Genomic DNA, 144179 nt, shown 5'->3' on the forward strand with positions numbered 1-144179 from the left:
GGTTCGCGAAAAAATAAGTTTTACGAGGCAGGGATCGGTGCAAACAGCAGGGAGCGAGCAGGGGAGCCCCAGAAAAAAGGTGCCGGTACGCCGTACCGTCGCGTACCGGCACAAAAAAAGCACTGTGTTTTAGAGTCTGGTGTAATTACAGTTCTGCCTTTCCAAGCATAAGGTTGTAGCTCCTGTCCTTGGAATTAGTGCTGTTATGGTTTGGTAAGGTTATGAGTGTGTTTTTGCACAAGTTTGTGTATAGTGTTTTGCAGTGGAGAGATGTGTGTGCCGCACCTCTGACCCCCGTGGTTATGAGAATTGGGAACTACTAATGTAGTGGACTTGAACTGAATAATTTCTGGGGAGGGGGGTTCATGATAGCATTGTGCTTATTATTTCAATCAGTTTTTCTGTACAAGTTTAGCTCATTTGTCTTTATTTGAAATTTCATAAAAAATTTTCAAAAATTGAATAATCTTATCAATGGTGGTGGAGCTGGGGTAGGGGCGGGGCTAGGGCAGGGGCGGGGCTAGGATGGGGCCCCACCAAATTGGTCTGCATAGGGCCCACACTTGCTAAGACTGGCCCTGCCTAACATTTAGGCTCCCATACCTAAATGTTAGGCTGGGTAGCATTTAGAGCTGGTATAAGTGCATGCACCTAAATGCAGCAGGGATTCATGTAACTTACAGTATTCTATATATTATGCAATGAGTAAGAGCCCCACATGTATCCTGCTCATGCTGTGCCCATGTGTACACCCCCTTGCAAATATGTCCTGTGCAAGATAGTCATTAATTTACAGAATATCACTTAGTCAGTATACTGCTATATAGGTGCTTAAATAGTGGCACCCTAATTTGGTTGCCATCCGAGTCAGAACACTCCCTCCTCCAGGCGCATCCCCCCTCCTCCAACAGTAAGGGGAGGGGTGCATTGCACAATCACAGATCCACAGTCTATATACACATGGCTGTTGGCTCAATCAGTCCCTGCCCCAGAACAAGAAGTTGACTGCATGTAGCCTGCACCTGTATGACTGTTCGATGCACCCCCATTGCCTGCTCCTGGAGTGGAATGTACCCGCCGCCCTGCCCTTGTAGGACACTGTGCTTAAGTGTACACCTACGTGCATATATGTTACTATTCTAAACATTTATGCATGCAATGGATACTTTTGGAGCCCAGTTTATAGAATTGCCCTTACAACTCCTAGCCTCATCCATTTACATCCACTGTCCATAAAATCAAGGATTAAGTTTAAACTTCTCCTTATTCAAAAGGAGATAAATAATGACTCTGCTCATTATTTATCCTCTGTTCCTTATCGATCTTTGCGCTCTGAAAGTACACGAGTTGTCTCTACTCCATCTTTGAGAAAGATACATTTTGAGAAAACTATATTCATTCTAATGCAATATATTTTTTGAAATACTGTATGTTTTTATTGACTTATGTATGTTTCTATTGTAATCCACTTTGGATATAAGTGGAATAATAAATCAGTAAACCATAACCACAACCATACTTCTAATGAGGGCAAATTTCCAAAACCACAAAAAGCGAATGAAAAATGTTTTATATATACATCTCCAATTTCTCTCAAAACCAAAAAAGTTTTCTGTTTATATATTGTAAATAAGCTGTCATGAAATAAATGTGGTATTTGCAATAGGACTATCATCTTTACTCAGCTCAGTTAAATGAGCTGAAAAAAAACATTATCATAATCATTCAACAGTCATTTTTTTCAAAAGCTTTTTTTTTTATCAAAACATTCTTTTAAAGTGCCTTATTTATAAGTGTTGCCATACTGGGACAGACTGAAGGTCCATCAAGCCCAGTATCCTGTTTCCAATAGTGCCCAATCCAGGTCACAAGTACCTGGCAAGATCCCAAAACAGTACAATACATTTTATGCTGTTTATCCTAGAAGTAAGCAGTGGATTTCTCTGATACATTTTAAATTTACTACTTTGTAGCTTCATTTCGTGCCCCCTAGTCCTAGTATTGTGGAAAGTATAAACAAGGGATTTGCGTCTACCCGTTCCACTCCACTCATTATTAATATGTCTAATATCTCCCTCAGTCATATTTTTCTCCAAGCTGAAGAGCCCTAGCCATTTCAGCCTTTCCTCATAGGGAAGTTGACTAATCCCCTTTATCATTTTTGTCGCCCTTTCTGTACCTTTTCTAATTCCACTATATCTTTTTGAGATCCGGTGACCAAAATTGCTAAAGTATTCAAGGTGCACACACACATGAAGCGATACAAAGGCATTATAACATCCTCATTTTTCCATTCCTTTCCTAATAATACCTAACATTCTATTTGCTTTCTTTGCTGCTGCAGCACACTGAGCAAAGGGTTTCAAAGTATCATCAACGATGACTCCTAGATCCTTTTCCTGGTCAGTGACTCCTAACGTGAAACCTTGCATCACAAAACTATAATTCAGGTTCCTCTTTCCCACATGCATCACTTTGCACTTGCTCACATTAAATGACAGCCATTTGGATGCCCAGTCTCCCAGTCTTGTAAGGTCCTCTTGTAATTTTTCATAATCTTCTTGCAATTTAACAACTTGAATAACTTTGTGTCGTCAGCAAATTTATATACCTCACTAATTATTCCCATATGTAGATCATTTAAAATATGTTAAAAAGCAGCGGTCCCAACCAGTGGCGTAGCCAGACCTGATATTTGGCTGGGCCCAGAGCTAATATGGGTGGGCACTATATATATATATAGTGCCCACCCATATTACCTAGGGCAATGAGGAGCCCATCCCCACCCAGAAATTCCCCAACAATAAATTTAATAGTGATCACCAGCCCAGGCAGGCCCAGCTAGCTCAATTTAAAAAAAATTACACAGCACACGTCACACAATGTTAAAAATTATGATGAAAAAAAAAGTATTTAAATTTTTATTACCGGCTCCTATTGCTGCTGGGCTGGGCTTGCCTCGAAATAATGTCAAATCATGAAGAAGAACCTTCCAGGGCCAGGCTCGTGCTCCTCACCTCCACTCCGCAACCCTCCTGTAAAACGTGCACTGCATGGCGTGCACGTGGTGGTGGTGGGCTGGACTGGAGTCCTGGACTGGCAGCTGAGCGGGTGCCGCCATTCATTCCAGGCAGCTCCGCGCTCCGGAACTTTCATCCGATCTGGGCGCATTCAGAGCTGCCAAGGGGTCCCAATTTTTGAGAGGGAGATTTTTAGTACACACCCCCAGCCCTGCCTACTCTGTATTGGCTCCACCCCCTGACACACCTTAATCCCACTGCCATTTCAGAAAATATTTTATTTAATAGTCTAATACCCTTTTCAATTAACTTTCAGAGGCCAAATCCTCCTGCCTCAGGTCAGGTCAGGACATCCTCTCCTGACCTGAGGAAGGAAGTGTTGGTCTCTGAAGACTAATCAAAAGGTTTTAAAATCAGTGAAGGTATCACCTTATTTTCTATTTTATGTTTATTTGCATTTATTAGCCTTCATTAACACAGCTACCACATTGCTTTATCCTAAATTAAAAATAAAATTATTTTCTGTACCTTTGTTGTCTAGCCATTTACTTTTTCTAATTGTGTTGGTCCCAGTCAAGATCTGCATTCCTTGTCTTCTCTTAACTCTCTTGCCAGGGTTTCCTGTTCATTTGTAATTTTTCTCTCCTTTTTCTTTGTTTTCTTCAATTTATTTTTCTGTCTCACTCTCTGTCCAGATTTAATTAATTCTTACTATCCATTCTTTAATTTCCCTCTTTTTACTTCATCTACCTATCCTTTTCATCTTTCCTCACTTTTGTTCTCCCCATGCCCCTTCTTATTCTCCAGTCTTTCATTAACTCTATCTCCCCCTTTCTCTCCCAATCCTTTCAGTGTCTCTCCCTCTCTCTGAATCCAGCGTCTCTCTTTCTCTCCCTAACCTTCCATCCAGCACCTTCCTCTTTCTTCCTACCCTTCCATCCAGTGTCATCCCTCTTCTCTCTCCATCCTTCCACCTATTACCTCTCCCAATCCATATCCATGTCTCCCTCTATCTCCCCTTCCTTCTAGACAGTATATCTCTACCCTTTTCCATTCAGCATGTCCTCTCTCATCCTACCAGTGGCTTTCCTCTTTCTCTTCCTACCTTCCATCCAGCGTCTTCCCTCTTTCTGCTCCCTCCTTCCAGCATTTGCCCTCTTTCTCCCTCCTTTCATCCAGCATTTCTCCATCTGACCAGCTAAGGTCTCCACCAGTTTCTCCCCAGCAGCTTCTCTCTCTGTTCTGCTTTTTTCCATGTCCCCTCTTTCTCTCTCCATCTTTCTACTCATCTCTTTCTCTCTGTACCCCTCTTCCATCTAGCATCTTCCCTCTTTCTGCTCCCTTCTTCTAGCATTTTTCCTCTCTCACCCTCCTTTCATCCAGCATTTCTCCTCTTTCTCTCTCCATCTGGGCAGCCAGAGTCTCCCCCTTGTTCCCTTCCTTCTCCCCAGCAGCCTGTCTCTCCCTGCTCTTTTCCATGTCCCTCTTTCTCTCCCCATCTTCTCTGGCTCCCCTGCTCTTTTCCATGACCCCTTTTTCTCTGGCTCTCCCTGCTCTTTTCCATGTCCCTTCTCTCCCCATCTCCCACATGGCTCTCCCCTCTTTCTCTCCCTGCTCTTTCCATGTTCTCTCCCATTTCTCTCTCTCTGGCTCTCCCCTGCTCTTTTCCATGTCCCCTCTCCCATCTCTCACTCTCTCTGTACTCTCCAGCGTCCTCTTCTTTTTTCTCTCCCCTCTGCTCTCTCAGACACCCTTCCCCTACCAGCCACGTTCCTCTCTCACTCTGGCCCTCTGAAGCAGGAGCAGCAGCAGCGTCGTCGTAACACAAGAAGAAAAACAAGGCGGGGCCGCCGCAGCAGCCTTCAGTCATGCGCTTTCAGCTCTCCCATCCTCTGCCCCCGCTGACGTCAATTTCCCGTTCCGGGAGCAGAGGACAGGCAGAGCCGACAGCGCATGACTGAAGGCTGCTGTGGGCGGCCCCGCGCTTTTTTCTTCTTATGCCGGCTGAACTGAAGTGGTGGCTCGGCGAAGCGCCTTTTTGTTCTGCTGCTGCTGCTCAGGAGAGAAGCAGCGGCCGCAGCTGCATAAGTGGAGTTCAGCAGGAGACCGGGAGATGACCCGCCAAAGCGGGAGCAGGAGACTTGGCAGGTCTGCGCATTGGGCAGGACTGCCCTGGAGGACTCAGATAGATTAGCTGATCGGACGCGCAGCGGCGCGACTATGACCAGCGTCGAGCGAGGCGAGCTGAGTGCAGTGCTGCTTCAAATTTCAGCGCTCCGGAACGAAGGTGGAGATGTCGGATCATGGATGGGCGGGCCTGGAGGGAAAGGGGTGGCCCTGGGCCCACCAGGCCCACCCGTGGCTATGCCCCTGGTCCCAACACAGACCCTGGGGAGCCTCGCTATCTACCCTTTCTCCATTGAGAATACTGACCATTTAACCCTACTTTCTGTTTTCTATCCTTTAACAGTTTTTAATCCACAATAGATCACTACCTCCTACCCACGACTTTCCAATTTCCTCTGGAGTTTTTCATGAGGTACTTGTCAAATGCCCTTTGAAAATCCAGATATACAATATCAACTGGCTCACCTTTATCCACATGTGTTCATCCCTTCAAAGAAATTTAGTAGATTGGTGAGGCAAGATTCCTTCACTAAATCCATGTTGGCATAGGCGCCCTGTATAAAAGGCTTGGGAAGGCTAAGCCTCCCCAGCCCAACTGTGACCTCTTCGCCTGCTGCCCCACCCCGCGACGAGCTGCAGGCTTCCCGCGCCCTAGGTCGTCCATCCTGTCTGCCCTCAGCTCCCCCCTAGCCCTCGTTTGCTTCCTGCCGCTGCCCTACCTTTAAATATTGCATTTTCTTCCAGTCGCGGCGCCATTATTAAAAGCAGAAGCAGGCTCAGCTCCAGCCTTCCCTCGCATGGCTCCGCCTCTTCTGACGTATTTCCTGTTTGCGCAAAGGCAGAGCCATGCGAGGGAAGGCTGGAGCCGAGCCTGCTTCTGCTTTTAATAATGGCGCCGCGACTGGAAGAAAAATGCAATATTTAAAGGTAGCACACCTATTCAATGGCTATATCAAAAATCAAATCTTCAACAGTCCCACTGTCATACAAATGCAGAATGATATATGGGATCCAACTTTCTTTCGCCGATGACACAAAATTATTCAGGGTCGTCAAGTCGCAGGAGGAATGTGAACGATTACAGGAGGACCTTGCGAGACTGGGAGAATGGGCGTGCAAGTGGCAGATGAAGTTCAATGTTGACAAGTGCAAAGTGATGCATGTGGGTAAGAGGAACCCGAATTATAGCTACGTCTTGCAAGGTTCCGCGTTAGGAGTTACGGATCAAGAAAGGGATCTGGGTGTCGTCGTCGATGATACGCTGAAACCTTCTGCTCAGTGTGCTGCTGCGGCTAGGAAAGCGAATAGAATGTTGGGTGTTATTAGGAAGGGTATGGAGTCCAGGTGTGCGGATGTTATAATGCCATTGTATCGCTCATGGTGCGACCGCACCTGGAGTATTGTGTTCAGTATAGTCTCCGTATCTCAAAAAAGATATAGTAGAATTGGAAAAGGTACAGCGAAGGGCGACGAAAATGATAGTGGGGATGGGACGACTTTCCTATGAAGAGAGGCTGAGAAGGCTAGGGCTTTTCAGCTTGGGAGAAGAGACGGCTGAGGGGAGATATGATAGAAGTGTATAAAATAATGAGTGGAATGGATCGGGTGGATGTGAAGCGACTGTTCACGCTATCCAAAAATACTAGGACTAGAGGGCATGCGCTGAAGCTACAGTGTGGTAAATTTAAAACGAATCGGAGAAAATTTCTTCACCCAACGTGTAATTAGACTCTGGAATTCGTTGCCGGAGAACGTGGTACGGGCGGGTTAGCTTGACGGAGTTTAAAAAGGGGTTAGATAGATTCCTAAAGGACAAGTCCATAGACCGCTATTAATGGACTTGGAAAAATTCCGCATTTTTAGGTATAACTTGTCTGGAAGTTTTACGTTTGGGGAGCGTGCCAGGTGCCCTTGACCTGGATTGGCCACTGTCGGTGAAGGATGCTGGGCTAGATGGACCTTTGGTCTTTCCCAGTATGGCACTACTTATGTACTTATGTACTTATATTTCTTAAAACAACAGCTTCAACGTCACACATTCCTCTTCTTCATATCAACATTCATTTCTTAGGGTAACTCAGTAGCGTTCTACTGCCAACACTAAAACTTCATATGGCAGTATCAATGACGCAAACTTCGTCATCGGTACACCCGACTAATATATTATAAGTGAACTTTCTTTGTTCTTATATCTAATAATGAAACTTATCTCAACAATCAGATCCAGGGCTCTGCTGCCCGACATGCATGTTTCGCTCCAATAGGAGCTGTCTCAAGGACCTCCCCTGCAAACAAAAGCAAAAAAGCAGGCATAAAATTTCTCCTTGCTCCCAAAAATCACCCTCAACATCTCAGCAGCAAAGAGCATTTGAAAAAAACAATTTTACCCCATTCTCTTACCTACGATCTAATCTAGCGCCAGCTCTGACAGTTAAATTCTCATTCAAAGATGGCGCCAGCGTTTTTTCACCCTCCTTAAATATCCTCATCATCGATGACGATTTAGTACCACCCCCGACTCCTATTGGACGAAGGAAAATCTCTCAAATCAGCGATGTCACTCCCAGCTCGGCATTTAAACCTGCTGGCATCACTGTCTGTAAGGTGAAAATATAGAATTGTTCCCTATAGTTTAGAAGCTTTTTATTGTTTAGAAGCTTTTTATTGAATTCAATAAAAAAGCTTCTAAACAATAAAAAGCTTCTAAACTATAGGGAACAATTCTATATTTTCACCTTACAGACAGTGATGCCAGCAGGTTTAAATGCCGAGCTGGAGTGGACATCGCTGATTTGAAGAGATTTTCCTTCGTCCAATAGGAGTCGGGGTGGTACTAAATCGTCATCGATGATGAGGATATTTAAGGAGGGTGAAAAAACGCTGGCGCCATCTTTGAATGAGAATTTAACTGTCAGAGCTGGCGCTAGATTAGATCGTAGGTAAGAGAATGGGGTAAAATTGTTTTTTTCAAATGCTCTTTGCTGCTGAAGATGTTGAGGGTGATTTTGGGAGCAAGGAGAGAATTTTATGCCTGCCTTTTTTGCTTTTGTTTGCAGGGGAGGTCCTTGAGACAGCTCCTATTGGAGCGAAACATGCATGTCGGGCAGCAGAGCCCCTGGATCTGATTGTTGAGATAAGTTTCATTATTAGATAAAGCAAAAGAAAAGTTCACTTATAATATTAGTCGGGTGTACCGATGACGAAGTTTGCGTCATTGATACTGCCATATGAATTTTAGTGTTGGCAGTAGACGCTACTGAGTTACCCTAAGAAATGAATGTTGATATGAAGAAGAGGGAATGTGTGACGTTGAAGCTGTTGTTTGAAAGAAATATAAGTACATAAGTACATAAGTAGTGCCATACTGGAAAGACCAAAGGTCCATCTAGCCCAGCATCCTGTCACCGACAGTGGCCAATCCAGGTCAAGGGCACCTGGCACGCTCCCCAAACGTAAAAACATTCCAGACAAGTTATACCTAAAAATGCGGAATTTTTCCAAGTCCATTTAATAGCGGTCTATGGACTTGTCCTTTAGGAATCTATCTAACCCCTTTTTAAACTCCGTCAAGCTAACCGCCCGTACCACGTTCTCCGGCAACGAATTCCAGAGTCTAATTACACGTTGGGTGAAGAAAATTTTCTCCGATTCGTTTTAAATTTACCACACTGTAGCTTCAGCTCATGCCCTCTAGTCCTAGTATTTTTGGATAGCGTGAACAGTCGCTTCACATCCACCCGATCCATTCACTCATTATTTTATACACTTCTATCATATCTCCCCTCAGCCGTCTCTTCTCCAAGCTGAAAAGCCCTAGCCTTCTCAGCCTCTCTTCATAGGAAAGTCGTCCCATCCCCACTATCATTTTCGTCGCCCTTCGCTGTACCTTTTCCAATTCTACTATATCTTTTTTGAGATACGGAGACTAGTACTGAACACAATACTCCAGGTGCGGTCGCACCATGGAGCGATACAATGGCATTATAACATCCGCACACCTGGACTCCATACCCTTCCTAATAACACCCAACATTCTATTCGCTTTCCTAGCCGCAGCAGCACACTGAGCAGAAGGTTTCAGCGTATCATCGACGACGACACCCAGATCCCTTTCTTGATCCGTAACTCCTAACGCGGAACCTTGCAAGACGTAGCTATAATTCGGGTTCCTCTTACCCACATGCATCACTTTGCACTTGTCAACATTGAACTTCATCTGCCACTTGCACGCCCATTCTCCCAGTCTCGCAAGGTCCTCCTGTAATCGTTCACATTCCTCCTGCGACTTGACGACCCTGAATAATTTTGTGTCATCGGCGAAAGAAAGTTGGATCCCATATATCATTCTGCATTTGTATGACAGTGGGACTGTTGAAGATTTGATTTTTGATATAGCCATTGAATAGGTGTGCTACCTTTAAATATTGCATTTTTCTTCCAGTCGCGGCGCCATTATTAAAAGCAGAAGCAGGCTCGGCTCCAGCCTTCCCTCGCATGGCTCTGCCTTTGCGCAAACAGGAAATACGTCAGAAGAGGGCGGAGCCATGCGAGGGAAGGCTGGAGCTGAGCCTGCTTCTGCTTTTAATAATGGCGCCGCGACTGGAGAAAAATGCAATATTTAAAGGTAGGGCAGCGGCAGGAAGCAAACGAGGGCTAGGGGGAGCTGAGGGCAGACAGGATGGACGACCTAGGGAGCGGGGAAGCCTGCAGCTCGTCGCGGGGTGGGGGCAGCAGGCGAAGAAGGTCACAGTTGGGCTGGGGAGGCTTAGCCTTCCCAAGCCTTTTATACAGGGCGCCTATGCCAACATGGATTTAGTGAAGGGAAATCTTGCCTCACCAATCTACTAAATTTCTTTGAAGGGATGAACAAACATGTGGATAAAGGTGAGCCAGTTGATATTGTATATCTGGATTTTCAAAGGGCATTTGACAAAGTACCTCATGAAAAACTCCAGAGGAAATTGGAAAGTCGTGGGGTAGGAGGTAGTGATCTATTGTGGATTAAAAACTGGTTAAAGGATAGAAAACAGAAAGTAGGGTTAAATGGTCAGTATTCTCAATGGAGAAGGGTAGATAGCGAGGCTCCCCAGGGTCTGTTGGGACCAGGGGCATAGCCACGGGTGGGCCTGGGTGGGCCCAGGGCCACCCACTTTCCCTCCAGGCCCGCCCATCCATGATCCGACATCTCCACCTTCGTTCCGGAGCGCTGAAATTTGAAGCAGCACTGCACTCAGCTCGCCTCGCTCGACGCTGGTCATAGTCGCGCCGCTGCGCGTCCGATCAGCTAATCTATCTGAGTCCTCCAGGGCAGTCCTGCCCAATGCGCAGACCTGCCAAGTCTCCTGCATCCCGCTTTGGCGGGTCATCTCCCGGTCTCCTGCTGAACTCCACTTATGCAGCTGCGGCCGCTGCTTCTTCCTGAGCAGCAGCAGCAGGAACAAAAAGGCGCTTCGCCGAGCCACCACTTCAGTTCAGCCGGCATAAGAAGAAAAAGAAGCGCGGGGCCGCCCACAGCAGCCTTCAGTCATGCGCTGTCGGCTCTGCCTGTCCTCTGCTCCCGGAACGGGAAATTGACGTCGGGGGCAGAGGATGGGAGAGCGAAAGCGCATGACTGAAGGCTGCTGCAGGCGGCCCCGCGCTTGTTTTTCTTCTTGTGTTGACGACGACGCTGCTGCTGCTCCTGCTTCAGAGGGCCAGAGTGAGAGAGGAAACGTGGCTGGTAGGGGAAGGGTGTCTGAGAGAGCAGGGGAGAGAAAAAAAGAAGAGGACGCTGGAGAGTACAGAGAGAGTGAGAGATTGGGAGAGAGGGGACATGGAAAAGAGCAGGGGAGAGCCAGAGAGAGAGAGAAATGGGGAGAGAACATGGAAAGAGCAGGGGAGAGAAAGAGGGGAGAGCCATGTGGGAGATGGGGAGAGAAGGGACATGGAAAAGAGCAGGGAGAGCCAGAGAAAAAGGGGACATGGAAAAGAGCAGGGGAGAGCCAGAAAGATGGGGAGAGAAAGAGGGGACATGGAAAAGAGCAGGGGAGAGACAGGCTGCTGGGGAGAAGGAAGGGAACAAGGGGGATACCCTGACTGGTCAGATGGAGAGACAAAGAGGAGAAATGCTGGATGAAAGGAGGGTGAAAGAGGAAAAATGCTAGAAGGAGGGGCAGAAAGAGGGAAGATGCTAGATGGAAGAGGGGTACAGAGAGAGAGAGATGAGTAGAAAGATGGGGGAGAGAAGGAGGGGACATGGAAAATGGCAGAAGAGAGAGAAGCTGCTGGAGAGAAACTGGGGGAGCCTTAGCTGGTCAAATGGAGAAATGCTGGATCAAAGGAGGGAGAAAGAGGGAAAATGCTGGAAGGAGGGAGCAGAAAGAGGGAAGACGCTGGATGGAAGGGTAGGAAGAGAAAGAGGAAAGCCACTGGTAGGATGAGAGGGACATGATGAATGGAAAAGGGTAGAGAGATAACTGTCTAGAAGGAAGGGGAGATAGAGGGAGACAATGGATGGATGGATTGGGAGAGGGTAATAGGTGGAAGGATGGAGAGAGAAAGAGGGATGACACTGGATGGAAGGGTAGGAGAGAAAGAGGGAAGGTGCTGGTGGAAGGTTAGGGAGAGAAAGAGGAGACGCTGGATTCAGAGAGAGGGAGAGACACTGAAAGGATTGGGAGAGAAAGGGGGAGAGGATAGAGTTAATGAAAGACTGGAGAATAAGAGGAAGGGGCATGGGGAGAACAAAAGTGAGGAAAAGATGAAAAGGGATAGGTAGATGAAGTAAAAAGAGGGAAATTAAAGAATGGATAGTAAGAATTAATTAAATCTGGACAGAGAGTGAGACAGAAAAATAAATTGAAGAAAACAAAGAAAAAGGAGAAAAATTACAAATGAACAGGAAACCCTGGCAAGAGAGTTAAGAGAAGACAAAGGAATGCAGAATCTTGACTGGGACCAACACAATTAGAAAAAGTAAATGGCTAGACAACAAAGGTACAGAAAATAATTTTTTTTAATTTAGGATAAAGCAATGTGGTAGCTGTGTTAATGAAGGCTAATAAATGCAAATAAAACATAAAATAGAAAATAAGGTGATACCTTCACTGATTTTAAAACACTTTTGATTAGTCTTCAGAGACCAACACTTCCTTCCTCAGGTCAGGAGAGGATGTCCTGACCTGACCTGAGGCAGGAGGATTTGGCCTCTGAAAGTTAATTGAAAAGGGTATTAGACTATTAAATAAAATATTTTCTGAAATGGCAGTGGGATTAAGGTGTGTCAGGGGTGGAGCCAATACAGAGTAGGGCAGGGCTGGGGGTGTTACTAAAAATCTCCCTCTCAAAAATTGGGACCCCTTGGCAGCTCTGAATGCGCCCAGATCGATGAAAGTTCCGGAGCGCGGAGCTGCCTGGAATGAATGGCGGCACCCGCTCAGCTGCCAGTCCAGGACTCCAGTCCAGCCCACCACCACCACGTGCACGCCATGCAGTGCACGTTTTACAGGAGGGTTGCGGAGTGGAGGTGAGGAGCACGAGCCTGGCCCTGGAAGGTTCTTCTTCATGATTGACATTATTTCGAGGCAAGCCCAGCCCAGCAGCAATAGGAGCCGGTAATAAAAATTTAAATATTTTTTTTCATCATAATTTTTAACATTGTGTGACGTGTGCTGTGTAATTTTTTTTAAATTGAGCTAGCTGGGGCCTGCCTGGGGCTGGTGATCACTATTAAAATTTATTGTTGGGGAATTTCTGGGTGGGGATGGGCTCCTCATTGCCCTAGGTAATATGGGTGGGCACTATATATATATAGTGCCCACCCATATTAGCTCTGGGCCCAGCCAAAATATCAGGTCTGGCTACGCCACTGGTTGGGACGCTGCTTTTTAACATATTTATAAATGATCTACATATGGGAATAATTAGTGAGGTAATAAATTTGCTGACGACACAAAGTTATTCAAAGTTGTTAAATTGCAAGAAGATTATGAAAAATTACAAGAGGACCTTACAAGACTGGGAGACTGGGCATCCAAATGGCTGTCATTTAATGTGAGCAAGTGCAAAGTGATGCATGTGGGAAAGAGGAACCTGAATTATAGTTTTGTGATGCAAGGTTTCACGTTAGGAGTCACTGACCAGGAAAAGGATCTAGGAGTCATCGTTGATGATACTTTGAAACCCTTTGCTCAGTGTGCTGCAGCAGCAAAGAAAGCAAATAGAATGTTAGGTATTATTAGGAAAGGAATGGAAAATAAAATGAGGATGTTATAATGCCTTTGTATCGCTTCATGGTGTGTGTGCACCTTGAATACTTTATGCAATTTTGGTCACCGGATCTCAAAAAAGATATAGTGGAATTAGAAAAGGTACAGAGAAGGGCGACAAAAATGATAAAGGGGATTAGTCAACTTCCCTATGAGGAAAGGCTGAAATGGCTAGGGCTCTTCAGCTTGGAGAAAATATGACTGAGGGGAGATATTATAGACATATATAAAATAATGAGTGGAGTGGAACGGGTAGACGCAAATCCCTTGTTTATACTTTCCAACAATACTAGGACTAGGGGGCACGAAATGAAGCTACAAAGTAGTAAATTTAAAATGTATCAGAGAAAATCCACTGCTTACTTCTAGGATAAACAGCATAAAATGTATTGTACTGTTTTGGGATCTTGCCAGGTACTTGTGACCTGGATTGGGCACTATTGGAAACAGGATACTGGGCTTGATGGACCTTCAGTCTGTCCCAGTATGGCAACACTTATAAATAAAGGCACTTTAAAAGAATGTTTTGATAAAAAGAAAAAGCTTTTGAAAAAAATGACTGTTGAATGATTATGATAATGTTTTTTTTCAGCTCATTTAACTGAGCTGAGTAAAGATGATAGTCCTATTGCAAAATACCACATTTATTTCATGACAGCTTATTTACAATATATAACAGAAAACTTTTTGGTTTTGAGAGAAATTGGAGATGTATATATAAGACATTTTTCATTCGCTTTTTGTGGTTTTGGAAATTTGCCCTCATTAGAAGTATGGTTGTGGTTATGGTTTACTGATTTATTATTCCACTTATATCCAAAGTGGATTACAATAGAAACATACATAAGTCAAAAAAACATACAGTATTTCAAAAATATATTGCATTAGAATGAATATAGTTTTCTCAAAATGTATCTTTCTCAAAGATGGAGTAGAGACAACTCGTGTACTTTCAGAGCGCAAAGATCGATAAGGAACAGAGGATAAATAATGAGCAGAGTCATTATTTATCTCCTTTTGAATAAGGAGAAGTTTAAACTTAATCCTTGATTTTATGGACAGTGGATGTAAATGGATGAGGCTAGGAGTTGTAAGGGCAATTCTATAAACTGGGCTCCAAAAGTATCCATTGCATGCATAAATGTTTAGAATAGTAACATATATGCACGTAGGTGTACACTTAAGCACAGTGTCCTACAAGGGCAGGGCGGCGGGTACATTCCACTCCAGGAGCAGGCAATATGGGGGTGCATCGAACAGTCATACAGGTGCAGGCTACATGCAGTCAACTTCTTGTTCTGGGGCAGGGGACTGATTGAGCCAACAGCCATGTGTATATAGACTGTGGATCTGTGATTGTGCAATGCACCCCTCCCCTTACTGGTTGGAGGAGGGGGGTGATGCGCCTGGAGGAGGGGAGTGTTCTGACTCGGATGGCAACCAAATTAGGTGTGCCACTATTTAAGCACCTATATAGCAGTATACTGACTAAGTGATATTCTGTAAATTAATGACTATCTTGCACAGGACATATTTGCAAGGGGGGTGTACACATGGGCACAGCATGAGCAGGATACATGTGGGGCTCTTACTCATTGCATAATATATAGAATACTGTAAGTTACATGAATCCCTGCTGCATTTAGGTGCATGCACTTATACCAGCTCTAAATGCTACCCATGCCTAACATTTAGGTATGGGAGCCTAAATGTTAGGCAGGGCCAGTCTTAGCAAGTGTGGGGCCCTATGCAGACCAATTTGGTGGGGCCCCATCCTAGCCCCGCCCCTGCCCTAGCCCCGCCCCTACCCCAGCTCCACCACCATTGATAAGATTATTCAATTTTTAGAAAATTTTTTATGAAATTTCAAATAAAGACAAATGAAGCTAAACTTGTACAGAAAAACTGATTGAAATAATAAGCACAATGCTATCATGAACCCCCCTCCCCAGAAATTATTCAGTTCAAGTCCACTACAATTAGTAGTTCCAATTCTCATAACCACGGGGGGTCAGAGGTGCGGACACACAATCTCTCCACTGCAAAACACTATACACAAACTTGTGCAAAAACACACTCATAACCTTACCAAACCATAACAGCACTAATTCCAAGGACAGGACGAGCTACAACCTTATGCTTGGAAAGGCAGAACTGTAATTACACCAGACTCTAAAACACAGTGCTTTTTTGTGCCGGTACGCGACGGTACGGCGTACCGGCACCTTTTTTCTGGGCTCCCCTGCTCGCTCCCTGCTGTTTGCACCGATCCCTGCCTCGTAAACTTATTTTTTCGCGAACCGGCAGACTGAAGAAATAAAACAAACAGCTGACAGGCTTGCCTCCTTCGATCGCGTCGGCCGCTTCCTTTCCCTGCATTCTGAGCGCGTCCAGCCCTCCTCTGATGTCATTTCCTTTCCTCGAGGGCGGGACGCGCTGAGAATGCAGGGAAAGGAAGCGGCCGACGCGATCGAAGGAGGCAAGCCTGTCAGCTGTTTGTTTTATTTCTTCAGTCTGCCGGTTCGCGAAAAAATAAGTTTTACGAGGCAGGGATCGGTGCAAACAGCAGGGAGCGAGGGGAGGGTGAACAAGTGGGGCTGGGGGGGGGTGTGGCCAATTGGTGCTGGGGGGGTTGTGTGGCCAATTGGGGTGGGGGGGTTGTGGCCAATTGGGTGGGGGGGGGGGTTGTGTGGCCAAGGGGGCTGGGGGGGGTTGTGTGGCCAATTGGGGCTGGGGGGGTGTGGGCAAGTAGGGCTGGGTGGGTGTGTGTGGGCAAGTGGGGCTGGGAGGTTGTGTGGCCAATTGGGGCTGGGGTGTGTGTGTGGCCAATTGGGGCTGGGTGTGTGGTGGGCAAGTAGGGCTGGGGGGTGTGTGTGTGGGCAAGTGGGGCTGGGGGGTTGTGTGGCCAATTGGGGCTGGGGGGTGTGTGTGGCCAATTGGGCTGGGGGTATGTGTGGGCAAGTGGGGCTGGGGTGTGTGTGTGTGGGCAAGTGGGGCTGGTGGTGTGTGTATGGGCAAGTAGGGCTGGGGGTATGTGTGTATGGGCAAGGGGGGCTGGGCAAATGGGGCTGGGGTTTGAATGATCTCAGGGCAGGTGGAGGCTGGGGCGAGTCACTGGACATTGAAGGGAGGGGGAGGATAGGGGGCAAAAGAGAATCGCTGGACATGGAGGGGATGGGATAGTAGGGCAGGGGAGAATGGAGAATTGCTGGACATGGATGGCAGGGGAAGGCAGGGAAGAGAGAATTGCTGGACTTGGATAGGAGAAGAGGGCAGGGGAGAGAGGAGAATCACTGGACATGGGAGGGGAGGGGAGAGGAGACATGCTGGACATGGATGGAGGGGAGGGAAGACAGGAAGGAGATGCACATGGATGGGATGGCAGGAGAGGAAGGAGAAATGCTGGAAATGGATGGAGAGGAGAGAGCAGGAGATAGAGGAGCATTGCTGGACATGGATGGATAGAGGGTTTGGCGGGGGGAGAGGAGAAATGCTGGACATGGAAGAAGAAAGGAGGAAAGTAAAGAAATAAATGGAAAGGAAGCCCTGGAAACGGAGTTAAGAGAACAGATAGACAGCAGCAGAATCAGACACTTGGACCAGTATGGATAGAAAACAGTCACCAGACAACAAAGGTAGAAAAAAATTATTTTATTTTCATTTTAGTGTTTGGAATATGTCCAATTTGAGAATTTACATCTGTTGTTATTTTGCACTGGGTATACTGGAGCTGTAACATCTTACAGAAATGATTTATAATGAAAAAAATCACAAGTTATTGTTTTCTCCTATACTAGTATATTTTCAATGATGTCTGTTTATATGTGCCATGGCTGATATAAGGGGTGTGGCTAATGTGGGTGTGGCTATCATAGGGGTGGAGCCATATGTGGTGACCCCGCCCATAATGAGTACCGGCACCTTTTTTTCTACAAAAATGCACTGCTAAAACACCAATACACTACCTCATGAAAAAAAAAAGGGCTGCAAATACTACACGCTAGCAGGATACTGTACCTTGATCACACATGAAAAACACATGGCACAACAAATATGAAGGCAAAATACTGAACTGGAAAGTTACCTCAAGAAGTCAGACTCAGCATGCAGCAATGCTAGAAAAATTGAAACTTACATACAAAATATCAAAGATGCACATTTCTAAAAGCTGACATATTCCAATTAATAAATTCTGAATAAAATACTTTTTTTCTACCTTTGTTGTCTGATCATTTAGTTTTTCTATTCGCTTTGGTCCCAGTGTCCTCTGTTTTATGCAGTGTCTTCTTTCCATTTGATATTTTTTCTCTCACCATGTCCACCATCCACCTGTGTCCTTATGTGTTCTGTCTACCATCTGTAACCCGTGTCCCTATCCTTTCTCCAGTTTCAGCATCTGCCTTCAAAGTGTTCCAATCCAGCCCTTAAATTCAGCAATTTTCCCTCCATCCATATCCAGCATTTCTCCTCTCTCCCTCCCCTCCATTTCCAGCAATTTGTCCTCTCCCTGGGCCCTGCCCTCCCATCCATGTGCATCCTTGGCCCTCTCTGCCCTTCCCTCCTCCATCCACATCCAGCAATTCTCCTCTTCCCCTCCCCTCCATTTCCAGCAATTTGTCCTCTCCCTGGGCCCTGCCCTCCCATCCATGTCCACTTGGCCCTCTCTGCTGTTCCCTCCTCCATCCACATCCAGCAATTCTCCTCTCTCCCCTCCTCTCCATTTCCAGCAATTTCTCCTCTCCCTGGGCCCTGCCCTCCCATCCATCCATGCCCATCTGTCCCCTGCCCCTCCATTCATCCCTATTCAGCAATGCCCCTCTCCCTGAGCCCTATCCTCCCATCCATCCATGCCCATCTGTCCCCTGCCCCCTCCATTCATCCCTATCCAGCAGCAATTCCCCTCTCTCCCTTCCATGAACCCTGCCCTCCCATCCATGCCCTCTCCCCTGCCCTCCCGCTCGCATGTCCCAACTGCCCGCCCGCTTCTCCCCCAAGATCCTTTTCTTTTTTTTTCTTTTAAATTTACCTCCGTCCGGCAGCGCAGGCGCAGCGTCAGCCGTCAGTGAAGAAGGCGGCGCTCCTGAGTCCCGACGTCTCTGGCCTTCCCTTCGCTCAGGGGCCCGCATTCTTCTGACTTCATTTCCTTGACGTCAGAAGAAGGCGGAACCCTGAGCGAAGGGAAGGGGGACGGCTCGAGATGTCAGGACTCAGGAGCGCCGCCTCCTTCACTGACGCTGCGCTGCCGGACGGAGGTAAAAATTTAAAAGGAAGGTAAATTTAAATAGGGAATCGGGAGCGGAGGAGGCTGACTGAGGCGCGCCGCGCGGGGCCCTATGCGGCCGCCTCGGTCGCCTCGGCTTAAGACTGGCCCTGATGTTAGGCATGCGGATACTGGGTTATACTAATATTCTATAAGGGAACCCAGACACCTAGGTTCTATTATAGGTCTCAGGGTGCCTAAATGGAGAGGTCTAGTTCTAGATATGTGGGGCTTTTTAGCCCACATATCCTCCTTTGTTAAATCCTGTTTTTCACCCTTAGATAGTTTCAAAGAATCCACAAATTTTTAGATCATGATATTTTCCATAGTCTCATTCTCTCTTTATTCATGTGAAAAATTGATTACTGTAATATCATTTTTGCCAGGATTACTCTAAGAAACTTCAAATGTTGCAAAACACTGCCATCAGAATACTTTGCCTTGCTGGGAATTTTGATAGCATTTCCCATCTGCTCAAAGATCACCACTGGCTACTGGTCACTTATCAGGTTCAATATATGATCCTTTTGTTAGCCTTTCAGGCCTTTTGTATAGGTCTACCTCCTTACCTTTCTGACCTCACCATCCCCTACTCTCCTTCCCGCATGTTGTGTTCCTTGAATGACCATAACATGGTTCTACCCAGTCCAAGATTAGCCCAATCTGTCCAAAATTCCTCCGCACGTCTTATCTACTGCGTGAACCGATACTCTCATATCACCCCTCTCCTCAAGTCGCTTCACTGGCTCCCGATCCGCTACCGTATACAGTTCAAGCTTCTCCTATTGACCTTCAAGTGCACTCAATCTGCAGCCCCCCATTTACTTCTCTACCCTCCTCTCCCCGTATGCCCACCCGTAACCTCCGCTCTCAGAACAAATCACTCCTATCTGTACCCTTCTCCACCACCGCTAACTCCAGACTCCGCCCCTTCTGCCTCGCATCACCTTATGCCTGGAACAGACTTCCCGAGCTCATACGCCATGCGCCCTCCCTGCCCATTTTCAAGTCCTTACTCAAAGCCCATCTCTTCTCCCTTGCTTTTGGCGCCTAACCACCTTCCCCATTCATGATACCTACACTGACTACATAGTTTGTTACCTTTAGATTGTAAGCTCTCTCGAGCAGGGACCGTCCTTCCCCATGTTTAAACTTGTACAGCGCTGCGTAACCCTGGCAGTGCTATAGAAATGCTAAGTAGTAGTAGTAGTAACATTAGACATAATGCCTTCTATTTTCTTGCTCTGGCCTCCTGGAACAGTCTCCCATTAGAAATTAGAGCTGAAGAATCTTTATCTAAATTTAAAGTTGCCATCAAGACCTGGCTGTTTAGAAAAGCTTTTGTTGGACAGCAGTAAATGGTAACAGCATAGAACATGAAGCATAATACATAGGCAGCAGCACTGAGAAGGAATCCAAGGAAACATGACACTTGGCCTGCTGGAATGGAATCACATACCTAAGCACATGCACAGGAAACCAGGAATCATAGCCAGCTGGAAATTCAGGAGAGAGACAAGAGCCAAAGCACTCAGAAATCACAGGAATCATGGATATCACAATTAATGACCCAGTGCTGGCCAACCTAGAAGCAGGGCATATAAACCTCTGCTCCCTGAGTCTGAGCTAGGTCCAGCAAGGGCCAATCAGACAATACACAAAGAGACAGGCAGGATCACAAACAGGAAGGCACGCCCATTTCAGAAGGAAATGCAAGTGATGAGGACATGGCTCATTCTATAGACAGGGAGGCTGATGCCCAGCACTGGTTAACCCAGGCTGCCTACTGGGTTTGACAGTGGACTGTTTGATAATGAACCATCTTCCCTTCGGGCAGAAGTATGCGCTGATGGTTCTTTTGAGTTAGTGGGGTTGTCAGGACCTATTGTTTTAACAATGAAGCAAAGGGGAAGAAAAACCCCCAAAACTATGCGCCACAAAAATGATGAAAAGAAAAAGGAGCAAGGCTAGCATGATATTCTTGAAAGAAACATAAAAAGCTTTAAAAAATAGGAAAAGAGCATGGAAACATTAGATATGCACCAGAGGCAAGGCTATTGGATCTCTTACAGCACATAGCTATTTCAAATCCTTGAGCCTACTATGTGTAATTGATTACTTGCATCCATGAACCAAAACCTCTACTACCATCAAAAACTCTTATTCTTAATTCTTATTCAAACAAACTCTTGCAAATGCAGGATATAGAATAGTACAAATCCATCTCAAATACATAGAATAAATATATAGAAATATATAGAAATATATAAACAAATATGAAAAAGCAATTACTTACTTGCATGAGCAGGCACAGCGCTGGCTAGAAACTTAGACATCTGACACCCACATTCATAATGGCATTACGGTCAACTGACCTTCTTCCGGGGTCAGTAAAACAGTTGCCAATCTGAATCAAAGCAAAACAAGACAATATAAAAACAACAGAAATGTCACAAAAGAGAAAAAAGCTGAAAAAAACTTACTGCAAACTTTACCAGCGGCCAAAGCTGTCCACAATATCAATCTCAAAGGGTGGTGCACAATGATGTTAACAAATTTAAAAGGACACACTCTGCATGATCATGACAGCAAATTAGAAATTAAAAAAAAAAACTAATTAAAAGCACAACAAAAAATAAAGTGACATTAGGTATCACATGTGCGATTCAAATCTTTTGGTGTAATAGTATCCCAAAATTGTATCCATTGCTGTTCTTTCTGATACAATATCACATGAGGGCTGCAACCCCGTGGTGCTAAGATAATTTGCTCCAAAGCTGCAAACAGTAAACATGTGCCCTACAGAAGCACAATGTTCAACCAAGGGGGCAGCCATATCCTTACACTTCAAACGACACTTGTGCTCCAAAATCCTAGCTTTCAGCATCCGTAAGGTTTTACCCATGTACAGCAAATAGCATAGATCACCCTAGGAGAATTACAGTTGGTAAAAGTCTTCAAATGAACATTATGACCATTTAATACTAAAAAAGATCCAGAAAAACAATTAGTACAAACACTGCAGTGTGTGCAGGGAAAATGTCCAGGTGGGGCATCAGAGACTGCAAGTGCAGAATCAACAGGTAAATATGAGGGAACTAACATGTCATGAAGATTTCTCCCTCGTTCAAAAACAAAAAGAGGTGGCTATTGTAAGCTGTGATGTAAACTCAAAACATGCCAATATTTCAAAACCACCGAAGAGACTACAGTAGCTCCTGGCGAATAGGGCAAAACACGTCACCCGTTCTGAAGATTCAGAGGCATGTGGTAAAAGCAGATGTTAATGCACCACCCAGTGGGCTTGCTTATATGCCCTTTTTACAACAGAAACAGGATAACCACGTTGAATAAACCTGTGAAACATGTCTTGGGCTTATCTCTTGAATTCAGCGGTAGAAGAACAAATCTGCTTAAGTGTTAAAAACTGCCCCACAAATATTTTCCTTAACTCTGACAATGTAAAAGAGTGTTTCTATCTGTTAGTTTCTGAAAAACAGTATATGTAAAACTGGTATGTGTCCTAGAAATCCGGAGATCCAAAAAGGAAATGTGATGGGAATTGTATTGATAAGAGAACTTCAAATGTTCATTACACCCATTTTACCAAACAAAAAATGAATTTAAGCTTGCATCATCACCAACCCACAATAAAAACACATCATCATAAAGCACTTCCAAAATGAAATCTGTTGATGGAAAGGGTGGTGGACAAAAACTCTCTCTCGCATTTGGACACATACAGGTTAGCCACATATGGTGCAACTGTGGCACCCATTGCAGTGCCCTTGAACTGAAAAAAAAATACCTTGAAATATAAAAATGTTTTTTGTAAGCACTAACCATGACAAACTAATAAGATAGTCTTTGGAGGATGTTGATCATGTCTTTGATTATCAAGAACTTCTTGAATAACCCTTAGGCTTTCCTCCTGAGGGACGTTGATGTACAATGCCTCAATATCTGCAGTGTGAAGTAGGAAATCTTTTGCATTATCTGTAGAACAAGCATCCACATAAAATCCATGGAGTTTTCCAAATAAGAAGGAGCCAAATTAACCAAAGTTCTCAAAAAAGTATCTACATAGATAGAAAGGGGTTCCAATAAGGAACCTTTGGCAGAAATAATAGGACGACCTGGAGGTTCATAAAGATTTTTGTGAATTTTAGGTAGCACATAAATGACAGGCATTATTGGAAAAAGAACCTGTAAAAACTGGCTTTTTTGTTGGGTAATAAATTGCTTTTCCACGCCCTCAAGAATCAATGCATTCACCAAAGCTTTGACCTCACTAGTTGGATCAAGATCAACCTTTTGATAAAACATAGTTTGAGCCAACTGGGATTCAATTTCATCAATATACTTCTGATGGTCCAGAATGCCTTGATATGGTGGTTGAATGAAGAGGGGAATAGAAGTTGGTGTCTGTGGTCAATTCAACTCTTGTGGATGACCCTACTATTTGACAGCCAGGATTTAATCTTCCTGTTGACAGTAATCCTTCCTCAACTGCTTCCGCAGAAGACAGGGTAACTGCAGATCCTGCCTCAAGAAATGGGTAATGGCGAATATTGACTTATGCAATTGCGGAAAAATACATGCAGTGTCTCATGTTGTTGACTCCTGTCTGTTGACCCGGCTGGAGGGTGGTTTGGAAGCACTTCATAGAGCCGATGAGGCTGCTGTTGGCCTGCTGACTACACCTGGCACTGTTGCACACAATAATAATAATAATAATCTGGCCTGTGTGCAAGTGGGAGAGAGAAGCAGGTCCTGTGAAGACAGAATAAATAAATGAACACTTTGGATCTCTGCAGTTGCCCTTTTTCTTACTCCATCAAGCATTTCCACTCTAGATAGGAAGTATCTGCCATATATGTTTATAATGAAGGGCAGGAGAAGCTATGGGAAAAGGACAGTATATATTTATTTAGGTGTTTTAGTAGTGGACCACTAATAACCATAAATCATTGCCACATAATGAATCTAGTGGACTTCTTTTTCTAAACTCTGTGCTATAAATCTGGAGGGAGGAGTGCCCATCCTCACAGCTGTTGATCATTTTGATATTATTGGATTCATAACTGGTCTGGGCTCAGCGTGAGGAAGCTCACTTTAGTATCATAGTTACAAATTACTCCACAGAAGGAAGGCTTTGTAGAAATAGTTGGATGAAGTAATAGGTTAGGCTGAGGAAGTATTTGGCTTGGACATATTAGTAAGCGGTGTAATTATGAATGCCTTAAGTATTACTTTTGGCATTAATTACATTTTTGCTGAGCCAAGTTCCAGTCTTATCCGTCTTTTTAGAATGATATCTTTCAACTTCTGCTATTTCCAAAAATACAGCTATTCCTGAATCTGTATAAGGGACCACGCATTTTAAAATAATCTCAGAAAGATTCTGGATGTCAGGGTACAGTACATATTAGTTCCTAATGAAAATGAGTTTTTCTGTAAGACATGATACATTAGTTTATTAGAAATTTGTAATGACCTGCAGTATCATACTAGGGGTTCTAGCTGCTTTTGAAGTATTTAGATCTTAGCAGATTTACTTGAATAAAGATTATATTTCAGTTCACATTAAGTTCCTTGATCTTTCCAATGACATTAAGAACCTGGATTTAGTAAGGTTGCATACTTGTAACAAGGGTTCTCTATAGACTGAGACTTAGACTTAGTTTCTCCTGTGCAACTAGGCACATTGGGCAGCTAGTACTCTCCAACAGATTATGTCAGCTGCTGTGAATTCTGTCGTCTCCCAGATGATGCCAATGGTTTGCAGGTCTTGTTTAAATGTTGAACACCAGGTCTTGAGTGGTCTGCCTCTTCTCCTTTTTTCACCACGTGGAATGTTTATGTTTATTCAGCTTGATATGCTACTAAGCTTTAACAGGTCATAGAAGTTTAAATAACAATATAAAATAAAGAAAATAACTCCATTATTGACAGCACAGACCTAATTACACATCCCAAACATACCAAAAGACCTATTCATAGAATATTTGTTTTACTCTTCTGATATCCACCATATCACTTCCCACCATTCAACGCATTGCTGATTTGGGGATGCGCTGTTCCAGCATACATAAAATATGACCACCAAACAGCATCCTGTGTTCATCACTATCTCTTCCAACCTACATGAGCTACTTTGTCATAAGATCTCTTAGTTGGGAATGTGATCAAGGTAGATAATGCCTAGTATTTTCTGCAGGCAGCATTGATGAAATACATTTCGTTTTTGAGCAATTTTTTTATTTTCCATATTTCACTGGTGTAAACTGCAAGTGGTGTGACAAAGTATACTGTAGGTGAATCTTATTTGGTGTTGATTGATGATATTGACCAGATTTGTCATAATTTTAGAAACACTGCTGTTGCTTTGCCAATCCAGCAATCAACATCTGCCTCTGCACCTCCCTCATTGGATAACATGCTTCCAAGGTAGGTGCATTGTTGAGCTTCCTTGACTGGTAGCTGGCTGACCACTACCTGTGTATATTTTGAATGTCACCAGTCTGCATGGCATTCACCTTATTGTTGCTAATCCTCAACCCAATCTTTGAATCCTCCATTTCCAAGCTGATGTTCACATCTTGTAGACTTTTCTCATCTCTGCTAGTAATTTGAGGTCATTTGCAAAATCCAGGTCTGTCAGATGAGACTGGTCCTTCCATGGGATGCCTCAATCTGATCCATTCATTGCTCTTGTCATGACAAATTAAAATGGAGAGAAGATGCACCCTGTCTGACTGTGGTCTCATTACTGAAGAATTAAATTAAAATCCAGCGTTAGTCTTTTTGCAAAAGCCTGAGTCTAGGTATATATTCCAGAAGTATTGACGTAGCATTCAGAAATGTTCCATAGCAACTGTCTGTGAATGCTATCAAAAACCTTCTTAAAATCAATAAAATTGAGTTGGAGGGGTTTCTGAAACTTTAAAAAAAACCTATACATGTCTGAAAGTCTCTTTAGGGTTTGGAGATTTTTTTTTCTAGTTTTAGATCATTTTTATACCTCTCCCTTTGTTTTTGTTTTTTTGTTGTTATTTAAATTGCATTAAATTGATTTAACATGTACTAATTAAGTCATGTTAATGAAACAAACTGAAACAAAATGAAATGTTTTGTCAGTGTGCATCCCTACTGTTCAGACCCATATAAGAGACAGTTTTCTGCCATACAGTTACAAAACCAGTCAAGGCAAACCTACATGACAAACAAGAGATTCTAGGAGACTGTCTTACAGAAGTGGTCAAACAAGTAAAAGCACCCTCCAACTTTGGCAGTAGTACTGGAGACTACCGTTAGAAGTTTCGGCCCCAATTCTGTACTTAGAGCAGGCAGCAGTATTAGCAATTGGGGATTGCTCCTGCCTGTGCAATCCTAGATCACCAGGGAACCCCTAAAGTAGGCCTGGGGGGGTGGGGGATGTCAACAGGGTGCTTAAGGGATCATTGGAAAGGATAAGTTCTTGAAGGGGCTTTACTGGGGAGGGGTCATCAATAGGGAGGATGCTCTTGGGGGGGGGGGGGTTTTTAGAAGGTGGATTCTGAAATAAAACTGATATTCAGCCTTCTATTGGTTAGCTAACCAGGTATTAGGCTGAATATCGCACTTACCCAATTAACTTCTGAGAGGTGGCCAGAGTCCCAATATTCAGTGCCAGCTATCCCAGATAGGTGCCAGCATGAATATTGGGGCTGAATTTAGTCCCTAGTGGACAGCTGAAAATTGGAGGTATACTTATAAATTTATTTTGTCTAGATTTATGAGTCTAGTGCTCAAAAATTAATGCTAAAATAACCTTTTCCACCCAAACTAAATCCACCCATTATCACCCACTGTTTATGCTTCTAAATTTCAGAGTTTAATGATATTTTGAGTATAAATGTTAGGGACTCAGACTTAGTAAATTTTCAAAGAGGCCAATTTAAGAGCATAACTGTCAATTTTAGGAGCAGAAATCCTTTGAATATTGGGACCTTTGGATCTCTATGTGCCTTCATGATAAGTGCATTTGGTACTTGAGATCCAATTGAAATTACCAATGGTTAAATCTTTTGATTAAGGGAGATGAGATACAGAACTATTTGGGGAAGGAAGTTCGGAAAGTATAGAATTCTTCGCCTTCTAATGTGAGCTTTTTATCATTCTATGGAATTTTTGATATGGTTTTAAAAACCTGGCTATTTTCAAAGACACCTTTGTTAAAGGATTGTTTTGTATTTTGGTACCACTCCATAAACTGTTTTCTATTTGATGTACTGTATCTGCTATGCAGCTGGTAGGTTACTTATATGGAATCTGCCTTGAATTGTTCTGATAAAGTGGAATTAAAAATGTCTATATTTTGATAGAGCTTCATTAGCTCCCTGTCAAAGCCTGCTGTGGTTTTAAAATAGCTATTATAAGGGCCCTTTTGCAAAGGCACACTGAAAAATGGCCTGTGGTAGTATAGACGCGTGTTTTGGGTGCGTGCAGAATCATTTTTCAAAGCAACTGTAAAAAAATGCCTTTTTAAATTTTTGCCGAAAATGGACGTGCGCAAAATGATAATTGCCACGTGTCCATTTTGGGTCTGAGACCTTATGCCAATCATTGACCTATGCGTGTCAAATGCCACTTGGCGCATGCCCAATACGTGCGTCCCGAAAAGAAAAACTAGTATCGAACCGTGCGTATCAGATGCATGCCAAAAATGAAATTACCACAAGAGCCACGCGGTAGCAGGGTGGTATCTCCATTTTGGCGCACGTTGGGTATGCGTAGACGCTTATGCGGCTTAGTAAAAGGGCCCCATAGCTTTTAGAATAATACATGGACTAGTTTCTCTGCTCCCTTTATCTTCGTCCAGTTGGTCATGTACTGGAGAGTATAACCTATTACTTTTCCTTCTATGCATAATATACGTTTTAAGAGCTTTCACACCTCCTCTTTTCCTTATCAGATTCTCAAGTGTGGGAATTCATTGCCAGTAGTAGTAAGACAGGAATCTTCCTTCTGAAATTTAGGAAAATGTTGAAGACTCACCTATTTAAGAAATATTTGCTAAGCTGATAATTGTTTTATTCTTCCCTTTGATTTTATGTTATGGAGATATAGTTTAACTATTTTTCTTTTATATTGTTTACCAGAAACGATTATTCCCTTATCTTTTTAATTTTGTAATCCACACTAAAACCATTGGGTAAGATGCAGAATACAAGACCTATATTGCATTGTATTGTATGGATGAAATTAAACTGACACAAGGAAACACTGCACAGGAAGGAAGCCCCCACACATGCTCATAAAAGGTTTCTAGGATTCTGAGCTCTGAGAGAGCTATCCATATTGATACCATCAAAAGACACCACCCACTTGTATGGCTGGTTGATTCATCCTACCTGTCGACAGAGAATCATGATTTGTAGCATATGTACACCTTTATCTCATTCTACTATTACATAATGCTAATACATGATTGTTATTCCCAAGAAGGCATTTTATTTTCCATTGATTCTGTCCTGTTTATTTAAACTCCCACACATTCCCATGTTTTAGCATGAGAAAATTGGAATTTATGAGTTATAAAATACTCTAATGAGGAAGGAGAAAAGGTAGGATAGTAGAGAACCAAGTTGTGTAATAGCATTCTTTACTGATTTTAAAGGATTTACAAGAATCTTCTCATTCAATTTCAGAGTCTGAACTAGAATCAGTCTTATCATATTTGCTTAGCAGACATGGAAGAGCACATATAGCATTCTTTTATCCAAACTTTTCATGTAGAAATTAATAGGGCTGAATACTCAAACTGCCCCCACCAGCGAAACCACTGCCAGAGTCCATAACACCCTCAACTTGAAATTGCCTCAATCAGAATCCACAACAAAATCCTACACGATCATTGAATTGTGTCTTGTTTTACAGACCTCCAGGTAATTGGAACGAAGGCCAGACCAACTTCATGGACCTTCATTTCAAACACATATGTAACCAACTCCAATACACTAGTACTAGGGGCAAGATGCATCAACCCAACGTAAAGAATCTAAAACGTATAAAAGTGCTTACCGAATTTGAAAAAACGAAGAATGCACTAAAAACACACCTCAGAAATGTTCGGTGTGGTATCAAAACTCGGATGCATCAAAGTTCGCTAATCTGGTGCAATCCCCCATTAGCGGAGTAGGAAACGCATGCGCACAGAAAGCACACATCGGCGTGGCTAATGTGGGTAAGAATTTTTTAAAAACCAAACATCCTTTATGGACATCCTTGCCCTGCCCACCCGCTCGAGGTCACCACTGCTCCCTGCGTCCCAAAATCAAAACTTTAAGCTGCCCCGGCCCCTCCTCCATTCCTCTCTTCTCTCTTTCTCCCCCAGCTCTGCCTCCTGCCATCCTCCGCCCTCGTGCCCCGCCCCGCCGCCCACCCTGAGGTCGTTGCCACCGCTCCCCCCCTCCACCGGGCCCCCCTCTGTCTTACCGGACCCACGCAGCGCCTCTCACCTCTGTGTAAAGGTGCTGCACGGGCAAGAAGAACAGCTGATCGCCTCTTCGCCGAGTCTTCGGGCGTCTCTCCTTTCCTCCTGGGCCCGACCTCGTCTGACATAAGTAACCTACGTAGTTTTTAACTGAAAAAGTTAAAACACAAACCAGGAAATTTGAACAAGCATGGAATAAAACAAAAGATGAAAATACACTCAACTCATGGAAACAAATACAAAGAAAATACAATACACAATAATACAGGTCAAAAGATCATACTATAAAACCAAAATAGGGACAGATTACAAAGACATGAAGAAATTATACCAACTCATGAACAAACTCCTAGACACCAACTTGGTCACTACCATGAATACAGACATCCCATCTGCAGATAAACTTGCGAAGTACTTCAATGAAAAAATTGTAAACCTACGCAACACGCTACCTCAGAACAACACCAACATTGAAAACTTCCTTAACGAATTGGACCCAACCATTGGAGAATACCCGGCAGATTGGACCTGGTTAAACTTTGCCTTCCTTACCGTCAAAACAGTTACCCAGGCAATTAGTAGGTTTTCCAACACTCACTGTAAACTAGATACCTATCCCAGCTACCTAATGAAATCCGCCCCTGACCGCTTCATAGCAGACCTCACATCCCACCTAAATTATATGCTTCAGCAGAGCCTCTTCCCTAAGGAAAATGGCAATATCCTACTCATCCCAATACCAAAAGATACCAAGAAAAAAACAAACAAAATCACTAACTACCGTCCAGTAGCATCTATCCTGTTGTTTGGTTACCATGCTTTCCATCAGTTTGACCACCAACTTACAGATTACATAAACAAATTCTCAATATTACACGAATCACAGTCAGGCTATCGCCCCCTCCACAGCACGGAAACAGTATTACTCACTCTTCTAGCCAAATTCAAGCAGGAATAGCAACAGGCAAAAACATCCTTCTCCTCCAATTTGACATGTCTAGTGCATTCGACATGGTAAACCATAATATATTAATAAGATTACTAGATAAGTTCGGGATTGGTGGAAACATACTTAGCTGGATCAAGGGCTTCCTAACCACAAGAACAAATCAAGTAAAATCAAATTCAAACATATCATCACCGTGGAAAGCTGACTGTGGAGTACTGCAAGGATCACCACTATCACCGATCCTATCAACTTAATGATGACCCCACTTGCCAAGTCCTTATCCAACCATGGCCTTAACCCTTTCATATAAGCAGACGATGTCACAATATACATTCCTTACAAAACCAAACTGACAGAAATCACCAACGAAATCAAGCTCGACCTGAACATCATGGATTCATGGACAAATGCATTTCAACTAAAACTCAATAAAGAAAAAACTCATTGTCTCATCCTCTCATCCCAACACAGTGCGGACATCCCCACAAGTATCAACACCCCAGATCACACCCTTCCTATCTCAGACAGAAGATATGGTCCCCCTGGACAGCTATTGCAACAAAATCAATGCCAATTCTACTTGTCTCATTTGACTCTCATCAGCAGTATGTGTTAGTTCTGTTATATTATATTGTTATTAGTGTATTTTCCTTAAGAGCATATGTATTCTTATAACCTTTGTATGAAAATCCAATAAATAAAAACTTAAAAAAAAATAGCAGCTGCTGCAGCTATTCCAAACGTGAAAAGAAAATCCTAGGTTTACTCCATCTTTTCTTTGTCTCTCACTTTCCGGTGCAGGTTCAAGTAGCTGTTCAGGTCTAGGGGAAAACTCTGGGGTCCTTTTACTCAGCTGCTGTAAAAAGCGGCCTTAGCGTGTCCTTACACAGAACTTTCTCGCAAACTAAGGCCATTTTTACTACAGCCGTAAAAAACTCAGATTTTCTATTTTCTGCATTAATGGCCATGTGCTAATGTTGCCATTGGTGCATGGCCATTAAAAAAAAAATTACCACAGAAGCACTTACTGCCACCCATTTTATGGGTGGTAAGGGCTCCTGTGATATCCATGCACTAACCAGTTAGCATGCAGCAGGGGCATAGCCAGACCTCATTGGGAGGGGGGTCCAGAGCCCGAGGTGGGGGGGGTACAATTTAGCCCGCCTCCCCCAGCCTCTGACCACCTCACCACTTTCGATCCCCCCTCCTGCCACTGCCACTGCTGACCCTCCCCCGCCGTTGCTGCCTGATACCTTTGCTGGTGGGGGTCCCCAACCCCCGCCAGCCAAAGTCTTCAGCGCCGGTCTCTGGCACCTTCGCTGATCTGTTTCTGTGAGTCCTGACTCCTGACGTCCTGTGTACGTTACATGCATGCAAGACAGGAGTCGGAACTCACAGAAACAGATCAGCGAAAGTGCCGGAGACCGGCAATGAAGAAAACTTTGGCTAGCAGGGGTTGGGGACCCACACCAACAAAGGTACCAGGCGTGTGGCGGGGGAGGGGGGATCGAAAGTGGTGAGGGAGGGTCAGCAGCGGAGTGATCGAAAGTAGAGGGGGCCAGGGCTAAATCTTTGGGGGCCCATGACCCCATGGCTCTAGCTACGCCCCTGGCATGCAGTAAAGTAGATGCACTAACTGGTTAGTGTAGTAATGCCCACTCTCCATCCTAGACACAATCCCTCAAAAGAAAAATTAGAAAAATGTAACCATGCACAGATTTCACAGTTACCTCAGGATGCCTGAGTGCGTATCGTGGCACTACATTTTTTGCTGCATGAGGAATGTGTTAGCGCCTAACGCAGCTTAGTAAAAGGGCCCTCAGTCCTGTGCAGGCAAAACTATTTCTGAAGGCCAACCATTGTAGATTTCTGAAAAAAGAACAGATGTGATCTGAGAAGTACTTACAGAGAAACAACTCTGGATTGCTTTCATGTTGCTCTAATAAAAGGTGCCTTATATAGACAAGTCATAAACACAAAAGAGGCAGCCACACATACAATGTACAGAAACAGAAGCGGATATCAAGGCATCGTAATAATTAACACTTATAATATTACTTATTTGGACATTTATTGTATTATAAGTGTTAATTACTATAATGCTTTGATATTAGCTTCTGTTTCTGTGTATTGTATAGACATGATCAGAGAGTGAAAAACCCATTCTTTGCTGTCTGATCAACACATATCTATATATGGTCTTATCAGGGGCAAATGATGCCATTTCCTCTTCCCACTGTGTTTGAGGCTATAGGAGGATTGTTTTTTCTAAAGAAGATGATCATCTTCAACTTCTTTCCAGACCACAAGCTGAGTTGTATGTTATTTTTTAAAAGTACGTGCTTAGGTTTACTTTTCTATTCGACCTTCGTCCCATATAAAACGTGTGGGTGTGGAAACTTGCAAGCCCTTTGTTCCATTTTGTTCTTAAACTAAGCTGTAATTTGCAAACTAAGTATTTCTTCAAATCAATTCAGGAGGATAGAACTCTGACATGAGAGACTGTGAGAAAGAGAATGTCCTTGTTTACAATATTACTATGTTGTGATTGGTATATTTCTCTCCAGATTCACACCTAGAATTATTAATGTGCATTGCCACACATATTAAGGCTGTTATATGTTACGTTACTGCAGAAACCATTTAAGGAATGAGACCTACTTCCTAATAACACATTAACAGTGTCAGTCTATGTTAATGCAGTAGCTCATGTTAGTAATTGTAGATGAGAGTGTGGTAATTCACTGAGAAGGGAACAAATTCATATTTTTAAGATGCTGATTTAGCTACCAGACTCAGTGTTCCCTTTTTTTTTTTTTGGCTCTATAACTTTATCTTCATTGCTTCCTCCCTTGATAGCATGCCAGTGACTCAAGAAACCACCACTGGCCAAAGGTTTGAAGGAACACATCCTCCAAAGTTCACCCTCAACTTCACTTCTTGTCTTCTTTCTTCCCTCCCTGGAGTAGAACTCACCACCCAGGCATAAGTGGCCCCAAGGGATAGGAGATCTGAATCCCCATTCTATAATATATAATATTGTGTTGATAGGGAAAGCCAAAAAAGTAGGTCAGATATTTGTATATCCCTTGTACTGTTTTAACTCTCTCTTTCCTTGAGTTCCCACCTCAGTTGTTATCATATAGTCATAATTAATATATATTAGTCTAAGGATTCTCAACCTAGTCCTTGGGAAACACCCAGTCAGTCTGGTTTTTGACCATTCCACAATAAATATACATGAAATAGATTTGCATATGCAAATCTATCTTATGCATATTCATTGTGGGTATCCTACAAACCTGACTAGCTGGGTGTGTCCTGAGGACTGGATTGAGAACCTCTGCATTAGTGTGATGACCACATGGGATTTTGATGACAGTACAAAATTGCCCTGGTGTAAGGAAGGGATGGAGAGTAAATCTGTTGGGGGACAAAGGAAAGGAAGTGTAAATGGGTGGAGGGAAGGGAAAAAGGAGTGTTTAAGAGGAAGGATATTGAAGGGTAGGATAGGGCAATAGTGGAAGGGGGTGGGAGGATCAGGAACTGAATGCAGGAGGACATGGGAAAATGCAAGGAAGAGAGAAGTCTTCTTGCTCGCAGCCACACACACACCACATACCCTCTCCCCGGACCCACCCACATACTCCCCCATATACATGCACACACAGATATACTGTCCCCAAAACATATTGATTTACTCCGCACTTTGTGTTATTACTCATGTTTCTGTATCTGTAGTTTACTGTTTTTGCAGGTCTCATACCTATTGCTGTTTATCTTCCACTCCTGAACTTCATCCTTTTGTAAGGTGATGTCACTTCCGACTACATATTTAAACAACTGTGATTCAATGCGCTTGCACCATGGGCAGACACTGGATGGAAGGGAGGAGATAGAGGGCAGATGCTGGATGGAAGGGGACACAGAAAGAGGGCAAGCATTGGATGGAATGGGCAGAGAAAATGAGCAGATGCTGGATGGGTCAGAGTAAGATAGTAGAATGTTGAATGGAGGGGGAAGGAAGAGGATAGAATTAGTGAGAGACTGTTGAATAAGAAGTAGAATAGGAGAGCCAGGGTGAGGAAAAAAGTTTGGAAAACTGTACATAGACACAGTAAAAAGAGGAGATTGAATACTAGATAGTCAGAAAGAATTAAATCTGGACAGAACGACAGAAAGAGTTAAATCTGGACTGAGCAACAGAAAATAAAATGAAGAAACCTGAAAGGAAAAGGAGGAGAGAGAAATTGTTGAAGAGAAGATGAGGAAAGCAGAAACCAGAGACTGGGACTAACACAATTAGAAAAAGTAATTGGCCAGACAACAAAGGTAGAAAAAAAATGTTACAGTTTAAATTTAGGATAAAGTAGTATGGTGGTTGTCCTAAGCAGGGGTGTAGCTACGGGTGGGCCTGGCTGGGCCCAGGCCCACCCAATTTCAGTAGGAGACGGGAGGAGCCTGCGAGCCAGCAGCCAATGCCTCAAGGCTGCCTAGACAGTGCCTGCCGGTGCCGCGCTTTTTTAAACATTTTTCGTCCTTAGCGCCGTTATTAGCGCTTCTTCTTTTTGTAGCGCCGGCCCTGCTGCTCAACAGGAAAAGCAGCAGTGGCCGGCAATGGGACTGGGGCTGGCTGGCGCTGGCATGCAGGGCGGGCCTCGTCGAAGAAAAGAGGGAAAACATGGAAGAATGGGGAGAAAAAGAGGGAAAACAGATGGAAGGATGGGGAGAAAAAGAGGGAAAACATGGAAGGATGGCAGAGAATGAGGGAAAACATGGAAGGATGGGGAGAAAGAGGGAAAACATGGAAGGATGGGGAGAAAGAGGGAAAACATGGAAGGATGGGGAGAAAAGAGGGAAAACAGATGGAAGGATGGCAGAGAATGAGGGAAAACATGGAAGGATGGGGAGAAAGAGGGAAAACATGGAAGGATGGGGAGAAAAGAGAGAAAACCGATGGAAGGATGGCAGAGAATGAGGGAAAACATGGAAGGATGGCAGAGAAAGAGGGAAAACATGGAAGGATGGGGAGAAAGAGGGAAATAGATGGAAGGATGGGGAGAAAAGATAGAAAACAGATGGAAGGATGGCAGAGAAAGAGGGAAAACAGATGGAAGGATGGGGAGAGAAAGAGGGAAAACGGATGGATGGGGAGAGAGACTCTGGATGGAAGGATGGGGAGAGAAAGGGGAGAGACTGGAAGGATGCAGAGAGAAAGGGGAGAGACTGGAAGGATGTGGAGAGAAGGGACACTGAACAGAAAAGGGTAGAGTGATACAGAGACACTGGTTAGAAAGAGGGAGAGAGAGACATTAGATGGAAGGATCAGGAGAGAGGGTAGATGGATGGAAGGATGGGGAGAGAAAGAGGGAAGACGCTGGATGGAGGGTAGGGAGAAAGAGGTGACACTGGACGGAAGGATGCAGAAAGAAAGAGGGGAGACTACTGGAAGGATGGGGCGAGAGAGGGGAGACTGGAAGGATGGGGAGAGAAAGAAGAGAGCTGCTGGATGGAAAGGAGAGTAGTGAAAGACTGGAGAATAAGAGGAAGGGGCATGGGGAGAACAAGGGTGAGAAAAAGATGAAAAGCCATAAGTAGATGAAGGAAATTAAAGAATGGATAGTAAGAATGAATTAAATCAGGACAGAGAGAGAGAGGCAGAAAAATATTGAAGAAAGCAAAGAAAAAGGAGAGAAAAATGAGAAATGGCCAGGAAACCGTGGCAGAAGAGTTAAGTGAAAACGAAGGAAAGCAGAATCTAGAGACTGGGAGCGACACAATGAGAAAAAGTAAATGGCCATACAAGAAAGGTAAAGAAAATAATTTTATTTTTAATTTAGGATAAAGTAATATGGTACCTGTGTTAATGAAGTTTCAGAGACCAATACTTCCTTCCTTAGGTCAGGCGAGGATACCGTAACAGCATTATGCTGACCTGAGGCAGGAGGTTTTGGCCTCTGAAAGCTCACTGAAAAGGGTGTTAGGCTATTAAATAAATTTTCTGAAATCTGATGCACTGAAAAGCAGCACTTTACCCTGTGTGACAAATGCATCTGATTAGCGTGACTAAATTTTGCTGGGGGAGGGGGGTAGAGAGAAAATTTTGTGCCCACCCACTTTGGGTTCAGGCCCATCCAAAATTGGCAGTCTGGCTACGCCACTGGTCCTAAGAAATGTTAATAAATATAAATAGAAAATGGAAATAAGCTAGTTGATATTCAGCTAAATGGTGCTGTGCTGGCCGCTGAAACTTATGCGGGTCTTGGCCGATATTCAGCCGGGGCCCTCATAAGACAGTTATGCGGGCTCCGGCTGAATATCAACCAGGACTCACATAACTTTCCAGGGTCATTAGCAGCCCTCTGAGTCAGATTGAAAATCTCTGCTAACCGGCTAGCTTTCCACACCTCACTGCCTCCGTCCTAACTCCTCTTCTGCACCGCCCAGAAAGTAGCCGGTTTCAGCATGGTTGGTCAGAGGGGATATTCAGCGGCACTGTCCAGTTAAGTGCCTCTGAATATCCTCAGATAGGTGATTTAAGTGGCCAGAACCCTCTCCTGACCGCTTAAATTACTTTGAATATTGACCTCAAGGTGAAATCTTTTTATTGGACTAATTTTAATTCATTTTAGACTAACGTTTGGAGACCAAAACCTTCTTCCTCAGGTCAGGCAGGATACTATAACAGTGCTGAGGAAGGAAGTTTTGGCCTGTAAAAGCTAATTGAGTATATCATCCAATAAAATGGTATTTTATTTTCTATTTTGTGTTTTATTGGTTTTTATGAATTTGTAATGTAGTGATTGGAATGTCAGTTTTTGAAATGTACATCTGCTATCTTTTTATTTTGCAGAGTACAAGGGGAGTTGCATCACAGTGTCTCTTTCTCTGTATGCAGAGTCTGGCTTCTTGGGAGTTCAGTTTAATTTTTCTCTATATATTTTTCTATTTTTAGTTTGTTGCCTATCTATTCTGTGTATATGAAAGAGACATGGTTTTCCGTTAGCAATGACAGTACAGGTTTGATCTGTACTAATCTGGCTTGCTTAGTTTTCCAATAGATATACTGATGTTCTAGTGCCCACTGCAAGTTTATGGTACTGCTTTTTCCTAGGTAGGCCCTTGTTTTATGACTTGTGGAAGTTACTGCTTATTATTATGCTATGGTACATTTGCTCTGTAGGTCCTGAGCAACATTTGTATTGTTTTGTATTCTGTCACAGTATGCCTGGTACTGAATTTGGATCACACCTCTCTCAGTAGTAGCTCAAGGCAAGTTACATTCAGGTACAGTAGCTATTTTCCTGTCCTCAGAGGGATTACAATTTAAGTTTTGTACCTGAGGCAATGGAGGGTTAATTGATTTGTCCAAGATCTCAACACTAGTTATGTACTGACTACAGTTCTCAACTTTGGAGTGACTGTTTTTTTGTAGTAAGAAGATATAAAGATTTTTTAATTCCAGGTCTCCCGAGGAAGCTAACCATGAAACATGGTCCATGTTGGGACCCTGTTCTGTGGATACCAACTTTAAATTGAGATAAGTAAATTTATTAATACAATTCAGGGGCGTAGCCAGACCTCACAGTGGGAGGGGGCCAGAGCCCGAGATGGGGGGGCACATTTTGGTCTGCAGTCCCACTGTCCCCCCCCCCACTGCCCTGTTGCACCCCACCCACTGCTGCAACAAATACCTTGGCTGGTGGGGGTCCCCAATCCGAGATAGGGGGGCACATTTTGGTCTGCCGTCATACTGTTCCTCCCCCGCTGTCCTGCTGCACCTCACCCACTGCTGCTGGTACAAGAAATGATTTACTTGGGGAATATTGCTCTAAAGCACTCGCTACTGTTTATAATTTAAGAGCAGGCGCTGTATTTATAAATTTTAGGATATTAATTTCTCCACCAATCACCAAAGGTGATAATTGCAATAAATTAAATAAATTAAGTATATATCTCTGTTGAAATGCAGTATTCTATACTGCAAGATTTGAAAGCATGTACTCAGAGCATGGCACTAAGTTTAAAAGTGTCCATGCGCTATCAGTATAACCTTAACAGATACCATATACTCAGAACACAAAGAGACTATATTTTTAGCTTCAAAAAGGTTGATTTAATATACAAATCATGTAAATAATATTGCAAACGAGAGGTAAGGGTCTTACAGAGAATCTGCACTTAAAGCCAGGTAGCAGGTCTAGATCAAAAAGTTATAACTCACAGAACAGTCTTTTTGTTACAGCGCATGCTGTGGTCCATTGAAGATTGATGAGCCATGAGGCAGAGGCAGGTGGACTGCAGGTCAGGTCCCAAGAGTGAGCATCCCAAGAGAGCAAGCTGGGCTGTTTACAGGCTTTTTATAATGTCCTCCCCCCCCCCCCCGAGTCCTGGGTATTGTAGTTTGCAGGGGATCTTGGGTATTGTAGTTTGCAGGGAAGCATGGTCACATGTTTCCTGGATATCTGCTGGCAAATGGCTTTTCTATAGCTTGAGGGTTTCAGTCTGCTGTGATAGGTGGAGTTTCTTTTGTCATTTGAGTCATAGGAGTCTCTCTGTCTGCTTCAGTTTTTTGTTCTCTAGAGATGTCTTGGTGACCCTCCCAGCCAGCTTTTGTCTCTGTTAAGTGTTTGTAATTGACTAGCCCTGCTATCAAAAGTCCCCAAGAAAAAGGGAGGGGGAGAGAGGGGCTTGAAATGAAACTATTTTCTCTGCTGTAGTTTAAAACTGTATTTTTAAAGCTGTATGTTTGTATTGCTATATATGATCCAGCAAAATATCATGCTACATATTTCAATAATAAACTGATACCATTACACTGCAACAAATACCTTGGCTGGTGGGGGTCCCCAATCCTTGCCAGCTGAAGTGTTATCCAGCGCCGGTCTCCGGCACCGCCGCATTGCCTGCTCTGCTGTGTCTTCCCCTCACGTCCTGCATGCTCCTTTTAATGAAATTGAGTCTTATTCATCTTCAATAAGCAGTTATTTTTATCTGGAGTGTTGTCCACTTTTTGAGTCATGTTCGCTGTTTTGTCTTAAGCTACATATTTCTGTGGAGATTTGTTTCTTCTGTTTCACATCGATACATCAAAGTTGACCATTTCTCACCACTTTTATATCAAAATTGTTGGCTGACAGGAGCATATCAGGCTCAATTTAAAATTCTCCTGCTTGCCCACAAAATGTTTTATACAGGGATCCCACTCTATTGATCTTCTATGGTGACTGTATATACACCCTTTGGATAATTGAACCAGTTGCCCACACCCGCCTAGACACAACTTTTTCCTTGGCATTTTTCTACCTGCCCCCCTCTTTGTCTAACTCTTTTGTGTCTGCTATATAATTGTAGAATTTCCCCCTAAGCATGCCTTTTCCATTCCTTACTTTTGATTTAATGATTTGAATGCACCATACTTTTAAAACGAAATATTTTTTCACTCAATGAATAGTTAAGCTCTGGAACTCTTTGCCGGAGGATGAGGTAATAGCGGTTAGCGTATCTGGGTTTAAAAAAGGTTTGGACATATTCCTGGAGGAAAAGTCCATAGTCTGCTATTGAGACAGACATGGGAAGCAACTGCTTGCCCTGGGATTTGTAGTATGGAGTGTTGCCACAATTTGGATTTCTGCCAGGTACTTGTGACCTGGCTTGGCCACTGTTTGGAAAACAGGATACTGGGCTAGATGGACCATTGGTCTGACCCAGTATGGCTACTCTTATGTTCTTATGTGAATCTGAAAGTGCAACATCTCTGATATCATTCCCACAATGCTTAAACACTAGGGTCAGTGTTGGATTTCAGTGATGCCTGTGGTGTTTATGTTACAAGAAATGATTTATCTTGGGGAAAAGAGCTCTAGAGAGCACTCGCTACTGTTTATAATTTAAGAGCAGGTGCTGTATTTATAAGTTTTAGGATATTAATTTCTCCACCAAGCACCAAAGGTGATAATTGCAATAAATTAAATAAATTAAGTATATATAAAAGATACCATATACTCAGAACACAAGGAGACCGTATTTTTAGCTTCAAAAAGGTTGATTTAATATACAATTGCACACGAGAGGTAGGTTTTAAGAGATCTTTTACAGATAATCTGTGCTTAAGTAAGGTAAAGTAGCAGGTCTAGCTCAAAAGTTATAACTTACAAAGCAGTCTGTTGCAAAGCATTTTGTGGTCCATTGAAGAGCCATGAGGCAGGTGAACTGCAGATCAGGAGCAAGGCATCTGGATTGGTGCTGAAGAGAGAATCTCCTGGAGGGAGAGTCTTGAAGAGAGAAGAGAGAACCTCTTGGGGAAACAGCTTGTCCTTTTATACCTTGCAAGCTGCAGGAGGATATGCCATGTGGATCTTTGTCCTGGTTTCCTGGTTTCCACACGACCCTTGGGCATTTGCAAAGCATTGTGGTATCTTGGTCTCATGTCTGCACACGACCTCTGAGTCTTGGTCTCATGTCTTATGACATCACGAGACTTGCTGTCTGGATTTTGCTGGCAAATGGTCTTTTGATGTACAGGGCTTCCTGCTCAGTCTCTGGAGCAGATACACATTACAAGTCCTTCCTTTCTGCACATGTTTGAAAGCTGATGGGAGGGGCAGGTATACCTTTGACAAGCAAATGTCCTGTTTATGGTTTCCTCTGAGTTCTTTGTCTTCAATGGGGTATTCAGGTGCCCACCTTAGTCAAGCTTTTGTTAGGTGGGAGGGCAGAGGCTCTCTTTTGTCTTTGTTAAGTGTTTGTAATTGACTATCCCTGCTATCAGAAGTTCCCAGAAAAAGGGGCTTGAAATGAAACTATTTTCTCTGCTGCAGTGTCAAAAATATATTTTTAAAAGCTGCACAAATATATATCTGATCCAACACAACATCATGCTACACATTTAATTCTGATGATTGGCTTATACCATAACATTTAAATTCATGCCCGAATATTCAGCACTGGCTGATACCCAGATATCGGCACTGAATATCTGGATATAAATTAACTTGCGGAGGTTGTACGGGTGCTGCCAATATTCAGTGCTAGTACCCAGATCTGGGTACCAGAAGGGAAGAAGGGAGAGTACATGAGGAGGAACATGGAAGGGTAGGGAGGGGCAATAGTGCAAGACAGCAAGCATGCAAATTGAAGCCGAACTTATCTGAGTACCACTGATATCCATTGCTGGTGCTTGCATAATTATCTGGGCAAGTTAGGACAGCTATCAGCAGTACTTGGGCAACTTCAGGCTCTGCCCCGGCCTGTGCAACACTGCCGAGATAGTGCCAGGGTGGTCAGAGAAGATTTTCAGTAGTATTATTTGGGTATGGCCCTGGTAAACATCACTTATCTGGGTAGCTCGGAGATGTGCAGTTGAATATTGATCTCTTTGTATTTTGCACAATCCAGAAGAAATGCATTTCTATTTCTCCAAAGTTGCACTGGAAGCAGAGTCTAGTTTCTTGGGGTTTCTAGTTCAGTTTTTGTTTGCAAATTTCGCTTTCTAATGTTTATCCTGTGTTTTACAAGGCCTGACTTATATTTTGCATGTGTAATCAAGATGAAGGCCCCTGTTTACTAAGGTGCACTAGCATTTTTAGCATGTGCTAAAAATTAGTACACGCTAACTGTGTAGACACCCATAGGAATATTATGGACATCTACACGGCTAGTGTGCATTAAAAACGCTAGCATGCCTCTAACGCGGCTTAGTAAACAGGGCATGAAGTGTTTTGTGCATATATAGTTTTTGTGTAGGGATTTGTAGCAGTCCAACTTGTTCTCTTTTCAAAACATCTTCTAAGAACTGGTGCAATATTTGCAGTGCTGCCTTTTCATAGACTCCAGGATCTATTGCAGGGTGTGTGACTATGGGAGGATGGGGGAATCCCTGGGTGGTCACCCCTCCCTTTACAGATGCCCTGTATGTAAGTAGTGACTCCCTATTTGCTTGAACATAAGTAATGCCACACTGGGAAAAGACCAAGGGTCCATCGAGCCCAGCATCCTGTCCACGACAGCAGCCAATCCAGGCCAAGGGCACCTGGCGAGCTTCCCAAACGTACAAACATTCTATACATGTTATTCCTGGAACTGTGGATTTTTCCCAAGTCCATTTAGTAGACCAAACATCACAAATTTTTCCCGTTTTGATGCTTTCCGTTATTAACAAATATAAATCAATTCATACATTTCCAGTAAGTTAAACTGATGGTAAGAAGCAGATATTGTTGACTACTAAATATGATTATGAGTAATAGTGTCTGTCATGGTAGTGAATATCATCACATACTGGTTGGGTGAGAGGATGTGAGCAATACTTATTTGGTCAATGTAATTCAGTGCTTTTCAGTCTGTGTGCATGGCTGCACTACAAAGGTTTCCAAACACAGTAGGCCAGGTTGGCTAGACATCCAGGTTGATTTATGTTTTGCTGATGTGCAAAGGCCCTTGAGGAAGGGCATGTGTAATTCTGAAAGACTGGAATGTAGCAGCAAAACAAGACATGGATCAAAAAAAAATGTGTAGAAGAGAAAACCTTGCTCAGGATATTTCCCAGCAGAAGATTTTTTTTGGCAGACATGAATTGAAATTGCATTGTAACAATCCCAGAAAAGCATGTTACAAACAAAGCCCCCCGATTCCATTAAGATTTTTTTGGATTGCTTCTAAAAGAACTAATACATTTAAGCGTTGAGAACACAAGTTTTCCTACACCATGGAGAGCATTTTAAAGGCTCCTCCACATGTAGACAGGGGCATTTACACATGTAGATTAGGAATATACACATGGAGATAGTCGGAATGCAGAGATTTTTAGAGGGCATGTTGTGGGATATTTAGGACTGGCCAAAATTTATACATATTTTATTCATTTTAAAATGGGAATATACATCTATGTAACAAAATATCCCTATTGGCTTGTGTAGTAGCAGCGAGGCATGCATAGTTTAAGTGAAAGTGCTTCTTTTTTAGGTGGGGCATTAGGTGGGGGATTAAGGTTTAATCGTCCTTAATTCCCCATTTCTTATTTTGCCTCAAAAGTTAAACAAAATACTTTTTACAGCTTCCTTAGTTAACTGCCACAATTTATATGTAATGTTTTGTGCAACTGGCAAATTATAGTGGTCATTTTAGAAACCCTATTTGTGATTTGGATGTGCATAAACCAGAATTTAGATGTGTATATTGCATATTTACTTATTTATTTGCTGCATTTGTATCCCACATTTTCCCACCTATTTGCAGGCTCAATATGGCTTACAATTTTTATATGTCTAAGTCCCAAGTTTAGAATACTGATATATAGGTCCAAATTATAAATGTGTACATATTGCAAGGGGATGTGGTCTGAATGTGTTTTGGGCAAGATTAAGGTGGGGCTGAAACATACATGTGTATTCCCCATTTTAGAAAGGGAATGCACCTTTATGTTCCCTGAGCTCAACGGCAGGATTTACACCTGCTCCTGGGGACATCTAGGGTTCAATATTCAGACTGCAAGAGTTAAACCAGGTAACTCCTGTGGTCACCACTTAACCCGAATATTGAATGCCAGGCTGTTTCCAGTGAATGACATTGAATATCCGGTTTATTTTTGGGTGGTTTGTGGGCATTCTGAGGGCAGAGTTCCAGTTATGGACATCTCAGCGTTTTAGCGCCAGCTGATTTGAAGTGTGAGCTAAAAATGCTAGCTCACCTTAATAAAAGATCCCCTAAGATAACCGCATAAATATGACCACATGAAATGCAGTTCTTTCTTTATGCGAGTCACCATAGCCGGTTAAGTGCTGACTATTGCATTTCCAGAAATTCAGTGCTGGAGCCTGGACATGACTTGGCATTGAATTTTCAGGGATAACCCTGGTGGCAGTCATCAAAACACTGATCACCACCAGCTGAATATTGGGCCCTATGCTTCTAAAATGGTAGACTTACATATGTATCTGCCAGCACATACTTGTCTATGTTCTGAAATACCAACATACATAAGCTATGTGCTGACACATACATGTATGTGTTGCCATATTGACCCTGTTGATATTTTAGATGATGACGATTGCAAAATGGGTGCCTCCGCACATAGCAGCACATACACGTCCATTCCTGCAGGTATATTAGAAAAGGCTCTATGTTGCATTTATTTGTATAGGTGCCAGTATATGTATATGAAAGTTGCAAAATCACCACTTACAATACCTGTACAAGTGTTCAGACTTGTATATGGAAGCTGGTGGATGATCCTGCATATAGCTTTGTAAAATCACTGCTCCCTTTCTACAAGCTGGAAAATCCACTTGCTATTTGCTGGCATCCTTCTACATATTTTACAAAAGGCTCTGCAGTCAGTAGTGTCTTTTGTAAAATACCGATGAAATTAAGCACATCCTAACCAGGATATCTCAATTCCTAACTCCCACAACCTATGTAAAATGGGGTTTTCTATGGAATTAAAGAACTCTCATAGGTTCGGTCAGTCCTATCATCTAACTGATAAAAGTTTGCTGGTGTTGTATAATACTGTAATGAAAAAAAGATCAAATGAAACAATCTATTTACATGCCTAGCAAAAGTGCAATCATTTTGGGCCCGATAATCAAACCGTGGGAGTTACCCTGGATATTCAATGCTGGGCCGTTTCCACTGATCGACATTGAATATCTGGTTTATTTTTGGCCAGGTTCAAACTTAACCAGCCACTGGTTGGTTAAGTTTGAACTGGCCAAAGATAGGCCTGGTATTCATGTGGCCAAATATGGCCACCAAACCTGCGCTGAAAATCAGTGGTTAGCTGGTTATATTGCACAATATAACTGGCTATACTCTAGTCGCTAACAGCAAATTTTTAGTTGGTCATGGCTGGCAGAGGCATAGCTGGGGAGGGGGGGGGGGTGCAAGGGGAGCAGATGTTCCCCCAAAAGAACTTTGAATGAAATGGCGCTTATGTGAATTGGCCCTTCAGCCTTGCACTGGCGCCTATTTTACAAAACGTCTGCCCCCCTGAGGACAAAACCTGGCTATGCTTCTGATGGCTAGCCATGTCCCACTGAAAATTTGTGGATAGCTGATTGTGGTGTATTTAACTAGCCAGGTGCCAATCCCAGCCAATTAAATGTTTTTGAACATCGGGGGGGGGGGGGGGGGGGGGGGGGGGAGATTGTGCTATATTTAGAAGGAAAAATATATACTCAAATTTTTTGCAGTTCCTCTCAGTTGCAATAATAAAAAAAAACTGTTGAAGAACAATATGTTCTCGTACATATGCTTTCTAGTCATTCTGTTGACCAAAATCTAGTTCCTCACGGCTGAGACAAAAACAGATAGAAGATTTGGGACTGAGTCCAGACTCCCCTGAGCTTCTGTCTCATGAGGCTGAATCTACCTTGGAAGGATAGTAAAAGAGAAAGGCTTAATTTATCACATCATTGGAAATATGATGAAAACCATATGGAAAACAGTTACCTTCCTGGAGAGAATAAAATGCTTTTCCCCTTACTTTAGAAAAATAGCCATGTTTCTCATATCAAGGTACTAACATTTGGAATTCTCTACCAAAAGCAATTAAATGCACAGATGATTACCTGTCCTTCAGAAACTTATTGAAAACTAATTTTTTCCAATATAGCCTTTCAGAAAACAAAGAATTCTATTTGAACATTATCCATTCATACAATTCATTTCACTTCTTCTTTCCTCCCTAATCCTATCTAGCCCTAATTTTACCCATATTTATTCATCTTCACTTCTTTGTTTACATACTTAATTATGATTTAATCTTCTTCTCTATCAATCTACCCTTAAGAACAGTTGCATTCATGTTAATTCACCACATGCATTTGTTTTACAAAGCCAATGTTATAGCATTATTTATTGTACTTTACAATCTGTTCATGTAATTTTTAATATGTATCATTCATTTAATTGTTTGTTATGTAAACCACATTGAACCTGAGTCACTCTTGGGCTATAATGTGGGGTAAAAATGTCATAAATAAATAAATAAAACCACAGAAGCACCAAGAGCCTTAGGAAAATGGGACACAATTCTTATTAGCAGCTGTTGATATTCCAAGATAGACCCGACACGGGCCGTGTTTCGGCGCCTAGCACCTGCGTCGGGGTCTGGTGTTTTTCAAGACCGAAACTTCTTTCCTATCAAGTTGGATAACAATCCGTATAGATTCAAAGCAAGTTGTGCTCAATGTGACAGGAAAGGCGAGTCCCTTCGAGTTTAGTTAGTTTGGTCTCTGAACTAAACACGAAGGGACTCACCTTTCCTGTCACTGTACAGTTTAACAAAGAAGGACAGTCCCTGCTCGAAGGAGCTTACAATCTAAAGGACGAAATGTCAAGTTGGGGCAGTCAAGATTTCCTGAATAGAGGTGTAGTGGTTAGGTGCCGAAGGCGACATTGAAGAGGTGGGCATTGAGCAAGGATTTGAAGATGGGCAGGGAAAATTCCCAGTTAATCCCAAACAGGCAATTTAAATGTTTTGAATACTGGGTCTATAAACATCTATGCTTTCCCAAGCTGTACCCAATATCATTTGCCAGTATTGTTTTTTTTTGGGGGGGGGAGGAGGAGGGCAAAAAAACACTGAGGAATTAATGGGGCAACATCTCCTAATCTCTCAGGTAGAATGCTGCACAACATGAGCATCTTTATATAAACTAGCCCTCCGATATTCAAAAGCATTTAACCAACCAGGATTGGCTAATAAAGAATCATGTCCCATTTTCCTAAGGCTCTTGGTGCTTCTGTGGTTTTCTGTACTTGTTTGTACATTGGACCCTCTCTGTACTGTTTTCTATAAATAAATAAAATAAATATGGAAACTTACAAAAGGAAAATCCATGATATATAAACTTGAAATAATAATTTTTAAAAGTATGGGGTAAATATTCAAAACAATGAAGTGGGGACATTATCCACATCGGTAACCATCAAGAGGTGTTGTTTTACTGTTAATAGAACCAATAATTTGACTTATAAGTACCATTTCTTTCAACTAATCTGTTCAAAATTATATACACTGTGTTTTTAGTCTGTAACATCTTCTTTTCATAGTAGTCATATCCTTATTGTTCTCTTTAAGTGATGTTTCTGATTTCTTAACTGTTTTTACTCCTGTCTCTTTTATAATTTGTAATAATAATGCAATTTTTAATATGAATATAATTGCCCTAATTCTATATATGGTGTTAAAAACTTGGGTGTGCAAATTTGGGCAGATGCATGCAATTTAATTGCCAAATGAGCCAATTAGTGCTGATCATTAGGTGCTAATAATCAATTATAGTTAATAATTATTATAGGGATGTGCATTCATTAGTGCTCATTTGGTTTGTTAGTGTGTCTTAAAAACGTAGATGCCTAATTACTAAAATGTGGCACTTATTGTGTGTTAGGTACGAAAGTTAACATGCAGTAAGCACAAAGCCTGTACTGTAACTGCTGGGGGGGGGGGGGGGGGTTGCCAGAAATCTGCCCTGCAGTTATTGTACAGGACAGACATTTACCACATGGTAAATGCATCAGCAGATAACGTTGGTAAGTGCATTAATTTTATCTGCCAGCGCAGTAATTAAAAAAAAAAAAAAAGGATTCCCTTGATCAGCATCCCCATCCACCAACAGTCCCACTGACATCTTCCATGTCACCTCACCCTCCTGATAGCCCCCTAACCAGAGGTCTAGCTAGGTGGGTTGCCAGGGGTGAGGCCGCTCCCCAAATGGACTTCTGATGGCGCTGGTGCCTATTTCTGATGCAATCTGTTGTGTTTAAAACATGAACCAGTGCTTTCAGCAGTCCCCATGCTCTCAACTTGGCTACGCTTCTGCCCCTAACATCTTCCACATCACCTCCACCCGTCCTGATCAGGTCCCCCCCCCCACCAATCAGCCCCCCCCAAGTACTTAGCAGGAGTGTCCCTGGTGAGTTAGTGGCATGCGTTCTTTGGCAGCATGACCCCTAGGGATAGTATTAAAAGATCACCCCTATAAGTCAGAACCACTATTTTGCAATCAAGCTGAAGACAGAGCAGGAGTGTTATGGGATCATTCCTGCCCCCTCCTCAATAAACCCACAGTGTCGGGGGGGGGGGGGACAGGGGGTGGAGGTGACTTGAAAGATGACAGGGAGATAATTGGGAGAGGGTGATTAACAACGATTTGGAAGATGCTGTAGATGCTAATTGAGAGTGGAGATAGTTTGAGATGCTGATCAGAGAGAATTGGGTTGTTTTTATTAAATCAGCAGCTTGTGTAACTTCATGCCAATAGAGTGGTTGCACGAGATAGGAGGTGAGAAATTAATAAGCATAGCTCAGGAAAGGAAACTTGGGGTGATGGTTTCTGAGGATCTCAAGGTGATGAAACAGTGTGACAAGGTGGTGGCCACAGCCAGAAGGATGCTAGGCTGCATAGAGAGGGGTATAACCAGCAGAAGAAAGGAGGTTTTGATGCCCCTGTACAAGTCACTGGTGAGACCCCACTTGGAGTATTGTATTCAATCTTGGAGGCTGTGTCTTGCTAAGGTCATAAAAAGACTTGAAGCAATTCAGAAAAAAACAATGAAAATGGTATACAAGACATATGAGGAGAGACTTGACCTGAAAATGTACACCCTGGAGGAGAGACAGGGGTGGTATGATACAGACGTTCAAATATTTGAAAGGTATTAATATAGAAAGAAACCTTTTCCAGAAGAGGGAAGGTGGTAGAACTAGATGACATGAATTTAGGTTGCAGAGGGGCCAACTCAGGAATATTATTGGGAAGAACTTTTTCACAGAGAATTTAGTAGAGACCTGGAATGCCCTCCTGTGGGTGGTGGTGGAGATGAAAACAATAACAGAATTCAAAAATGCATGGAATAAACATGAAGGAATCTTGAATGGAAGGCTTGGAACCAAACAAGCTTAGCAATGATTAGATGGCAGCACCAGCAATTGGGAAGCAAAACCAGACTTCTATGTTCTGGTGGCTGGATAGATTTTGATAGGCTAGACTGGGGCTTCGATGAAAGCCTCAGTAATCGGTGAACAAGGCCAGTGCCATGCAAACTTCTATGGCCTGTGCCTTGAAAATGGCAAGGACAAATCAAGAGCAAGTATACATATGTAATATCACATCGTACTTTATGCCGAGTCTATCTTGTTGGGAAGACTGGATGGCCCGTACAGGTCATTATCTGCCATCATCTACTATGTTACTATATTTTTGAGGCTGCAGTTAAGCACACCCATGCTATCAGCAATGGTGGCAGTGCACAGTAAAGTATTGTGTCTAACTCAGTGAGGTTTCCCTGGCCATAATGGTTCCACCCCATAACATGGCAAGTGATTAGCAAGCAAAGTAGTGCATACTGTCATGCCTGCATGATAACAGTTACCACACCCATGCCCTAACTACTTAGTGCACTTTAGGAAATGGGCCACTTAGTGCATACTAAATCAATTTAACATTCATTAATCTGAGGAAGGAAGGGCTGGCTGTTCCAAAAGGAGTCTGCATCTCCTACATGCAGAGTTGCCAAATCTCTCTCATTAGGACTGTGTTAAACTCATTCAAAAGCTCTCAAACTCTATGAGCCCCTTCTCTTGCTCAATAGGAGTGTGTCACACTCATGTGAAGGCTTTCTCACTCTCATACTCTTTGAGTTCTTCGTCTTACTCTTTAAGAGTGCATCACACCCATTTGGAGGCTCTGTCATTCTTCAGTCTTTGAGCCATTTGGAGTGTGACACACTCATTTGATGGCACTCTCACTCTCCTTGAAACCCCCCCTCGGTGCCAGTGTACTGATCCTGAAAGTAGCAAAACCAGAACAACATTTTTTGGGGGCAAAGGGGGGAGGCTATGGGGACAATGAGTGAGCACTAGATATGCACTACTCTCCCCTTTCCTCTTCCCTCCCATGCCCCCAAATTAAAATTAGCAGAGCTGGCAGGGATCCCCAAGAAGTATGGAGCCCGCCCAGATGATCTTAAGGTATGTCCGGCTGATGGGTAGGCTTGAGGCAAATGTGGATGGGCCCAAGCCAGCCTAGGCCCACCCATGGCTGTGCCCCTGGATCCTGCTTTCACGAGAGGCAAGCCTACGGGAAAACAGCTGGGTGGTCTAATCAGTGAGCATATCTTCTTGTATACTTGGCAGCCCTCTGCCCCATCCCTTTTCCCAGCACCTACAAGTACATATGCTGTGAAACCCATGTGAATACTTTTAGCCACCAAGTGGAGGGCACTTTTCAAGCCTGGAAAATATATGTAAGTAATTGCATATTTACTTGGACAAATTCCTTTGCAAATTGTCTTATATTGCTTCCTCTCTGTCTATATTCTTTCAGAGGCACCAAAGAAAGGTAAATATCATTTTATGCTGCTTTTTCATTTGCAAAATAATATGACACTTAAATTTTTCTAGATTTATACTCCAGACACACTGTCTGAAAAAAAATCTCAGTCTTTGGCCTTCAATCTCATTCTTTGAGGTGGCCCACCCTTGGCATCTCTGGATGTTTGTGCAACCACTGCAGGGACACTTTTGGAAATATTTTACTGTAATAATTGGGCATGGTCGGAAACTTACAGAGACTGTGCCCAAAGTTTGCACAACATGACTTGTGACTGACAGAGGCATACTGCTGGAAAGGCATAAGAAATGATAGAAAACAGCAGAATTTCAGAGGTGTCATCACCACCATCATTATACAGATATGGGCACAACCCTCTTTCTGAACTCCTTGTCCCCTTATGACTTACAGGAAGCAGTTGGCTAACTACCAGTACTATTTTGCAAGGATAATTAATAGAATCTTAATAGTTTTTTTTACAATTTTTTCCTGAGATCTTGTGTATTTATTTATTTGCTCATCTGCAATAATCTGAATTTTATTTTATTTTTTTATAAATTCTAGAGTTTATAATAAAATATTAGCTCATTTAGAGGACTTTCTACTTTTTGGTCACTATCTCTTATTGTTTGTTTTAGCATTAATACCATACTTTCTGAGGAAGGATTGTAGAGCTCATTAGTTGGTATGGATAGACAGGCTGGATAGGCTGTGTGGTCTATATTAGGGGTGTGCGAGCAAAAAAAGCAATTTTTGTTTGGTTTCCTGTGCCATTTGCAGGTTCCCCCCCCCCCCCCATTTTAGTTTTAAAAATGTTCATTTTGCTTGGTTTTATAAAAGTTTTGTTTCAGAGCAATTTTGTTAATTAAGATTTAGCTGTGGCTACTGCCCAAAACAAAGAGGTTTAATCACAGGAGACAGCATGAGCCTATCTGACCCATTATGTGGGCTGAAGCCAGTAGGTGGAGCTTGCTGCCCTATCAATTACATTGTTTTGGGTGTACCAAGATGGCGGTGGCTGCATTGGGGAGAATTAAACCTCCTTGTGCGGAACCCGGCTTTAACCTTGTGACATCATGCCACCTCCTGTCATTAAACCTCCTTGGCCCAAACAAACAAAAAATTCACTTGTCACAATACCCCCCCATCACAATCTAATCTCCATAACAACCCTCCTAAGAACATCCCCACCCCACCCCCTTCTGATCTCCCTTGACACTAGAATTAGGTAATGTAAGAACATATGAATAGACATACAGGGTCAGACCAATGATGCTTCCAACAGTGGCCAATCCAGATCAAAAGTACCTGGCAGAAACCCAATTAGTAGGAACCTTCCATGCTACCAATCCCAGGAAAGCAGTGGCTTCCCACATGTCTATGTCATTAACATATTATGGACTTTTCCTCTAGGAACTTGTCCAAACCTTTTTTAAACCCAGATACACTAACAACTGTTACCACATCCTCCGGCAAAGGGTTCCAGAGCTTAACTATTTTTTTGAGTGAAAAAAATATTTCCTCTCATTCATTTTAAAGGTATTTCTGTGCAATTTCATTGAGTGTCCCCCATTGACAGAGTGAAAAATTGATTCACTTTTACTCGTTCTACTCTACTCAGGATTTTGTAGACCTCAATCATATCCCCTTTAGCTGTCTTTTTTCCAAGCTGAAGAGGCCTAACCTCTTTAGCCTTTCCTCATATGGGAGGAGTTCCATCCCCCTTATCATTTTGGTTGCTCTTCTTTAAACCTTTTCTAATTCTACTATATCTTTTTTGAGATACTGTGACTAGAATTGAACGCAATACTCAAGGTGAGGTTGTACCATGGAGTGATACAGAGGCGTTATAATATTATTGGTCTTATTTTGCATCCCTTTCCTTTTTTTTAAAAAACAATTTATTCATTTCAAAATTGTTTACAAGATTAACTCTTGAGGAAGAAACACAGAAAGTAACAATACTATAAAGCATCATAATTCAAAATTAAAGTAACATATAATTTCTTTCTTAGACCACCAAAAAAGTATAGAGGGGGAGTAACACAGAAATAAAGGGAAAACAACAATAAATTCTTAATGAAGAAAAAGCATTAACAGGAGACAGCCACCGTTCTCTAATTATACCATATATATTAATTTTGAATGATCTTCTTCATATCTAGGAACAAACATAATTGCTCAGGAAGAAAAAACACATATTTTGTTCCTCCAAATCGCAGAAGACATTTGCATGGATAGGACAGTAGGAATGTAGCTCCTAAATCCTTCACTTCCTGTCTCATTGCCAAAAAAACTTTTTTTCCTATCATGTGTTAATTTAGTCACATCAGGAAAGATCCAAAGGTTTTGCCCACAAAGTTTATTCTGCTTATGTCTGAAGTAAAGTCTTAAAGCTGCATTTAGGTTTTGCTCAAAAACATAAGATACCAATAAGGTTGCCCTACAAGTCACATCTGTGGTGGATTCCTCATATTTCTAAGATCTAAATAAGCTTCCTGAGCTACATGCAAATCCAGCTCCCTCTGGGTTTTCTTTAAGGCAACCAGTAAATAATAAATCTTATTTATAGGAGGAATAATATCAGAGGAAAAACCAAGTATCTTCACTAAATACTTCTTAAACAAGTCAATAGGCAAAATACCAGGGGGTTTTGGAAAATTCAAAACTCACAGATTGAGCCTCCTATTAAAATTTTCTAATTGGTTCAATCTTCTGTGTACTGTCAGTTTGTCCTTTGCTAGCACACATTAAATTCTTGAAAATCCTTCACTGCATCACTGCACCGCTAACTCCAGACTCCGCTTCTTTTATCTTGCTGCACCATATGCCTGGAATAGACTTCCTGAGCCAGTACGTCAAGGTCCATCTCTGGCTGTCTCCAAATCTAGGCTAAAAACCCACCTTTTTGATGCTGCTTTTAACTCCTAACCCTTACTTGTTCAATACCCCTATTTTGTCATCCCCACCTTAGTAATTCCCTTATCTCTTATTTGTCCTGTTTGTCCTATTTAGATTGTAAGCTCTGTCGAGCAGGGACTGTCTCTTCATGTTGAAGTGTACAGTGCTGCGTAAGTCTAATAGCGCTATAGAAATGCTAAGTAGTAGTAGTAGTAGTAATTTAAACACCTCCTGATTGGAAAAATCTAACTTAAGTTCTTCTACCACTTTAGCCATGTGATCCACTTTAACAACCAATGATTTTGCCTCATTTGTGGACTTAGAGACTGTTCCTTGAAGCTGCTGTAGAACTTCCCAGATCGCATCCAAAAATAACCATCCCATGGATTTTCAGCAGACTCCAAACTGCCACATCTAATTCCAGTGTTGGCTGACCAATGCCCTCCTACAGGCCCAAACTCCTAGCCTCTTCGGTAGAATGGACCTTTCTGTTGGACACCAAAACAAACGCTGGACAAGGTGGGACATATGGTATCGGGGGAGACAAAGATGTATCCAGCCTGAAAGAAACAGGCATTCCCTCACTTGCTCCCAATGCCAAGCGCACATCTCTGAATGTTGCTGTGATGCAATCTATGCATTGCTGACCTGGGGGAATTGTTTAAGCTGCGGGGGGAGCAACCTTAACAGCCCCCTTCCTCTTCATATAGGGCATATCCAGGTAGGAAAAAAATCACCAGCAGGGATAGAGTGACTGATTCACAGACACTTTACTGCTGCCGTCTTGGCTCTTCCCCCCTGATTCTGCATCCCTTTCTTAATAATTCCTAGCATTAAAGAAATGGCCAATCCCAATGGCACTTAGCAGGGGATATCAGTGATATAGTGTCATGACAGACCTATCCCTTCACTGTCATTGCACTGAATCAAAGTAGCTGTAGCCCTTGGACTGGAATACTAAAGCTGGAGTCTTGGAAGCAGAAAAAACTAAAGCAAAGATAGGTGTAACCTAGACCGGAATACCAGAAGTTTGAGACTTTCAAGCAAGATGCTTTGAAACATGGCTTAACACCACAGACTTGAGAATCTTTGGAGCCGGTGAGAGCACCCCATACTTGGGGAACATGGCACAAGAAACTAGAATCCTGAGGCATCAGAAAGCAAGGCAAAAACAGGAACCAAATGCAGTGCTGGACAAGAAAACAAGACTGAAACATCTGGAATAAGACCAGCGGTACGGCAGAAATGATCAAACCTGCCCTGGGCTGGTCCCCTCTGGAGCAGTCAGGAAACAGGAACTAAGACTACCAGAAACACAAGACATGGCATGGAACTGGCAGGCTACAGCCAGCCTCCCAAGAGGCAGAATAACTCCTGGAAGATAACTTTCTAACCCAATGGTCATTGACTTGAAGCTGGCTCATGCCTGATAACTATCAACAACACTGGAAAAAATCTTGACTATTTAACTTCAGACACTGGAAAAAAATTTCAGATTTTATCCTCTTGTTTCAGGTTATGAATGCATATCCCTTGTCTTTATCTGCTGTCATGTTCTAAGTTTCTCTGTTATTTCCCTTCACAATCTGATAACAGAACGATGTACCAAAGTACAAAAAGATTTTGCCATAGGGGCTTCACACAATAAAATGAGCAATGTTCCCATGTACAAAACTTCTGGTGCTTGAGCAATTTAGGGGTCCTTTTACAAAGCAGCAGTAAGCCCAACGCGGGCTTACTGAACGCTATCCTGGAACTACCGCCAGTCCAATGCGGCCACTGGTGGTAGTTCTGGCTCCAGTATGTGTGCCGGAAATGATTTTTATAGCGCACCACTAACCTGGTGGTAATTGGGCATCGCTGCGTGTTGCCCAGTTACCGCCAGGTTATCGTGGGGGCCCTTACCCCCACCTCAATGGGTTTCAGTAAGTGCTCCAAGCTGCATGGCCACATGGTAAGAGCTATCTTACCAAATGGCCATTTTTTGGGGGGGGACATTTCATCCGCTGCAGTAAAAAGGGCCCTGGTGCGTGGGAAAAACGGTCCCTGCCACTACCGCAGGGTCCTTTTTCCTGCAGCTTAGTTAAAGGACCCCACACTGCACAAAGCCCTATTTCATGAAAACAAAATTCACACAAATACACCTTTTTTGGTACATTTTCCCAAATAGTCCATTACAGATGAAAGTTTGTTGAATTCTCAGATAATAAGTTGCTATAATGCCAAAATGTGCAAAGTAGTGCATTATTTAAGCAATTATTGAAAAAGCAGCACAAGAATATGTCTTTGTTCTCTGGTTTTCACATCTGCTCCTCAATAAAATATAGTTACTTTTGAGTCATCCTGGAAGCTTGACTTCACACAAAAGGTCACAGTTTAAAGGGGTTGAATGGCCTGTCAAACCCCCTGAGCATGAAGTCACTGGCATTCCAGTGAACTCTGGGAACCTTCCCAAGCCCTAGCCCTATGTGGGCTCAAAATGTGTCAAACTTTGTGCTAGCACCAAACCCCTCCCATGGTGAAGTTTTTAACACGTGCTGAGGCCCCCTGTTATCTCAGCGTGCAAAAGGCTGTATTTTTAAAATAAGAAATGGCCGTGCGACAAGTGAAGCACTTGCCATGTGGTCATTTCAGGGGGGAAGCACTTTCTGCGCTACAAAAATAGCATTTTTTGTAGTGCTAGAAATGGTGCACGGGGGGTGGGGGGTGGGAACTACTGCTGGGCTGCTACGGTAGCCTGTGGTACTTCCGGTTTAGTGAGCAGTAAGCCCACAAAGGGCTTACCGCCGCTTAGTAAAACACCCCCCAAAGTTAATCAAGATCACCTCACTTTTTCAGTTATGTCAGAGATAAGGAGAAAGGCCAACAGTGGATTTGTGAGATTGAAGGAGACAATGAACAATGTGTGGAGGGTGACAGACAGGAGTAGTTTCACATGATTGGAAAAGGGAACTTAAGACCCCTCTTCACAAGAGTAGAAACAGAAAAGAGGCTGGAAACTGCAGACTAAACCTTACCCCAGTGGTGGTAAACTTAATGGAGATTGTATTGAAGGAAAGGGTAGCAAACTATTTGTAGTCTGAATCAGAGGCAGATCTTGTAAAAAAAAAAAATGTAATTGATATGTTCAGTCAGGTGACTAGAAAATTAGATTGAGAATATGCTCTGGATTCAGCAAAGCTTTCACTGGTGTGCACAGGAGACTCATAAACAAACTGAACAGCTTGAGGATGGGTAACCAGGTGATGGACTGGTTCAGAAACTGGTTGAGAGCTAGACAGCAGAGGGTGTTGGTAAATAGAATTCACTACTATACACCTTCCCACATATTTAGCAGATGTCCTCATCCCCAATACCTCTTCCAGTACTCTGAGAGCTTCACAGCGTAACTTCATCAATCTTCCAGTTCCCACAAGAACACATCTGGAGATTACATGTTGAACCTCATCTGGTTACCTTTCGAGCAAGCTTCCTGATGAGCTCAGATTTGACCCACTTTTTCCAAAATGCAAAGCTGGTTTTTACATAATAGTGCTCTACTGCTCCTCACAAGATTGGATTTTCTCAAGCTGATGGTTTTTCTCAAGCTGATTGTTTATGTTTTCTATTAATGTGTATTTCTTTTTCTGTTTTACATTCCATTGATCTCTTTTTTTTTTCTACACTGCTCTAGTGTTCTCATGAAAAACAGTTAATCAATTACATATAAGCATAAACTCTGAGGAGGGAAAAGTGATTAGTGAAGGCCCTCAAGGACTGATTCTGTTCAATATTACAGAGAGGTTAGAAAGAAAAATGTGTCTTTTTGCAGATGACATGAAGATTTGCAATATAGTGGATACCCCTGAGGGAGCAGACATAACATAGATTGACCTTAAAAGGAGTTTCTTGCCAGTTAAAATTCAGTGCAAAAGAATGCAAAGTCATACATTTGGGAAGCAAAAATCTGAAGTAGCTGTAAGAGGAGAGAGGGGCTGATGTGCACCAAAAAGGAGAGAGACCTTGGGCTGATAGTATCTGATGATTTCAAGGCAGCAAAACAGTACAACAAAGCAGAGGCTAGGCTGCATAGAAAGAGGCTACCAAGCAAGAAAAGTGGTGTGAGCATGGGTCATGGACTTATTTCCAGATGTGGGTGTATACATCTGTGTTGTCTCTGTGTGCATCTCTCTGACCTGGAGATGAGAAGGGTGGGATGGTTTGAATGGAGCTGTTCCCAAACATTCCTCTGGTTTGGAAAAAAAACAAAACAATAAACTGAAACCAAGCATGATCATATATGTTGTCACCATTAGATGTCACTGACAACAGGTTTCACAGGCTGTACTTTACAGTTTAATCACAAGGTGCCACTGTCCTACAGCAACAGGTATTGCTGTGCTTCCTTGCCACTGATTGGTAGTACATATAGAACACTACAGAGTTGAGTCACTAGTTGTCAACATTCATAGCAACTATAAAGAATGCTGTACAGTTTAGTTACTAGGTTTCACAATAGGATTTACAACAGAGAAATGAAATATACATCTGACTCTTAAGAGTTATTCCATCAGGGCTGGGGAGTGGCAACATTGGTAGTGGGAGAGTTGTGTGTTGGAAAAAGCATTTAAAAAAATTATTTTCAAATGTTTATATTCTGCATTATCTCAAATCCTAAGCGTATTACAAATAACATACAAAATAAAAAAAAAAACATGTCTCATGGAATTATTTCCTGTTCCTGTTCCTCTATGTGTGTGTATTTTGTTTCTTTGTCTGTGCTTTGCCTCTGTGTATATGTGTGTGTGTGTTTGTCTGTGCTTTGCCTGCATGTGTATATGACTGTGTATTGGCTCTATGTGTGTCTGTGAGGAGGAAAATAGAGAATAGGGGGAGGTGATTTGAAAGAAGAAATTTCCTAACTGCTATGCGTCAGTATGACAGTGTTTCTATCATGCAGAAGTTGGAACTGCTTATTCCACAGAAGTGCATTGAGCAAGGGCAATATTTGGGGAAGATTATTTCTCTGAAATGCCCAGCTCAATCTGGCTCATTTTCAAACTGATCCAGGGCTATATTCAGCTTGCAGTGGTCATCAGTTCTAAAGCTGCTGACAGCCATGGGCTGAATTAGACCTGGATGTTCAATGCTGGGTCATGACCTGACACCAGCAGTGAATATTCGGGTACTCGGTGGACCCAGAATTTATATGCATGCTGGTACCAGAGAATGACACGGGGACCCACAATAATCGCGGGGACGGGGATGGGGACAGAGCCCGTGTCACTTTCTACTTTGAAGCCTGTTAATGAACTGGACTGTTATTTATGTATGATTGATGAAGATGACAATATTTTTAATTTTTGGAAAAACAACAAGCAAATATGCTGGTAATAGCTATCAAAATTTGCATGAGGGATCCTGTACATCCTGCTACCAGCACATCTTCTAAGATGACATCTATTGCAGGAGGGACTGTGGAAGACAGGAGAGCTAAACTGAATCCTGAGATTGTTGATGACTTCTTATTCATCCACAGATTAAAAAATCATAACAGTGCTTCATAGGGCTTATTGTAATTTATATACAACAATTGCACAGCATAGTGTTCCTTTTTATACTTTAATAAAAAGATTTAAATATAAAATCATAAGGGTTTGAAGCTTCTGCAGATGAGAACTGAGCCCACGGGGATGGGACGGAGATGGGGACAGAACCTACGGGGACGGGGCGGGGCTGAAGACAGGGCCTGCAGGGATGGGATGGGGATGGAGATGGGGACTGCGGGGACAGGGTTGGGACAGAGACTGAACCCACAGGGACAGGGAGGGGATGGGGACAAATTTTATCCCCGTGTCATTCTCTAGCTGGTACCCACATTTCTAACCAGGCAAAATTAGAACTGCTTGTGTGTGGTCCTATCTGTCTAGTTAGATATGTGGGCACTGGCACTGAATATCACTGGAGACTACAAATTTTCCAGGACTGTCCTGACACCGCCCATGAACTGTTTGAGCACTAATCAGCAAGTGCTGCAGTGAACAGTGGGGATATTCAACCAGTAGTGTAGCCAGGAACTTACAGGGATTGCATCTTCCCCCGCCACCTCCCTGCACCACTGCTCCCCCTATCTCTTCCCCCACCTTCACCTTAAAATCCTCTCGGCATCTTCTCCCAGCAGCGGCACTCATAGGCAACTGTATTCAACTGTACTGCCCAGTCAAGTGCTGCTGAATATCCCCTCCTGGCCTGCTGATTGAGATTTAGGCAGACAGGAGCGTCTTCTACTTGCTTTGAATATCTATTCCAAAGGGTTTTTCATCAGTTAATTCCACACCAAATTTGGTTCCATACCCCGACATTTTTGGAGTTATTTTGCCTTCAGACAGATGGACATAAAGACAGGCAGATTGACAAACATTATTGACCCCATTGGGAAATGCAGTCTCACTAAGAATACTGGGCTTAGTTCTGGAGATTGTATCTCTGAAAGCATAGAGATAGACTAGAGATAATCCAAGAAAAGGCAGCCAAAATGGTGCTGCGTCTGCAGTAGAAGTCATGTGAGATGAGACTTTGTAACCTAAGCAGTCAATATTCAGAGTGATTTAAGCGTTAAATCACTTGGGGTCAGCTATCTACCAATATTCAGTGGCACTAAACTGGGCAATGTTGCTGGTCATTGGCACTAACCAGCCATTTTGGAACTAAGCTACAGAGGGGAATTATGGGGGGCGGAGTCGTGAAGGAGCCAAGAGTTATGCAACTACCAGCAATAGCTAACCAGGCATGTAGGACCGCATAAATAACAGTCCCAACTTTTCCAGGTTAGCTATGCAGGTGCCGGTAATGAATACTGACTGGCACCCACATAACTTCCGGGTACTGGCCCAAAACTGCCTGTGCTCTCCCCTCCCCCCGAGGAGCCATGACTCCCTTTATTTCCTCCACCCCGAAGGACAAGGCCACCCTTCTTACCTCCCCCAAAACAAAGCTCCCTCTTCTTCCCCCACTAAACAAGGCTCCTCTTCTTCCATCTTCCTTGAACACTCAAACAAGGCCTCCCTTTTTCCATCCCCCTGGCAAACAAGGCCTTCCCCAGTAGCCCCTCTCCTACTACCCCTTGTAGGCCTCCTGGGCCTACTGTTGTAGTCATTGGAATTCCAGTGGTCTTCAAGACAGGAGTGATGCTCAGTCACTTCTGCTATGGCTGGCTCGGTCATCAAAGTGGCTACTGTGGCCTCTAAAGGCAGTCTCTCAGTACTACCACACTATTGCAAAACTGCTGCTAGAGGTTGCAGCAGCTTTTTTGATGAGGAAGACAGCCTGGGAATGAGCAACTGGGCATCGCTCCTGTTTGAAAGACTACTGGTCCACCAATGACTGCAGTGGTAAGCCTGGGGGGGGGGGGGAATCTACTAGAGGTAAAGAAGGAGGATAGAAGAAGAAGGGCCTTATTTGAGGAGGATAGACGAAAAGGGAGCCTTGTTCAGGGGGAGGGAAGAAGAGCAGGCCTTGATCATTTGGGGAATGGGGAGGAAAGGCTGATATTGAGCCGAGACCTGCAGTCTTAACTGAATATTGGCCGGGACCTGCATAAACCCCAATGTCAAAAAACAGTCTAGTCAGCCCTGAATATTCAATGTTGATGGCCGGACATACCCTGGCATTGACTATCAGGGTCTAGTTCTGCTTAAAAAATGCTCACTGCTGCCGGCAGAATATTGACCTGTAAATATACAATATTGTATCTGATATTCAGCCCACAGTGGTCAGTGGTTTTTAAGACATGGACTGAATTAAGCATTGATAGTCAGTGCAGAACCAAGTTAATTGGGCAGCATTCTAACACCAGCTGATATTTAGACCAGTGCCTTTTAGCTACCCTAACTTTATGTGCCTGATTAACTGATTAGTAGGCTGAATATCATTGCTAACCAGTTAAGCCCAAGCTACATCTACGGACTGCCCTGACACCAACTGGACAGTGCCATGGCGGTCAGAGCTAATATTCAGAATGTTAGCAGCTGAGCTGCTTAGCATAGTTCATGTGGGCAGGAGCCTCTACTGCCTACTTAAACCACACACAATATCAACCCCATATTTCCTAGAGATGAGAAGAGACAGCGGAGATACAGTGGTGGAAATAAGTATTTGATCCCTTGCTGATTTTGTAAGTTTGCCCACTGACAAAGACATGAGCAGCCCATAATTGAAGGGTAGGTTATTGGTAACAGTGAGAGATAGCACATCACAAATTAAATCCGGAAAATCACATTGTGGAAAGTATATGAATTTATTTGCATTCTGCAGAGGGAAATAAGTATTTGATCCCCCACCAACCAGTAAGAGATCTGGCCCCTACAGACCAGGTAGATGCTCCAAATCAACTCGTTACCTGCATGACAGACAGCTGTCGGCAATGGTCACCTGTATGAAAGACACCTGTCCACAGACTCAGTGAATCAGTCAGACTCTAACCTCTACAAAATGGCCAAGAGCAAGGAGCTGTCTAAGGATGTCAGGGACAAGATCATACACCTGCACAAGGCTGGAATGGGCTACAAAACCATCAGTAAGACGCTGGGCGAGAAGGAGACAACTGTTGGTGCCATAGTAAGAAAATGGAAGAAGTACAAAATGACTGTCAATCGACAAAGATCTGGGGCTCCATGCAAATCTCACCTCGTGGGGTATCCTTGATCATGAGGAAGGTTAGAAATCAGCCTACAACTACAAGGGGGGAACTTGTCAATGATCTCAAGGCAGCTGGGACCACTGTCACCACGAAAACCATTGGTAACACATTACGACATAACGGATTGCAATCCTGCAGTGCCCGCAAGGTCCCCCTGCTCCGGAAGGCACATGTGACAGCCCGTCTGAAGTTTGCCAGTGAACACCTGGATGATGCCGAGAGTGATTGGGAGAAGGTGCTGTGGTCAGATGAGACAAAAATTGAGCTCTTTGGCATGAACTCAACTCGCCGTGTTTGGAGGAAGAGAAATGCTGCCTATGACCCAAAGAACACCGTCCCCACTGTCAAGCATGGAGGTGGAAATGTTATGTTTTGGGGGTGTTTCTCTGCTAAGGGCACAGGACTACTTCACCGCATCAATGGGAGAATGGATGGGGCCATGTACCGTACAATTCTGAGTGACAACCTCCTTCCCTCCGCCAGGGCCTTAAAAATGGGTCGTGGCTGGGTCTTCCAGCACGACAATGACCCAAAACATACAGCCAAGGCAACAAAGGAGTGGCTCAGGAAGAAGCACATTAGGGTCATGGAGTGGCCTAGCCAGTCACCAGACCTTAATCCCATTGAAAACTTATGGAGGGAGCTGAAGCTGCGAGTTGCCAAGCGACAGCCCAGAACTCTTAATGATTTAGAGATGATCTGCAAAGAGGAGTGGACCAAAATTCCTCCTGACATGTGTGCAAACCTCATCATCAACTACAGAAGACGTCTGACCGCTGTGCTTGCCAACAAGGGTTTTGCCACCAAGTATTAGGTCTTGTTTGCCAGAGGGATTAAATACTTATTTCCCTCTGCAGAATGCAAATAAATTCATATACTTTCCACAATGTGATTTTCCGGATTTAATTTGTGATGTGCTATCTCTCACTGTTACCAATAACCTACCCTTCAATTATGGGCTGCTCATGTCTTTGTCAGTGGGCAAACTTACAAAATCAGCAAGGGATCAAATACTTATTTCCACCACTGTATAATATATATTAAAATACCTGAAATGTATTAATTCAGAAACTAATATTTTTCAAATAAGAACATAAAAATAGCCATATTAGGTCAGACCAATGGTCCATCCAGCCCAGAATCCTGTTTCAAACAGTGGCCAATTAAGCAACAGAAAAATACAGAATGTACCTAAATACATAAGCCACCTGCGAGCCTGAAGGCTATTGAAGCGGTATACATTCAGGTACAGTATGTGTTTTTCTGTTCCTGGAGGGCTCAGAATTACAAAATAAGGGTTAAAGTGGGATTTAAACCTGGTTCCCTTGGTTTAAGTCCACTGCCCTAACCACTAGGCTGCCCCTTTGCTCTTCAGGGATATCTGTGAGGCCATTCTTCTAAGAATACTGCCAGACAGATGTCCTTGTCCCTGCTTTAATGCCGTTCATATAGTGGACGTTCATGTTAAATGGCTGTTTATGCTGGACGTTCTCAGCACATGGATGTCTTTTTGAACAGGAAATCCTGATATATTTCCGGTTGGAAAATATGTGTGAGATGGATGTCTGTTTTGGATGTTGTGAGCTGCATGTCTCTATTCTGACTTAGAAGTCCTTTCGAAAATGCCCCTCCACATGCTCAAGGCCCACTGACCTTGTCTCATTTTAAGATGTACCAAGGAGTAAGATGTACCATTGAAGCCATATGGCTCACCCAGGGGCGTAGCCAGACCTCGGTGGGAGGGGGGTCCAGAGCCCAAGGTGGGGGGGGGGAGCATATTTTAGCCCACTGCCCCCAGCCGCCAATCCCCCCCCCCTGCTGACCCTCCCCCACCACTTTCGACCCCCCCCCACCGCCGACCCTCCCGTGCTGGATGTCAGGACTCACAGCATAGATCAGTGAACGCGCCGGAGACCGGCGCTGAAGAAGACTAAAGCTGGCGAGGGTTGGGGACCCCCGCCAGCAAAGGTACCATGCGGCTGCAGTGGGTCAAAAGTGACAGGGAGGGTCAGCAGGGGGGGTCGAAAGTAGAAGGGGCCAGGACTAAATCATCTATGGGGGCCCATGCCCCCGTGGCCCCACCTAGCTACGCCCCTGGGCTTAACATCCTCAACATGCTCAGTGCTGAATTCTGCTGATTCTTTTGAATTTATTCCACTACAGATACCAGTGGTGATATTTTGATGTGGGAAAAAGACTTTTGCATGAGTGATGTCTAGCAAAGCTCCTGTGAATTCTAATTGAATTTATGGGTTTGACACTTGGGTAATTAATGATGTACCCTAGTAACTCCAACACCTGAATGATGGTGCGCACCAATCTTTGATCTCCTTCTTCAGTTGCACTCTTGACAAGCCAATCATTCAGGTAGGGAAACACATGCATTCCCAGTATGCGTAGATACACTGCTGTTATGGCACGGTACTTTGTGAAAATCAAAGGAGCCTTTGCAAGGACTGGTACTGATGTTTTCCTATTACAAATCTTGTGACTGGGATGTATCTCTATATGAGTATAATCATCTTTCAAGTCTAGTGAACACAACCAGCCTCCTTTTTGGAGGCAGGGATGAATGTACCTAGGGAAACCATCCTTATCTTTTCTCAAACTATGTATTTGTTCAGGGTCCTCAGATCTAGCATGGTCTTCGTGATCTGTAAATACTTGGATGGAGTAAAATTATTTTCCTTGATCTCCTGGTGGAACGGGTTCAATTGAATTAGCCTAGAGCTCCATGGTAAATATTTCTCATGTGGAGACCTTGACTATGATACTCTCAGAGGGTAATTTGGTAGAATATTGAATTGATGATGACAGTATCCAATCCAAATGATTTTATCAACTGTTGAGTGTTATAATGGACCATAATTTTGCAAAAAACCTGAGTCTTTCTCTTACTGGAATGTTGTCTGTCAAGGACACTGGAACACTGGTTAAGTTCTTATCAAAGCAGCTAAAACTCTGCCCCTGGTTTTGGCTACAGAGGTGGCTGGGACTTCTGGACCCTCTCAGGTGAGTTCCTTGTTGTGTTTAGGAACAGTGAGAAGGAGAAGAATATTTATAAATATAATATGATCTTTTTTATCTCCTGGAAAAAGAGGAGAGCCTATCGGAAGTAGACCTGGGGAAAGATTTAGATATCAATGTGCTCTCTTGTGTAGATGCAGTCTCCTTGACTTTATCTCCAAAGAGGTTCTCTCCACAGCACAATATGTCAATCTCTTCCTATACATCATACCTCAAGTATGAGGCCTGGAGTCATGAGAGTCTGGTCATCAATGCTCACAGAAGAAAACATCTCCTGGACTATGTGTTTTCTGCACTCCTTCCCTTTCCCCACTGGCAAATGGAGGTGTGTGGCCTTCCTTTGAGGGAAAGTGTATGTGAAAATTCCTCTATCTTAAGCACAATGTTTTGCAAGTGCACGCCCATAAAGAGCTATTGAGAAGCTAGGTGGAATAAGCATAGCACTGTGAAAAAAAAATTCCTCCCAAAAGACTCCAATGTCAAAATTTCCCCAGGTGTCACTGAAGAGTGTGAACCAATACTCTTTCCCAATTTGACAAGAATAGAATGGCGAGGAAGCTGTTGCTTCTTGAATCTGGGAGCCCCTGAACTATTTACATAGAGTTGATCTTCTTGTTTACAGGTGACCTGGGGGAGGGGACTCTCACCCATTCTCATCTGCACATTTTTCAGGATTCTGTGAATGGGCACAGCTTCCTTGGGTGAGTAGAGGAATTGGAAGATGTTTTTCTGCTCTGGGTTTCTCCATTGTCCTTATAAATTCAATGAAGGAGAGGACTCATGGTGGGGTTTTTCTCCTTTCATGTTGTGCAGATAGATCTGATGGCAATCTAGTTGAACCTTCCTCATCATAGAATCTGTGTTGTTCATATCAGAATTCCAAGAGCACTTATTCTTAGACCTTCGGACATACTCCAGAGGTGAAGTCTGGGTCTCTGCCTGTCTTGATCTCTGTTCATCAATGCAAATGGGCCTCAAATGAGAGGATGAGATACCAATTATCTTCAATCTCTCAGTGAAGCTTTCTCCACCCGCACCCCCCAAAGAACTGGAAATGGACAAAGCTTTGGCAGATTTTGACCTCTAGCCCTGTCAAGGTCCCAGTGTCAGCATCTGTCCTCCAGGCAGTATGTGGGCTTTGAGGATCGGCTGAAATTCCCATTGTATCCACATCAATGGTGCTGAAGCCACAGCATTTCATCATGCAAAGAATCACTCCAGCCACTCATCAAATCTGCTGATTTTAGGTGCTGAAAGTACAATAGTAGTGATCACATCCTCCTGAATTCTTCAGGTGCCTAGAGTGTTCCTCCTGGTATCAAGGAGGATGAGAAGTTCTCACAGCAGAGGCACTTTGAGGATACTGGTGACCTCAGTTCCTCAATGATTTTGACGTCATCGTCTAATGAGGTTTGATAATGATGAACCACTACTACTACTACTTAACATTTCTAAAGCGCTACTAGGGTTACGCAGCGCTGTACAATTTAACATGGAATGACAGTCCCTGCTCAAGGAGCTTACAATCTAAAAGACAGGTGTACAATCTAAAGACAAGTGTACAATCTAAAAGACAAGTGTAGAGTCGATCTGATAGGGCCTCTACCTAGTGTTTGAAATCATGTGCCTTTGACATTAATGAAAATGAGGATGAATCTTTCCTCTGCTTCCTATGGGAGTCAGAGGATGTCTGCTCCTGATGGACTCTTTTGATGCTTGATGTCGAAGGTGATCAATGTACGCTTGGTACTGTTTTTGTCTTTTTACCACCCCCCCCCCCCCCAAATTAATATGTACCAGCCACCCTTAATTTAGAGTGATAAAAGACATGCTACTTATGAGAAAATTCAATTTTTTTTAATTTACTTACCCATGAGCAAGCAAATGCCTGTGGACATTGGACAGACAAGTTGGCAGATACAGTAGAAATAAACTGAGCAACAGACATTCCCACTGCAGTAAAAACTAAAACAGCTCTTTTGAAGGCGCACAATTTTATTATTTGAGGGAAGAGGAAGAACGTGTCAGAATATATGAAATCCATCTGTGGCTGGCATACATGGTGCTCATTGTTTGTGCTTTTGTCTGTGGTTTCATTATCAAATAATGTAAAGATTTTCCCAGTCCATATGCTTCCGTTTAATGCAACAGAAAGAAAATGCCTGCATTGTGCAACTCATGTGGGCAGTATAGTTCATCAATTAGTGCTGACGGAAAAAGAAGTACAAAAGCTGTCTTTGGCACGGGAATCTGCAGAGATAATCCTCCTGCAGAGGCACGGCACAGGAAAGGTCCTGCCATGCAGTCATGGAAACTGAAGACCTCTGGGCTCATGATAAGTTCACTGAATGAGTTCCACTCTTTATCCTATGCTATTACCCATGGAAAGTCATCCCTGAGGGTTTCAAGTACACATGTAAGGAGTTTAGGGGTGAGTAGGAAGTTTCCTTAATGGAGGGAGGAGATTGGAATGCACTGTAAGGCAAGCAGCAAAGGAAGATGTCTGGCAATGATTATCGTCTCTGAATTCTGGGAGACAGATTTAGCTATAACCAGCACAGCAGTCTCCGGGCAGCAAATTCATGAAACCAGTAAAATAAGTTATTTTTCTTTTAAATCACTAGTTCAAATTCAGAAAAAAAAAATGTGTCATCAGGAGCACATCTGAAAGGAGAGGTACTTAAGCCTGGTTTATGGCCCTTCCTCACCAAATTGTGTCATAGTTACTAACATATGGTTACATCATCACCTCATTTGCTACTGGGATAGCCCAGATCTAGGATGGAAGATATAGTTTTATATATTAACAACATACAGGATTGCAAATCTTTCCCTCATAAAAGTCCACATATTTAAGTGTTGTTACCCATTTTTGTGAAATTTAAATACAAGATGAGAATGAGCTCTTGTTCTTACACCCCTTAGCTTGATTTTACACAAAATTTATCATGCATGGGCATAGTTAGGAACTTCATGTGTTCCAGGCTGTGGCAGTGTGTGAGAAATAAAGAACATTCCTGCAATGTGCCACTATGGCAATATTTAAAGGGCCCACTGTGTCAAATCAGAGGCTTTCCAGACAGTCATGCTCTGCATTGGGGTTGCAGAGGCAGCCACACTAGACTACCAGGGATCAGAGGTTCTCTCGGAATATAGGAGTCTGGGAGAATTAACTTTTGATGTCACTGAAGCCCCATATCAGGGCTTGAGGGAATGCAGGGCTGCTGGTTCACAAATGATACAAGGTTGTTGGGGAGGGGGCAAGGGGTCTCCAAAGCAGGCCATCGGGGTCTTATATAGTAACCACAGCAATGCAAAGGACCTCTTTTTTGGTGCAGTTCTAGATTTTTTATTTTAAAGGGAAAAAAAAGGACTGCAAATTGACAAGTATTAATGAGCTATATTGCAAGGGTTTTGACATTAATGAGCTGATTTGCATGATTAGTGGACTTTGCACAAAAGTTTACTACTGCAAAGTATAATTTTGCAGAATGGCCTCCTAGTCATTGGCATGTTTATGGTTTGCCAGGTGTTTTGAGCTATTATTAATGCTACAGGAGGCTCAAAGTAATTTTCTACAGATTTTCTTTAGGATTTCTTTTTCTGGGGATGCAGTATGGGAACAGAAGGAGGACGTGAGTCTGGTCATTAATCATTTAGAGGAGGCCATCAGGGCTCTTGAGAGGATGCTATGGGGGGTTAGGAGGCCTGGAGACCCACCGGATCTCCATCCTCCCATGAACTTGTGTCAGGGGGTTCAGGAGGACTGGAGGTCCATCGGACCTCCAACCTCTGTGTCGCTTGGTTCAGGGTGGGGGTACTTGGCCACCAGGGCCATGCTGTTTGGGGTCTGGTGGTCCCATGGACCTCCAGCCCCTGTGTTTGACAGATTTGAGCTTTTGACAGGCACAGTTCTCCCGCACTTTACCCTATGATCAGAGATAATAGCACGCATAAATTTGCATGCTATTATCTCTGATCATAGGGGTGGTAAAGCCCCGCGCTGTTCATGTGCTATTTTTAGAGTGCTGTTTGGAACAGTGTGGGGCTTTCGATCATCTGCCCATAAGTGCTGAATATTTCACTTGACTGGCTATATTTTTGATGACACCATACAACCCAGAAATTTAATGTCAGAGCTCAATCATGGCCCAGCATTAAATTTCCAGAGATAACATTGGCAAAATGATGATTTCCTGCCTACTGAATATCAGGCTCTCTTTGTTTAAAATCATCCACTAAAGTTGTGTTATTTGGAATTTTAGATTATGAGAAAATATTACTAATCTGTAAATGATTAATGCAATAACCTTGACAGTAGAACCAGAGGGGCTTCAGTTTTTCCACACCAAGATATTTATTTTTTTCACTCACCAACCCAGGAAAGAGGGGAAGGAAAGTTAATATATGATTTGAAATAAATCATCTGTAATTCCAGAGATTCTAACATACTGTAAATATGTTATTCTTATGACACCACGGTGCTCATTTTCAAAGCAACGTAAGTCTGTGCTTTGAAAATGAGTCTCTATACTAGTGCTTTTACCATAGAAAGCTTAATCCTTCAGAAAATGTTCTGGCTTTCAAATTAGACAAGTTCCCTCCCTTCCCCCAAAAAACATATGGTTTTCTGACTCAGCACTTTGAAGTGCAGCCAAATCCAGCTCATTGCTTGCTCCTTTCCCAGTTTTACCCCCTTAGAATTCTGTCCAAGAAATTCCCAAAGCCTGTCTGCTGGCCAGAGATCTCCAAACTGCACCTACTTCCAATTATAGGCAATAGCTGATACAAGAAACATGCTTAACAAAAGGCTTCCAGCTGTTTGGCTGGATGGATGACAGTAGGAGTCAGCCTGCTTGCAATCTAAATTTGTTAGGCATTGTAAGAAACAAGACCTCTTAAGATTTAAGGGTTTGGGATGCTTTGTAACAAGAACATGACAATAAAGTTGTTTAGAACTGGCAGCCCAGTGCAATGGAATTATAACTACAGTGTTCTCACATGGCTCCAGCACACTTGGAGCAGACTAGCCTAGAGAACAAAAGACTGACATTCACTCTGGCAAATGCCAAAGGGACTCTAAAACCAACAAGGACAGCAGACCCCAAGTGAACACAAAGCAGTAGTAGAAGTAGAAGCTTTGATACTATGTTTGGAGAATATCTGTGCACAAGTTCTGGCTATTTGCCTTTTCATGTTATGCTAAACGGAAGCACATTTTCGCTTTCCCCCCTCTAGTTGCCTCTGATGCAGCTGTGTAGGTGAAACGTGGCCATGTCGTTGTTGCTGGTCATAGTGTCGCAGATCCCTGCCTCTTATTCATCTCAAAGGGACACTAAAATATAATGCCTCAAGTCATGCTTTACATTAATAAAAATAAGTGTAACCGGTCTTTCACTAGGGGGCAAGAAATGTATAAAGACTGGTGCTCTAAGAAGAAAGAAACTTTTTTAAAAAGGCTTGTCCGTGCACCAGACAATATAAAGGGTCTGGTAAATAGGGGAAGGCAAAGCTCAAGGCCTAAGCTGAAGTTAAATAAAAATATCAAATCTCCAAAAAGCAAGTAAGCCACCAGAGGATATTTGATTCTCACTAAAAAATTATTTACAGTTCTTAAAAGTAAAAAGCATAACAACCCAAACTGGTTCAAAGTAAAAAGCATATTTATTTATTTATTTAACTAGTTAGGGGTTCTTTCACTAATGACTAGCCCATGTTAACAGCAGCAGAGCCCATAGGAAATGTCCTGCATGGAGTGAGAACCAAGCCACAACCAAATGTATTGATTTATTGGGAATGAGGCTGCGGCTGGCTTACACCAATAGGCCAAATAAGCAGTTCAAATAAAGGTACTTATTTTGTACCTGGGGCAAAGGAGGTTTAAGTGACTTGCCCAGAGTCATAACAACTCTCCACACACAATAACTCAGTTGATTTAGCAAGCTTGTTCTGAACCAGAATTTTACTAATGTCTTTAGAGTCAATTATAACTTCAACTGTGGCAAGGCATTAACATGTAACAATTAAAGTAGTAAATTTAGAAAAAAGTATATACAAGAATCTCTCCATCAATTCACTTCTGTATTTCAGCAGTGCTTTACTCCTACGAGCTCCTATATCCTACCACTGAGGGTGGCAGGGATCAGGGCCGCCGAGAGGGGGGGGGCAGGGGGGACAATATTCCCCGGGCTTGGGCCTCCAAGAGGGGCCCAGTGCCGGGGTCTCTCTCCTTCTCCCAGGCCGCCGGCACTGCAGTCCCCAGTCTCATCTGCCTGCCCTCGGCTCCGTCGACAGCCCCCCTCCGTCTGCCACCGTGACCGGGCCCCCTGCATTCAAATCGGCAGCGCCTCACCTCCGTGTGAAAACGGCAGATCGCCTCCCTTCGGGCCTTCCCTCACTGTGCCCTGCCCTCGTGGAAACAGGAAGTTACATCAGACGAGGGGGGGACACAGTGAGGGAAGGCCCGAAGGGAGGCGATCTGCTGCTCTTACATGGAGGTGAGGCGCTGCTGATTTGAATGCAAGGGGCCTAGTCATGGTGACGGACAGAGGGGGGGCTGTTGACGGGTCTGGGGGTGGGCGGGTGGAGACTGGGGACTGTGGCACCGGTGGCCTGAGAGCAGGAGAGGGAGGCGACAGTGGTAGGGATTGGGGGGGCCAGCTTTGCCCCGGCCCGGCTCAGTCTCTCGGCGGCACTGGCAGGGATCAAAGTTCTCCCAGTTCTTTCTCCCACTGCAGGGTGCATAAAGGATTAGCAGCTCTCTTAACACGATTGTCAATACTGTTACAGTTGGCTAGCAATTGATGGAAACCCAGGGAGACTGAGCTGCAGTGACTCTCGGATTAGAACTCCTTTAGATATGCTAGAACCCACAACTCTCCTTCAGAGGTGATAAACACTGCAGTCCCTAAGCCTGAAGATGTTTTATTTCTGAACTGCATAGTTTGTAGTCCAGTACCTGGATGAAAATCACAGCAATAGTCCGATCTCCTCTTCCACTTACTTTTCGAGTAGAATAGAAGGGTCCTTGATCCCTCTAGTAATCCTGATACGGAAATGGATCTGACAACTTCACACGTCAATCTGTCTCTTTATATTTTATATTTCACTGGTCTGAGTGACACAGCTAACAGGCTTTCTAGTTGAGATGCTATGCTGGTAAGCCAGGCTGGAAGGTTCTTCCTAGCAGTGGTATGGTCAGAGGTGGGAGATTCAACCCTAAGAAATGGTTTCAAGGGGGCATCTCAGTTTTACAATCAGAGGAGGATTCTGCTGCCACCAGTTTCCCACTGATTATATTGAGCACTCCTATTGTAGTTCTACAAATTCCCTGAATCTTCTATCCCTTCTAAACGTCATAAGTACATAAGTATTGCCATACTGGGACAGACCAAAAGTTCATCAAGCCCAGCAACCTGTTTCCAGAAGTGGTCACAAGTACCTGGCAAGATCCCAAAACAGTACAATACATTTTATGCTGCTTATCCTAGAAATAAGCAGTGGATTTTCCCCAAGTCCATTTTAATAATAGTCTATGGACTTTTGCTTTAGGAAGCCATTCAAATCTTTTTAAAATCCCGCTAAGCTAACTGCTTTTACTACATTCTCTGACAACAAATTCCAGACTTAATTACACATTGAGTGAAGAAATATTTTCTCTGATTTGTTTTAAATTTACTACTTTGTAGTTTCATTGCATGCCCCCTAGTCCTAATATTTTTGGAAAGAGTAAACAAGTGATTCACGTCTACCAGTTCCACGCCACTCATTATTTTATAGACCTCTATCATATCACTTCTCAGCCGTCTTTTCTCCAAGCTGAAAAGCCCTTGCTGCTTTAGCCTTTCTTCATAGGGAAGCCGTCCCATCCACTTTATCATTTTCATCGCCCTTCTCTGTACCTTTTCTAATTCTACTATCGTTTTGAGATGCAGTGACCAGAAGTGAACACAATATTCGAGGTGCGGTAGCACCATAGAGCGATACAAAGGCATTATAACATCCTAATTTTTCTTTTCCATTCCTTTCCTAATACCTAACATTCTATTTGCTTTCTTAGCCGCAGCCACACACTGAGCAGAGGGTTTCAACGTATCATCAACAATGACGCCTAGATCCCTTTCCTGGTCAGTGACTCCTAACGTGGAACCTTGCATTATGCATCACATGCATCACTTTGCACTTGTTCACATTAAACATCATCTGCCATTTAGGAAGTTAGAAAGTTCACTAAAGGACACCAGTCTGCCTGCCTACATATGAGGTCAGCCAGAGAGTTTTATTCTATTGGTGGATTAAAAGTAGAAGCACTGAGGATTCCAGAAACACTCTACTGCTGAATTCCTCAAGCTGCTACAGGAATAAAGTAGATCCCATGGAAGATAAAATGCACTAATATTTATCTAATCTTTATTAAAATGTGCTAGTCTTTATTAAAGGCCTCCTAAGTTATTAGGATTTATTTACCATTAAAAGACCTCCTTAGTTATTAGGATTTATTTACCACATTTCTGAAGAAATTCGCCCAAGGTGGTGCACAGTAAGAAAAAGCTGGATATAGGCAATATACAATTGCAGTAGCAGCTATATTCAAATAACAGTATCAACACAGTACATATTAAAACATCTTAATACACAGTGTAGGCTGTAAGCAGAGGTGGTACATATACACAGATACAAAAGAGTAAGAAATAAGGGTAACATAGTAGATGACGGCAGAAAAAGACCTGCACCGTCCATCCAGTCTGCCCAACAAGATAACTCACGTGTGCTACTTTTTGTGTATACCCTACTTTGATTTGTACCTGTGTAGGGTGAGTAAATTATGAAAAAAATGGCACACAAAGTCAGAATGTGCAGGAGTCGGACAATGATTTGAGCTACAGTAAGAGTGGATAAGCAAGTCCTGCTACAGTGTATGTGGATGGTGTTAATCCTTGTGTATATGGTTAGCTAGTAGTTGCTACTTCCATTAAAGGCTTGGGAGAAAAGCCAAGCTTTCACCTGCTTCCTGAAGTAGAGATGTCTTGCACTAAGTGAATCCTTTCTAGTTGTAAGTGAAGAAGCCTTGTTGGTGGGTATCACAATGCGTGATTTTCTTTGGAGAGGGTATGCTTAGGGTTGTTCCTTAGAAGGACCTTGGCAACCTTGGAAATGCATACAAGGACATTCTGTTCTTCAAATTTAGCTCTGTCTTATACCAGTAGCTAGTGAAGTCTTTTGCAGGAATGGTGTGATGTGATCACGTTACTTACAACATTCTATCAATTGTACTGTGCAAACCCTTTGTAGTCAGGCAAATGTATAGTACATTGAGGTTGCCAACTCCATGGTTTTCCAGCAAAACTGGGTGTTTTAATTTTTTTACTCACCCATGGGCATTTTTCTTCAGTTGTGGGTTGCAAATTTTCTGATGGGCTTTTGTTTTTTGGGCGGCTCTCACCCTATTGGTCAAATTTGGAGGTGGACTGAGGCTTGGTTCATCTCAAGCCTCATTCCGGCTCCAAATTTGACCAATAGGAGGGCGAGGTGGGTGATGAGGTGATGACCTCATCACACTTTGGAGGAGGAGCCCTAAGTACGTTGTGTCGTGAAGAGAGTGCAGCAGCACATGGGAAGTGGAGAGGAGGCAAAGCAAGCATGCTTGCACGGGTGGGACCTGCCCACCCCACTCCTCAGATAGCCTGTTGAACTGCTTGGGCTGTCTTTGGGTGCGGGTTGGGCTGGGAAATGTTTTCCTATCTGTCAACCCTGCACTGCATTAGTGCAACCCTTTTCAGTGTATGGACAGAGACAGTACAGTTGTTGCAGATGATAAAAGCAGCTCCTGAAGGTTGTTGGATTTGGGGGATCAGTGTGAGTGTTTTTTTTTTTTGTTACATTTGTACCCCGCGCTTTCCCACTCATGGCAGGCTCAATGCAGCAATGGAGGGTTAAGTGACTTGCCCAGAGTCACAAGGAGCTGCCTGTGCCTGAAGTGGGAATCAAACTCAGTTCCTCAGGACCAAAGTCCACCACCCTAACCACTAGGCTACTCCTTGTGGTTGAGTCTACCTGTGCTCCAAAGTGCCTGATCTGTGAATTAAGCAAATCACTTACAAGCGTGTGTATACCTACAAATTAATGAACATACAGTCTTTCTGCATATGTCAAGCAAACTGAAAAAGAAAATGCCAAAATTTGAGAAATATTCATTTTCGATAAACATGAACAACACTCTTTTTTGGCCATGCACAACCCTAGCTGCGGAAGTCTCATGAGGCTGCTGCTTGAAGTCTCAGCAGTCATTTTGAAGTAGCATCAGTGAAGTAGTGGGCAGGAAAGAGTGGAGTTCTTTCTTGCACTGAAGCGGGCACCACTAGACCACCAGGGCATATTAAGGTACATTCAGGGAGGGCTTCCTGAGGCCCGCCCACCAGTCAGCCCGTCCGCTCAAAAACCTAGACAAATGGGCAGGCTGGAAAAATCTGCCCGGACCCCCCTGACAGTAGCATTTCAAGCAGTTCATCATTTTCAGTATTTCTTCCATTTTATTCAGTGTTTTATTCCTGTGAACTATCTAGGTTTTGAATCACTTTTCCTTCTGTTAATATTTACAGTATATCCCTCCAGGAAAGACGTGCAAAGACACAAATCTGGATGAGTCATGGATGTGTAATTTTGTCTGCACTATGTCTAAAAGACTGGCCATATTTAGCTGCAGTCTACTTCATATCATTCCAGTTTGCTTCATCTCATTCATAAAATAAATGAATTAGCCAGCTTAAGAGGCATTAAAAGCAAAGGCCTATGAATTTTCAAGAGTACTAAATATTATTTGGTGTTACTAGGAAGAGGACACATTGAGGCATATTTTCAAAGCACTTAGCCTTCCAAAGTTCCATTGGCTTATGTTGTTATTGGACTTGTTTTATTACTTATGGTCAGCAAATGTTGTTGGCCGCACATTCCATAACATTTTTATTTTTAGAAAGGCCAAATATGTACGTTTCCCATCCTCTTGGCATTCTCAGTGCTTCTTGGGCTTCATTCTATCACCTGTAGTCTAGTCCAGAACTAACCTGTGATCAAGCCAGTAATTCAGAAGTCAATGTCATAAGACTGTGGTAAAACTCAGCACTACATTTTTAGCAATGATATTTTTACTACTTTGGTATATTTTTATTTTACTTCTGATGGAATATACCAATGAGATGTGACAGGAACAATAATTAAAGTAAAAAAAATGTGCACTAAAATGAAATTAAAGCTAGGTTTGAAGTAACCTTACTTCCAATTTAACTTTAATAATTGGAGGGGGAATTTAAGTTTAACTTGCACCTCTAACCATTGCATTACAAAAACAGAGGGTCCCTAAAGCATTCTGAGTGACTCAGAACTCCTGAGGCAAAACTAATCTGAGGAGCTTAATGGTTAATGCAGTGACCTAAGAACCTGGGGAACTGGGTTTGAGTCCCACTATAGTTCCTTTGACCCTGGGCAAATCACTTAACCCTTCAGGTCTGGCCACCAGCATTAAATATTAGGAACTATTTCCTCTTGTTAGAGCTGAATAAGCCACTTCTCTCCATTGGACCACTAGGGAGGGCTTGCTATACACAATACTCAACATGAGGCTCACAATTTTGAAACAGAAATATGGAGAAAAAAAAAACCCTAAAGGAAATAATTTTTTTTCTAACTATAAGAAATGTAAATCAGTATATATAATCCACAAATAAGAAGGGGGGGGGGGGGGGTTATCATACAAAGTCTATAGGAAGATGGAGTTCAAGGGAATAATAAAAAAGAAGCATAGGAGGGAACCCCCCTCCCATACTCTAAAGGGAAACTAAGAGGCAGTCTGATCAACAGTGGTGAAAACCTCTTTATCCTGAAGAAATAGCTCCACTGCGAGGGCTCAAAAAACACATACCAAGTATTTTAATAAGAAATATAACATTTACAAGGAAATCTAAGTTGATAAGTAGTCCCCAAAGACAAAACAGTCAAACACATAGACAAAAATTTCTTACGCCTACGTTGTGTCCATCTAGAAACATCTGGAAAAAACCAGACACTTTTTCTCCCAGAAATATAGTAGTTGAAGATTTCAGAACTGTTTCCTTATCATGAAAAAGTACAAAAGATGCCAATAAGGTATTCCTCCCAGAAACTTCTATTTTAGATGACTTCAGAACAGCTGAGACATCTAGTGCCGTTTGAACATCCTTGTCCATAGTGGTTGTTGGTAAATAAATAATAAAGCCTTTACATTGGTGGTAAATTAGGCTCAGGCATTTTAAGCACTGATGTCAAAAAGTGCTGAAATAAATCTCTAGGGGTAGCTAATCTAGAGATTGAAAAATGTAACAACCTCAAATTCAACCTTCTATTACTATTCTCCAGATTCAATTTTCCTCATCAGCATAACTTTATCCTGAGTATGCTGAGTAGTCACAGATGTCAGTTCACCAATAGAAGTCTCCATATTCCCAAACTTTTAGTGTCATGTTGAATCAGATAATTTTCGAGAGTTTGTGGCTTAGTTGAAACATTTAGAGGAATCGATACAAAAGAAGAGTAAACCTTGTGGGGGCTTTCCATTGCTGACTACAAAGCATCCAGAATCACCTCTTGATGCTTCATAAAAGGTTGAAGGGGGGCTAATTGAGCAGGCACACCACACTAGTTAATAGCTACTACCATAGGTGTTCTTTGGCACCATTCCTTCTTCCTCTTCTTGATTGCCCCATAGCCTCTTCCCCCCAAGCTGACACTAAAGAACATACTAGCATCAAAGGTAAATTTGTCACATCAGGTGTCAGCTGAGCCCCAGTCACTTCTGCCTTGCTGGCACTGCCTCCAAACTGCAACCCCTAGTTTCTCTACTACTGCTAGGGGTCATGTTTTCCTTATGTGCCATTTTGGAGGTGGTACTGCCAGGACAGGAGCAACTGGGGATTGCTCCTGCCCTTGGACCACTGGACTACCACCTACAGGACCCTTAGTCCCTCTATGATAGAGGAGGGCCTTAGGGGAGGTGAGTCCTTCATTAGGTGCTGTATGGGGTTCCTGGATCGAGGGCTGGGAGTTTGATTGGGTGTGGAGGATCTGGATCAGGGTGGTGGAAATGTGATTTGGGGGTGGGGGTTGGTACCTCAGCCCCTTTAATCTGTGGCCTGGGAGCATAGACTCTGGGCTTTGAGGCCTGATGCTCCCCAGCATGATAAAATAACCCTAGAATTTGGCTGGGGATATTTTACTGTGATTTCATGGCTATAATACGACTTGCAGTATTCACCAAACTCACATTATGGCTTTTATATAGTAATGAGCTGTCAGGGCAGGAGCAGATTGCTCCTGGCCTTGGACAACTGGACTACCAGGTCCAGGACCCTTAGTACCTCAATGATGGAGGAGGTGAAGGGGTCCTTGATTAGGGAGTGGGAGTCTGATTGGGGGTGGGGCTCCTGGATCGAGAGGTAGGAGTTTGATTGGGGGAAAGGGTCTGAATCAGGGGGGTGGGAATGTGATTTTTGAGGGGGGGGGGGTATAGGGTTTGGCTTCACACCACAGCCCCTTTAAGCTCTGGCCTGGGAGCATAGAGCCATAGCTTTGAGGTCCGATGCTTTCAGCATGGTACAAAACCCCCAGCTTTTGGCTGGGGATATATTACTGTGATTTTATGGCCATAATGCAACTTGCAATGTTCACCACAAGTTGCCTTATAGCTTTTATGTAGTAATGAGCTGCTTTACATGCATTTGCTTGTTTTGCATATAATTACTATGTAACCCACAGTGACCTAAATATCAATCAAGTTGCTTTAGAGCCCTTTAAGTCCGGTAAGGGGCAATTAACATAACTTAAGACCCTAATGCAGCTTGATAGCTTCCCCCCAAGTCCCGCATTCTACTAAAGACTAGATTTACAATTGCACTCTTCTTGGTTCCCTGGACAAGCTGAAGCAGTCATTTATTTAATCTAGGAATTTTAACTGCCTAGCATTTCCTGACTTGACATTTATCCAGTCAATTTTGAGGTAATTGAAATCACCCATTGTTATAGTGCTGCCAAATTTGCTAGTTTCCCTAATTTCTGTTAACATTTCATTATCTCTGTTCTGGCCTGGTAGACAGTAATATAGCCTTACCAGTATTCTCTTTCCCTTCACACATGGAATCCCTATCCACAAAGATTCCATGTTGCTATCTGTTTCCTGCTGAATTTGTATTCTTAGACTCAATTCCTTTTTTAATATATAGCACCACCCCCTTCAGTTTGATCCACCCTTTCATTATGATATTACTTGTGTTCTGATAATGGTGTGCCCCATTTGTTGTCCTCCTTTGAGTCAAAGGCTTTGACAAGGTCTCTGAGATGCCTATTACATCTACCTCTTAATTTAGCACTATATACTGCAACACTGCCATCTTATTTTTTTAAGCTTCTAGCATTTGTATACAGATATTTCAAATTGTACCTACAAGCTGCTTAGTAGCTGACAGGGATAATTTGAAATCTTTATTCTGCTTTCCCTTTAAAGGCTCCTACCTTACTTTTGCCTTGGTTGCAACCTTTCTTTGGGATATTCTAACTTTTCTGTTTTCATAGTAACCTTCAAAGATACCTCACCCCAAACCAGGGGCGTAGCTACGTGGGGCCATGGGGGCGTGGGCCCCACAGATTACACCCTGGCCCCCTCTACATTTGACCCATCGCTGCCGCCTGCCCCCTGCCCCGCCGCCGAATCAGGTACCTTGTTTGCTGGCGGGGGTCTCCAAACACCGCCAGTCGAAGAGTCTTCTTCAGCATCGATCGACTCCGGCGTCTTTGTTGTGTGATCATCTGTTTCTGACGCCTTACATCCTGCACGGGGCTACATGCACGGTGCAGGACGTAAGGCGTCAGAAACAGATGATCACACAATGAAGGTGCTGGAGTTGACCGTCGTTGAAGAAGACTCCAGCTGGCGGGGATTGGGGACCCCCGCCAGCAAACAAGGTACCTGATGCGGCGGCAGGGCAGGGGACGGGCGGCAGCGGTGGTGGCGGGGTGGGCTTGCGGTTGCGGCGGTGGGTAGGGTCCAAAGTGGCGGGGGGGGGGTCGGTGGCTAAACAGTGCCCCCCACCTCGGGCTCTGGCCCCCCTCCCGCCCAGGTCTGGCTATGCCCCTGCCCCAAACCATGTGCTCCGGAGTGACTATTGGCTTTACCCTAGGTTCTAGTTTAAATGCACCTTTATCTCTTTTTAAACATATTAGCACCAGCAATCTGATTACACTCGGTTAAGGTGGAGCCCATCTTTGTGGAATAGGCTCCCCTTTTCTCAAACTTTTGCCCAGTTCATAACATATCCCTCATCCCTGCACCATCATCTCGGTCATGCCTTAAGATTCCATTCTGCCTGTCCCTTGAATCCTGCACATGGAATGGGGAACATTTCTAAAAATGCCACTCTTGAGATTCTGGACTTCAGCTTTCTACCTAAGAGTCTAAATTTGGCTTCCACAACCTCTCCCATATTTTCCTATGTCGTTGGTACAGCTGGCTCCTCCCCAGCACTGTCTAAAATCTTATCTAGGTCATGCATGAGATCTGCCACCTTCACACCAGACAGGCAAGTGACCAAGTGATCTTCACATCCACCAGCCACCCAGCTATGTGCATGCCTAATAATTGAATCACTAACTAAAATGGCAATCCTAATCCCTCTGGAGACAATGCCCACGGAAAGCTTTCATTATTAAATCACTGCATGCCACGTTCTGGACTGAATTCTGTAAATGGCACCCAAATTTTGGTCCCAAAAAACTGTGCTCTAAATGTTATAAACAGCGATCAAAGTTGGACACTTTATAGAATGGCACTTAGTGCCAGGATCCGTGCCTAATTTTGGGTACAAGAATTTTTGCCACCTGAACCCCATTCCTAAATTAGGTGCCCCATCCATGCCCCTTTTTCAGATTTGCGTGGAAAAATTAATGCGTATATATTTAGAGAATAGCGACTAAAAGATGCTTGCATAAATTCCAATTATTGCTAATTAGCACCAATAATTGATTGTTAGCATCCAATTGGATTGTATACACAGTTTGGGTGTGTGCGCAATTTTGAGTGCTCTATATAGAAATTAGGGGGTCTGTGTCTGAAAATATCCAATTTTAAACAAAGGAAGTGTCATTTATATCAAATGTGATCTCACACCATCTCAAAGATTGTTAGTCGCAAACAAAAACTGTAACTTATCTTAAAATAGATACTGGGTCCCAACACAGACTGCGTTTTGCTGATGACTGCTTCAGGGACCCCGAATCGTATACCTCAGTGTAACTCTCAGTTTAAATCTGTTTGGTCTCGACTCTCACTCTTCAAATGTGTTCAGTTGCTCAGCAATTTATAGCTCGGCAATGAACACAATTGAAGAATGAAAAACCACATGGATTTAAATTGAGTTATACTGAGCATGCGGCCAAACTGTGCATGCAATTTAATTGCTTAACAGGCCAATTAGCGCTGATAATTGGGTGCTGGCAATCAATCGTCAGCGCTAATTGGCAATAATTAGAATTTACCACCCATCTTTATAGATGCTATTCTATAAAGATGTGCATAAAGGATGCTAAAACTACGTACTTCTCAAAAGAGATAAAAGAAGCAGCCAGTTTGCAGAAAAAACTGTTTCAAATTATGAAACGTTTGACAACAATAACTAACGAAAAGAGAGAATCGCCTACTATTGACTCTGAAACTCTAGCAAAGTTCTTTAGCTCTAAAATCGAGAAACTAAGAGCCCTCTTCCCAAGGGTACCAAGGCTCGGTCATTCTGACAACTCCCCAAGTTCACAACTATTGGTACCTTGGAAGGATTTTGAAATTCTGTCTGCCGAATCATTATATACCTTGGTTGCAGGTTTATCTCCTACTTATAGTTCGTTGGATCCTATACCTTCTGCATGGTTGAAAAAACACTCGCTAGAAGTCCAGCAGTTTATGTACTCAATTGTCATGTTGAGCCTTTCTGATGGGATAGTTCCCACTATTTTGAAAGAAGCGCTAGTAAAACCTAGTCTAAAGAAAGCCTCATTGGATCCCTTATTACCTTCTAACTATAGACCAGTCTCTAATCTTCCTTTTCTATCCAAAGTTATAGAGACAGTAGTATTTAGACAGTTGCAAACTTATGTAGATTCAAAAAATTTGTTACATCCCAGACAATCGGGTTTCAGGAAAGGTCACAGTACAGAGACTATTCTGACTTCACTGTTAAGTGAAATCCATGCAAAATTAGAACTCGGTTATATTGCCCTGGTAGTTTCATTAGATTTGTCTGCGGCCTTCGACCTAATCAATCACAACTTACTCATTGATAGATTGAGTGAGATTGGTATTTCAGGGACAACTATGAAATGGTTTATATCCTTCCTAACGAATCGTTCATTTAAAGTAGTTCAGCAGCAATCCTGTTCTACATCCTACAACTTATCATGTGGAGTTCCTCAGGGCTCGGTCTTATCTCCACTACTGTTCAACCTATTCATCAGTCCCCTGGCGCTCCTCATTCAAACAATGGGTATAAGTTTTTACTCATATGCAGATGATTTTTTGCTTATCCATTGTGTTAGACCATCGAACATAGATCTTACACCCATTCAAATATGCTTGGATAAAGTAGCAGACTGGTTGACAACACATCAGCTGGTACTGAACCCGGATAAGACTACTACATCTTGGATAGTAGGGCAAGGCACATATCCCTCTGTGGTACCTGTGCTATTTGGTCAGAATATTCCAACAGTTAAGTCTTTTAGATATCTCGGGGTCATTATTGATTCCGCATTGACCTTTGAGGAACAAGTATCCGATGTAGTGAAAAAATCTTTCTTTCATCTGAGACGGCTTCGGTCAGTCAGAAATTCAATAAGTAAGGACTCTCTCAAAACGCTGACATCGGCATATATTACTTCACGTTTAGACTACTGTAACATTGTATATGCTGGGATTACTCAAGCAAACTTAAAGCGATTACAAAGAATTCAAAATACAGCAGCACGTATGATCTGTAGGGCCCGGAGGGATGATCGAGCAACACCTTTATTGCATCATCTGCACTGGCTCCCGGTCGAAGCAAGAATAAAGTTTAAGGCTCTTGTCCTGACACACAAAGCCTTTCACACATTAAACCCTAGCTACTTGTCGAATTTAACAATCCCCTACACCGCTATGCGAACTCTCAGATCCCTAACAGATAACAGGTTAGTCATTCCCCCTCTTACTAAGGCTAGATGGGAATCTACACGGAGATCGGCTTTTTTCTACCTGTCACCCTCCCTTTGGAATAGCCTTCCAAAGGAGATCAGATTAGAGAAATCTTATCTCCATTACCGAAAACTTCTGAAAACCTTTCTCTTTATAAGCTACGTAGAACAGAACTTAGCATAATGAGATAAGGTCAAAAAGACAAAGAAAAATGGGATAGCTTAACTGGATATTAGATTTTTAACTTGTATTGATTTATTATGTAGTTTATCTTGATTGCTGTGCTTTCCTGTCATGAATGGAATTCCTATGTCTATTTATTTGTATATACCAATTTTTTTATATATATGTAAACCGTTCTGTTTTGCAGATGCAATAAGATACGGTATATAAATTAACATAAATAAAATAAAATAAAAAAATGTAAATTTTTCCAAGCAGATCTGAAAAGTGGGCGTGGCCATGGGAGGGGCATATGGGTCAAGGGCGTTTCTAGGATTTCCCTGCAGTGTTATAGAATTTGGGGGATCCGTGCCTAATTTAGGCACAGGAATCTACATCAGGGTTCAGTTGAAGTAAATCCTCATGCCCAAAATTGGGTGCAGATCCTGGTGCTAAGCACTATTCTATAAAAGGTTCCGAACTTAGAGCACCATTTATAGAATAAGCACTTAGCACACATTTTTTTGGCACCCATTTGCGGAATTGAGTCTAAAATGTGTTATGCAGTGATTGAACAATGAAGAGCTTTCCATTAAGGTTGTTACGTACCCATGCTTGTCTCTTCTAAATTCTGAGCACACAATATAATATTTGAAGGAAGTATGTTAAGTTTACCGTGCATCTAAATAACTGCGGATTTTCTTTGAATGTGATCTAGTATTATTATCCCCCAGCATTTTTTATTATTTTTTCCCCACATGAAGTCTGGGCATAGCAACTTCTATGCATAAAAGTTATACATATAAGTATAGACAATTTTTAATACTATTTGTACTTCTGCTACCCGGAAAGGGCAACCGCCATTACGGCAAATATAAGCCACATTGAGCCTGCAAATTGGTGGGAAAATGTGGGATACAAATGCTAGAAATAAATAAATAAATAAATAAGTTTTATGTAGTCAGCATTGTGGTTGACTACTCAAATCCTTTTGAATATCAGGCCCATAGTGTCCAGGGTTATCAAAAGACATGGCACCTTGGGTGATCAGAGGGTATTTTACAGCTGTTCAGAGGGATCTTTGATGATGTATGAAGCCTTGTTCAAATACACGAATAGAGGGATGGTCTCACTTCCATGATGCATTTGCTTCTTCAGTCAGAGTAGAATTTGTTTTTACCACAGCACTGTGAGAGTGGTGGCTTCCTCTTCCTCTCAGTCTCACATCCAATCCCTTCTAATGGCCCTGGTTAGAGCTCTGTTTTTATAATCTGATGACTTTGTGACATGATCTTGCTTTCTGTTTCTTTTTCACCCTTTTTTCTCATAAAGATGCACTGTGACATGGCTGTTTTGGGGCAGGGTGGTAAGACACCTTTTCATATTGCACCTACTTTTAAAATATTGTTCACAGAGTTCAGAAACTTTTTGTGCAGAATTTCCTTAGAAAAAAAAAATCAGATGAATTTTTAAAAACACAATTTCATAGAGTTGTATACAAAATATAAAACCGGATAAAGAAGCTCCAGATCACTGTAGCATATTAAATACATAAAACATCAATGTGAATTGTGTTCAAAGCCATAACTTTTGGTGGTCTAGTAAATGAGTGGGTGTCTCCAGCACCAGTGGGGAAAATTACAGTAACTGAGGTTACACAAAGTAGTGATGTGAGACCACATGGTCAAGATCCAAGGAGAATTATACCAAAATACCTGAGAACTGACAAATGGCTAGCCCTCTAAAAGTGTAGAGACTACATAGCTCACACATGCCTTCCTCAATAAAACAGTCCCCAAAGCAGTTCTAAAACACTATGATTAGAGTCCTTCGTGAAGTAATCGGCAATACAATATCTGGAGAATCGATGTGTAGATTGAAATCTCCCAAGGTCACCATCCTTGGGTAATTCAGGTCAAAGAGTTCTTGCACAGATGGGGGTGAGTTCTATAAACCACACCTAAATAATCAGCACTGACCCCCCCCCCCCCCCCACTTAAGTGCTATTCTATAAACCGCATGCAAATTTAGGCACGTTCATTTGCACCAACAAAAATGTGGTACAAATGCCCCACCTAAATTTATCCATGGAACCCCCTTATTTTGTAATTGTGCACCTAACCCAAAACCAAGCTCATGATCCGCCCTGAACCACCCATGACCCTCCCATTTCTGCTCCACTTTTTTTGGGACACGCGCCTACATTTACAAGCATACATCCTAATTGATTCCAATTAGTGCCAATGATTGCTTGTTAAAAATCAAATTGCGTGACACTAATTTGCTTGTTATTCAATTAAACTAGGCACATATCCAAATTTGCACACATAAGTTTGGGGTACTATTATAGAATTAGGGGGATGATGTGTTGTTGCATTAAAACACTACTTTTATCTCCATGGACAAGTTACTGCAACCTTTATTGGATACACAATTAGGTGCCTATTTATTAGGGAAGGGAAAGGGGACTTTCTGTGGTTTTTACAACTATATTTAAATTGGTTTACATAGTATATACAGGTTCTTATTTGTACCTGGTGCAATGGAGGGTTAAGTGACATGCACAGAATCACAAGGAGCTACAGTGGGAATTGAACCCAGTTCCCCAGGATGAAAGTCCACTGCACTAACCACTAGGCTACTCTTCTCTACTCCAGCTGTGTTAGCTGATTAACAGGAGAATTAGCTTCATAGTAACTACAGTTAACACACGTAATTCCAAAGTTTAATTGTAAACATGCTTTATTGGTAAAAAAGAAACCATGGAGACACATAACACAATTATTATACACATAATGGAAAAGATATTCAAACCCAAAGTCGTCTAGGTAGCAATAAAATATGTACATGTTCACCATTTCTCCCCTTCCCCAACCCAGAAAGACCAGTAAGGCTATCACTATCAGCCTGAACTGGCTTCCAGTGATCAAACAACTACACTATAAGTAACAGGTGAACCCCCCTCCCAAATGCAACATATTGAACATGCATCATATCAATTACAGAGAATTCAAAAGGAGACTCCTCCCATGTACACATAATTCCCGTGTTCAAATATCTAAAACAGAATTTAACTGAAATGAGGGAAGGGAGATGGAGAAGGGCTGGGGAAAGTGACACTATAATTGCTGTGGAGGTTCACTGCACCTTATTTGTTATCTACATTCTGTTTTCCTTATCCCATCAATGTGATTGTTGTTGTATTATACTGTAAGCCACATTGAGCCTGCAAATAGGTGAGAAAATGTGGGATATAAGTGCAGCAAATAAATAAATAAATAAAAATGCTGTTGATGTGTGTTTGCAGCCAAACCTTATCAGTTTATTTACTGAATCCTTAGATGGTAAGCCCTTTGGGGACAAGGAAATAGCTACTATACCTTTACAATGAAATGGAGTGAGCTAAATCTATCTATCTATCTATCTATCTATCTATCTATCTATCTATCTATCTATCAGCATGCATATGTTCATTTCTGTGAAAACAGGAATAAAACCATAACATAGAACTGCTCTTACCTGATCAAGGGGCCCTTTTACCAAACCATGGTAAAAAGTGGCCTTAGTGTGTCCTTATGGGGGTCATTCCCATGCATTAAGACCATTTTTACTGCCAGGGTACAATGGCTGCTTTTTCTATTTTCCCATTAATGGCCATGTGCTAGGGATGGACTGACCATTCAGGCAACTGGGCAGTGCCCGAGGGCCCAGAGGCTCTACTCGGTTGCCCACCGCCACACACTACAGCCCCACAGGACCCTGGTGGTCTAGTGGCTGCTGCTGCTATTCTCCCTGGTTGCACAGCTATGTTTACAAAATGGCTGCTGAGACTGCTGTGGTAGTCTTGCGAGAGGCAAGACTACCAGGGGAAGTCTTGACAGCCATTTTGTAAACATGGTGCCACACCGGGCAGAGTAGAGGCAGCGGGTGGGCAGGAAAGGGGGGATTTATTTCCTGTCCCCAAAGAAGCCACAGCCACTAGACCACCAGGGCCCTTCAAGGTGTATGGGGGGGGGGGGGGGGGAGACAGTGGCAACACAGTGGGAGGGAGGCAGCACGGTGGGAGTGGGGGCACTGGTGGTAGTGGCAGCAGCATGGCGGTGGGGGCAGCAGCAGCATGCTGGGTAGGGGCGGCAGCAGTATGGCAGAGGGGGAGCAGCAGCATGGCAGAGGGGCCGCAGCAGCATGGCGGAGGTGACCCAGAGTAGTCTCAGAGCCCGGGGGCCCAGAGTACTCTCAGTCCGCCCCTGCCATGTGCTAATTTTCCCATTAGCGCATGGCCATTAGCATGTGAGCCCCTACCATCACCCATTATGTAGGCAGTAAGGGCTCATGCACTAAGCACGCGCTAATCGGTTAGCATGCGGCAATGACGCTGCACTAACCGACTAGCGCAGAACATTTTCACTGTCCGCCCCAGACCCGAACATGCAAAAATTACCACAGGACACCTGAGCATGCCCAGTGATAAGGCATTTTTTGCTGCAGTAAGTACACATTAGTGCTTACCACAGTTTAGTAAAAGGACCCTAAAGTGATTTCATTAAGTGTTCAGTATAGAGGTCATTTATTAACAGTTACAGTAATACCATTAAGATGTGCTATTTGTCTCAGGACCTATTTTATTCAATGGTCCCAGTAGCAAATAACGAGCGTTAATGGCATAGCATGGGATATTAGCAAATGTCCCTCTATATAAAGGATCCACTAGATATGAGATTTTCCAATTTGTTTAACTGCAGAATGCTGTATTTATATAGACCGTATCAAACAGGCTCATACTGTAATCCCCATCAGGGATAGAACTTAACTGAACTCTGGGTTTTGGCAATAAGCATTCAGCGAGGCCCCTCATTCCAGTGACATCTAAAACTATTTGATGAAATATTTCATTTAGATGTAGCAATATGTTCTGAAACAACTGCTTTCATTTAAAGCAATTCATGGCCTCAGGAATTCAAGAATATATTTGCAATTACACTATTTTGTTCAGCCCACCCACATGTTTATATTTCTTCTCAACTCCAGAAGTCGGGAAGTAAGACCAATGCCCGGCAGACTTCTACGGTCTGGGTCCTGTATATATAAAGGATCCATGTTTACAGTTAAACATGGGTCCTTTATATAGTGGGTCCTGTAAATGGCAAAGACTGATCAGGATCAAGGCTGGAGTGGGCTTCGATGGCAACTCCAATAGTTGGGAAGTAGGACCTGTGCTGGACATGTTTCTATGGCCTGTGCCCCAAAATTGGCAGGAAGAGATGGAAATTACATAAGTACATAAGTATTTCCATACTGGGACAGACAGAAGGTCCATTAAGCCCAGCATCCTGTTTCCAGCGGTGGCCAATCCAGGTCACATGTACCTGGCAAGATCTGAAAACAGAACATTTTATGCTGCTTGTTCTAGAAATAAGCAGTGGATTTTCCCCAAGTCCATTTTAATAATGGTGCATGAACTTTTCCTTTAGGAAGCCAGCCAAACCTTTTTTAAAACCCTGCTAAGCTAACTGCTTTTGCTACATTCTCTGGCAACAAATTCCAGACTTTAATTACGCATTGAGTGAAGAAATATTTTCTCCGATTCGTTTTAAATTTACTACTTTGTAGCTTCATTGCATGCCCCCTAGTCCTAATAATTTTGGAAAGAGTAAATAAGCAATTCACATCTACCCGTTCCACTCCACTCATTATTTTAGTCTTCTATCATATCTCCTCTCAGCCGTCTTTTCTCCAAGCTGAAGAGCCCTAGCCGCTTTAGCCTTTCCTCATAGGAAAGTCATCCCATCCCCTTTATCATTTTTGTTGCCCTTCTCTGTACCTTTTCTAATTCCACTATATCTTTTTTGAGATGCAGTGACCAGAGTTGAACACAATATTTGAGGTGCGGTCGCACCATGGAGCATTACAAAGGCATTATAACCCAGGTCCACTCCGATCCACCCAGGGCCTCCGCTCTAGGTGCCGCGCGCGGGGCAACTTCTTCCCAGTTGCTAAGTACCTCAATCGTTTATGGCCCCTATTCACATTCTCTTCCTAGCCCTGTCCCTTCCTAATCTTTTCCCTCACCCCCTACCTCTCTCCGCTACAGGAACTCACTGCCCATCCATCGACTTCATCACCTCACCTTCTCTCCTACCCTCTTCCTCCCTCTTGGCTTTTAATCTCCGCCTCTTTCTTCCGTCCATTTTACCTTCCCCATTCCACCTAAATACCTCTCGCCTTCGACGCCTTCGTGGCCACACCTCTCCTACTCTCCTCCGCTCTCTTTTACTCCTTCTCTTACTCTCAGCCGGTGACATCAATCCCAATCCTGGCCCCCCTCACCAATTATTATCCCAACTCTACAGATCTCACCACGACCTCTCTAACCTCATCTCTATTTCTCTACTCCCCTCCTCTTCTCTGCCCTTCTCTTGCGCCCTATGGAATGCCCGCTCTATCTGTAACAAACTCGCCTATATCCAGGACCTCTTTATCTCGCGTCAGCTCCATCTGCTCGCCATAACAGAAACCTGGCTCTGCCCTGATGACTCTGCTTCAGTCGCAGCCCTGTGCCATGGCGGTTATCTATTTTCACATACTCCTTGCCCTGCTGGCCGTGGGGGCGGTGTTGGACTACTTCTCTCTCCCTCCTCCAGATTTCAACCCCTTCTTCCACCTCAATCTCACTGTTTTTCCTCCTTTGAAGTCCACTCTATCCGCCTTTTCTCTCCTCTGCCTCTTCGAATAGCGGTCATTTATCGTCCCCCTGATAAGTCCCTTTCATCCTTTCTCAGAGACTTTGACGCCTGGCTTGCCTTCTTCCATGATCATTCCTCCCCCTCTCTCATCCTTAGTGACTTTAATATTCCTGCTAATGATCCTTCCAACTCTTATATTTCCAAGTTACTCACTTTAACGTCCTCCTTTAATCTCCAACTATGCTCCACCTCCCCCACTCATCAAAATGGTCACTGTCTTGATCTCATCTTCTCCTCCAACTGTTCACCCTCTAGTTTCCTTGCCTCTGATCTTCCCTCCTCTGATCACCATCTTATAACTTTCACACTTAAATCTCCTCCCTCCCAGTCCCGTCCTATCTTATCTAATTTATCTAGGAATCTTCATGATATTGACCCTTTGTCTCTATCCTCCCATGTTTCAAACCTCCTCTCTACTGTGGCACCATCCACGTCTGTCAACGAGGCTGTTTCTTCTTACAACAATACTCTATCCTCTGCCTTAGACACTCTTGCACCTTTGATGACCCGCCCTGTAAGGCGTACAAAGCCCCAACCTTGGCTGACTTCTAATATCCGCTACCTACGTTCCTGTACCCGCTCCACCGAACGCCTCTGGCGGAAATCTCGGGCCCTTGATTTCCTACACTTTAAGTTCATGCTGACCTCCTTCCAATCTGCTCTTTTACATGCCAAACAGGATTATTATATCCAACTGACCAACTCTCTCTAATCCTCGACTTCTCTTCACCACATTGAACTCTTTCCTCAAGGTGCCCCCTCCCCCAACTCCCCCTTCATTATCTCCTCAGACCCTTGCTGAATTCTTTCACAACAAGGTTCAAAAGATAAACCTTGCTTTCTCTACCTCACCACCTCTCCCTCCACTAGTCCGTTCCCCTCATTCCCTTTCCTCCTTTCCTGAAGTTACTATTGAGGAAACTACACTTCTCCTTTCTTCCTCAAAATGTACCACCTGTTCCTCTAATCCCATTCCCACCCACCTTCTTAATGCCATCTCTCCTGCTCTTATTCCTTTTATCTGTCACATTCTCAACCTCTCACTTTCCACTGCGACTGTCCCTGCTGCCTTTAAACATGCTGTGGTCACACCTCTCCTTAAGAAGCCTTCACTCGACCCTACTTGTCCCTCTAATTACCGACCCATCTCCCTCCTTCCTTTTCTCTCCAAATTACTTGAGCGTGCTGTTCACCGCCGCTGCCTTGATTTTCTCTCCTCACATGCTATTCTTGACCCACTACAATCTGGTTTTCACCCTCTCCACTCAACCGAAACTGCGCTTACTAAAGTCTCCAATGACCTATTACTGGCTAAATCCAGAGGTCATTATTCCATCCTCATTCTTCTTGATCTTTCCGCTGCTTTTGACACTGTCGATCACAGCATACTTCTCGATACCCTGTCCTCACTTGGATTCCAGGGCTCTGTCCTTTCCTGGTTCTCTTCCTACCTCTCCCTCCGCACCTTTAGTGTTCACTCTGGTGGATCCTCTTCTACTTCTATCCCTCTGCCTGTCGGCGTACCTCAGGGTTCTGTTCTTGGTCCCCTCCTCTTTTCTATCTACACTTCTTCCCTTGGTTCATTAATCTCATCCCATGGGTTTTCCTACCATCTCTATGCTGATGACTCCCAAATCTACCTTTCTACCCCTGATTTCTCACCTTGCATCCAAACCAAAGTTTCAGCGTGCTTGTCTGACATTGCTGTCTGGATGTCTCAACGCCACCTGAAATTAAATATGACCAAAACCGAGCTTCTCATTCCCCCCCCCCCAAACCCACCTCCCCGCTTCCCCCGTTTTCTATTTCTGTTGTTGGCTCTCTCATTCTCCCTGTCTCCTCAGCTCGAAACCTTTGACTCTTCTCTCTCCTTCTCTGCTCATATCCAGAAGATTGCCAAGACCTGTCGTTTCTTTCTTTACAACATCCGTAAAATCCGCCCCTTTCTTTCCGAGCACTCTACCAAAACCCTCATCCACACCCTTGTCACCTCTCGTTTAGACTACTGCAATCTGCTTCTTGCTGGCCTCCCACTTAGTCACCTCTCCCCCCTCCAGTCGGTTCAAAACTCTGCTGCCCGTCTCGTCTTCCGCCAGGGTCGCTTTACTCATACTACCCCTCTCCTCAAGACCCTTCACTGGCTCCCTATCCGTTTTCGCATCCTGTTCAAACTTCTACTAACCTATAAATGTACTCACTCTGCTGCTCCCCAGTATCTCTCCACACTCGTCCTTCCCTACACCCCTTCCTGTGCACTCCGCTCCATGGATAAATCCTTCTTATCTGTTCCCTTCTCCACTACTGCCAACTCCAGGCTTCGCGCCTTCTGTCTCGCTGCACCCTACGCCTGGAATAAACTTCCTGAGCCCCTACGTCTTGCCCCATCCTTGGCCACCTTTAAATCTAGACTGAAAGCCCACCTGTTTAACATTGCTTTTGACTCGTAACCACTTGTAACCACTCGCCTCCACCTACCCTCCTCTCTTCCTTCCCATTCACATTAATTGATTTGATTTGCTTACTTTATTTATTTATTTTTTTGTCTATTAGATTGTAAGCTCTTTGAGCAGGGACTGTCTTTCTTCTATGTTTGTGCAGCGCTGCGTACGCCTTGTAGCGCTATAGAAATGCTAAATAGTAGTAGTAGTAGTAATTATAACGCCCTCATTTTTGATTTCCATTCCTTTCCTAATAATACCTAACATTCTATTTGCTTTCTTAGCTGCCACCGTACATATGTCACATTCAAAGCATGTGCTGCATTTCTCTATGGGGAGAGGGGTAGAATCATAAAGTCGATATTAGTGAATAAATGATGCTAGTTAGTGGGAGGGGGAGGGGAAGATACTCAGGGTTAAGAGCAACAGTTTCAGGAGGGGAAGACTTTCCAAGGGTTGAAATTATAGGTGCTGTGATATTATATTCCAAGATTGCATTATATAACTGCCTATCCTGCTTATTTTCGAAAAGAGAAGGGTGCCCATCTTCCAACACAAATCGGGAGATGGGTGCCCTTCTCTCAGGTGCGGCCAAATTGGCATAATTGAAAGCCGATTTTGGCCGCCCTCAACTGCAGTCCATCGCAGGAGCGGCCAAAGTTTAAGGGAGCATGTCGGAGGCGTAGCGAAGGCGGGACGGGGCGTGGTTAGCACATGGGCGCCCTCGGCCAATAATGGAAAAAAGAAGGCCGGCCCTGATTAGCATTTGGCCAACTTTACTTGGTTCATTTGTTTTCAGGACCAAGCCTCAAAAAGATGCCCAAACTGACCAGATGACCACCGTAGGAAATTGGGGATGACCTCCCCGTACTCCCCCAGTGGTCTCCAACGCCCTACCACCCGCCCCAAAAAATTTCAAAATATTTTTTGCCAGCCTCTATGCCAGCCTGAAATGTCATTCCCAGCTCCATGATAGCAGTATGCAGGTCCCTAGAGCAGTTTTAGTGGGTACTGCAGTGCACTTCAGGTAGGCGGACCCAGGCCCATCCCCCCTACCTGTTACACTTGTGGTGGTAAATGGGGGCCCTCCAAAACCCACTGTACCCACATGTAGGTGCCCTTCACCCATAAGAGCTATGGTAATGGTGTACAGTTGTGGGGAGTGGGTTTTGGGGGGATTTGGGGGGCTCAGCACCCAAGGGAAGGGAGCTATGTACCTGGGAGCAATTAATGAAGTCCACTGCAGTGCACCCTAGGGTGGTTGGTGTCCTGGCATGTGAGGGGGACCAGTGCACTACAAATGCTGGCTCCTCCCATGACCAAATGGCTTGGATTTGGCTGGATTTGAGATGGCAGGCCTCGGTTTCCATTATCGGTGAAAACCAAGGCCGGCCATCTCTAAGTCCGGTGATCTCATCATTTAGGTTGACCATTTCTAAGGTTGACCTAAATGTTGAGATTTGGCCGGCCCCGACCGTATTATCGAAACGAAAGATGGCCGCCCATCCTGTTCGATAATACGATTGGCTCCGCCCCTTCCCGGGGCCGTCCCCAGAGATGGCCGCCCTTAGAGATGGGCGCCCTCGTTCGATTATGCCCCTCCACATGAGGTTGGCAAGATGCCAGAGTTCACTCATGAAGAAGTGGAAGCTGTGCAGAGTGCCAGATACAACTCTGGACACCCTGTTGGGCAGACTGAATGGACCATGCAGGTCTTTATCTACCAACATATGCTATTTTAGTATGTTACCTCAGTTTGGTCCAGTGAAAGCAACTACTGGATCTTGATTTGCTGTGGATATGCTTTCATTTACATCACCTTTATGCATTTCCAAGTCAGGACCTTCAGAGTTGCAGTTCAGATTTATTCACTTGTTATAGCAATGAAATAATTACTGTTTCTAAGCAACAGGATAACATTAGATATTGAGAGATGCATCTGGAATTTCTCCTGTTCTGTCTTTTGCATGATAGATGGGTTGCAGATTTTCTTTGGTAAAATGTTTTGCATATTGCAGTTCTATCTCTGTCTACTTGTTTCTTGACTCTGCTCATTGTTCATGCTTTTAATTCTCTATATAAGGTTTGAGTCTTTAAGTTTCCATGTTTATTCATAATTTAATGTACTGCCCAGAGAATTTCTGCAATACAAAAGCTATTATTAAAAGTAAAGATAAGAAAAGAAGTTACAATAGGAAAAAGAGATTATGGTCCCTGTATTCAGTAGCACAAACACAAGGCCTCACAGGCCCATCCAGAGAAACCTGCAGACAAAAGGACATCAAGGTAATTGTTTTGATTATATGGTGTACACATTGCAGAAAAGGAAAGTCTTTAATCCGTCTTTAAATTTCTGTAGGGAGTGCTGCAAACGAAGACACCATGGAAGTACTAAAAAGATATTAGCCCAAGGAATCTTTGGCTCTTTCACAGAAAGAATTTACTCTTGTCCAGTCCAGCTCACTCCCGAATATATCAACCAAATAGATGGCTAGATGATATTCAGCAATATACTGGACTGGACATCCAAAGTGCAGTACACATGACTCAGGACAGGAAAGGACCTTGGGCAAGAATGAAGGTTCTCAGCACTGGCTCCAATAATGCATAAGGATTATAGGGTGTAATGATGATGATGCACAATATTTTGCCCAACTTTAACTTACTCAGACAAAAGAGTACGACAACTTTACTTTTATTAGCTTTTCATTCCAAGTCTTTCAGCTGCTGTTTAAAAAAAGTTAAAATTAAGTGCACATATGCAGCTTGCCTCCACATCACATATCTGGAGAAGATGTTGTATGTTTTGCAACTGGAATTTGTCAAACAAAAGTACCTCTTATTGATGGCACTTTTACTCATGATTTTAAATGCACTGCATAGAAATACTCTCATTAACATAGGGTCCTATTTACCAATATACACTAACCATTTTACACCCATTTATGTAATTTAATGCATATTAATGTGATTTAACATACATTAAGGGGTCCTTTTACAAAGCTGTGATTAGAATTGACCAGACCCCTCTTCCTTTATGAGGGTCTTTCCTGCACTCTAAGGCCAGTTTTACTGTGGCTGTAAAAACTTCTTAATTCCTATTAATTTCAGTTATGGGCATGCACTAATGTTATCATTTAAATATTATCACGTGAGCACTTACTGCCACCCATTTAGGAGATGGTAAGGGCTCTTGTGTGGTAATGTAAATGAACTAATTGGTTAGCACAGGAATACCCACTCTTCACCCCTGACATGCCCCCTCAAAAAAATTATTAAAAAATAACTAATGTGCAGTTAGCATGCTTATATGCCAAAACTAATGCAGGACACTTTAGCACATCCCACATTAGACTTTTTTTTTTTTTGCTGTGTTAAGTGCATGTTACCATTTAACACAGCTTAGTAAAAGGACCTATTAATAACACAAGCCCCATCATTCTCAATAAAACATATTAATAACTATGCAACTAATTCAATTAATGCTTAATAGTGAAAGAGGTCTTTAGGTTGTAAGCTCTAGGGACAGGAGTATGTCAAATCTATCTGGATGCAGTGACGTAGCCATGGGGGGGGGGGGTCCTCGGGGGCCTGGCCACCCCCAATCTGCTGTTTTAGCTGATGAGAAACCTCAAGCCCCACCACCAGAACCTTTTCTGCAACGATATTTGCCGCCATGCTGCCTGTCCTGTTTCCCCCTCCCTCAAGCGCGTACTCAGTTTTAATGAAATTGAGCATGCCTGAGATTCACAAATGCTTAATTTCACTAAAACCAAGCATGCACGCTGGGGAAGGAAAACAGGGCAGGCAGCATGAAATTGCTGACCTGCTGTTAGTAATATGTAACCTGTTGTTAAAATCGTCTGTAGTACCTGAAGATTGGAGGGTAGCCAATGTGATGCCGATTTTAAAAAATGGTTCTAGGGGTGATCTGGGAAATTATAGACCAGTAAGCCTGACGTCAATACCGGGCACAATAGTGGAAACTATTATAAAGAATAAAATTACAGAACATGTAGACAAACATGATTTAATGGGACAGAGTCACATGGATTCAGCTGAGGGAAGTCTTGCCTCACCAATTTGCTTTTTTCTTTGAAGTTGTGAATAAACATGTGGATAAAGGTGAGCCAGTTGATGTAATGTATCTAGATTTTCAGAAAGCTTCCTCATGAGAAACTCTTGAGAAAATTAAAGAGTCATGGGATAGGAGGCAAGGTTCTGGTATGAATTAGGAATTGGTTACTGGACTGAAAATAGAGGGTAGGGTTAAATGGTAATTTCTCTCAATGGAGGAGGGTGAACAGTGGAGTGCTGCGGGGATCTGTACTGGTACCGGTACTATTTAACATATTTATAAATGATATGGAAATCAGAACAACGAGTGGGGTGATCAAATTTGCAGATACAAAACTATTCAAGGTTGTTAAAACACGTGCATACTGTGAAATATTGCAGGAAGACCTTAGGAAATTGGAAGACTGGACGTCCAAATGGCAGATGAAATTTAATGTGGACAAATACAAGGTGATGTACATTGGAAAGAATAATCCGAATCATAGTTACCTGATGCTAGGGTCCGCCTTGGGGGTCAGCGCTCAAGAAAAAATCTGGGTGTCGTTGTAGATAATATGCTGAAATCTTCTGCTCAGTGTGCGGTAGCGGCCAAAAAAGCAAACAGGATGCTAGGAATTATTAGGAAAGGGATGGTGAATAAGACCAAAAATACTATAATGCCTTTGTATTGCTCCATGGTGCATCCGCACCTTGAGTATTGCATTCAGTTCTGGTCGCCGTATCTCAAAAAGATATAGCGGAATTAGAAAAGGTTCAAGGAAGAGCGAGCAAAATGATAAAGGGGGTGGAAAGGCTAAAGAGGTTAGGGCTCTTCAGCTTGGAAAAGAGATGGTTAAGGGGAGATATGATTGGGTCTACAAAATCCTGAGTGGTGTAGAACAAGTAGAAGTAAATGAATTTTTTTCTCATTCCAAAAGTACAAAGACTAGGGGACGCTCAAGGAAGTTACATGGAAATACTTTTAAAACAAATAGGAGGAAATATTTTTTTCAGTCAATGAATAGTTAAGCTCTGGAATTCTTTGCTGGAGGATGTGGTAACAGTGGTTAGCGCATCTGGGTTTAAAAAAGGTTTGGACAAATTCCTGGAGGAAAAGTCCATAGTCTGCTATTGAGACAGACATGGGAAGCAACTGTTTGCCCTGGGATTTGTAGTATGGAGTGATGCCACAATTTGGGTTTCTGCCAGGTACTTGTGACCTGGCTTGGCCACTGTTTGGAAAACAAGATACTGGGCTAGATGGACCACTGGTTTGACTCAGTATGGCTACTCTTATGTTCTAATGCAGCGCAGCACTGAGTAGTGCCACAAGAAGGCTTCTGCTGGCGCGGTTTGGTGACCCCTGCAAGCTCAGGTATATGGGGTTTTAGCAGGAGCAGTGAGTGGCGGGTAGGCGGGGCAAAATGTGCTGCCCCACTTTGGGCTTAGCCCCCTCCCCCAAAATGAGGTCTAGCTACACATCTGCCTGGATGTAATTCACCTTGAGTTGCTGATCAAAAGGTGATAGGGTTAGACTCTGACCTTAATCATAAGGAACATATTGCTAGGCTGATAAAGTAATCTTTTAAGTATTAGCTTTATTGGGTTCGGGACCATCTTCCTGCAGTCAGCCAAGCATGGGTATCATTCGCTTGGACTATTGTAATGGAGTACTGATCGGTCTTCCCCCAAAATGGTTTACTTTGAACAATAAAATACAATACACCAAGAAAAGCAAGTACGAAAGAAGTTCAATAAGTTTAAAAAAACAACAATATTTGTTCCTATTGCCATATCTCTATCCCCAATCCCACCCTTTAACAAATCAGTATATTTACAAACTCGAAAATAAAAATTACATCACAACAAATTATACTAATAATTTCAATAGTTACATTCAAAATTCCAATTCCTTCACCACATCCCCTACTCCCCCAAACTCAAACAAATAACTCTGAGAAACTGAAGGACTTGGATTCTTATATCTCTTCAGGAACCTATAACATGATACCCAAATCCTAAATTCCCCCTTGTCCCTAACTACCACCCTCCCAACCTTCCCCCCTGCCATTACAATTATCAATTATAGAGACAAGAACACACAAAGGCTATAATTCTGTCAGGTTCTCAGGTTCAGAGCCCGCGGGGACAGGCTCTGAAGCAAACGTGAGCCCTTGGGCTGCTGATGAGGAGCGACAGCAGCAGGCAAAACCCACCAACACTGGGCTAGCACACTGGCACAGGCAAGGACTGCAGGCGCCGCCCAGTGAGCCAGAACACACGGACTGGAACCCCCTGGACTGGAGGACACCGGACTGGTCCACACTGGACTGGAACATACCGGACTGGAACACACCGGACCGCAACACACTGGACTGGAGTACACCGGACTGGTTCGCACTGGACTAGAACACACCGGACTGGAGTACACCAGACTGGAACCCACTGGACCGGAACACACCGGACTGGTTCGTACTGCTTCACCTGCACTTAGCCACTGTCCCTCAGGAGTTCAGCCCCTGGGTTCAAGCGACTGGCAGGACTTACCGGATGCAGGATAACAGGGGCAGGGACTATAGAGCAAACTTGACCGTCCAAGAACCAGGAATGCAGGGCCAGGATCAGACGGCAGAGCTCCTAAGCACAAGAAGGAAAGGCAGGGAAGCCCACAGGGGAAAGCAGGGAAACTCAGCAACTCAGAACTGCTCCTATAGCATAACCAGACTGAAGTGCTCCTAAGCACCTAACCACAGAAATGCTCCACAGCACTAAACCAGCATAGGTGCTCCCAAGCACCCGACTAACAAATGAATTCCTAAGCATCAAACTAACAGACGTGCTCCTAAGCACTAAACCAACAGGAGTGCTCCTAAGCACTACACTAACAGAAGTGCTCCTAAGCACTAAACTAACAAAGCTGCTCCTAAGCACCAAGCTACAGCAGTGCTCCAGAGCACTAAACTAACACAGGGGAAGTAGGAGCCACAAGGAGACAGTAGGGAAGCTAAACACATAAAGTAACAAAGGTGCTCCTAAGCACCAAGCTACAATAGTTCTCCACAGCACTAAACTAACAAAGGTGCTCCTAAGCACTCCACTAACAGAAATGCTCCACAGCACTAAACCAGCAGAGGTGCTCCCAAGCACCCGACTAACAAAAGAATTCCTAAGCACCAAACTAACAGAAGTGCTCCTAAGCACTAAACTAACAGAAGTGCTTCTAACAGCACCAAAACCAAAAGTACTTCTAACAGCAAAACAGAAGTGCTTCTAACAGCACCAAAAGGGAAAGCAGGGGAGCCGCAAGGAAAAAGCAGGGAAGCTAAACACATGTCAAAAGTGCACACTGCAGCAACACTAACCTGGACCTAAAGCAAAACGCAAGCAGGGAAGCTAGACACAAAGTCAGAAGTGCACACTGCACCACCCCTACCTAAAGCAAACGCAAACGTTGCAAAGGCCCTGAAGGGAAGAACACCACTTCCTTATCAAGGCCCTCCCTGATGATGTCACAACTACCAGACACAGGCAGCCAGCACACTGAAATCCAGAGAGGCTTAACCCACACAGCTGCTGTATAGTGAAGCAATTAGAGTCATGCTGCTAGAAGCAGCCAGCACAGAGAGACAGAGCTAGCTCAGAAAGGACAGACAGAGGAAACAGAAGCCAGCACAGAAGCTGACCCCCAGAAATAAGGTAAGTCTGGGGGGGGGGGGGGGGGTCACGGCCACAATCATGACAAATTCCAATTAATCAATGAGGACACACCATGTTATGGTCAGTGACAATGGTTCTCCCAGTTGATTCAGAATAAAATTACGTGCTTTTGGATACAATGTCTAAATTTACGGGGACCATATGACCAAAAAAATGAGATTCTTGCTTAAAAGTTATACGTTGTTCTCTCAACTCCATCAAAAGGAGTTCGTGTAACCTATTATGCCAATGACAATAAGATTGCTGACTCTTCCTTCTTCCCCTGCTCCCCATCCTCAGCTACCACCAAGGTGCTTGCAGCTTATATTTTCAGGCCACCTGGCAGCAATTCACACAGGCACTCCAGAGCCTTCCCTCTGCAGTGCCCCACCCTCCCTGATGCAACTTCCTATTTATGTAAGGGGAGGACATACTAGAGTGAAGGCCCTGGAGTTCCTGGGTGAATCACTGCTGGGCAGCCTGAAAATGTAAGCTGCAAGCACCTTGGTGGGAGCAAGGGAAAAAGGAAGAGTTGGCAATCCTGGAGCTACTACTACTACTACTACTTAACATTTCTAGAGCGCTACTAGGGTTACGCAGCACTGTACAAATTAACAATTAAGGACGGTCCCTGCTCGGAAGAGCTAACAATCTAAAGGACGAAATGTCAAGTTGGGGTAGTTAAGATTTCCTGAGAAGAGGTGAAGTGATTAGGTGCCGAATGCGACATTGAAGAGGTGGGCTTTGAGCATTGATTTAAAGATGGGTAGGGAGGGGGCACGGCGTATGGGCTGTTAATATATGGCCTGGCTTTAGATCTACCACTGGAATAGTGATGGGTAGAGCTATGCAGCCTAGAACAACTGGAAAAAAGTACTAAGTAGGCCAAACAGCAAGCAAGTGATTTAATATTTGAGAATCTGCAAAAAGCAGGTCTGAACAATGAATCCTGGCACAAATTGGTACAATTTTTAAATCAAATATAGCACCTGTAATGAAAGATCAGATGAATAAAATGGAGCTTATTAGTTTTGGTATACAATGATACAGAGGTAATACAGAGTTCATGAGAAAGGTATGAAAAGTATTGCAGCCGGAAGATGTGAAACTGTTATCTCAACGCTTCCCAAAACATGTTGATAATTAGCAGTAGCTGAGAACGGAAGGAGTTGGGTACATCAGATAGCAGATCGCATGGGAAAGTATGATCTCAGAAAGTGAGAAAGATTAGGAGCAAGGTATCTCACCATTCACTTCTATGGAGAAGATAGAGTATAAAAGAGGGGAGATTTTGGCTCAGTTGGAGAGTCTTCTCCAAAGCTTCTGTCAGACGGCGAAGCCCTGTGCGGCTGAAACCAGAATCTGATGTCTGTATTTGTATCAACTTGAAGACCTGTGTTTGGGTAAGAAATAAAATGTATCTATCTATCTAAACCTATCTCTGTCTTTATTTTTATTGATTCTATCTTCTCTTTACCTTACATTTAGCCTACAAGGTAGATCATATACAAGTGACACTCAGTCTTTGCAGAAACTTAGACAGATGTTTAATAAGATTTATGTAGGAACATAAATGGCCCAGAATATACCTAGACCCAGAAAAACAGTAAGCAGTAGTTATGGGAATTAGTTTTCAATTACAGCTCCTAATGCCACCCCCTTATGATTGGGTGACAATGGAGGTCAGAGAAACTATACAGAACCTGATATATGAAATAAGTACCTTTAGTCCCCCGTGTGACGGAGTCAGAAAGAGGTCTATAAAGGGGGGATTAAAACAGGGCTCAGGGAGCTTGTTCCAGGCATGGGGTGAGGCGAGACAGAAGGGGCGGAGCCTGGAGTTGGAGGTGGTGGAGAAGGGTACTGAAAGGAGGGATTTGTCTTGAGAGCGGAGGTTATGGGTAGGGACGTAAGGAGAGATGAGGGTAGAGAGGTAAGGAGGGGCCGCAGATCGAGTGCATTTGTAGGTGAGTAAGAGAAGCTTGAACTGTATGCGGTATCTGATTGGGAGTCAGTGGAGTGACTTGAGGAGAGGGGTGATATGAGTATATCGGTTAAGGTGGAAGATAAGACGTGCGGCAGAGTTCTGGATGGACTGAAGGAGGGATAGATGGCTACGTGGGAGGGATGGCAGCGAGGGATGCTGGATTGTGGGTGGCTGGACTTGGGGAATGCAGAGAGGTGCTAGATTTGTGGGAGGAGGAGGAGGAGGAGGAGGAAAAAAGGGGCTGGAAGGAAGGGAGAGAAGTGCTGGACCAATGGGAGGAGGGGGGACTGGAGGAAAGGGAGAGAAGTGCTGGACCCATGGAGGGCTGGAGGAAAGAGAGGTGCTGTACCTGTGGGAGGAAGAGGAGGAGGAGGAGGGAGTTGGGAAGGGAGAGAGACCTCTGGCAGGAGGAGAAGGGGGTTGGAGGGAAGGAAAAGAGGGGCTGGAGTTCCAGTAGAGGAGCTGCTGGAGGGAAGAGAGAGAGGTGGTAGAGCTGCAGGAGGGGTAAGGGAAGGGAAAGATATGCCAGACCAAGGGGATGAAGGAAGAGAGGATCAAATACTGAACCCACAGTGGAAGGGCAGGCAGGCAGGCAAGCAAGCAAGACAGATGCTGGAAGGGGGAGGAAGGGAGAGGGAGAGAAGCTGGAAGGGTGGGGTCAGAAAGGAGATAGATACATTGGCCTGGTGGAGGAAGAGAGTGGAAGCTGCACAGGGAAATATAGGGACACAGAGAAAAGGAGATGCTGAACATGGAGGAAGATGGATAGTGGACATGAAAAGAGAAGAAATGTCAAATGGACAGGAGACCTTGGCGAGTGAGTTAAGAGAAGACTGAAGGAAGCAGAAACCAGAGACTGAGACCAACATGATTTGAAAAATAAAATGACCAGACAATAAAAGGTAGAAAGATAATTTTATTTTTCTGTTTTGTGATTAGAATATTTATTTATTTGTAGCATTTGTATCCCACATTTTCCCACCAATTTGCAGGCTCAGTGTGGCTTACATTTGCAGTAATGGCGTTTGCCATTTCCGGTTAACAGGATTACAAATGGTATTGCATTAAGGTGCATACATACATGGTAACATGCATGGAACATATTATATATGGAACAGATCATGGTATATATATATATATATATATATATATATATATATATATATATATATATATATATATATATATATATATATATATATATATATATATATATATATATATATATATATAAAACATGTGCAAACATACATGGTAAAGAAGAATACATTATGGTATTGCAAGAAGGTTCCTGAGTAATAAATTGGGTTGTAACATACATTAGGTCATCGACTATAGAGAGACCATTTATTTATTTGATCACATTTGATAACCACTTGAGCCTAGACATAAACATAGAGCGGTTCACACACAAATATCTACTCATGCGGCCTGGTTGCCACCGCGCACATGTGCTAGGTGCACGACTCCTCCAGGGAAAATGATGCTATAGAAATGCTCAGCTGCCAGCAGCAAAAGCCGAACCGCCTACCTCCGCGATCGCAGTCACTCAAGGAAGCAGCGATCAAAGACCCCTTAAAACTTGTAACCCGCAAAACTAGCTAAAGAAAGAAAGTAAAGAATTTGCTTCTGCACCAATTCTCCCTCACCCTTCCCCTCCTAATCTTCCCACCCAACAACCCTCCTGCCTACTAAACATATTTCCAATCCCTACCTATCTCCTCTCTCTCACCCTGAGCCAATCTCCTTCTTTCTATAAATCCTGCCAATTTCTCTCTGCTTGCCAACAATCCTCTCCATCAATCAATCACTCTTTAACCATGTTTCTTCCTATCATCATCCATTACCTCTCAACCCTTACCCCCATCTCAGGCCCACCCACCCCCTTTCTACTAAATATCATCCAGGGGCGTATCTGGAATCCGGCGGTAGGGGGGGCCAGAGAGGGGGGGCACATTTTTGCCTCCCTTCCCCCCCCCGCCGCTGCTTCTCTCCACCCCCCTCCCTGCCGTCAACCCTCCCCCGCTGCTTACTTTTGCTGGCGGGGGGCCCCAACCCCCGCCAGCCGAGGTCCGACCCGCAGTCTTCATATTTCGTCTTCCTCCGACTCCTCCGTGGCCATGCTGCAAGGAAGTAACGCTGCAGTGCTGATTCGTTGAATCCAGTTCGGAGTCTGACATCGCAGCACGTTGTACGCACGTACAACGTGCTGCGACGTCAGACTCTGAACTGGATTCAATGAATTAGCACTGCAGCGTTACTTCCTTGCAGCATGGCCACGGAGGAATACGAAATATGAAGACTTCGGGTCGGACCTCGGCTGGCGGGTGTTGGGGCCCCCCGCCAGGAAAAGTAAGCAGCGGGGGAGGGTTGATGGCAGGGAGGGGGGCCAGGGCAAAATCTGCGGGGGCCCAGGCCCCTGTGGCCCCACGCAGATACGCCCCTGATATCATCATCTGTGGCTGCTACTCAGCCAAGGTTATTGGCCCACAGCCCTAAGGCTGTGAGCCCTTTATACTCTGAAAGACACCATACCAAAACCATTGTGTTATTGGACAGCAAGGGAGTAGCACACTAAACTGTTGTCTTCATCAATCTCGGTTGTGTAGGCAGCATTAAAATGGAAAAAAATCAACTTGACATGCTAATTTTTTGTATTAATCAATAGATGATATTATGCTGCATTTGACATTTTATATGTTAGTACAAGTTTTTTTTTTATGATCATGTATCTATAGGTTTCATTGCTAGGTATGTTTTATCTTTTATGTTAATTGTTTGTTATTTGTTATGTATTTAATAGACTCCTGAGTCAGGCCTTATAAGCCAAAACATGGCCCATGTCAAAGTCATTTTGAATTCATATAATAAATTCAACATTACACCATTGATTGCTTTTGGTCATCTCTACTGTTCTGTTCTACTTTCCAGAAAGCCTTGAAACCACTTGAGAACATTCCCACCAATACCTAATGAGTCTAATAATTGTAACAGCAGTCCATAGTCAACTATATCAAAAGCACTAGACATATCAAATTGAAAAATTATTACCTTTCTGCCATAACTTATTTCAGATGTCAAAGTGGCCAACATCGTTTCAGTGCTATAACCAGATCTAAATCCTGAGACCCATATAAAATAGATTAATCGTTTAAAAATTCCACAAGCTGATGCTACTAAGGAACAGAGACCTCCAGTCTATAGTTTGTCATGTCACGTCTGTTTCTTGCTGAGTTTTTCAGAATTAGGGTAAGCAGGATTTTAACTTTATCAACCGGAAATAATTCCTGTGATAACATTAGTTGCACAAATTGTGTAAACATCATCATAAATTCAGTAGGAGCTAATGAATATTTCTGCAAACATGATTTAACTATTGCAAAGGAAGGGCTTTTAAAAGACCAACATCACCTATCAACTGTCATATTTTTCTCTTCTACATATGATTCAGATAGAAAAATCCTCCAATTCATTATTCATAGGTGGTAAACCTTGTCTTATCTTAGATATTTTATCCCTAAAAGATAATGCCAATTCTTTTGCTGAAGGAAGATTTTCATTGATATTCAACAAATTCTGTCTCTTGTACAAATTATTTACCAAATTATAAAGCTTTTTGGCATCTAAAAAATCTTGCCCTATGTAAGAAGCATAGTACTCTTGCTTAGTTATCTTATGCTGGGGTTTACTAAGCCGCTAGTGCAGCTGGCTGTGTGCTTGTGCCGACACAGCCCATTCACTTTGAATGGCGCACGGAAGCCACTAATGCATCTTAGTAAACAGACCCCTTAATTTTGCCTTTATATTTATTTACTGCACATCTCCATACTCTCTTATTATCCTCATTCTGTTCTTTCCACTATTTCCTCTCTAACCTCTTACATAAAGCATCAGGGTTAAACCAAAAAGATTAAGGGCCCTGTTTACTAAGCCATGCTATAGACATGCTAGCATGCTAGCACGTCCACTTACTCGTTACCTCTCGTCTCGAATATTGCAACCTCCTCCTCGCTGGTCTCCCACTTAGCCACCTATCCCCCCTCCAATCTGTCCAAAATTCCGCCGCACGTCTTATCTACCGTGTGAACCGATACTCTCATATCACCCCTCTCCTCAAGTCGCTTCACTGGCTCCCGATCCGCTACCATATACAGTTCAAGCTTCTCCTACTGACCTTCAAGTGCACTCAATCTACAGCCCCCCATTACCTCTCTACCCTCCTCTCCCCGTATGTTCCCACCCGTAACCTCTGCTCTCAGGACAAATCACTCCTATCTGTACCCTTCTCCACCACCGCTAACTCCAGACTCCGCCCCTTCTGCCTCGCTTCACCTTATGCCTGGAACAGACTTCCCGAGCCCATACGCCATGCACCCTCCCTGCCCATTTTCAAGTCCTTACTCAAAACCCATCTCTTCTCTTTTGCTTTTGGCGCCTAGCCACTCTACACTGACTACATAGCTTGTTACCTTTAGATTGTAAGCTCTCTTGAGCAGGGACCATCCTTCCCCATGTTTAAACTTGTACAGCGCTCCGTAACCCTGGCAGCGCTATAGAAATGCTAAGTAGTAGTAGTAGTAGTAGTAGTGCACGCTAACACTAGAGACACCCATAGGAATATATGGGCGTCTCTAGCATTAATGCACGCTAATATTTAGCATTCGCTAAAAATGCTAGCGTACCTTAGTCAACAGGGCACTTATTTTTTAATCGATATTTCTTCTGTGTAATAGGGGAAATTTCATCTAATACCACCCTACTTAAAACATCCCTTAATTCCAAGAAATTAGTACTGACTCTGAGGAATTTAATTTAGCTAACACTCAAAACCAAAACAATTGCACATCTATTTTACCCCTAGACTCCTAACATTGTACGTGTGAAGAATTCTTCTTACAAGTATTTTCTTTCCAATGCAAAGTAAAAGTTAATTTACTATGACCTGACCATAGAACCTCTTGCCAGGAACAATCTTACATAAAAATATTATCCTCAACTAGAAATCTATAAGCCAGAATATCTAATTGATGACCCTTTATAAAAGTGGGAGACAAAACTGGTTGAATGAAGCCCAACAAAGCTAAAAAGTCTAAAACAAAACTAGTTTTAGAATATCCCCAATCAGAATAACATTCATACGATTTACACAAACATTAGAAACAAAGTCGAAGAATTCATCTTGAGCTGCTTTCCAACTACCTGGAGGCTGACAGCATAAAATACAACATAATTGATCTGATAGTGAATCATCCCAAACTGAACAAGCTAAAATCTCTAAGGATGGGGATGCAAAATCAGATAACAATTCTACTTTTAAAAAAGACTTATAAATAACATCTATACCCCCTCCTCTCTTTTTAGATCTGGTTACATGTAGCAGTTTATAACCATTTGGATGTAATTTGCTAATCACAGGATCATCTTTACTATGAAATCAAGTTTATACAATACACACTATACCAAATTGTTCTTCAATTATCCAGTTCCAAATTAAATTAACCTTTTTTTTACCACTAATTTAGCATTTGCATAGGCAATTGGAATAGGAACATAAGACACTAAAATCAGATTTAAACAATGAACCTTAGTCAAATATCTTTAAGACGAACTCCCTGAGATCTATTTAAATCTTTGGTAGTTATTATCTTTAAAACGAATCAAAGAAAATTTTTCTTCTCTCAATGTGTAATTAAACTCTGGAATTCATTGCCAGAGAATGTGGTAAAGGCAGTTAGGTTAGCGGGGTTTAAAAAAGGTTTGGATGGCTTCCTAAAGAAAAAGTCCATAGACCATTATTAAAATGGGGGAAAATCCACTGCTTATTTCTGGGATAAGCAGCTTAAAATGTATTGTACTGTTTTGGGATCTTGCCAGGTACTTGTGACCTGGATTGGCCACTAGTGGAAACAGGTTGCTGGGCTTGATGAACTTTTGGTCTGTCCCAGTGTGGCAATACTTATGTACTAATCTATATACTTCATTTTCATGATTAACATCACTTCTCACATTGGCATGAGCTAGCTTAACGCAATGAGCATAAGTAATAAGTTCTGAAGCTAATGTTGAAGCCCCTTAAAATTTACACTCATGCCCATCCATATCTATCCTGATCGTAACTGAATAGATATGGATGGGTGTGAGTGTAAATTTTAAGGGGCTTCGACGTTAGCTTCAGAACCTTTAGTACAAGAAGAGTGCTGGGCAGACTTCTACTGTCTGTACCCTTAGAATGACAAGGACAAATCAAACTCAGGTATACATATAAAGTATCACATACCATGTAAAATGAGTTTATCTTGTCGGGCAGACTGGATGGACCGTACAGGTCTTTATCTGCTGTCATTTACTGTGTTACTATGTTAATAAAAACTGGTATTCTATATCTAACATCACAATGTAACTTACTCTTTTTCAGATAGAAGTTAGACCCTGAGGAAGACGATGTTCATAGTCATTGCCAACTCAGGAGCCCAACTCTATCCCTGAACAGGGCAGTACAAATCACTAACTTCGGCCACAGAATCCTAGATCAAGTGGAGGACATTAAATTACATTTCAGGATTTTTCTTTTAAAGACCATTTGCATGTAGAGATAACAGTTTTATTTAGAAATTCAGATGTACTTATGCACAACACATTTCAATTATAAACAGCAAAAGTTTCACAACTTTATAGCAAATTTTAATTGTAATTCAGCTGAATTATTCCAAATGCTACCAATATTTGTGTTTATCTTTTAGAATAACTGTGCCAACAATGAGGGAAGAGTGGCTTAATGGTTAGTGCAGTGGGCTTTGATTCTGGCAACCTAGGTTTGATTCCCACTCCAGCTCCTTGTGACCCTGGGCAAGTCACTTAACCCTCCATTGCCCCAGGTACAAAACTTAGATTGTGAGCCCTCTAGGGACAGAGAAAGTACCTACATATAATGTGTACTGTGCTGCATACGTCTAGTAGCACTATAGAAATGATTATTAGAAGTAGTAGTAAGACCCTCAGCACCACAGACCCAAAAGAACCTATTTAAAACCAAAATAATCAAATCCCCACGCCAGGAGACCTCTTACCTGGTTCCTCATGTCCTCTTCAGGCTTCTCCTGGACTTCTTCAGGGGTCTAGAAGGACCCACCACAGCAACAGCAAAAAGGCATGATTTGCACAGAACTTTGCTGGGAACACGCAAAATTGAGGCCCCATATTCATTTTAGGCCTAATACTGGCTCTGGAGCCCAATCATGCATGCACAGAAAACCATTTGTGCGCTGGAGCTCCGGCAGCCAGGCCCAAACAGGCCATTTTCCTGCCTGCCTTCAGCTTGGGAAGCCTAATTCACAACTGGAACCATATTGTGGCTGGACACAGCTGCTGTGGTTCCAGCCCTGGAGGCTCCTGGACCTGAAATGGGTCTTCCATTGTCCACAAATGCACCTCTTGGGCCACAAACGGCTCAAAGAACTCCCTAGACTTCCCCCCCCCCCCAGGTAATTTCTATTTTATTTTTAAATTTAACCCAAGAGTTACAACACAAATCAGTATTATGACCAGTGAGCAATAATAAAATTACCTGGAACAGCCAGTTTAAAAACATGATCATAATGTACAATAAAAATCTACTCCTTGCTAAATTATTTAAAATAGAACCTACTATTCACTTCTGTATTTCTCACTGCTCCCTCACTGCTACTTAAGCTGCACATGAAGGTACACACAAAGGGGCGGAATGTGCCCCTTTGGTACTGCCCTTCAGTGCGACGCCTCAGAAGCTAGTGAACTTATAACTGCACAGTCAGTGACGCCATCTGCCATCACCATGGTCCAAATTACTGCTTCTCCCCCAGATGGAAATAGAAATAGAGCTTCTTACAGGTGGAACAAAAGAGCTCAATAGATGGAGTCTGGATCATGGTGAAGAATAACTCATAACATATAACTTCCATACTGATATCTTCATATGAATGATATTATAAGATTATTACTATTGTGACTGCTAGGATTCTATGTTTGTGTATATTTTTCCACACATCGATAAATTGGTTCAAAGTGATTTTTCTTAAAGTGTGCAAGATCTGATTTTTTAAATGTTTTTTTGGGGTTCAGAAGGATGGGTTACCTGGAGAATTACTGTTTTTGAATATTCTCTAAATTATCCCTGTTAATTCTATGTTTTATCTTTTCAATATGATGTTAATAAACTGTACACAGCATTGAGTACTCTGTATAATCAGTGGTCTATAAGTACAATAACTAAATATGAAAGTATTTTAGTATTTGAAAAAATAAGTATCTGAACAAGTGCTAAAAATGAAAATCTTTCAAAACCACAGGTTCAAATCAGGAATGTATAAGACCAGTAGACCAAATTTAAATGTCTGGAAGTTATACAGAGCTATCATGTTCTGATTCAGTTAAACTAGTATAATGTATTTTCCATAGTTCTAAACCTGCACAAGTTTATTTGCTTGAAGTCACACTGAGTACCCACAAGGGAGCCCTTTGAGACAGGGATCTATCAACTGTACTTAGATCTGTAATTTGCCAGATTTGGAAAAGGTGAGCAAATTTAAATCCAAAAATTAAATTCTAAGCAGCATCAGTAAGTGTAAGTTTTGAACGATGTCTCCTACTATTGACCAGTTAGATAATATTGCACAATTCATAGATTGTTTAGATTTGGTCTATGGGTCTTTATTTGCGCTGAACAGCAGTGACCAATAAAGAGCAAGAGAAAGAGGAATAGAGGTGTGCAGCCTAAAAATGTTCATTTTCTGTAATTTCCCAAGGATTTAAAGACTCACATGTTTAGTTGTGTATATGGGATTGATGGTATGTTTTTATTTTCACAGCCCTGTGTAAGTTTGTATTTCTTATTGCTATGTCTGTTTTTGTTTTTGTAATTAATTATTGTTGTTAATTTGGATTTTATTATTTATTATTAGATTGTAAGCTCCTTAGAGCAGGGACTGTCCTTTTTGTTAATCTGTACAGCGCTGCGTAAACCTAGTAGCGCTCTAGAAATGTTAAGCAGTAGTAGTAGTAGTATATGTATTTTATGTTCCTCGCTTAGATTGTTGAGATATAGCGAGCTATAAAGCGAATGCTACATACCTGTAGAAGGTATTCTCCGAGGACAGCAGGCTGATTGTTCTCACTGATGGGTGACGTCCACGGCAGCCCCTCCAATCGGAACACTTTCTAGCAAAGTCCTTTGCTAGTCCTCGCGCGCCGATGCGCACCGCGCATGCGCGGCCGTCTTCCCGCCCGAACCGGCTCGTGCCGGCCAGTCTCATATGTAGCAAGACAAAGAGAAGGGAAGACACAACTCCAAAGGGGAGGCGGGCGGGTTTGTGAGAACAATCAGCCTGCTGTCCTCGGAGAATACCTTCTACAGGTATTTAGCATTCGCTTTCTCCGAGGACAAGCAGGCTGCTTGTTCTCACTGATGGGGTATCCCTAGCCCCCAGGCTCACTCAAAACAACAACCATGGTCAATTGGGCCTCGCAACGGCGAGGACATAACTGAGATTGACCTAAAAAATTTACCAACTAACTGAGAGTGCAGCCTGGAACAGAACAAACATGGGCCTAGGGGGGTGGAGTTGGATTCTAAACCCCGAACAGATTCTGAAGCACTGACTGCCCGAACCGACTGTCGCGTCGGGTATCCTGCTGCAGGCAGTAATGAGATGTGAATGTGTGGACAGATGACCACGTCGCAGCTTTGCAAATCTCTTCAATAGTGGCTGACTTCAAGTGGGCTACCGACGCTGCCATGGCTCTAACATTATGAGCCGTGACATGACCCTCAAGAGCCAGCCCAGCCTGGGCGTAAGTGAAGGAAATGCAATCTGCTAGCCAATTGGATATGGTGCGTTTTCCCACAGCCACTCCCCTCCTGTTGGGATCAAAAGAAACAAACAATTGGGCGGACTGTCTGTTGGGCTGTGTCCGCTCCAGATAGAAGGCCAATGCTCTCTTGCAGTCCAATGTGTGCAGCTGACGTTCAGCAGGGCAGGAATGAGGACGGGGAAAGAATGTTGGCAAGACAATTGACTGGTTCAGATGGAACTCCGACACAACCTTTGGCAAGAACTTAGGGTGAGTGCGGAGGACTACTCTGTTATGATGAAACTTGGTGTAAGGGCCTGGGCTACCAGGGCCTGAAGCTCACTGACTCTACGAGCTGAAGTAACTGCCACCAAGAAAATGACCTTCCAGGTCAAGTACTTCAGATGGCAGGAGTTCAGTGGCTCAAAAGGAGGTTTCATCAGCTGGGTGAGAATGACATTGAGATCCCATGACACTGTAGGAGGCTTGACAGGGGGCTTTGACAAAAGCAAACCTCTCATGAAGCGAACAACTAAAGGCTGTCCTGAGATCAGCTTACCTTCCTCATGGTAATGGTATGCACTGATTGCACTAAGGTGAACCCTTACAGAGTTGGTCTTGAGACCGGACTCAGACAAGTGCAGAAGGTATTCAAGCAGGGTCTGTGTAGGACAAGAGCGAGGATCTAGGGCCTTGCTGTCACACCAGACGGCAAACCTCCTCCATAGAAAGAAGTAACTCCTCTTAGTGGAATCTTTCCTGGAAGCAAGCAAGATGCGGGAGACACCCTCTGACAGACCCAAAGAGGCAAAGTCTACGCTCTCAACATCCAGGCCGTGAGAGCCAGGGACCGGAGGTTGGGATGCAGAAGCGCCCCTTCGTGCTGCGTGATGAGGGTCGGAAAACACTCCAATCTCCACGGTTCTTCGAGGGACAACTCCAGAAGAAGAGGGAACCAGATCTGATGCGGCCAAAAAGGAGCAATCAGAATCATGGTGCCTTGGTCTTGCTTGAGTTTCAACAAAGTCTTCCCCACCAGAGGTATGGGAGGATAAGCATACAGCAGACCCTCCCCCCAGTCCAGGAGGAAGGCATCCGATGCCAGTCTGCCGTGGGCCTGAAGCCTGGAACAGAACTGAGGGACTTTGTGGTTGGCTCGAGATGCGAAGAGATCTACCAAGGGGGTGCCCCACACCTGGAAGATCTGTCGCACTACACGGGAATTGAGCGACCACTCGTGAGGTTGCATAATCCTGCTCAACCTGTTGGCCAGACTGTTGTTTACGCCTGCCAGATATGTGGCTTGGAGCACCATGCCGTGACGGCGAGCCCAGAGCCACATGCTGACGGCTTCCTGACACAGGGGGCGAGATCCGGTGCCCCCCTGCTTGTTGACGTAATACATGGCAACCTGGTTGTCTGCTGAATTTGGATAATTTGGTGGGACAGCCGGTCTCTGAAAGCCTTCAGAGCGTTCCAGATCGCTCGTAACTCCAGAAGATTGATCTGCAGATCGCGTTCCTGGAGGGACCAGCTTCCTTGGGTGTGAAGCCCATCGACATGAGCTCCCCACCCCAGGAGAGACGCATCCGTGGTCAGCACTTTTTGTGGCTGAGGAATTTGGAAAGGACGTCCCAGAGTCAAATTGGACCAAATCGTCCACCAATACAGGGATTCGAGAAAACTCGTGGACAGGTGGATCACGTCTTCTAGATCCCCAGCAGCCTGAAACCACTGGGAAGCTAGGGTCCATTGAGCAGATCTCATGTGAAGGCGGGCCATGGGAGTCACATGAACTGTGGAGGCCATGTGGCCCAACAATCTCAACATCTGCCGAGCTGTGATCTGCTGGGACGCTCGCACCCGCGAGACGAGGGACAACAAGTTGTTGGCTCTTGTCTCTGGGAGATAGGCGCGAGCCGTCCGAGAATCCAGCAGAGCTCCTATGAATTCAAGTTTCTGCACTGGGAGAAGATGGGACTTTGGGTAATTTATCACAAACCCCAGTAGATCCAGGAGGCGAATAGTCATCTGCATGGACTGCAGGGCTCCTGCCTCGGATGTGTTCTTCACCAGCCAATCGTCGAGATATGGGAACACGTGTACCCCCAGTCTGCGAAGTGCTGCTGCTACTACAGCCAAGCACTTGGTGAACACTCTGGGCGCAGAGGCGAGCCCAAAGGGTAGCACACAGTACTGGAAGTGATGTGTGCCCAGCTGAAATCGCAAATACTGTCTGTGAGCTGGCAGTATCGGGATGTGCGTGTAGGCGTCCTTCAAGTCCAGAGAGCATAGCCAATCGTTTTCCTGAATCATGGGGAGAAGGGTGCCCAGGGAAAGCATCCTGAACTTTTCCTTGACCAGATATTTGTTCAGGGCCCTTAGGTCTAGGATGGGACGCATCCCCCCTGTTTTCTTTTCCACAAGGAAGTACCTGGAATAGAATCCCAGCCCTTCTTGCCCGGATGGCACGGGCTCGACTGCATTGGCGCTGAGAAGGGCGGAGAGTTCCTCTGCAAGTACCTGCTTGTGCTGGAAGCTGTAAGACTGAGCTCCCGGTGGACAATTTGGAGGTTTTGAGGCCAAATTGAGGGTGTATCCTTGCCGGACTATTTGGAGAACCCACTGGTCGGAGGTTATGAGAGGCCACCTTTGGTGAAAAGCTTTCAACCTCCCTCCGACTGGCAGGTCGGCCGGCACTGACACTTGGATGTCGGCTATGTTCTGCTGGAGCCAGTCAAAAGCTCGCCCCTTGCTTTTGCTGGGGAGCCGAGGGGCCTTGCTGAGGCGCACGCTGCTGACGAGAGCGAGCGCGCTGGGGCTTAGCCTGGGCCGCAGGCTGTCGAGAAGGAGGATTGTACCTACGCTTGCCAGAAGAGTAGGGAACAGTCTTCCTTCCCCCGAAAAATCTTCTACCTGTAGAGGTAGAGGCTGAAGGCTGCCGGCGGGAGAACTTGTCGAATGCGGTGTCCCGCTGGTGGAGCTGCTCTACCACCTGCTCGACTTTTCCTCCAAAAATATTATCCGCACGGCAAGGCGAGTCCGCAATCCGCTGCTGGATTCTATTCTCCAGGTCGGAGGCACGCAGCCATGAGAGTCTGCGCATCACCACACCTTGAGCAGCGGCCCTGGACGCAACATCAAAGGTGTCATACACCCCTCTGGCCAGGAATTTTCTGCACGCCTTCAGCTGCCTGACCACCTCCTGAAATGGCTTGGCTTGCTCAGGGGGGAGCTTGTCCACCAAGCCCGCCAACTGCCGCACATTGTTCCGCATGTGTATGCTCGTGTAGAGCTGGTAGGACTGAATCTTGGCCACGAGCATGGAAGAATGGTAGGCCTTCCTCCCAAAGGAGTCCAAGGTTCTAGAGTCCTTGCCCGGGGGCGAAGAAGCATGCTCTCTAGAACTCTTGGCCTTCTTTAGGGCCAAATCCACAACTCCAGAGTCATGAGGCAACTGAGTGCGCATCAGCTCTGGGTCCCCATGGATCCGGTACTGGGACTCGATCTTCTTGGGAATGTGGGGATTACTTAGAGGCTTGGTCCAGTTCGCCAGCAATGTCTTTTTGAGGACATGATGCATGGGTACTGTGGACGCTTCCTTAGGTGGAGAAGGATAGTCCAGGAGCTCAAACATTTCAGCCCTGGGCTCGTCCTCCACAACCACAAGGGGATGGCCGTAGACATCTCCCGGACAAAGGAAGCGAAAGACAGGCTCTCAGGAGGAGAAAGCTGTCTTTCAGGAGAGGGAGTGGGATCGGAAGGAAGACCCTCAGACTCCTCGTCAGAGAAATATCTGATGTCTTCTTCCTCTTCCCACGAGGCCTAACCATCAGTGTCAGACACAAGTTCACGGACCTGTGTCTGCAACCGTGCCCGGCTCGACTCCGTGGAACCACGGCCACGGTGGGAGTGTCGAGAGGTAGACTCCCTCGCCCGCACCGGCGAAGCTCCCTCCGCCGACGTAGTCGGGGAGCCTTCCTGGGAGGCTACCGCAGTCGGTACCGCAAGCGGCACCGATGTCGGAGACCTCACCCCGGATAATGGGCCAGCCGGCGCCTCGCTCGACGGTACCGGTGGCGCAAGCACCCCCGGTACCGGAGGGGAAGGGCGCAACAGCTCTCCCAGGATCTCTGGGAGAACGGCCCGGAGGCTCTTGTGCAGAGCGGCTGTGGAAAAAGACATGGAAGCCGATGCAGGAGTTGATGTCAGAACCTGTTCCGGGCATGGAGGCTGTTCCGGGCTGTCAAAAGGGGAGCGCATCGACACCTCTTGAACAGAGGGTGAGTGGTCCTCTCGGTGCCGATGCTTACTGGGTGCCGACTCCCTCAGCGACCCAGAGCTCTCGGTGCCAACACGGGAAGGGGACCGGTGACGATGGTTCTTCGATTTTTTGGAACGAAGCATGTCACCGGAGCTTCCCGGCACCGACGAGGAGGACGTAGAATCCAGCCGTCTCTTCCTCGGGGCCGAGGCCGAAGAGGGTCGGTCTCGGGGAGGCTGTACCGCAGGAGCTCTCAGGGTAGGGGGAGACCCACCCGAAGGCTCACAGCCACCAGCAGGGGAATGGACAGCCCTCACCTGCACTCCAGACGAAGCACCACCGTCCGATGACATCAGCAGACGAGGAGGTCTCGATACCACCGACACCGACGCAGCCCTCCGATGTCGCCCCAATGCAGAGGGCCGATGCCTCGATGCACTCGATGCAATCGGGGGCGAGGATGAAGGTCCGTGCGCCGACGACGTCGAGGCGGTCGATACTCCTGGTGCCAATGCCGACGAAGAGCCCGAGAACAAAATGTTCCACTGGGCTAACCTCGCTACCTGAGTCCGCTTTTGTAAGAGGGAACACAGACTACAGGCCTGAGGGCGGTGCCCAGCCCCCAGACACTGAAGACACGACGCGTGCCTGTCAGTGAGTGAGATTACCCGGGCGCACTGGGTGCACTTCTTGAAGCCGCTGGAAGACTTCGATGTCATGGGCGGAAAAATCGCGCCGGCGAGACCAAAACTCGAAATGGCGAAAATGGCACCACAAAAATAGGGGGAAGAAAAACTTCGACCGAGGCCTAAATAGGGCCTACCCCGACGACGAAAGAAAACTTACCGGGGCAAAAACTCTAAGTACGGGAGGGGAGAAAACCAAAAGGCCTCCTCCCGACACCTTTTTTTTCTTTTTTTTTAAAGAACAAAGTCGATGAACGAAGCGCGAGGTCAACCTTGGGGCGCGAACGGCGAAACACGACCGTACCGAGCGCGGACAAAAGAAGACTGGCCGGCACGAGCCGGTTCGGGCGGGAAGATGGCCGCGCATGCGCGGTGCGCATCGGCGCGCGAGGACTAGCAAAGGACTTTGCTAGAAAGTGTTCCGATTGGAGGGGCTGCCGTGGACGTCACCCATCAGTGAGAACAAGCAGCCTGCCTGTCCTCGGAGAAATAAAGTTTTATTATTATTAAGTTCCGGGTTTGCACACACAAATCACTTGCTAAAAAATTATTGTAATTTTTAGTGCAGAGGGGGTGTGTCTGAGGGGGCGGAGAATGGAAATTTTCTGCAGTAACTGATGAGCGCGTGAACCCTTACTGCCTACAAAATAGGTGGCGGTGGGCTCACGCACTAATCTTTTTTTAATGGCCATATGCTAATGGGAACATTAGCGCAAGGCTATTAATACGAAAATTAGAAAAATGTCCATTTTACTGCTGTGCTAAAAATGGCTTTAGAGCACAGGAAAGACCCAAGTTAGGGCATGATAAGGCCAATTTTTAGCATGGTTTTGTAAAAAAAATTCCCTTATTTACTTAGGGGCCCTTTTATTAAAGTGCAGTAAAATCTGGTCTTAACGCATTTTAACGCAGGACTTAATTATGCGCTAAGCCCAGATTTAATGCAGCACCTTTCTAGGATTTTTTTTAATTTGAAGTTGTTCGCTAATTTTCCCATTAGTGAGTGGTACCTGCAAAAAATTAGCATGGGAGCACTTCCCGCCTCTTATTTAGGAGATGTTAAGTGCTCCCGTGTTAACATTGTGTTATCCAGTTAGCATGCGCTAATCATAACATACTAGTCATATAACTCAGGAATGCCCACTCTCCACTCAAGGCATGCTCCCTTCCAAACAGATTTAAAAAAAATCAGTACCACGCAGTTAGCACGCACTAGTAAGCAAAATACTACAAAACACTTTAACGCATTTCTGCAGTAGCCTGTTGGCACATGCTAACTGCACATTAAGGGCTTATTGCCCTTCAGTAAAAGGGCCCCTCACTTTTTACTTACTTACTTATATGGTCTCTTGAGATCCTGCCTATGATTAAGCTTCTAAAGTGCCTTACATTAAAATAAATTATTTAAAAATATATAAAATGATACATGCAAAAATTAAAAAAACTTCCCCTATTGCTCCATTAGTGCGCACTTGTGCATTAGTATGAACTATTCTTCAATCATGCGCCTATTGATAAATAATGCACAGCATTGAGCAGTAGTAGTGTGTGCTATTAATGACTGAGAAAAACACTGAAATTTTCTTTTTTCATGTCATTTTAGGTTAAAAATCATATGAAATGATGTGAGAAATGTTGCTGATATGTCCAACTTAATCTTAAATTAATATACATCCCTAGACAGGCAGAGAAAAGGTTAAGGAGTACTTCAGTTGCTCCTTTGTTCCAAGTACTAAATTTACCTACTTTTTTCCTGGTGTAAATGTGCTTTGTAGACTACAGCAAAGCATAGTTCACCTTTAGGTCAGGGGAACACTAATTAGCTCACATCCCTGGCTGCATACAAACAGGAAGAGATCTAGGTTTGTCCTGCAATATCACATGAGAGGCATCAAAGACCTCTCTCCCTTTGAACCAGTGCAGACTTTATCACTACCTTATTTATTTTAACCAGTCTGTACCCATTTGAGAAATGACCCCTAGGGTCTTTGCCTAAGAACATCTAAAATGAAAGTGAATGGCATGTAATTCCCTGACAGTTAGTGCCCGACTGTACAGCTGTTTCTGCAGAGTGTATATATGTGAAGAGGTGGGGGTGGGGGAGGTGAGTAGGATTTTTAAGTCCTGGCCCTCTAAGTCCTGTTAGTCTACTTTTAAAGATAATAAATAGAAATAAATCAAAACAGAGAAAAAAAATAAGATGATACCTTTTTATTGGACTAAATACATTTTTTAATTAGCTTTCGAAGGTAACCTTTCTTCTTCAGATCAGAAATAAGCAAATGTTGACAAATATCAGAATATATAAGTGAAACACAAAAGCATTCCAATGACAGTCTCACAGTAAGGACAGAAAATATGTTACACAGCTCCAACTTTCTCAGATAAGAGAAGGGATTTAGCTCATGCATTTTTTTAGTTGTAGCTCAAGGTGAGTTATACTCAGGTACAGTAAGTATTTGCCTCTCCCTGAAAGGCTTATAATCTAAATTCATATTTGAGGCAATGAAGGGTTAACTGACTTAAAAATCATAAAGATCATAAAGAGACTCAGTGGGATTTGAACAGGACTTCCCTGTTTAACCATTAGATTACTTTTGGAATTCTGATTTCAATGGCCTTCTAACTTCCTATTATTTTAAATATGTGAAAAGGAAATAAATTAAGGGGTCTTCTACTGACAATGCACACTAAGGGCTCCTTTTACAAAGCTGCACTAGCAATTCGGGTGCAGCAAATGAGACAAAGCCCATAGGAATTGAATGGGCTTTGAAATTACAGACCGGTAAACCTGATGACAGTGCCGGGTAAAATAGTGGAAACTATTAAAAAGAATAAAATTACGGAACTCACAGACAAACATGGTTTAATGGGACAGAGCCAGCATGGGTTCAGCCAAGGGAAGTCTTGCCTCACCAATTTGCTTCATTTCTTTGAAGGCATCAATAAACATGTGGATAAAGGTGAGCCGGTTGATGTAGTGTATCTAGATTTTCAGAAAGCTTTTGACAAAGTTCCTCATGAGAGATTACTGAGAAAATTAAAGAGTCATGGGATAGGAGGCAATGTTCTGTAGTGGATTAGGAATTGGTTATTGGACAGAAAGCAGAGGGTAGGGTTCAATGGCCATTTTTCTCAATGGAGAAGGGTGAATACTGGAGTACCTCAGGGATCTGTACTGGGACTGATGCTATTTAACATATTTATAAATGATCTGGAAATCGGAACGACAAATGAGGTGATTAAATTTGCAGATGACACAAAACTATTCAAGGTTGTTAAAACACATTTGGACTGTGAAAAATTGCAGGAAGACCTTAGGAAATTGGAAGACTGGACATGCAAATGGCAGATGAAATTTAATGTGGACAAATGGAAAGTGATGTATATTGGGAAGAATAATCCAAATCATAGTTACCTGATGCTAGTAGGGTCCACCATGGAGGTCAGCACCCAAGAAAAAGATCTAGGTGTTGTTGTAGACAATACGCTGAAATCTTCTGGCCAGTTTGAGGTGGAGGTAAAAAAACAAACAGGATGCTAGGAATTATTAGGAAAGGGATGGTAAATAAGACTGAAAATACTATAATGTCTCTGTATTGCTCCATGGTGCAACCAGACCTTGAGTATTGCATTCAGTTCTGGTTGCCGTATCTCAAAATAAATATAGTGGAATTAGAAAAGGTTCAAAGGAGAGTGACCAAAATGAGAAAGGGATGGAACTCTTCTGATATGAGGATAGGCTAAATAGGTTAGGGCTCTTCAGCTTGGAAAAGAGACGTCTAAGTGTAGATATTACTGAGGTCTACAAAATCCTGAGTGGTGTAGAATGAGAAGAAGTGAATCGATTTTTTTACTCTTTCAAAAAGTACAAAGACTAGGGGACACTCAATGAAGTTATATGGTAATACTTTTAATATGAACAGGTAAGCTCTGGAACTTTTTACCGGAAGATGCAGTAACAGCGGTTAGCATATCTGGGTTTAAAAACAGGTTTGGACAAGTTCCTGGAGGAAAGCCTATAGTCTGCTATTGAGACAGACATGGGGGAAACCACTGCTTGCCCTGGGATTTGTAGCATGGAATACTGTTACTAATTGGGTTTCTGCCAGGTACTTATAGCCTGGATTGGCTACTGTTGGAAACAGGATACTGGGCTAGATGGACCATTGGTCTGACCCAATATGGCTATTTTTATGTTCTTATGTTTGTTGCATTTGCCGCCAGAGGCGTAGCTAGGTGGGTCACCAGGGGAGTGGTTGTTCCCTCAAACGGACTTCCAATAGCACCAGTGCCTATTTTTCATGCTGTTGGCATTTCGCTCTCTGCTCCCCTCATACCCTCAACCTGGCCACGCTTCTGTTTGCCACGCTGGAATTACTAGTGTGAATTTGTAAAAGAAGCCCAAATGCTATTAATGCATTTTGAGGCCCTTTTATTAAAGTGCATTAGGCACTTAAAGCACGAAGTGATGCATGTTATCTGCTACTGCACAAATGCAGTAACAATTTTTGCATTATTTTTACGATTAAAGTGTACTAAAGCGCACATTGAGGGCATTTTGGAATGGGGAAATAACAGATGGGGGCATGGGTGGAAAATAAGCGAGAAGCGTATACTGCAGTTAACACACAGCATTTACCGTATGCTAACTGAAAATTGTGCTGTTAGAGTGGGTCCTCTTAGCATCACCTAACTAAGAGGCATTAAAGACTAGTAAAAATACTACTACTTATCATTTCTAAAGCGCTACTAGACCACACAGTGTGTGCAAATTCTGGTACGTAAGTTAGGAGCAGATCCCCGGTATTCAGTAATACTGTGCACATCTTTAGTGAATGCACCTGACCCGCCCATGCCCCTCCCATGGCCACACCCCCTTTGAGTTGCGTGCTGAAAGATTTGGACGTGGATCTTTACAGAATAACGCTTAGCAAGGTGTGCACAAATCCAAATTGTTGCCAAGTAACGCCAATAATTGAATGTTGGCACCCAATTATTGGTGTTAATTGGCTAGCTGGCCAATTTAGTTGTGCAACACATCTCAGAATAGTGCACAATTTTGCATGCATAAATTTGTGCGCCATTTATAGCATCTGGGAATCAGTGGTGTACCAAGGGAGGGCAGTGGGAGTGGTCCACCCTGGGTGTACGCTGCAAGGGGGTGCAGGGAGCAGCCGTGCAGCTGTTGGCTCTGCCAGTTTCCTGCTCCCTCTGACGTTACTTCCTGTTCTGGGGCAGGGAACTGGCAGAGCCAACAGCTGGGCGACTGCTCCTTGCACCCCCAGGAGGTGATGCGCCGGGGAGTGGAGGTGATGCGCCAGGGGGGTGATATGCTGGGGATAAATGCATCCACACTAATTGCATTCAGAGTATTGTGTACTAATGGACATATTAACACGTGACCTGTTGAGCACACCCTCTAATAAATGTTGCATTACATTTGCACTTCCTGCACTTTAATTTCGTGCATTAAGGTGCGGTAAGTGCAAAAATTAACATACTTTTGTAAAAGGGCCCCATTATATACCTTAGGCCCAATGCGTAAAATAGGACCCATGACAATAACACACATTAATGGTATTAGCACACTATTCATAAAAATGACCCACTTATGTATTTTGGAATTTTTAAAAGACATGAAGCTGAGAATAAATATCAAGGAAATGAATAACAACAAAAAAAAAAAAATCCAACAAAAATCCAAAACCAGCACTGTGCTAAGAGCAGTGTGGCTGTACAGGGCACAATGGAGAGGGCAAAATTGCTTCCATCCCACCATTTCCTCTTGTTGGTTGTGGCGAATAAGGTGGAGCAAGGAGGCATCAGTGGGCAGTTTACTCAGTAGGGCCCTGTTCAAAGCAAAAATACTTTTTCATGGAAAGGGAGGGTGGATGATGCCTGTATTGTTCTTCTGTGGGAGGTAGTGGGGTTACAAACAGTGACAGAATTCAAAAAGGTGTGGGATAAACACAGGAATAGAAGGGGGTAAGCTGCACGGAGTGACAGGTACAATCCTAGCCACCTTTCTGGGCAGACTGGATAGGCCATGCTGGTCTTCATCTGTCAGCAATTACCATGTCACTATGGTGTACATTTTCAAAGAGAAAAAGGTCTCAAAACAGAACAAAGCAGCAGATGGACGTTTTTCTCGCCAAAGCGTCTAAATCGCAATTTTCATAAAGGCACAATTGGGACATTTTTCACTGAGTTTGTCTAAATTGCGAGGGAGTGTGTTGGAAGTGTGTTTTGGATGGGCTTACAATCTGGACATTTTTCTACGATAATGGAACAGAAAAAAGGGTCCAGGGCAGCATAGGCGGTTGGTGGCCCAACTGTTTGGGGAGGCTAAAGGGGGCAGGGTTAGGGGTGGGGCCAGGGGTGGAGCTTAAATCCATAATTGTCTGATAACACGCAGAAAAAATAAATAAATAAAAATAAAAGTCACAATTAATACCTTTTATTAAATTTAGATATTAGATATGTATCTTATGTCAAAGAATAAAGTGGTTGCTCAAAGCATATTCTAGCCACAATCGCTCAACCGCAAAAACACACTCAGAACCTTACTGTACCATAAATATTACACTGGGCAGACCTAATACACCAATATACGGCCAATACGGAAAATGCAGACCGTCAACAATATGAAACAAGGGATCATATAATCACAATTCTCATGTAGAGCCACAAAACACCCTAATTCATGTTTAATGTGGGATAAAATGCCATAAATAAGTAAATAAATAAATATAAACTTTTAATGTTGAGCACCTGATTCTCAAAGTGGACATATTCCAAACACTATAATGAAAATAAAATGATCTTTTCTACCTTTGTTGTCTGGTGACTTTTTCTGATCATGGTGGCCCAGTATCCGTTCTGCTGCTATCTGTCCTCAGTGCTGGTCAGGAAGTCATCCTCCTTAAATATCTCCCTGGCAACCCAGGACACCTCCAGCCAACCCCCCCTGCTTTCCCAGCAGTAAGGTAAACAAACCATAAACCAATTTCTACAACTGCTAGAGGGCTTTCACTGCAGCTCCTGCTGTGAGGATGGAGGTAAATCAACAATTTAATCCCCTCAGAGCAGCTGGACTCCACAGCTGATCCATTCTGCTGTAGCAGGGGGGAGGCTTAGCCTCTCCAAGCCTCTTATACGGGGCGCCTGTGCAGGGCAGAAAAGAAGTATGTTTTTATCTAGACTTGTTTCAGTCACAACTAAGTCAGAAAAAGGTGCCCTAACTGACCTGACCACTGGAGAGATTAAGATATGACCTCCCTTCTTAATCCCCCAGTGGTCACTGACCCCCTCCTACCCCCTAAAGATGTGACAGTAAGAGTAGATATCAGGCTTTATGACAGCTCCAGATATAATGGCCAGTTCTAAGAAAGCAGCAAGCAAGTGGATAGAGTAGCCTAGTGGTTAGTGGTGTGGACAGTGAAGAATGGGACCCAGGTTCAATTCACGCTTTAATTTTCTCATTTCAGTACAAATATGTGAGCCCTCCTGGAACATAGAAATGCCTCCTGTACCTACATATATAAGTGACCTGCAAGCCTGAGGGCTATTGTAGTGTGGATCTTTAGATATAATAGGCTTTCTCTGTTCCTGGAGGACTCACAATACAATATGAATGGGGTTTAGGTGGGATTTGTACCTGGGTACCTTCATGTGAAGTCCACTGCACTGACCACTAGGCTGCCCCTCTGATTGCTGGGATGTCCATGTGGCCACTTCACTAGGAATGATGCCAAAGAGATGTCCCTATGGCTTGTTTTTCTACATTTTTTCCTGGGACACTTTTTTTTTCTTTCCAAAAATGGTACTTAGAGATGGACGTGTTCAGCCTAAAAATGTCTAGCTCAAAGCTATAACTGAAATTTAGACATTTTTCTGGTTTGATTATGGCTGTTTGCTAGACCTTGGATTGAGGCGTTTTCAGCACAACTTCTCAATTTGGATTTAGACATCATATTGGAAATGCCCCTCCATGCTACTGGGTAACTATTCATGTGTCAATTTTATTTATTTTATTTTATTATTTCTTTATTTCTTTGGATTTCTTTACTATTTTTAATAGAGAAATTTATCCAAGGCAATGTACAAGAATAACCTGGACATAGGTAATATGCGATTAAAACAGCAAAAAAAAAAAAAACATTCAAAAATAACAGCACACACTATCACATAGGACTCCTTTTACAAAGCTGTGCGGCAATGCTGACATGGCCTATTCAAACTGAATTGGCTGTGTCGGCATTACTGCACCAACAGCCGCTAGCGCAGCTTTATAAAAGGGGGCCGTGCGTTTGCTACTTCCAACATCAACACAACACACATTAAGGGGCCCTTTTACTAAGCAGCGGTGGGGGTGGGTTAGGGGGCAGAGAATAGGCATGTTCTGCGCTAGCCGATTAGCATGTGGCTAGCATCTGAGCTCTTACTACCTACAAAATAGTTGTTGGTAAGTGCTCATGTGTGTGGGAAAATTAGCGCATGGCCATTAATGCTGGAAATAGAAAACAATGGCTATTTTCCTCACCCCATATTCAGTTGGGACCCACATAAGGCACTTATATGGATCCCTGCTGAATATTGGCCGGGTCACGCATATGGGTTTCTGCCCAGGTCAATAGCTCCCCTTTCCGATCCTCCCTCCCATCCCCCAGAAAAGCATATCCCCTTTTCCAATCACCTCTCCCACTTCTTGGAAATGTAACACCTCCTATCCTGATCCTCCAGCCTACCCTCCCCCCAAAAAGATTATGGTAGCCTGAGACCCCCCCCCCCCACCCTCAGAGACCCCTCCCCAGGCCTACCTTGATGGTCCCTGGTGGCCTGGCAAAGCAAATGCCCACTTGCTCCTGTCCAGCATGGCTGCCGGTTCCAAATGGCTTCTGCAACCTCTAGCAAGGTCTGTTGATTCAGGTTGCAGGCATTCTTTGTATCATCAGTATTAAAAATGGAAAAATTCACTGATAGAGTAGCTTCATATGCTATCCTTTGACCTTCATCGAGCTAGTAATTGAAATCCTTATGAGGTCCAAAATGAAATATATTCTATTATTGTTTAACCAGTAGTGGCTATTTGCTCATATCACACAGTCATTACACAATTTGTCATAAATTTTAACATGACCTATAATCTTAGGTGAAGTCAAGTACACAGAATAGGGAAAAGGGCTACAGGTGAGAACTGATTTGCACTGAGCAAGTGCTAAGTGGGACATATGTACTGAAGCATGTTACTTCACAGCCACAATAAATGAGGAGTAAAGTCTCTGGAAACTCAGATGCAATCTTATGTGGGCCTGTTGCTGACAGGCCCCTAAGTCACATTTTATGCAGCCTTATTGCAGAGTTGCACAAACGTTGGTCTTGCTCCAACCAGGCTTTCTTAGAATGCATGAGTTAAAGCCTGGCCTACCTAAACCAGGGTCTGGTACCTTATAGATCAGCTGCGAAGGCATGTGCTGCAGGGTCCCTACCCACTGAGCTGTGAGTTTTTATTTGTGCTTGGCGACACCATCTCTGCTCTGTACCTGCTGAGCCTCCACTTCCCTGTTCTAGGCCCTGCCTTATAAGGTGGCTCCTTAACTGTGAGCGACTGTCATTAAGGGGGAGTGGTAGTTTCCTATAGACTCCCTCAAATACTCTCCCCCTCAGCTCAACCCAACCTGGTTGAGTGACTGTAGCATCGGGTTCCACCTCCTGAGAAAGAAAATCAGCTGAAAGATTTCAGACTGAGGAACTGCCACGTGATGTGGGCGTTAGATTCCTTATAGCAAGTGATCCATTTGAGCGGTTCGTGGTCGGTGACCAGTAAGAAGTAATGGCTCAATAAACAGCACTGAAATGTTTCTAAGGCTCATTTGTCCGCTAGGGTCTCCTCAATGACCACATAGTTTCATTCTTGGGGAAACAGGTTCTGGCTAATGAAGGCCACAGGTTGTTTTTCTCCCTCAATCTCATGGGCTAGGACTGCCCCGAATCCACTGTCTGATCCATTTGTGTGTACCACAAAAGTCCGGCTGAAGTCAGGACTCACTAGAATCGGTTGTGAGCAAAAGGCCATTTTCAGGGTCTGGAAGGCAGTGTCCAATTCCGACATCCAATGTACCTTCTCAGAGGCTGTCTTCTGGAGGAGGCGGGTTAATGGCTCCACCTTCTCTACAAATTCCAGAATGAACCCTCAGTAATAGCCGACTAGCACCAGGAATGCTCACACCTGCTTTTTGGATTGTGGCACTGGTACTTGTACGTTCGCTTCCACTTTCTGGGCCTGGGGCTACACTTGTCAATTCCCAGTAGAATGTACCAGGTACAGCGAATGCTACATACCTGTAGAAGGTATTCTCCGAGGACAGCAGGCTGATTGTTCTCACTGATGGGTGACGTCCACGGCAGCCCCTCCAATCGGAATCTTCACTAGCAAAGTCCTTTGCTAGTCCTCGCGCGCCCGCGCGCACCGCGCATGCGCGGCCGTCTTCCCGCCCGAAACCGGCTCGAGCCGGCCAGTCTCGTATGTAGCAAAAGAGAAACAAGGGAAGACTCAACTCCAAAGGGGAGGCGGGCGGGTTTGTGAGAACAATCAGCCTGCTGTCCTCGGAGAATACCTTCTACAGGTATGTAGCATTCGCTTTCTCCGAGGACAAGCAGGCTGCTTGTTCTCACTGATGGGGTATCCCTAGCCCCCAGGCTCACTCAAAACAACAACCATGGTCAATTGGGCCTCGCAATGGCGAGGACATAACTGAGATTGACCTAAAAAATTTACCAACTAACTGAGAGTGCAGCCTGGAACAGAACAAACAGGGCCCTCGGGGGGTGGAGTTGGATCCTAAAGCCCAAACAGGTTCTGAAGAACTGACTGCCCGACCCCGACTGTCGCGTCGGGTATCCTGCTGCAGGCAGTAATGAGATGTGAATGTGTGGACAGATGACCACGTCGCAGCTTTGCAAATTTCTTCAATGGAGGCTGACTTCAAGTGGGCTACCGACGCAGCCATGGCTCTAACATTATGAGCCGTGACATGACCCTCAAGAGCCAGCCCAGCCTGGGCGTAAGTGAAGGAAATGCAATCTGCTAGCCAATTGGATATGGTGCGTTTCCCTACAGCCACTCCCCTCCTATTGGGGTCAAAAGAAACAAACAATTGGGCGGACTGTCTGTGGGGCTGTGTCCGCTCCAGGTAGAAGGCCAATGCTCTCTTGCAGTCCAATGTGTGCAGCTGACGTTCAGCAGGGCAGGAATGAGGACGGGGAAAGAATGTTGGCAAGACAATTGACTGGTTCAGATGGAACTCCGACACGACCTTTGGCAAGAACTTAGGGTGAGTGCGGAGGACTACTTTGTTATGATGAAATTTGGTGTAAGGGGCCTGGGCTACCAGGGCCTGAAGCTCACTGACTCTACGAGCTGAAGTAACTGCCACCAAGAAAATGACCTTCCAGGTCAAGTACTTCAGATGGCAGGAATTCAGTGGCTCAAAAGGAGGTTTCATCAGCTGGGTGAGAACGACATTGAGATCCCATGACACTGTAGGAGGCTTGACAGGGGGCTTTGACAAAAGCAAACCTCTCATGAAGCGAACAACTAAAGGCTGTCCTGAGATCGGCTTACCTTCCACATGGTAATGGTATGCACTGATTGCACTAAGGTGAACTCTTACAGAGTTGGTCTTGAGACCAGACTCAGACAAGTGCAGAAGGTATTCAAGCAGGGTCTGTGTAGGACAAGAGCGAGGAGCTAGGGCCTTGCTGTCACACCAGACGGCAAACCTCCTCCATAGAAAGAAGTAACTCCTCTTAGTGGAATCTTTCCTGGAAGCAAGCAAGATACGGGAGACACCCTCTGACAGGCCCAAAGAGGCAAAGTCTACGCTCTCAACATCCAGGCCGTGAGAGCCAGGGACCGGAGGCTGGGATGCAGAAGAGCCCCTTCGTCCTGCGTGATGAGGGTCGGAAAACACTCCAATCTCCACGGTTCTTCGGAGGATAACTCCAGAAGAAGAGGGAACCAGATCTGACGCGGCCAAAAAGGAGCAATCAGAATCATGGTGCCTCGGTCTTGCTTGAGTTTCAACAAAGTCTTCCCCACCAGAGGAATGGGAGGATAAGCATACAGCAGGCCCTCCCCCCCAATCCAGGAGGAAGGCATCCGATGCCAGTCTGCCGTGGGCCTGAAGCCTGGAACAGAACTGAGGGACTTTGTGGTTCGCTCGAGAGGCGAAGAGATCCACCAAGGGGGTGCCCCACGCTTGGAAGATCTGGCGCACCACTCGGGAGTTTAGCGACCACTCGTGAGGTTGCATAATCCTGCTCAGTCTGTCGGCCAGACTGTTGTTTACGCCTGCCAGATAAGTGGCTTGGAGCCCCATGCCGTGACGGCGAGCCCAGAGCCACATGCTGACGGCTTCCTGACACAGGGGGCGATATCCGGTGCCCCCCTGCTTGTTGATATAGTACATGGCAACCTGGTTGTCTGTCCGAATTTGGATAATTTGGTGGGACAGCCGATCTCTGAAAGCCTTCAGAGCGTTCCAGATCGCTCGCAACTCCAGGAGATTGATCTGTAGACCGCGTTCCTGGAGGGACCAGCTTCCTTGGGTGTGAAGCCCATCGACATGAGCTCCCCATCCCAGGAGAGACGCATCCGTGGTCAGCACTTTTTGTGGCTGAGGAATTTGGAAAGGACGTCCCAGAGTCAAATTGGACCAAATCGTCCACCAATACAGGGATTCGAGAAAACTCGTGGACAGGTGGATCACGTCTTCTAGATCCCCAGCAGCCTGAAACCACTGAGAAGCTAGGGTCCATGAGCAGATCTCATGTGAAGGCGGGCCATGGGAGTCACATGAACTGTGGAGGCCATGTGGCCCAGCAATCTCAACATCTGCCGAGCTGTGATCTGCTGGGACGTTCGCACCCGCGAGACGAGGGACAACAAGTTTTTGGCTCTCGTCTCTGGGAGATAGGCGCGAGCCGTCCGAGAATCCAGCAGAGCTCCTATGAATTCGAGTCTCTGTGCTGGGAGAAGATGGGACTTTGGGTAATTTATCACAAACCCCAGTAGCTCCAGGAGGCGAATAGTCATCTGCATGGACTGCAGGGCTCCTGCCTCGGACGTGTTCTTCACCAGCAAATCGTCGAGATATGGGAACACGTGCACCCCCAGCCTGCGAAGTGCCGCTGCTACTACAGCCAGGCACTTTGTGAACACCCTGGGCGCAGAGGCGAGCCCAAAGGGTAGCACACAGTACTGGAAGTGACGTGTGCCCAGCTGAAATCGCAGATACTGTCTGTGAGCTGGCAGTATCGGGATGTGCATGTAGGCATCCTTCAAGTCCAGAGAGCATAGCCAATCGTTTTCCTGAATCATGGGAAGTAGGGTGCCCAGGGAAAGCATCCTGAACTTTTCTTTGACCAGATATTTGTTCAGGGCCCTTAGGTCTAGGATGGGACGCATCCCCCCTGTTTTCTTTTCCACAAGGAAGTACCTGGAATAGAATCCCAGCCCTTCTTGCCCGGATGGCACGGGCTCGACCGCATTGGCGCTGAGAAGGGCGGAGAGTTCCTCTGCAAGTACCTGCTTGTGCTGGAAGCTGTAAGACTGAGCTCCCGGTGGACAATTTGGAGGTTTTGAGGCCAAATTGAGGGTGTATCCTTCCCGGACTATTTGGAGAACCCACTGATTGGAGGTTATGAGAGGCCACCTTTGGTGAAAAGCTTTCAACCTCCCCCCGACCGGCAGGTCGCCCGGCACTGACACTTGTATGTCGGCCATGCTCTGCTGGAGCCAGTCAAAAGCTCGCCCCTTGCTTTTGCTGGGGAGCCGCGGGGCCTTGCTGAGGTGCACGCTGCTGACGAGAGCGAGCGCGCTGGGGCTTAGCCTGGGCCGCAGGCTGTCGAGAAGGAGGATTGTACCTACGCTTGCCAGAAGAGTAGGGAACAGTCCTCCTTCCCCCAAAAAATCTTCTACCTGTAGAGGTAGATGCTGAAGGCTGCCGGCGGGAGAACTTGTCGAATGCGGTATCCCGCTGGTGGAGATGCTCTACCACCTGTTCGACCTTCTCTCCAAAAATATTGTCCGCACAGCAAGGCGAGTCCGCAATCCGCTGCTGGAGTCTATTCTCCAGGTCGGAGGCACGCATCCATGAGAGCCTGCGCATCACCACACCTTGAGCAGCGGCCCTGGACGCAACATCAAAGGTGTCATACACCCCTCTGGCCAGGAATTTTCTGCACGCCTTCAGCTGCCTGACCACCTCCTGAAAAGGCTTGGCTTGCTCAGGGTGGAGCGCATCAACCAAGCCCGCCAACTGCCGTACATTGTTCCGCATGTGTATGCTCGTGTAGAGCTGGTAAGACTGGATTTTGGCCACGAGCATAGAGGAATGGTAGGCCTTCCTCCCAAAGGAGTCTAAGGTTCTAGAGTCTTTGCCCGGGGGCGCCGAAGCATGCTCCCTAGAACTCTTAGCCTTCTTTAGGGCCAGATCCACAACTCCAGATTCGTGAGGCAACTGGGTGCGCATCAGCTCTGGGTCCCCATGGATCCGGTACTGGGACTCGATCTTCTTGGGGATGTGGGGATTACTTAATGGCTTGGTCCAGTTCGCAAGCAATGTCTTTTTCAGGACATGGTGCAAGGGAACAGTGGACGCTTCCTTAGGTGGAGAAGGATAGTCCAGGAGCTCAAACATTTCAGCCCTGGGCTCGTCCTCCACAACCACCGGGAAGGGGATGGCCATAGACATCTCCCGGACAAAGGAAGCGAAAGACAGACTCTCAGGAGGAGAAAGCTGTCTTTCAGGGGAGGGAGTGGGATCAGAAGGAAGACCCTCAGACTCCTCGTCAGAGAAATATCTGGGGTCTTCCTCTTCCTCCCACGAGGCCTCACCTTCGGTGTCAGACACAAGTTCACGAACCTGTGTCTGCAACCTCGCCCGGCTCGACTCAGTGGAGTCACGTCCACGATGGGGGCGTCGAGAGGTAGACTCCCTCGCCCGCATCGGCGAAGCTCCCTCCGCCGACGTAGTCGGGGAGCCTTCCTGGGAGGTGGCCGCAGCCGGCACCGCACGCGGTACCGACGTCGGGGACCTCACTCTGGGCGATGGGCCAGCCGGCGCCACGCTCGACGGTACCGGAGGCGCAAGCACCGTCGGTACCGGAGGGGTAGGGCGCAACAGCTCTCCCAGAATCTCTGGGAGAACAGCCCGGAGGCTCTCGTTCAGAGCGGCTGCAGAGAAAGGCATGGAGGTCGATGCAGGCGTCGACGTCAGAACCTGTTCCGGGCTGTCCAGCGTGGAGCGCATCGACACCTCCTGAACAGAGGGTGAGCGGTCCTCTCGGTGCCGATGCCTGCTGGGTGCCGACTCCCTCGGCGACCCAGAGCTCTCGGTGCCGACGCGGGGAGGAGACCGGTGTCGATGCTTCTTCGACTTCTTCCGAAGCATGTCACTGGAGCTCCCCGGCACCGACGAGGAGGACGTAGAATCCAGCCGTCGCTTCCTCGGGGCCGAGGTCGAAGGAGGTCGATCTCGGGGGGGCTGTACCGCAGGAGCCCTCAGGGTAGGGGGAGACCCACCCGAAGGCTCACCGCCACCAGCAGGGGAATGGACAGCCCTCACCTGCACTCCTGACGATGCACCACCGTCCGACGACATCAGCAGACGAGGTCCCGGTACCACCGACGTCGATGCAGCTATCCGATGTCTCGGCGCCGATGCAGAGGGCCGATGCCTCGATGCACTCGATGCACTGGCGGCCGAGGATGAAGGTCTGGACGCTGACGACGTCGATGCACTCGATGACCTTGGTGTCGATGCCGACGAAGAGCCCGAGAACAAACGTTCCACTGGGCCAATCTCGCTACCTGAGTCCGCCTTTGTAACAGGGAACACAGACTACAGTTCTGAGGATGGTGCTCGGCCCCCAGACACTGAAGACACGACGAGTGCCTATCAGTGAGCGAGATTACCCGGGCGCACTGGGTGCACTTCTTGAAGCCGCTGGAAGGCTTCGATGTCATGGGCGGAAAAATCACGCCGGCGAAGTCAAAATCCAAAATGACGAATTAGAGCACCAAAACTTTGAGGGAGAAAAAAAAAATCTCGACCGAGGCCGAAAGAGGCCTACCCCGACGACGAAAGAAAACTTACCGGGGCAAAGACTGGAAGTACGGGAAGGGGCAAACGAAACCCAAGGGGTTTTCGGAGCACTTTCCGGACTAATTTAAACCTTTTCCGAAGAAAAAACACGTCGATCTGAATAACGGACGCGCGAGGTCGACTCTCCGGGGCTCGACACGGCAAAAACACAGCCGTACCGAGTGCGGACGAAAGAAGACTGGCCGGCTCGAGCCGGTTTCGGGCGGGAAGACGGCCGCGCATGCGCGGTGCGCGCGGGCGCGCGAGGACTAGCAAAGGACTTTGCTAGTGAAGATTCCGATTGGAGGGGCTGCCGTGGACGTCACCCATCAGTGAGAACAAGCAGCCTGCTTGTCCTCGGAGAATGTACGTTTTGCTCTCCTTAATTGTGAGGGAGTGCCATTAAGGGAGAGCAGTAGTTTCCTATAGAATCCCCCCTATAGAGAGCATGCAGTGGTTGAAATTTTATGTGATTATTTTATGACATTAAGGTGCTTATTTTAGAAGCTCTATTCACATTTTAGACATCACTAAACTGGCATTTAGATGTCCATACAGGGACATCCAAATGCCGATTTTATAATGCCAGATTATGGCCATTCAAAACCACAGAACATCCATATTGCAAGGCGGCATGTTCTGGGTGTATTTTGGGTGGGACCGGGGAGCAGCTACCACTTTGATGCCTGTGTCTCAGCTACTGCTGATTTTAGAAGGGGAAGGAACATTCGTGTCCACAAACAGACATTTTTTGTTGTTGTTACATTTGTACCCCGCGCAGACTTGGACGACCTTTCTAAAATGCCATTCCACATTTTAATCAAAGAAACACAGAGAGTTCTGTCTTTTTGTGTTTTGTTGTTGTTATATTATTGTTATATTGTATATATTTTTTGTATGGTGCACTTTCCTCTTCTATTACCTGATGGTATTGTGTGCCAGGCTTGAAGTGTGTTCCTCTGTTGGTGGAAATAGGTGGTAAAGAAAGTCAGAATTGAGGTGTACCGGGGCAGAGGAGTTTTCACAGCTCTTTACTGCACTTTGATTAGCTATGAACAATACAGAATCTATTGATCTTTTCTGGACATGGGGGTGGGGGGAAGGGCAGGTACTTTATCAGTGGAAATGAAAGCATAAACCCTGTATGAGCACTTCCTTGCCCTCCTTTGGGAGCTGTTCTGTGAGGTGGGGTGTGGGTGAATTTTTCATATTTAAAAGTACATACGTATATTTTCAGGGCAAAACTATCCTCACCAAGTAGCAAGTGTGATACTGTTTGGCTGGTCTTGCCAGGGTAATCTTCTGAGTAAATTTACATGTGTGATTCGAATACTGGTGCAACTTATGTGTGTCACAAGTTTATGCAGGATGCTACAAAATTACCCTCCAAAGAAAGAGAGAGAGAGAGAGAGAGAGAGAGAGAGAGAGAGAGATATGAATTAAAATGATTAAATATTTTGCTAATATATAAAGATGATCAGCGTCCTTATCTATTAACATAGTAAATGATGGCATGATGGCAGATATAGGCCAGCATGGCCCATCCATTCTTCCCAAAAGGTGGCTAGGTTATACCTTCTGCTCCATTCAGGTTAACCTCTCTTTTAATTTTAGGGTTGTAACCACCGCTCTGTGCAGGTTACCTCCCTCTACTTTTTTTTTTTGTTTTGTTTAAAGTGAGAAAGGCATTTAAGTTTTGCTCTGAGTAAAAATGCTGTATCCTTTTATTCCATCCTCTTGCCATATAGGATCTTCTGTATTTACAACATGCCTTTTTGAATTCTGGTTTTGTGCCTACCACTTCCTGAAAAAGAGCATATGTTAATACAAAAAGAAAATAAACCTAGAAATAAAAACTAAAGAACAGTCCACCTAACACTGTTGCTTTGGGAATAGCTCAGTTACCTTCGGAAATGGATCCTTCTGCATTAGCTGCTGTCATGTGGTAAACATCTGGTTATAAACTGCTTAGAAGGAATACCATTTGGCAGTATAACAAACTACTGAATAAACTTGAAACTTGAACATCCGGAACCCTGGCACTTTATTTAGGCTGTAATTAACAGTGTCAGCATTTTATCTCTCTCCCATGCTTTTATTTGGCTTTTAGTTTGATCTTAAAGGATTATAGGATGCCATAGAATACTTAAAATAAAAGTCAGTTCTTAGCACTAGCATGTGCCAGTTGCCTCGAACCACTGCACATTTATATATAGATGGGATTTCAAGAACTGGCAATCAGTTTTGTTGCTTTATATATGCAGAAGGTTCATGGTAAATAAATGATATCTGAAGCCACAAATAGGGTTACTAGTCACTGTGTTTGTGAGCAGACTGGTTGGATATATTTCATCGTTCTTCAGAACTGATGTGGTAGAAAGAGGCAAAAAGGAGAAGCAGGATAAACCCTCCATAGAATGTCAAAGAAAAGCCACACAGGAGCAGAGGGCGCCAAACTGACTTTCAGCCCTGCAGAGAGTGTTCAAAGGTTTATTTAGAGGCACCAGGGAAATGACCCCACATGGGTCCATGTTTCGGCGGACGCAGCCGCCTGCCTCAGGGGTCAGAAGAAACTCTATGTCTATGCAACCGAATTTGAACCTGGTACAGTAGATGTAGATTCCAGGATAAAAGACTGCACTGGATATACAGTGTGCAGTCTCTCAAAACAGCTCTCAACACATAGCTGCAATGATCACTACGGCTGTGCTTTGAGAGTTGTTTTGAGAGACTGATGGCATCTGGAAAAGTGGCAGTAACTTGGGAAATGTAGAGGTGAAGATGGTGTAAGTAGTGTCTAGGGAGGAAAGAGTGACTGAGGGAATCATTGAGGGGTGATCTTGGAGATTACAGGATAGGAGAGTGTGAGGGTAGAAGGTGATTTAGGAATGTGTGGGATGGAGGGTGTGGGGGCTTGAAGAAGAGTGGATCAGAGTGGGTGCAGTTTATGAGTGAGGGGATCATTGGAGATGGTGTGGATTGTGTGGTGGGAATGGGATGGAGAAAAGTGACTGAGGGGATTAACAAGAGGATACAGGAAGAGAGTGATGGGATTCAAAGAAATGTGGGAGGGTGGGAGGATAAAGTTCAAGATTCATTTTGATATACTGCCTATATAATAAAAGTCTAAGCAGTTTATAACATCATGATAAAATAAGGAAATCAGTGGGACAATGCAAAAGACATAAAGTAAACAAAACATTAATACAATGTGAGAATAAGGGGAGGAAACATTACAGCATATTCCAAGAAGGGATGATAGGGAAAGATAGAGCAAAGCTTAATAGCTAGAAATGTCTCATAATATTTCCTTTTGCACTCTCATCTTATGTACCTTCACCACAAATGAAACCCCTCCCTCATAGCTAGAAATGTGTCATGTCACATGAATTATCTTCAAGTTGTTATCCTATGGTTCTTATTGCCTCATAATGTTATCTTACTTTGTCTTCTTATAATTCCTCACCATGTAACCCATAATCAAATTGTACAAATTGTATTTCCATCATTCATCATGTATTGTAAGCCACACTGAGCCTGCAAAGAGGTGGGAAAATGTGGGATACAAAATGCAATAAATAAATAAATAAATAAAACTTTTTCAGGCTATGAACCCCCCCCCCCCCCCCATGGTCAAGGCCATAGTGATGCTGGCGACCCCACCGAAGCACTTCAAAATGACATGCCTATGTACTTCCAGGCTTTGTCACAACCCCAAATGGTATGCGTGATCCTGTTTGGGGTTGTGACCCACAGTTTGGAAAGCTCTGGGCTAGAACAAAACAGAGGTAGTACATCTCTCATTCAGGGGGTACAGGAAAGTGGATAGAGTATGTCACGGAACTGGGCGAGAGAAGATTAGAGATGGTGCTTTGGGATGTGAGTATCCATCAGAGATGGAGATAATGTTGTGAGTAGGGATCAGAGGTGCTCTGGAGTGTGAGTGGGGTTGGAGGTGGCAAGAAAGAATGATGGGATCAGAGGAACTCTGAGGTTTGAATGAGGAGATGGAAAGACTGTGGAGTTTGAGGGCATCATTCCTTTCCATTTTAGGATCCTGGATGCCTCTCCCTACTCCATGAGCTTCTCTTTTCCTCCACTCCTCCATGGTAAACTTCACCTTTCCTCTCCTTTTTCCTTTTCTCTCATCTTCCTCTGCTCTATGATTCTTCCTGTCCTCCCTTCCCCTACACCCTCATTCATTCTTCTATTCCTTATCTCTCTGTCTATCCTGTCTGAGATTTCATTTCCTTCCTTTCAGATTCCTTCTCCATCTCCCTGTCCTTCCTCATGATCTCTTTCTTTAACCATCATCCCTCCCCTCCCTTCCCAGCATCGATCACTAAGATCCCTATACCTTAAGAAAATGACCAATGAAATAGATGCCAGAAAATGACATTTATATAAATTTTTAAAAATTACACAATTTAATATGAAAATATATGCAAATGTATAAAAATGTGCCACTTTATTGCCACAGACAAACTCTGCCACAGAATCTGCAAGCTTGTGTCACAGAATCTTGAAAGATTTGCTTCATTAAAGCAGGGACTGTGAAATATATAGTGCCTCAAAGGCAAAAATTGTGAGTTGGGTGAATCTAAGGTATCACCATTGGTTGGCCTTAGTAAGTACATAATACAATTGTCACCTATTTCCATGTATGTTATGAATATATTAGGCCTGATATTCAAAGGCACTAACTGGAAAATGCCACTGAGTATTTCCTCTGACCACATTACTATTATCCAAACAGTGCTGGGGTGTTCTGTTTGTGGAGCTTAGGTGGAACTGGAGGTTATCCGGTTAGTGGCAATTACAGAACTCTAACTAATCAGATGAAGCTAGGACAGCAAAAAGGTTGTCTTAACTTTATCCAGTTGGCTATCTGGTTAGTGGTCTGAATATCGCCACTAACTGGATAACACTGCTAGTCAGCACTGATTGTGAATATTCAGCATCAGTTGGTATCTGGATACTGGCCCTGAATATCTGGCTTTGGAGCCCTTTTACCGTGGCAGTAAAAGGTGGTCCACGGTGGCATCAGTGGCCGTGCAATTAGGCCACTTTTTATGGTAGTGGGTACAAGAGCATTTTCCCAATAGAGGCAGTAAATGGCCATGTAAATTTCTCACATGGCCATTTACTGACAGAGCCATTACCACCAGGCATGACTATTCCGGCACAAAGGTGCTAGAGAATAAAAGCTATTTTCTAGCACTGGAAATGGTGTGTGGCAGAACCGGAACTACCACCAGGCTCCTGGGATAGCCCGGCAGTAAGGCCGATTTGCTATGCGCTACTCTGGTGGTAGCCCTACCACCGGTTGGTAAAAGGGACCCTTTATTAAAAAAAAAAAAAAAACGCAGACTGACACAGGCTAAATATCTGCCCCATTGTCTGACAGTGCTTGATGATGCTCTGCTGTTCTGAATTTTCACGCAGAATATTGTATGTATGTATGTATGTATTTATTGGGATTTATTAACCACCTTTATGAAGAGATTCACCCAAGAAGGTGTACAGTACACACAATTTAACATAAACCCCAGATTCTATAAATCGCGCCTACAGATTTGCGCCAAAATCCAAGCGGATTCTATAACAACGTGCATAATTTAACAAGCTAATGAGTACTGATAACAGCACTTAACAAGCAATAATGAGTACTAATTGGCACTAATTAGAATTTACATGCACAACTCACTAACCAGCTCATTTTCGAACGAGAAGGCCGGCCATCTTCCGACACAAATCGGGAGATGGCCGCCCATCTCCTAAACCCGGCCAAATCGGTATAATGGAAAGCCGAATTTGGCCTCTTCAACTGCCGTCCTATAGCAGGCCCGGCTAAACTCCAAAGGGGGCATGTCGGCTTGGTAGCGAAGGCGGGACGGGGGTGTACATTGAGATGGCCGGCTTCACTCGATAATCAAAAAAAGAAAGCCGGCCCTGACGAGAATTTGGTCCGGTTTTTTTACCCTTTTTTTTTTTGGTCCAAGTCCACAAATAGTGCCCCTACTGACCAGATGACCACCAGAGGGAATCAGGGATCACCTCCCCTGACTCCCCCAGTAGTCACTAACCCCCTCCCACCAAAAAAACCCCAACTTTAAAAACTTTTTTTGCCAGCCTGAATTGTCATACCCAGCTCCCTGACAGCAATATGCAGGTCCCTGGAGCAGTTGTTAGTGGGTGCAGTGCATTTCAGGCAGGTGGACCAAGGCCCCATCCCCCCTACCTGTTCCACTTGGGGTTGTTAATGTTGAGCCCTCAAAACCCCCCTAAACCCCACTGTACCCACATGTAGGTGCCCCCCTTCAGCTCTTAGGGCTATGGTAATGGTGTAGAGTTGTGGGCAGTGGGCCTTGAGGGCATCTGGGGGGCTCAGCACTCAAGGGAAGGGTGCTATGCACCTGGGAGCAAATTTTATTTTATTTTTTATTTTTTTACAGTGCCCCCTAGGGTGCCCGGTTGGTGTCTTGGCATGTGAGGGGGGCCAGTGCACTACAAATGCTGGCTCCTCCCACGGCCAAATGCCTTGCATTTAGCCGGGTTTGAGATGGCCGTCTCCGGTTTCCATTATGGCTGAAAATCGGAGCCGGCCATCTCATCTAAACCCGGCGATCCTGTCTCAAACCCGGCTAGCGATTTGGCCGGCTCCAAGCGTATTTCGAAAATACGCTTGGTACCGCCCCCTCGCGTAGCCGCCTACGAAGATGGCCGGCCATCTATTTGGCCGGCGACGTTCGATTATGCCCCTCTAAGTGTATTTTGTAACGAAGTGCGCCAAACTTCTAATGTGTGCAGGCAAAAAAGGGCGCAATTATGGGCAGGGAAATGGATGTTTCATGAGTGTTCTGAAATTTATGCATCTAATTATAGAATACGGCTCATGCCCCTAAATCTATGTGCTGGGATTTATGCCACATTTTCAGTGGTGTAAAAGGATGTGCGTTGTTTTAGGCTCTGAGATATCAACTAAGCATATTCTATATACCACACATAAATCTAGGCGCTGCTTATAGAATACACTTAGTTGGCACTGATTTCCAAGCTGATTTTTAGGCACAATATATAGAATCTCTCCCAAAAAGTACAATTTTGTTAATAGCATAACAATAGTAAAATGGCCAAACGTAAGCATAAATACAATAAATGAGGTAAACTTGGAAGCGGCAAATTGAAACCTATTAATAGGACTAACAGGAAGCACTATCATAAATATACACATTTAACAGCACTGTAGAACAATTATATAACAGAAATATGATAAATGTCAGTACATTACAAACCATACCATAATAGATAGCATGAAAGAACATTCAAATAACAAAGACATAGTTAAATGCAAACTAAAAAACAATAATTTGCTTTAGAAAATAAAATGTCCAGAGCTATATTTTCCAGAATGCTTTGCTCATTCAGAACATATACATATGGATTATCAGAAGCAAACGCTGGCGCTAGAGGCTGTTAGTGCCATACGGACCTTCAGCCCCCCTGTCGCTGGGGGGGGGGGGGGGGGGTCGGTCGCCCACTAGGCCACCAGGGACCTTTTACAAATGCTGAGAGGAGTTAGGGGAGGCTGGAGACCCACCAGATCTCTAGCCCTCCCTGAACCTGAGAGGGGGGCTCGTTGGGGCAACCGGAGGTCCGCCAGACCTCCAGCCCCCGTTTTGCCTTGCTCGGGGCAGGGGTAGTTGGAGTCTGGTGGTCCCATGGCACAATTCTCCCGCACTTCTATCCCATGATCAGAGATAATTGTGTGCTTAAATTTGCATGTCATTATCTCTGATCATAGGTCTAATAATGCCCTGCGCTGTTCCACCACTATTTTTAGAGCGCTGTTTGGAACAGCGCAGGGCTTTTGATCACCTGCCTGATAGTGACAAACTTTAAATCAGGGTGTGCCTGAACCCCACTCTGGATTTGGGTAGGGTGAGGAAGGGAGTGGCGGAAAAGAGTATTCTTGAGCTGAAATGAACTTCATACACCAAAGAGCAGGACTTGCAAATTCCTGCAATATAAGCCATCAGTGCTGGTGATCAGATACCTGCTGTGAGCCCTGGGAAGGAATGTCTAGAAAGATTCAGACTAAAGGAATCTGCACAGAGCCAGGAAATGCTAATTCTTCACTGTAAACAGCAACTGAACTCTAAAGCTGAGATAAATATATATTAAGGAGAATGATACAAAGCTTCAGCATAGGATTTAGGTCTTTGGGTGCATTGGGTGCTGAGCACCCCATGTACTGAATAAGCTCCTTCATTTGTGTCCAGAGAGGGGTCATTTGTACCGTTGATGGCTCCCCCATTCATTCTAAAATGTTGGTGCCTATGTTTATCACCCCAGCACATAAGTATATGGTTGAAACCTGGGCAACTGAGTCTCAGGGAAAGAAAAAAGTGCCAGTGCAGTAGGAAAGAGCCAGTGTACTCTCTATGCAATTCTTTGTCAGTGTCTGGTCCTTGATCATGCCTGAGATGGGAGGAGCCCCTCCTAGCTGAGGAAAGGTGACTTGCAGGACACGTGCTTATCCAAGCCTGAAATACCAAGAGCAGGAGTCACTACAGGGGCAATTCTAGAACTGGGCACCTCTATGTAGGCACTTTGAGGCCACAGGGTACAGCTCATTGTATAATGGAACCTAGATGCCTGTAGGGGTTCTCAAGCATAGCCAGAAGTCCATTTTTGGGAGGATCCCTGGAGTGGACTAGGGTAGTGTTTCCCAAGTCGTTCCCGGAGTAACCCCTTGCCAGTCGTGTTTTCAGGATATCCACAATGAATATGCAATGAACTTATCTGCATACACTGCCTCCATTATATGCAAATCTCTTTCATGCATATGTATTTTGGATATCCTGAAAACCTGACTGGCAAAGGGGTACTCCAGGACTGACTTGGGAAACACTAGACTAGGGAACCACGTATTTCATCTCGGGTTCCCCCACCCCGCCGCAGCATTAAGCTATACCGTTGCTGGCAGGGATGCCTAAGCCCCGCCAGCTGAAGAGGTCCACTGCCTGAATTCATCCGTTTGCGGTGGCACTTCTGTGCATGTTCAGCTTGTTGTGTTTCTAAGTAGGCCGGTTCACCATTCTTGAACTTATTAATTTTTTTATTGATTTTGATTCTCTGTTGCAATCAACTTGGTATGTTATATTGCTAATAAATTTTAGTTTCATAATTATTATGTAATATGTAAATGCATTATGAATTTAGCTATATATTTATGACAAATATGTTTTAATTAATTATATATGCATAATTATATTTGCATATTTATGCGGCCCTTTTACAAAGCTACAGTAAGCACTAATGCATGCTTACCATAGCAAAAATGGTTTACCGCATATTCCCAAATTACCGCTGAGGCATCCTACAGAAATTTGGGGATGTGCGAATGCTACCCATACACTAAAAATAAAGGGGTCTGGACCACCTTGCACATCTCACTATCCCTTACTCTCCCACAAGTGTCCATTAATGACCACCACCTTGTCCTTCCTAGCTCCAAATCTGCCAACGGTATCCACCAGACACAGTTCTTTCTCCTTCCTTTCCCCTTTTATCTGGAACTCTCTCCTGACTTCACTTTGTAGCGAATCTTCTTTGAAATCCTTTAAAGCTAACCTGAAAGCTTTCCTTTTTGAGCAGGCTTTCGGGGGACTTCGGATGATGGGATTTTCAGCATGAGACTTTAGCCTACTACTTCTCTGACTTCTACTGTTTGTGTGAATGTGTTCCTTTCCTATTTCTATATCTTATAGTTTTGTAATCCACTCTGCTCTGCCTCAGCAGCTAGAGCAGTCTAGTAAGTCTAAATAAACTATAAACTAAGCCACGCTAAAAAGTGGCTGGTGGTAGTTTAGTGTGTGGGTTTCCCGCGCACCGTGGCCACTTTTTAGCATCACTCAGTGGAGGGAACAAGAGATTCAGCTGGGAGCCACGGTAGAGAAAACACATCTTAGCACTTGTGGATAATAGGGATCTGGGGGTGGGGGAGGGAGAATCACAGAGAGACTTGCAAATGGAAAGCTTAGGAGGACTCCCAAAATAATTATGTGTGATGTGGGTAGGGAAGAAGGAAAGGAACCCCTAGAACTAGAAGGGGGAAAAGTCAATCCAGGATAAATCCTTCTCCTTCCCCCCCCCCCCCCCCAATGAGATAATCAGGGGCTGTAGAGGCTGCGGAAATGACTCCAGTTCCACCACAAGAACCAGAAGGACAAGCAGGGTTGTGAAATCCACTTTAAGATTGACTTATGATAGCCCTGGTATCCCAGAAAAAGTTGGGAGCAGGGAGGTTGGGGAGAAGAATGCTGAAATAAATAAATAAACTTCAAACACAAATGGAATGGTTCTTAACAAATTCCTACAATATAATGTGAGCATCAGTGCTGGTGGCCTGATACCTGCTGTGAGTCCTGGGAAAGAATGTCTAGGAAGTTTCAGACTTCAGAAATCTGCATGGAGTGGAACATTGCCAACTTCCGACTTTTACAGATAAGTTAAGATTCCATGTTTCTAAACAAATGGCAACATTTAGAGTTGAAATAAACAGAAGAAACTGAGACTAGGCTTTCAGACCTGTGGTTATCAGGCAGATATATTCACACTCCATCCAATAAGTGTTTGGTGGAAATCCCAGGCAACTGGGTTTCAAGGAAGAATAAAGAGGCCAGTACGAGAGGAGGACCTCCACTCTCTTTGTACAACTTCCTACCTGGTTCTTAGCCTCATAGCTGAGAAAGGAGGAGTCCCTCCTAGCTGGAGAAAGTTGAATTCTAGGCCATGAGTGTAGACAAGCTAGAATCAGTGAGAACTAGAGTCAATAAGTGCTAAAATCACTAAGCAGATTGACAAGCCTGGACCTAACCCTTGGAAGTGGAAATCCCTCCCAATGA

The sequence above is a fragment of the Microcaecilia unicolor genome, chromosome 7 (assembly GCF_901765095.1).
Source record: "Microcaecilia unicolor chromosome 7, aMicUni1.1, whole genome shotgun sequence".
In the NCBI taxonomy this organism is placed as follows: domain Eukaryota; kingdom Metazoa; phylum Chordata; class Amphibia; order Gymnophiona; family Siphonopidae; genus Microcaecilia; species Microcaecilia unicolor.